Here is a 144,179-nt window from a genome sequence, read left to right as displayed (position 1 = left end):
CTGATATGAAACTTCCTGGCAGATTAAAACTGTGTGCCTGACCGAGACTTGAACTCGGGACCTTTGCCCTTCGTGGGCAAGTGCTCTACCAACTCTCAGTTGGTAGAGCACTTGCCCGTGAAAGGCAAAGGTCTCGAGTTCGAGTCTCGGTCCAGCACACAGTCTTAATCTGCCAGGAAGTTTCAGTGCATTACAAATTTGGAATACTTCTCCCCATAAGATGAACATTATTTCATCATTCCCCCATTTTAGTAAAAACGTTAGGGGAAGAAAATTGGAAGTGTGAAGACGCGAACCACTGCCCCAATAAATAACTCTTCATAGAACAGTGACGCTACTCATTACGCTACACAGACATCAGACCCAGTTGAAACTTCCCCTTTGAACAATTTATACAAGACTGTGCTTAAACTGACACACAATATTTTGTTAGCGCAACGCAATCTGACTTTCAAAATTCCCTACAAAAGAATGGCCCTGACTAACATTAAACTATACCTTTCACAAATCACTTACCTCACAAAAATCTTCGCTGCTCAAGCTACTGCAATACAGCGAGCGCCACTACTGCCAGCTAAATAAAAGATTCAAACTATGGAAGGCACTAACTACTGATAGGGATAGTTAGCAAATGAAAGATATTAATAGAGAACAAACAATGTATTTACCTTAATATCATCACAAGTCATAATATATATATATATCAGTTCATGACAAATTACAAACCTCCGCCATCTCTCTCCCCACATCCACCACTGCTGGCGGCTCACCTCCAACTGCGCAACGCTACGCGCTGTTCACATCCAGCTGCCGCTGCCCAACACTACAATGGCAGACAACAATGCAAACTAGCCACAGACTGCACACAGCACAGCCAGTGATTTTCATATTGAGCGCTACGTAACGTTGCCAATAAGAAAACATAAACAGCCTACTTACATAGAGAAAACATAAACAGCCTACTTACATAGCCCCCATGCTCCCCACAAAAAATTTTACAAAATATTTTTTGGGCAGTGGTCAATAATGATTTGATAAAATTTTTCATAATTACAATAACAAACATGTCAAATGCACACACTTATTGATACAATGTTGGTCAAAAGCTAAAATTTTCTCACAGTCCATAAAGACAGTCCTAATCGTACATAACAGTAGAATAGCAGTGTTTTTTCTCAAAGTCTGAGCAGTAAAAGAAAATGCACACGGAAGTAGTGGATTTCCATGCAGTCTTGAAGAAGTAGTGTTGTCCTTCCAATGGAAAGACAGTGCTGACTCTTGATATGCATACAGGTAATGGGCCACAACAGAGCAAACCCACAGCAGAGTCAGTCGAAATTTTGAAGAGTATTGGTAGGTAGGTCGTCACAGAGCAGACCCACTGTAGTCCTGGTAGAGATTACGGTATTGGTGGGCCACCAGAGGTGCAGACCCACTGCAGTCCTTGTAGAAATAATGGTATTGGTGGGTCATCAAAGATGCAGACCCACTGTAGTCCTTGTAGAAATTACGGGTTTGGTGAGCCATCAGAGGTGCAGACCCACTGCAGTCCTTGTAGAGATAACCAACAGCCATCTGTTGTGACTGTGCAGGTGCACAATCACCATTGAAGAGTCTTGCGGATAATATAGCAAGTCCATAACCACCACTTGTGCACTCACAAAGTTTTTGGAATTGTCTTTAGAACCAGCAATGCTGTTATCCAGTCCCTTGCTGAATTATTAACACACGTGCAAACACTAACAGTCCCAACTTCTCACATATTGTCCATATACTATGACCAACAGAAACGTGTGCAGTGAAATGTAACTAACAAGTTAATAATATCATGAACTGGTGACAATTACAATTTTATAACATAAGAATATAATAAAGGTACAAAATACATCATTAAAAACATAACAATATAGATAACATTTGTAGTACAGGCTTTACAAAAGAAAAGAAATAGACATATACGTCAGTGTCACAGGAATTATGACATGAGTACATACATAGAAGATCAGAATAACTTGCGAAACATCAACTTCACACATGAGCATTTAAACAGAATGAATAATGTCTAACATCTTTACAAAGTAAATAACATATTATTAATGCCAATTATATTTGAGGATAACAGTATTCCTCATCATAGTGAATGTAGCTTAATATTAAAAGAAGAAAAAATTCTATGAAACTACACAGAGACAGGAAGAAAACAAATACACAAGGGGACACAAACACATAGTGGGATAACACCAATAGGAAAGGACAGGGTTCGTTTTCAGTGTAACATTTGGTACTGCATTCCAACCCAAAACTTCATATATCTTTCCTCTTATTTCATCCTTGGTTTCCACCAAAAAAATTCTATCTAAGCATGCTTTCTGTATTTATATGTTCACACATTTCTTACCTCAACATTTATTTCCAAGAAAATCCTACCTAAACCTGTTTTCTCAATGCATTTCTTCCAATTCATCGCAACTCATTCTCTTAGAGCTAACTTAAATCTACTGAGCTCAGATGCTAAACTAAGGGACGAGGCAATGCAGCATCACATAACAAATCAACACAAACAGCAATGCAAAAAATGCAAATTGGCAAAGCTAGCAGCATAAATGAGCAAAAGTCAAATTCAATAACACTATGCCTGGCAAACAGCAGCAACTTATACCTAAACATGACATAGCGCAAGCAGAAAAAATATTACACTAAAATGGCCATGTCTAATACCTATGTCACATCTTAACATTAGAGTGATGCATCACAAAAACTTACGCTAGTAGATAAGTTACCAAATCGTAAAAAAATTATTAATGCAATTCCTGTGAAGGGAAATTTCTTTTTTGTGCTTCCTCATTTGTTTTGGATAGATCATAAAATTATTTACTGGATCTGTAGGCATAAAATATTTATATTAGTACATATATAAAATTTTATTTTAACCAATGCTGCAGTGCAGCTAGAAACTTGATATTAAACAAAATGTGTAAATAAATACATAAAGCAAGCCATATGGCAATTTTTCTTAACTAGCAAGACAATAGCCGTGAAATGTTTCTCATCGTTTCATTAGGCATTTCAGTAAATATCATAAATTACGAGCTCCACAGTATGCTTTCAACAAGGAGATGTCAGTAGCGCGGACAATGACCTTCCCTTTCTTTTTTTTTTCTACCTGTGCCGCTGAAAAGGGCTCGCAATAATGGCTTTTTCTCCAAGCGTCTGACACAGCTGGGTGCCCGCGACGCATTACGTGCAGGTGGTCACTTAACTTTTGTACGGAAATATTTACGACAGCAGTTTCCGCTACAGTGACAGTCTCACATAAAAATTTTTCACAGGTCAAGAATTTGCGTTACAAATCTGTAGAAACAAAATGCTATTGATATAACAGTGTCCAAAAAATTTTCGTCTGCATTGTAATACATTCACGCATATACACACACATTTCATAACTCTTAAGGTACGTTTCTTGGTTTCCAACATCCTTTTCATAAATCAGAGTCCCTAACCACTATTCATTATTCCTTACCTTATTATACATATACATATTCGTCGACACTTCTTCAATATTTCATCCTGAGAAACATGTAGCATAATCAAATTCCTCATATACGGTATCATCATCTTATTGATCATAAACATACCTCAACAGCATAATACACATCGTCGTCGTAAAAATAACATCATAACACCTCAGTCAAATCTCAAAATCGTCGTAGCTTCCTCCAGTAATTTCAAAACCTAAAAAGAATTCTCTGCTCATTTAAATAGTGTCACCTACCTCAAACGTACTTTAAAAATCATGATCTCATACCAAATACATCATTCAAAGCTCTCATAGTATCACAATGGGTCCGAAAAAATATGAACAGTTCACACAGTACAGACAAAATACAATTTCATAAGTGTGAAGTTATCCAACTGTGTAACTATGTAAACATCTGTCACTGATATAGTAAAATAAATGTTTGTCTCTCTCAGTTACATGATCAGATAGCTGTGTAATTTGTGTGTTAGAGAAATATGGTACCGATGTGTAAAGTTGTATAAGGAAATACCATATTAGCTAGGGTTCCTTGTGGTTGCCACACACATGGTACACAAAGTAAGCGTATACCCCCCTGAGGATTAATGTAATTATACCCTCAGGTGTTACAGATTACAGCAATGAAATGAAATGTATCACTGAAAACCTTTGTATCATTGTACTTCAAATATCTTTAAAAATAAATGTTTTAAGTACAAAATTAATCACTCAAATGCGTGTCCTGTAGCGCTAAATGTGCGTCTTGCTGTAAGATAATTCTGTGGAACTGTCGTAGTTATCGTCCTCTGTAAGCAAAGTTCTGCTAAAGTCAATGTACTTACCTCATGATACACAAAAGTGAAATGCTTTGCGTATAGATATCTTAGTTATTACGCTTATTGCCGTGATGAGGAAAGTACTGTACAGTAACGTATTGTTATGCCACGAAAAAGGCTGTCTCATTGTTGCTATACCACAAAAGTTACTACTAAAACATGTTTTAATTTCTTAAATAATGCCGAAAAACTGTGCAGATATAAAACAGATACACCGCAAAAGCAACATTGTAAATTGTCACTCATTAGTAGCGTCGTGATATAGTCGTGTAGCTGTCAAATAAACTAACCACTGTGTCACCTGGTATCTCTCAGAAAGCACCTTGAATCCATAATGTGTTTGCAAGTAAACAAAATGTTGCATTAAAATCTCATTAGCAGTACCAGTATGTGTCCTAAGTATGTAAGCCTGATAGTCGTTACGTAATCGTGCAACTAACAAGCAAGAATGTACAAATGCAACGCTGTGTAGTCTGTTCACTATAACAATGCATTCGTAATTTCTATTTAAATAAGTTCTCTTGGTTCTAGACTGGATATTTAACTTCAAACATTGTTGCATGTTAACAGTTTCTTAAGTCTTTCAAAGCATACTACTAATGTAAAGTGAAAAGTTTTATGGCAAAGACCAAGTTAAAAGCAGATTATCTTTCAATAAACGGTTTTAAATGTGAAATGTGGTGTAAATCTTTACTCTTCCTAGTACGCAGAGTTTCAACTTCAACGCAATTATCATGTGGTATACGTCGGATTCTGTAAGGTCCATTGTAAACTAGAAAGAATTTGTGACTCAAGTGTTTCTTCTTATGTGACAATGAATGAGCTTTAATGAGAACTTTCTGACCAATACATAATTTCTTTGCATTTGCTTTACCGTTTAGTTTTCTCCGTTTGTCTGCTGCAGATTTTATATTTTTAAGAGCCAAATCAATTATGTCTTTGATTTTGTTCCATTTGTTGCATTAATTGCAATAATAATGTATTAGTGTCTGGAATCTGTTTCTCTACGCTTTTCGGCAGTGCATTTGCACCGGCAACATTCACATTTTGACAAGCAGACTTATTTGAGAAAACGGTGATGACCCAAAACCTGAATCTACAGTATTTGCGATATTGTGTTCTGTCATTCGCGATTCCTGAGGCGAGCAGTTGCCGACCAATCGATCGATAACGCTTCCCTGTTCACTACCTGTTTCACTGTCTACACCATTGTTTGCCGCCCGCTCCATTTCCCTATGCGCAATTACCAAATTACTACTTTGAACATTAGTTAATTCATTACTCTGCGGCGCTAACACACTGCCTTCGTCTTCACTGTCATTTCTCAGTTTACTTTGGAGCCTAGTATTACGTTTTTCACACGCCATAATTGTCACAATATTTCACACGATAACACAGAAAAGCACAATTTGAAGAGCAAAATAAAATAACATAGCAATGGAAATAATGTCTACTTAATTGCCAGCGCAGCTGCGAAATACTTGGTGCAAATCTACATGCATGCCACAACTGTTTTACTGTACAACAATGAAAGGCTACAACTACAAAGGAGATTCTCTCTACAATTACGCGCTAGCAATAAACAAAATCTACACTAATTACACAAACTACAAGAAAAATCAGAAGATTCCAGTGAGGTATCCTAGGCTAAGGGTCGACATATGAAACTTCCCCTTTGAACAATTTATACAAGACTGTGCTTAAACTGACACACAATATTTTGTTAGCGCAACGCAATCTGACTTTCAAAATTCCCTACAAAAGAATGGCCCTGACTAACATTAAACTATACCTTTCACAAATCACTTACCTCACAAAAATCTTCGCTGCTCAAGCTACTGCAATACAGCGAGCGCCACTACTGCCAGCTAAATAAAAGATTCAAACTATGGAAGGCACTAACTACTGATAGGGATAGTTAGCAAATGAAAGATATTAATAGAGAACAAACAATGTATTTACCTTAATATCATCACAAGTCATAATATATATATATATCAGTTCATGACAAATTACAAACCTCCGCCATCTCTCTCCCCACATCCACCACTGCTGGCGGCTCACCTCCAACTGCGCAACGCTATGCGCTGTTCACATCCAGCTGCAGCTGCCCAACAGTACAATGGCAGACAACAATGCAAACTAGCCACAGACTGCACACAGCACAGCCAGTGATTTTCATATTGAGCGCTACGTAACGTTGCCAATAAGAAAACATAAACAGCCTACTTACATAGAGAAAACATAAACAGCCTACTTACATAGAGAAAACATAAACAGCCTACTTACACAGTATCTCTAATCATATTATGTTACACCTTGCTGGAAATCTTAATCGTAGATAAATTACTAATTGAACTTTAACTTTTACAAATTGTACCAAGAACAATACGTTCTGGGTGGATCTTCAGCGTGTCGCTGCCTTCAAAATAGCCTACTCTCATAATAAACAAGTTTCAATAACTCTTTGGCCACGAATATGATGTTTCTCATTATTTTATTGGAATGAATCACACAGTTAACACCGGGTTTTCCAGAAATTCTCAGTTTTCTGGTGCTCAGAAATGGCATATATACACTCCTGGAAATGGAAAAAAGAACACATTGACACCGGTGTGTCAGACCCACCATACTTGCTCCGGACACTGCGAGAGGGCTGTACAAGCAATGATCACACGCACGGCACAGCGGACACACCAGGAACCGCGGTGTTGGCCATCGAATGGCGCTAGCTGCGCAGCATTTGTGCACCGCCGCCGTCAGTGTCAGCCAGTTTGCAGTGGCATACGGACTCCATCGCAGTCTTTAACACTGGTAGCATGCCGCGACAGCGTGGACGTGAACCGTATGTGCAGTTGACGGACTTTGAGCGAGGGCGTATAGTGGGCATGCGGGAGGCCGGGTGGACGTACCGCTGAATTGCTCAACACGTGGGGCGTGAGGTCTCCACAGTACATCGATGTTGACGCCAGTGGTCGGCGGAAGGCGCACGTGCCCGTCGACCTGGGACCGGACCGCAGCGACGCACGGATGCACGCCAAGACCGTAGGATCCTACGCAGTGCCGTAGGGGACCGCACCGCCACTTCCCAGCAAATTAGGGACACTGTTGCTCCTGGGGTATCGGCGAGGACCATTCGCAACCGTCCCCATGAAGCTGGGCTACGGTCCCGCACACCGTTAGGCCGTCTTCCGCTCACGCCCCAACATCGTGCAGCCCGCCTCCAGTGGTGTCGCGACAGGCGTGAATGGAGGGACGAATGGAGACGTGTCGTCTTCAGCGATGAGAGTCGCTTCTGCCTTGGTGCCAATGATGGTCGTATGCGTGTTTGGCGCCGTGCAGGTGAGCGCCACAATCAGGACTGCATACGACCGAGGCACACAGGGCCAACACCCGGCATCATGGTGTGGGGAGCGATCTCCTACACTGGCCGTACACCACTGGTGATCGTCGAGGGGACACTGAATAGTGCACGGTACATCCAAACCGTCATCGAACCCATCGTTCTACCATTCCTAGACCGGCAAGGGAACTTGCTGTTCCAACAGGACAATGCACGTCCGCATGTATCCCGTGCCACCCAACGTGCTCTAGAAAGTGTAAGTCAACTACCCTGGCCAGCAAGATCTCCGGATCTGTCCCCCATTGAGCATGTTTGGGACTGGATGAAGCGTCGTCTCACGCGGTCTGCACGTCCAGCACGAACGCTGGTCCAACTGAGGCGCCAGGTGGAAATGGCATGGCAAGCCGTTCCACAGGACTACATCCAGCATCTCTACGATCGTCTCCATGGGAGAATAGCAGCCTGCATTGCTGCGAAAAGTGGATATACACTGTACTAGTGCCGACATTGTGCATGCTCTGTTGCCTGTGTCTATGTGCCTGTGGTTCAGTCAGTGTGATCATGTGATGTATCTGACCCCAGGAATGTGTCAATAAAGTTTCCCCTTCCTGGGATAATGAATTCACGGTGTTCTTATTTCAATTTCCAGGAGTGTACATATAGGCTTGAAACGAATGCCAATATGGCGCCTCACAACTCTGTACTGAAGGGAGATGGCGTGCTTGTGACGTAGGTGGTGTTGTGCCATCTCATTAGTCAACGCTCAGACCCACGCTCAGAATATCTGACATGTCAGAAGACTCCCGAGCGTGCTACTCCACGCTATGACGTCAGAAACTCGGCACGCTCAACGGTCAACGCTCGGATGCACAGTCCGTGTGCCGACGGCTTTACTTTAGCAACGTTTAAGTGTGGATTTCTGCTCAGCTCTGAGAGCTGATACTGCTGCTTCTTCTCTGTCAGGTGTTGAATGGCGCAACAATCTCCTCGGACTTCCGTCTCTTCCCAATGCAGATCCGCAAAACCCCATACGCCACCTGCCACAATCCGAGCAAGGGGCCGCAGCTCAAGAGGAGTGCACAGCCAGTTTGCCTTCTGTTGGTTCCATCGTAACGGTGGACACAGGGCCTGAGTTGCATCTCTTTTCCAGAATGTTAATTGCTTCTTACTGTGGCACATATATCTATAACAATGTGACTTACCTATGGAATTAAAAACTTAAATTTGTGTGGGAGATTTGTTACCACCAGAGCGGTTACTCTTTTGGAAAACTGAGACATGAAATACGAAAGCAAATGCTTTTCGTATTTTTCCTACTTCCGCCAAACTCTCTACTGGACTCTGTTGTCAACCGCTGTTGTCGCATCTGTTCGTCAGCCTCATATCTCTAAATATCAAACTTGGTGTGAAGTATTTGTTATTTGTTTATTATGTACTAGGAACTAAAGTGTCCAAAAGTTTCAATAAAGAACGGACAACAGAAAACATGTAGAAAAAGACGGAAGGAAAGAGAAAATGGAGAGATGTGGAAAATGCATAAGGCAAAAACAGTTACAACAAACTGAATAATACATTAGGTAGTGAGACTAAAGTATAACTGAGATGGCTGAACAGAAGGCTACGTGGCAAGTTGGATTGATGGATTGAGGAGAAACACTTCGGCTTTAGGAGAGGAACAGGAACAAGAGATGCCATCAGACCGCAGGAATCGTAGGATAAAGTTACATTGAGAAAGATAGAGAAATTTATGCTGTTTATATTGATTTGGAGAAACCTTTCGACAGAGTACAACGGAACGAGCTGATGGGTATTTTTATGAGAAAGTGAGTAGACTGGAAGCAGAGACGATTGCTACAGACTCTATATTTACTACGAAAAGTAAGAAGAAGGTTTGGAAATGAAATTTGTGAAGAAAACAGCATTGGAAGTAACGTTAGAGCAGGCTGTTTCCCCTCCCTTTTGTTATTCAACTTATACGTGGAAGAGAGTATTGCGAAAATCTTATATTGGAAAAAGAGGAGCGTGTATTGGCAGAAAGACAATAGAATGCTTGCGATTTGCTGATGATATTGGATTAATGGCAGAAAGTGAACGAACTGTAAATAAAATGCTAATAGATGTGAATGATGCATGTGTGGAATACAGGGTGACAATCAGTACAGTGAAAACAAAGAGTATAGAGACCGGCAAAGGAATCAGACTGGCACGCATTAAGATAGAACAAGTTATTATTAGCCATCAAGAGGTGAAAACTCGCAATGGTATAGCCAAACAGGCGTTCAATAGAAAGAGGAGATTTTTATTTGTCAAACTAGGTAAAGGTCTGAGGAAAGGGCTTGGTAAGTGTTTTGTCTGGAGTGTGCAGTGTATGGGACAGAAAGATGGATGCTGAGATGAGAGGATGAGAAAAGGCTAGAAGCGTCTGAGGTGTGATGTGGAGGACGGAGAAGATACGCTCGATGCAAAGACTGAGTAACGAAAGAGTGTGGGAAAGGGTTGGTGGGAGGAGAAGAATGCTGCAATTTATGAGGAACGTAGGAGAACTGTATGGATCATTCGATGAGACGGCAGTACAACAGGCGCTTTCGCAGGTCTGATTCGTGGGAGGAGATAGGAAGGCAAAGGTACAAAATGATAAAGGAAATAAAGGGATGCGGAAATTGCGTGGACCAGACGAGGATGGCAGAAGATAGGATAACATGGAGAGTAATCTCTTGAAAAGTACCTTTCTGCAGAACACTGATGATGGAGGTGATGTTTATTGTATTTATAATCTTTGTTTCAGCTGTATCTTTCTTTAAACTGTATGTGGCGTGTGATAATATACCCATATATAACTTGTGGAAAGTTTTAAAAGCGTTTAATATTAGTTACATCATAATTAAAGCAATCTAAAACCTTCACGAAAACTCTATAGCGAGAATAAAACAGCAAAATTATCTTCATTTAAACTGCATCTTTATTGAAGTTGTATGTAGCGTACGATAATATACTCATATGAGACTTGCGGAAACTTTTAACAGTATTTTATATTAGTTCCATCATACTTAAGCAATTCAGAACATTTACCAAAACTGTACAGCAAGAGTAAACGACAAAATTATCTCTCACCTGGATCTAAACTTACAAAAGAATTACGTCAGGGATGCATTCTGTCACCAGCACTTTACAAAATATATACAGAAAAAGCATTAGAAAACTGGAAAAGAAAATGTAAAAACATGGGGATCCCAGTAAATGATATTACGATATATTCATTACAATTTGCTGATTACCAGTTAATTTTGGCAAAAGATAAGAAGACATAGAGTATATTACAAGAGAATTAAAAAAGGAGTATAAAAATGGGGACTTCATGTCAACAGGAATAAAAAATATATAAGGTAATAGGAGACATTAATCAAGATTTGACACTGGAAGATGGGACGGAAGCTATTAAGCACACTGAAGAGTACATATATCTAGCAGTCAAAATCACACAAGATGGAAAACAAGAGAAGGAAATTAATTAAAAAATAACTGCTGCGGAGTTCACAATTAGAAGAGTAAAAGGTATTTAATGGGACCAACAGCTGAGAAAGGAAACAAACACAATTATCAGAAGCATTATGACATATGGATCAGAAGTGAGGACAGTTCAATCGCAAATAGTATAAAGGTTGATGGCAACGGAGACGGACTTTTGGAGGCGGTCCGCAGGGATTTATAGGCGAGGAAGCATCAGAAATGAAGTCACCAGGAAGGAAATTGACGTTAAGAATGAGATTGAGATTTTATAGAAGAATTACAACTGTTATGGTATGGACGTAGAAAAATTATGTCAAAGGAGAGATTACCCAAGATAATTATACAATGGAGCAACCAGGAAGAAAGAGAACAGGGAGACCGCCGACCAAATGCATTCAAAAAATTAAGACCTCTATCAGAAGAAGAAATATTGAAGAAAATTAATGGACAGATAGACAAAAATGAAAGATGAAAATCAAACTTGATGTGTAGTATTGGGATACCGGAAAATGTAAAATGCTACATTGGGAAATTGGATAATAAAATAATATTTAAAGATGCGAGAAAAAAGTAATGCGGTCAGTGAAATTCTCTTGCACAACGAATAGCAAGAATGAAATTGTGTTGTCGGAATGTAACTGATTTTGTGTAACCAGCCCAATGACTACTTTCGTACAGAGTCATCACTGAACATATTCTGCAAAAACGTGTTATTAGTCATCAGTGGCTCCAACAGCGCTAGGAAAAGCTGCATAATTGCTTGACATACATTCACAGTAACGTAATGTTAGTAGGGCGGATTGCACAAGGGTAATTTCCCTCCGGCGGCGCACGGTTCCTCATGACCGCACCCATCCTCAGAAGTCCCTCTGCAGAGACGCAGGAATGCTAACACTGCGGCCGCAGAGAGATTCCCGGAATGTGTTTGTGATTGTCAGACACAGAGCCGCCGGCACAGTTGTACAGTCGCATTCGATGCGCGAGCCCCACGCCGCTTGCAAGACAGAGACTTCAGTATGCAGTTGTTCAAACCCCTCTATAAGAAAGGCGATAGTGGTGATATCAATATTTACCGACCAGATTACAGAGAAATCATAGATGAAGCTGCACAAGGTTCAGTACTGAGTCCTATGTTGTTTCTCACATATGTTAACGGACATTTTTCGGGCGACACAACAAATATAAATAATTCTTGCGGACCTGCAGAAATTGACGAATTTGTAAATAACCACTTTATTTATCAAGGTTTGTTGACTGGTTTTCTACAAATATTTTCTCTGTGAAAAATAATCATACAAAACATTTTCATTTCTGAACGCTTGAGAGAAATTTGAAGCATATGCAGAAGATATTGAGAAAGATAGTTTCCTCCAAGTTTGTGGGTTAATATAACGATGGGCATTTAATTAAAAGTTAAAAAATTACACCCCATACAGCTTCCTAATCGCTGCCATTTCAGACACTTTTGCTGTTTGCGTTGTTGCAAGCCTCATAAACAGACAAGTAATTAGATTAACACACTTTACTTATTTTGATTGAGTAGTAGCATAAGGAATTTTATTCTGGAATTACTCATCTTACAGAAAGAAAGTCTTGAGTGCACAAAATAATGACATAAGAATAGTATGTGGTATTTGCCCTCGATGTCTTGTAGACGGCTGCTCAAGCAGTTGGGTATTTCAATTACAGCACTATAGCCCATATTTTCTCTCGTAAAGCTTACTATAAACATTCCACTATCGTTTGGATGCAATATTAACCTTCATATTACTAACAACGTAAGGAAATATGACCTTCATTACTTTTCATTAAAACTGACCTTGTCTCTGGAAGGGGTAAGTAGTGCCGCGATAAAAATATTTCATCAGTTACCCAATATTATTAAATGCCTGACCTGTTTCGAAGCTAATTCGGATAGTAAACTATAAAATTTCTTGGCGATGTGGTTCGTCTAAGGGAAGCAAATGAAAGGCCTTTTTTGTGCTATACGCTTATCGCATTTTTTGTGAAGCGTCTTCAGTGGCCTGAATATAATAATTGACTTGTATAATAGTTACAGATATGATACTACGTTACGGTTTTCTGCTACTCTTTTGTTGTTAAGCGAGAAACAACTTTTTGTAGCACAAGTTCTGCGAGGCTAAATAACTATTTTTTTCTCCTTATGGTACGTGACCTTATTAGTGCAAATATGCCGCTCTTGAGCTGTAATTAGTTCGTCTGTGTAACAATAATGTCCAATTTCAGCTGTTGTGCGAAAACGTTTCCATTTAACACCGCACATCCACTGTTGCCATTTATCGCTCTAAGTTTTTTTTTTGTCTTTTGCTTGTCTTTTGATGTCTGTATGTAGTATAATATCCTTATGGTTTTGTTCATGTTATTGCTTTGTGTGGGTATGTGGCGGGGGGCAGGAAATTCCCTTTGATTTTTTTTTTTTAGTGTGGTCATGTTCTACATTTACATTTGTTATTTTTTTGGTGACTAACAACTTCAGTGAGTTGCTACTTAAATTATCTCGATTGTTTATTTCTTACTTGTTCATTATAAGAGATATTTATACGCGAAAGTTCCCTGTAATGTCAGGAGTTACCTGTTGTGGTTGTTCCTCCTAGCAACTTCCATATCTTGAGCCAGGTTAGATGGTTCATGGCAGGACTTCTTAAGGTGTTCAGAGACGGTATAATGGCTATATTTATATTTTCACCTCCTTCTGTGTTCTTTACATCAAGTTTCGAAATTTCTTCTTGTAATAGTCAGACACACTGGTTCGCTGTCTTGACATTCGAACAGGTGTATATTAGCCGTTTGCTGTTTTTCTGGTTTGGTTATTGGTGTTGGAAATGTGACTTGAGCGTATTTCGCGCTCTGTATGTGCCGGCCGGAGTGGCCGAGCGGTTCTAGGCGCTACAGTCTGGAACCGCGCGACCGCTGCGGTGGCAGGTTCGAATCCTGCTTCTGGCATGGATGTGTCTGATGTCCTTAGGTTAGTTCGGTTTAAGTAGTTCTAACTTCAAATCGGACTGATGACCTCAGCAGTTACGTCCCATAGTGCTCGGAGCCATTTTTTTGCTCTGTATGCTATGTATAGTCATTATTTCCTCAGTATATTTGCTACCTTTGGTAATGATTTGTGTATCTGTGTTAACGTGTACCATTACTATCTGTTAGTCGTGTGATACGTGTTCTTATTCTGTCTGCTTGTGAGATCAGTAGTGTCTGTTTTGTTTGTGGAATTTTGGGTGTTTGCGTTGCCTGTTTACTTTCATTTTCCTTTATTTGTGATCTGATTTTGTAGTTGATGTTTTGTATTATGTGTGTTTTGTACCCATTGCTTTTAGCTATGAGTTGTACTGCTTCTAATCCTTTTTTAAGTTACATACCGTTGATGTTTCTTCAGCAATAAAAAGGAGCGAAATGCATATGGAACAGAACAAACAGCGTTTCATTTAGTTGCATTAGGCGAACCACACTTCCGGGAATGTAGAAGCAACTAAGAAACGAGAAAAAATATTTTAAAAAATCATAACAAAAATTTTTCCGTTTGAGTAACTACCTCTGACTTGTAGAAATGGTTTATTTTTGGAAAATGTTTGATATTCAGAGCACATACATTACGAGGGCTATTCAGAAAGTAAGGAACGATCTGCGGCAAAATGGAGACCACAGTGAAAATCCGATGAAGCTTTGCATATACATGTTAGGGAGTGGCTCTAGTATGCCCGTAGATAGCGCCATGTCACTCTTCCCAGTTTTGAGTGCATAGCGAGCACCTAAAGATGCCTGGAAAATAGCGTCTCCCACCAAGTATGGGAGCCTGCCGAGAAGTTGGCCTGATTTCATGCAATACCACGTAAAGTAACTGTTATGCAGTTCCTTCCTCTCGACATTTCCCGATCGCACAAAACTCGGGCAAAGAAGACGCTCCTGCAGGGTTTCCTATGGCAAGTGTTTGCACACCCACCATACATCCCAGACTTGGATCCATCTGATTTTGATCTCTGTTCAAATTAACCGCTGGCTATGAAGACAATATTTTGATACATACAACGAGCAGCGTAGAAAATTGTTGGAATGCACAGGTGGCTGCCTTCTATGACGAAGGTATTGGGAAGTTAGTACAGTGCCACGACGGGGCAGCGATTACTTAGAGAAGTAGCTGGAAGGTGCAGCTTACTGTTGAAAAAAAAAGTTTCGATTTTCATTGTGTTCTCCCTTTCGCGACCTGTCGTCCTGAAAAGCCATCGTAGACACGTATTGTTTGATAGTGTGTGAAGTCACCTGTCAGCATGCAACCACATTTGAATACTAGTCACGTTAATAATCTGTAAACTGTATCGTTCCAACGTCGTTATCATATATTATCCAAAGTGACCCATGGAGTATATAATTAATTAACTAGCTTTGAAACATTGTGGTACGATAATCATGCCACCTTTTCTACGCTTTCACAGGAAAAATCGTGGTGCTGTCCCGTGCTGAACACCTGTTTACGGCGTAGTTTGACTGTCTCCTTCTGTGGTCAGCCAGAACACTATGTTATCAGCGCCAAAGGCAGAGGAGGAATGTTCTGCAACAGCCGTGAGGTACGCCCTGTCTGGCAAGTAGTGAATTCAGTTCTGTCGCATTACACATGGTATTTCCTCAGTGCAGTGCCATGTGCTGAGGTCTAGGGCAATTATCCTGTATTTCCCGCTGATATTCAATATTTTGACTTACGTGCTACATTCTCCTTGCCTCAGTGCATGGAGAAAAGTTTTCCGTAGACATTCTTCATAACTTAAAAATTGATGAAGTGTTATTAAAATTTGGTACTAGGTTTAGCATTACTGCTTGTAGGTTGCATCTTAGAAGTATGTCGAGGTGAAAAGCTATGAATACGAAAGATGACAGTTGAACATACCATTCATCTCTTACCTATAAATCATACGAACTCTTGTCCATAGATAACACAATCAGCGACGCTCATTACGAAGTTGCAACTTATCAAGTACGATGGGTGGGTATATAAGAATGATGCCGTCGACAGTGCGGAAGATCTGCGTTTACATCTACATCTACGTAGAAAATTCGTAAGCCACAATATGGTGCTTGGCGGAGGGTACCCAGTACCACTACTAGTGAATTCCTTTCCTTTTCCACCCGCCAATAGAGCGGAGGAAAAACGACTATCTGTATCCCTCCCTATGAGCCTTAATTTCTCGTGTCTTATTCTTGTGGTCCTTACGTGCAAAGTATGTTGGCGGCAGTAGCTTCGTACGGCAGTCAGCTTCAAAATTATCTCCGTAGTGTTTCTTGAAAAGAACGCCGCCTTCTCTCCAGGGATTCCCTTTTGAGTTCCCAAAGCATCTCCGTAAAACTTGCGTGTTCTTCGAACGTACCGGTTACAGATCTAGCAGCCCGCCTCTGAATTGCTTCCATGCCTTCCTTAAGTCCGACCTGGTACGGATCCCAAACACTCAAGCAGTACTGAAGAATAGGTCACCCCAACATCCTACATGCGGTCTATTTCGCATATGAACCACACTTTTCTAAATTTCTCCCAATAAACCGAAGTTGACCATTCGCCTTCCCTACCACAGTTCTCATACGCTGTTTCCTTCTCATGGCTTAGGAACACTCTTCTGAAAACTCGTGGAGTTACAACCACGTGACGGAGCTGGAAGCCCGAAAAGATTTTATTAATTCATATCGCAGCGAGATCGCAGCGAGAGCATACATTCTGGAACGCTATAAAGAGTTTTTTAATATATTTTTTAAAATACGACTGTGGTTTCTGCCAAACGAAATCCGACTCCCTGTCCCTAACTGACTGAGTGGTACCACTTCGTATATGGAATCGTGTAAAGTTAAAAATTCCGAATCTGGACTTAATTGCCTTTTTCCCATTCTCTCGTGTCACATAATGTACTCTTTTCAAGAAGTACAGCAAACATTAAATCTGTGTTTCATACATTTTATAGAATAATCAGAACACTCGTTGCAATGAATTATCTGCTTTCACAAGAAGAATATTGGTATCTCCAATAAAGAGAGAAGGGGAACCTTATTTTAATAACATATTGGGGCACATATATTGGGCCATTCAGAGAAAAAAATGCTAGCAAAGTTCAGGAATCAGTATTTTATTGCAGTAGTCCAGTCAGTGCAGACCGCAACGTTATTCATATTTCTTACTTACATGACATGTAGACGTGGAGAGAAAAATCAGAAAAAATTCATTACTATATTACTTGTATTCTCTTTATTTTTGTAAAGTTACTTTTACATACGACATTCAAACAGAAATAAATCGACAGCCGTGTAAAACGGGTCATTTGGTCATTTCTTTCAATCACTAAGTTGTCCATTTTAAGTACTTGCCATTTCTCCTGTATAGTGTACCACATACATAATATTCAACAATACAACAGCCATTATCAATTCATTCCAGTAATTAATGAGACTGCTGTGGTCTTTTCTTGACAAACTGCATGAAGGATTCTTTTTCAGGTATGATGATGATGTCTGGTTTGTGGGGGGCTCAACTGCGCGGTCATCAGTGCCCGCACGAAGTCCCAATTTTTTCATAGTCTATTTTCTTTTAACAGTCCATTCTATTCACTCTCACAAACGATGATGATGATGATGATGATGAAATACTGAGGACAACACAAGCACCCAGTCCCCGGGCAGAGAAAATTCTCAACCCGGCCGGGAATCGAACCCGGGACCCTGTAATCCACAGGCAGCAGCGTTAGCCCCTAGACCACGTGCTGCGGACTATTTCAGGTATATCGGTCGCCATCTGACCCTTTGATAAAATGACATTTTGCAAGCACAAGTGTCTTGCATTCTCGAACAACTATCCTCCGTTTCCCATGCTGATGATATGCTCTTTTATCAACAAGTCGTCGTTCGAATAAGCTGGAACGGATGCCTCGAGACATATGTCAATAAATGTCAGACACGTGAAAGCACAGTAAAATGCCACAGATCGCTTGTAGAACAATATACGTGTGACGACCTGTATCTAATTGGATGTTTGAAGTTGTTAAAAGTGGTTGTATCGAGATAAATCCAGTACGGGAAATAGCAAGTCAAAATGTAATAGATCTCTGAGGTGAAGATGAGACGGAATGACTAGGACATCACAAACACCCACTCCTCGAGTAAAGAAAACCTCCAGTCTTGCTGCAAATCCAATCTGCGTCCAGGAACCTACAGGCAGCAGCGCTGGCCACTAGACCAGTGTTTCTCAAACTTTCTTTCTTTAAAGCACACCGAAGTACATACCACTTTCCAGACAGCCCTACATTTCATTCTTTTCCCAGATGCAAAAGAAAAAAAAGTATGTTAAGTACATAGAATACGTTGTTATAATTATTGTAAGTATAATCAACTATAATGATCGGGAAATTGTATCGAACTGGATTTCTTTAGAAGTTTTTGGGCGATAAATATTTATTTTATGTTTAGCTGTCCTATCGGAAGGTCAGAAGACATTAGAAATCTCGCCACACACTTGACATACAATAACGAGACAACAAAGTGTCATGACATGGCAGTTGAGAAAAGACCACAAGAAACGGACATGTTCTTGTAGTGTAAAGGGGGGGGGGGGGGGGTAGCGCTGAAGCTTAGAATGTTTCCAGTGGGAGCCAGCATTGGCATACTACTGCAGTGGACACCATTCTGTCCCCCTGTCACCTAAAAAGTGGCCGCACTTCTTGTCTCAGGAGCACGTGTGGCACAACAGAAAGAGCTACGTTACGTTTACTTTAAGAATAGTATTTTAAGCGACCTCCGATGCAGAAAACCACTACAGGTGCCAAAAAGTTTCTGCTCACCAGATGAAAAGAAAGTCATGCCAAGCATTTTCTTTTTTTTTTTTTTTGTTTTTTAAGAAGGTATCTGCTGATAGTTATCAATATACAGACGATTTGGTTGTGGAGGGAAATGTAGAGGGTAACAATCACAGACGAAGACAAAGGCCTGGCTTCAGCAACACGTTCAAGTGCATGATAAGTTTCAGTAGTTATTAATTAATGGAAAGGCTTGCACATGACAGATTAGCAATGGAGCGTTTAACACTGCTGCTCCCTATATCCATTCAAAAGTCATTGTTATGTAGTTTGATGACAATGAATTGTATGTCTTCAGCTAGTTATGCAGCTGTGGAAATGCGAAGTTGTGTAACCCGGGAAACAGCAATGTTGAGAAACAGTTCTGAAATGGTTGCTGCATTGAGCAAAATATTTCAATACTAATTTTATTTGTTGAGGTATTTGTGGCTCCAAACGTTGTCTTCAGTAGGAGATGACGTAAAGGTTCAGGTCTATCGAACATAAGTGAAGATACTTATTCACATTTTCGTCACATTTTGGTTTATTTCCCTTCTAGGCAGGAAATTTATGCATCAACGTTCTGCACATCTCTAAGGAAAGTCTTGTTGTGAGCATAAACAGATTTCGTGTTAATTACTGTCCACAGTCAACAAATTCTAAACATTTCCAATGCATTTTCAATGCAACTCATAGTTTCCAACATAAAAATCGTACGTGGCTAATATTCTGTCCTCAGCACAACGACTGACTTAAAACTCTGTATCTAGATAAAGACCGTGCCATCCGAGTTCGAAACAAAGAGAAACTTTTGAAGTGCATGGCAAACGTTGTATTAGAGCATGTTATTCTAGATTGTTCCAGAACGGGTAATTAGTCAGATTAACGTCCGCACAAATGAGTGACATTTACAAGTAACACATCCGCCTTGAAGATAACAAAATTTATATAGGTAAAAACATTTATATATTATGCTACATGATTTTGACATAGAATTTTTGTAAAAATCATGATGTATGGAATATTAACAAAGCAATAAACATTTTATATTTTCATTCATATGACTGATTTTTGTAAAAAACTGAGTTTAGTTTCGAATAATTTTCATAGTTATTGACAAAATGGGTAAGAAATGTTATGAGAAATTTCGTAACCAAGATACTGTAACGTATGAAATATATCTCACTTGTGGACGAACCGAACAAGTGAAATTTGTAGGGTACCTGACTTCTTCTAAAATAAAAAATAAAAGTAATGTTCCGAAGTATTACGGAAGAATTTGGAAAAGTGTGGAATTTAAATAACTACTCCTATAAAGTACACCGATCCCACAGGCTTTTCTTTCGTACTACAGACTTGTAGTTTTAGGCAAAGCACAGTTGAAAACAGAATGGAATCACAAATTTCGCCAAACAGGCTTAATATCGTAATCTATTGCTCATCCATATTTCTGGTTAATTATAAGAACACCATGAAATCAACTTTCGTACTGATGATCAGAACAGCAATAACTCTAACAGGGCGTCCATCTGACCTGTTAACTACGGGTTATGATGAGTCTTCGGTATATTGTAGAGGAACTTGTCCTGAGTACCTGGCTAGCTGCTTTTCATGCTACGACCCCAGGTTTACCAGAGAATCTATGTTGAAGTTTTATGCTTACCACCTATGATTGTAACGTTAGGTATCTTACAAGCAAGCGAAAATAGTGCGCCAGCTAAGGTTCAGTCCATCACGCTGATAGTACAAGTTCAAATACAGACCATGTAATTTAGTTTTTTATTTCTTCGTATACAGTATCATTAAACAGTAAATGTGACGCAAAGTTATTTAAAAAAGTCATTTTCGGCGCAGTAATTTCATTAACAAATCAACCATTACAGTAAACTTCCTTCAAATGTGAATCCCGTGTGTTACCGAATACATTACAGGATCGTCTTATTCGTAATTGTTTGCTGTGCTAGAACAGAACTGTGGATAGCATTTGCCGTCGTTAGAAGTGAAACACAAATTCGTGGAGAGCCATGCACATTTAATGAGAGCTATTGCCTTGCTAGTGCACGGCTTTTTAAGAAGCGATACCGGAATACACATCAGTTCGTTTGAATTCAAAAAGATGGTTCTGTCTTCGATCAAATTCGATGCGGACCGCGCCTATTTGATCATTCTTTTGACGACAAGTGCACTAAACCGATGCAGAACTTAAAATATTGTATTTTTATGGTACCTTGCTCGGGGCAATTATTTTATTAGTGCTTAGTGAGATGGGAGCATTATGAACGTTTTTCGTGAAAATTTCAACCCGCCCGTAAAAATAAACAACACAGGATTGTGGAAAAGTGTAGTACATTTAGGTGAAATATTTTTTTACAGTGCAGGTGTTTGGTTTTCTTTCTCCTTCAAAGATTTTACCATAAATTGTCTGATAAGTCTGCTGCACCCTCTTTTATTTTTTTTATTTTTGCTCCAATTTATTGGTCATAACATTCTACAGTAGTATATAATTTTCCGCTGACATTTAAAAGTAATAAACCAAACTAAAATTAATTACAGGTTCCTTGACATTTTAGAAGAAATCCAAGTCTAGACCAGAGAGTGATGTTCGTCATTTGATCGTATGTGTTTCTCAAAGATCAAATTGTCTCTCGTTTCTCCGTTTTCTGAATCGCATCATCGAAAATTCGAGTTCACTTAACGCTTCTTGTGTGGAAGTTGGCGTATGTATCGTAGTAATTATTGATGCGTAGTTGCTTGTGATGCTGGTCTGTTGACTACATTTTTCTTCGAGGCGGGGTATAGTTGTCTTGTGACAGCCAGAGCGACAGCACCAGCAGCAGCGAGTACTGTTTGTATAAAGCGTTTATTTTGCATTTTGTTTACGACCTTCCACTAATGAAGGGGTTCTATTTGTGTTTATCTGCTCTGCATAGTAACTAACAGTTCTTGATAAAACTTTACGTAGTTTTCGTGTTAGATTTCTTAGTGTTTTCTTGATCGTTTAGAACAGAAAGCGCCCTAAAACCGTCTTTTGTTTGTTTCGCGGCCGTTAGCCACTAGTCACCTGAATCAGCAGTTGTCTTGTGACAGCCAGAGCGAGAGCACCAGCAGCAGCGAGTACTGTTTGTATAAAGCGTTTATTTTGCATTTTGTTTACGACCTTCCACTAAGGAAGGGGTTCTATTTGTGTTTATCTGCTCTGCATAGTAACTAACAGTTCTTGATAAAACTTTACGTAGTTTTCGTGTTAGATTTCTTAGTGTTTTCTTGATCGTTTAGAACAGAAAGCGCCCTAAAACCGTCTTTTGTTTGTTCTCGGCCGTTAGCCACTAGTCACTTGACTCAGCAGTTGTCTTGTGACAGCCAGAGCGACAGCACCAGCAGCAACGAGTACTGTTTGTATAAAGCGTTTTTGTACTTATTTGCTGCGCTTAGCTTTTAAATAGTTTTTCTGGGAAACCCTAGCGTAGTTTTCGCGTCTCGTATTTCAGTGAGTGTTTCTTGATTATCAGAGTAGCTCATCAGAAGATTATCTTGGGAATTCGTCACCGTATAGAGTAGGGTAAACATAGTCATGTGTAGGGACTGTGGTTGTTGTGAGCGGACGCAAGGAGAATTGGCCACTCTTCGGGGGCAGGTGGAGGCTTTGTCTGTTAGGCTCATCGAGCTCGAGGCGCAGGCGTCGGCTCGTAGTGGCGTTGGGGCTACTGTGGTGAGACCTATGCCTACTTCGGTGGCCTTGGAATCACATGGAACCCCTGATGTCGCTGCGTCTTCCGGCAGTGAGCATCTTACCGGTCAGCCATCACTCCAGGGTGAATGGCGGACAGTGGTGGGCTCGCGCGTGCCTGGCCGAAAGGCGAAGGTGGGATCTGGCCGCGTGGCAGCTGCCTTACCCCTTTCCAACAGGTACGGGGTGCTTCCTAGTGGTGATGACATCGTTTCCGAGCCACCACAGGATGCCTCGCCTGTTGGGCTTGTGGCCGATTCTCCGGCAAGGTCCCGACAGTCACAGAGGGCGGGCCTATTAGTTATAGGGAGCTCCAACGTTAGGCGGGTTATGGAGCCCCTCAGGAAAATAGCGGGTAGGTCGGGGAAGAATGCCAGTGTGCACTCGGTGTGCTTGCCGGGGGGTCTCGTCCGTAATGTGGAGGAGGCCCTTCCGGCAGCTATTGAACGCACTGGGTGTGACCGGCTGCAGATAGTAGCACATGTCGGAACGAATGACGCCTGCCGCTTGGGTTCTGAGGCCATCCTTGGTTCCTTCCGGCGGCTGGCTGATTTGGTGAAGACAACCAGCATCGCACGCGGAGTGCAAGCTGAGCTTAATATCTGCAGCATAGTGCCCAGAGTCGATCGCGGTCCTCTGGTTTGGAGCCGTGTGGAGGGTCTAAACCAGAGGCTCAGACGACTCTGCGACTATAATGGTTGCAAATTCATCGACCTCCGTTATTGGGTGGAGAACTGTAGGGCCCCCCTAGACAGGTCAGGCGTGCACTACACACCGGAAGCAGCTACTAGGGTAGCAGAGTACGTGTGGCGTGCACACGGGGGTTTTTTAGGTTAGAGGGACCCCCCCTTGGGCGAAACGATAAAATACCTGACGGCTTACCAGAGAGGACATTATCATCGTTGATAAAGAATGTCCGTCCTCAGAGACCAAAAACAGGAAAAGTTAACGTAATATTGGTAAACTGCAGGAGTATCCAGGGCAAGGTTCCTGGATTAGTATCTCTTATTGAAGGAAATAGTGCGCATATAGTATTAGGAACGGAAAGTTGGTTAAAACCGGAAGTGAACAGTAACGAAATCCTAGACACAGAATGGAATATATACCGCAAGGATAGGATAAACGCCAATGGTGGAGGAGTATTTATAGCAGTAAAGAATTCAATAATATCCAGTGAAGTTATTAGCGAATGCGAATGTGAAATAATCTGGGTTAAGTTAAGTATCAAAGGTGGGTCAGATATGATAGTCGGATGCTTCTATAGACCACCTGCATCAGCAACCGTAGTAGTTGAGCGCCCCAGAGAGAACCTGCAGAACGTCGTGAAGAAGTTTCGTGATCATACTATTGTAATAGGGGGAGACTTCAATCTACCAGGTATAGAATGGGATAGTCACACAATCAGAACTGGAGCCAGGGACAGAGACTCTTGTGACATTATCCTGACTGCCTTGTCCGAGAATTACTTCGAGCAGATAGTTAGAGAACCAACTCGTGAAGCTAACGTTTTAGACCTCATAGCAACAAATAGACCGGAACTTTTCGACTCCGTGAATGTAGAAGAGGGTATCAGTGATCATAAGTCAGTGGTTGCATCAATGACTACAAGTGTAATAAGAAATGCCAAGAAAGGAAGGAAAATATATTTGCTTAACAAGAGTGATAGGGCACAAATCGCAGAATATCTGAGTGACCACCATCAAACGTTCATTTCTGAGGAAGAGGATGTGGAACAAAAATGGAAAAAATTCAGAAACATCGTCCAGTACGCCTTAGATAAGTTCGTACCGACTAAGGTCCAAAGCGAGGGGAAAGATCCACCGTGGTATAACAATCATGTACGAAAGGTACTACGGAAACAAAGAAAGCTTCATCATAGGTTTAAGAGTAGTCGAATCATAGCTGATAAGGAAAAGCTGAACGAAGCGAAAAAGAGCGTAAAGAGAGCAATGAGAGAAGCATTCAACGAATTCGAACATAAAACATTGGCAAACAATCTAAACAAGAACCCTAAAAAGTTTTGGTCATATGTAAAATCGGTAAGCGGATCTAAATCCCCTATTCAGTCACTCGTTGACCACGATGGAACCGAAACAGAGGACGACCGAAGAAAGGCAGAAATACTGAATTCAGTGTTCCGAAACTGTTTCACTGCGGAAAATCGTAACACGGTCCCTGACTTCAGCCGTCGCACGGACGCCAAAATGGAAAATATTGAAATAAACGATATCGGAATTGAAAAACAACTGCTATCACTTAGTAGCGGAAAAGCATCCGGACCAGACGAGATACCCTTAAGATTCTACAGTGATTATGCTAAAGAACTTGCCCCCTTTCTATCAGCAATTTATCGTAGATCGCTGGAAGAACGTAAAGTACCTAGCGACTGGAAGAAAGCGCAGGTCGTTCCCATTTTCAAGAAGGGTCATAAATCAGATACGAATAATTATAGGCCTATTTCGCTTACGTCAATCTGTTGTAGAATAATGGAACATGTTTTGTGTTCTCGTATTATGACGTTCTTAGATAATACAAATCTCCTTCATCATAACCAACATGGATTCCGCAAACAGAGATCATGTGAAACTCAGCTCGCCCTATTTGTCCAAAAAATTCACAGTGCCGTAGACACTGGCGAGCAGATTGATGCCGTATTCCTGGACTTCAGGAAGGCATTTGATACGGTTCCGCACTTACGTTTAGTGAAAAAAATACGAGCTTACGGAATATCGGACCAGGTTTGTGATTGGATTCAGGATTTCCTAGCAGAAAGAACACAACATGTCATTCTTAACGGTTCAAAATCTTCAGATGTAGAGGTAATTTCGGGAGTACCGCAGGGAAGCGTGATAGGACCTTTATTGTTTACAATATACATAAATGACTTAGTTGACAACATCGGTAGCTCCGTGAGGCTATTTGCAGATGACACGGTTGTCTACAAGAAAGTAGCAACATCAGAAGACTCGTACGTACTCCAGGAGGACCTGCAGAGGATTAATGCATGGTGCGACAGCTGGCAGCTTTCCCTAAACGTAGATAAATGTAATATAATGCGCATACATAGGGGCAGAAATCCATTCCAGTACGATTATGCCATAGGTGGTAAATCATTGGAAGCGGTAACGACCGTAAAATACTTAGGAGTTACTATCCGGAGCGATCTGAAGTGGAATGATCACATAAAACAAATAGTGGGAAAAGCAGGCGCCAGGTTGAGATTCATAGGAAGAATTCTAAGAAAATGTGACTCATCGACGAAAGAAGTAGCTTACAAAACGCTTGTTCGTCCGATTCTTGAGTATTGCTCATCAGTATGGGACCCTTACCAGGTTGGATTAATAGAAGAGATAGACATGATCCAGCGAAAAGCAGCGCGATTCGTCATGGGGACATTTAGTCAGCGCGAGAGCGTTACGGAGATGCTGAACAAGCTCCAGTGGCGGACACTTCAAGAAAGGCGTTACGCAATACGGAGAGGTTTATTATCGAAATTACGAGAGAGCACATTCCGGGAAGAGATGGGCAACATATTACTACCGCCCACATATATCTCGCGTAATGATCACAACGAAAAGATCCGAGAAATTAGAGCAAATACGGAGACTTACAAGGAGTCGTTCTTTCCACGCACAATTCGTGAATGGAACAGGGAAGGGGGGATCAGATAGTGGTACAATAAGTACCCTCCGCCACACACCGTAAGGTGGCTCGCGGAGTATAGATGTAGATGTAGATGTAGATGTAGTTCTTCAAGCGAACGCCATCCAAATATTTGCCATTTACGCTACGAACCATAAACAGAATACACGTTTAAGGAAGGTTTGCTTCAATGGCTGATATGTTAACGAAATTACTACAGTGTAAATGCCGCGGAGGGTAGCCGCGTGGTCTCAGGTGCCTTGCCCTGGTTTGCGCGGCTCCCTGGCGTCGGAGGTTCGTGTCCTCCCTAGGGCATGGGTGCGTGTGTTGTTCTTAGCTTAAGTTGGTTTAATTTAAAATAAGTAGTGCATACGTCTAGGGACCGATGACGCCAGCAGTTTGGTCACATAGAAGCTTACCCCAAATATCAAAAGAAAGAAACCAATGTAAATTAATATTTCTGGATAATTTTGCAACTATATCTACTGTTTAATGATATTCTGTACGACGAAACTGAAAAAGATTAGGACACCGGTACGACTCAAATCTGTAACATTAGTTTGATAACCCAGAATCTTTTCGGGTGTGCAACTTTTCGTTGGTCGAAATGTGAACAGCGTTCTGGTATATTTGTTACACATAAGACTTCAGCATCTATTTTCTCGGAAACTTGGGGCTGTTCCAAGGAAACCCGCTACCCAGGCTCTCAGGACAGAATCGTCTACGACATACCTTAGATTCATCAAAATCTGAGATTAACAGGCCTGATGGACCACTTGTAAGACCTAATTTCTTTAGGTGTTGATTCGTACATAAGCTGCATATAATCGCTAAACAGTAAAAGTGATAATTTCCGTACGCAATGGTACCAGCCGCCGCACTGTTGTCGGTTTCTGCTTCTATTGTTGTCGGTTTCTGCTTCTATTCGTCGTTCGCCAGCTCTGCTCGTCCATGCTTCGCCGCGTTGCTCTTCCTCTGCGCCTACTGCTTCCCTCCTTTAGCTCTCTGCTTGCCTTTCCCTGGACAGACGTCAGGGCTGTCAGAGAAAGGCCCTGCTGTTACGGCTTAATTGGAGGGCTTGTCAGGGCAGGGCTAAGATTGCCATTTGGTTCTGGACGCGAGATGTATCGCACGCGCCTTTGCAGAGAGCGCTTCTGCTGAGGAGAGCTACGGGAATTTTTCACTGACACCAAGACGGATTCGCGTCTCTCCCTAAGGGAACCCTAGTCTCTGATGCTAGCTTTGTGCAGCAGTAGGGCGCAACTTTCAAGGCACCATGTAGTCAGCTTGTTCCAAAGATAATTTTACTATGCATCAGTAGAGTCATCATGGACACATGTACTTACTGGAGTTCCCCAGTGTTCCGTATTTGGTCCTTTACTTTTCTCCCCATACGTCAGTGATAATTTATCTTTGCTTCCCTCTTGTAACTATCGCTCATATGCAGACAATTCCCAGTGATATCTAAGTGCCAACTCTAGTAATACTGCTGCTGCCATATTAAGTACGAATAACGATCATTCCTCAACATCATCCCAGACACAAAACCTGGCTCTTAAACTAAATACTAAGAAGTCACAGGCAATCCCCATATCACACCGAAAGTTGCTAAGCAGACATTTTCGTACACAGACCCTCTAATGCTTGTTAATGGTGTGCAACTACCGTTTTAAAAACCGGATAAGACCGAGTAACATTCGCGCTGTGAGGGTTCTGTACGAAATTAATTACGTGCGTAGAGAGATATATACCATCTGAGAGATAAATGTGACATATAAATTAATAATAGATGGTACTGATCCCCCATGATACACAAAACAGGTCAGAACACTATTGCAGAAGTAACGAAAATGCATGCCAAATTTCAAAGCACGCAAACGCCACAAGATTGGCGAAGATTAGGAGTTCGAAATTTAGCTCGTACTTCAGTGCAGATAGTTCTAAAACTTTCCGCAAGAAACTCTGTCTCTAAATCTGGCAGAAAACCCAAAGAGATTCTGGTCGTATGTAAAGTACCCTAGACACAAGACGCAATCAGTACCACCATTGTGCGATAGCAATGGTGATGTCACAGATGACAGCCCCACTAAGGCAGAATTACTAAACCGCATTTTCTGAAATTCCTTCACCAAAGAAGACAAAGTAAATATTCCGTAATTCGAATGAAGAACAACTGCCAATTTGAGTAACTTAGAAGTAGATATCCTCCGTGTACTGGCCCAGCTTAAATCACATAACAAGGCCAAAGCCTGCGGTCCAGGTTGTATACCAATCAGCTTCCTTTCAGAGTATGCTGATACAATAGCCCCATACTTAGCAATCATATGTAACCACTAGCTCGACGAAGATTGGAAAGTTGCAGAGATCATAGCAGTACTTACTAAAAAAAATACGTGTAATCTCCTCAGTTGGAGAGTGTTAACACAATCCCGAGTAGCTGTAGGATTTTGGAACACACACTGCGTTAGAACATTATGTATTACCTCGACGAAAACGATTTATTGACAAACAGCCAGCACGGACTCTAAAAATATCGTTGTTATGAAACTCAACTAGTTGATTATTCTCACGAAGTAATGAGTACGCCATGGGATGTCAAGTTGATTCCTAATTCCAAGTTCTTAGATTTCCAGATGGCTTTTTGATACCGTTCCCCACAATCAAATTTTCCTACGGACCATCGCCTTAGTTGTGCGACTGAACTTCTGATATCCTGTGAGAACGGTCACAGTTTATAGTTTTGTAGGCCATCTGCTGTTGCTGATCTACGTAAATAATTTAGGAGACAATCTGAACAGACCTCTTAATTGTTTGCTGATTATGCTGTAATTTACCGTCATTTAAAGGCATCAGATGATCAAAACTATTTGCAAAATGATATAGACGAGGTATCTGTATGGCGCGAAAATTCGCAATGGTCTCTAAATAATTAAAAGTGTGAGGTCATCCCCATGATAACAAAAAGGAGTCCGTTAAATTTCGGTTACACGAAAAATCTCACAAATCTAAAGGCTGCAAAGTCAAGTAAATGCTTAACGATTACGGTTACGAATAACTTATATTGAAACGAACCCATAGGTAATGTTGTGGGGAGAGCAAACCAAAGACTGACATTTGATAGCAGAATTCTTAGAAAATGCAACAGTCCTACTGAAGAGACTGTTTTACAATACGCTTTTAAGCCCTCTTCTGGAATACAGTTGTGCGGTGTGGGATCCACATCAGATGGGTCTGGCGAAGTTCATCGAAAAAGTTCAAAGACAGACAACTCGTTTTTCGTTGCGACAGGATCTTCTCACGAAATTTAAAAGACCAAATTCCTCCTCAGTGTGTGAAATATTTTGTTGACGCCCACATACCTAGGGAGAAATGATCATCACAATAAAATAATGTAAATCACATCGCGCACGGAAAGATTTGAGTGCTCGTTTTTCCTGGGCGCTATTCGAGAGTGGAACGGTAGAGAAATACGGTAGCTTTAACGTGATTCAATGAATCTTCTGCCAGACGCTTAGTTGTGAATTGCAGAGCAATCATGTAGATGTAGGTGTAGATAGCTTATCTGTAGTTTCTGATGGGCAAGTTTGAGTATGTGACATAAGTGGACGTATCTATGGACAGCATTGCCTTAGAAGCTTAAACTTTTTACATTACTAGGGTGTGTAGACCTTACTATTTAACATAAGTGTCAACGTGATACGTCCACCCGTTCCTGAGAAAAGGGGTCTCAACAGTCAGACAGACAAACAGACGGACTGACACAACGATGGACAACAACGTAATTCTACAAGGGTCATGTTTTTCCTGCCGAGGTACGAACCCTAAAAACACTAAACAAATCTTAGCACAGTATTGGACGAGAATCTATACTGTGGAGAACAAATTTCTGCAATATGCAGTAAGTATGCCTGTTGCCTATCTGTATTTAAAAAGTCTTTCCACTTCAGACGTAAATTAGTGCAGTCTTTAAAATTGTGATGGGATAAAAAACTGAGACGGCATAAGAAGCCGCAGACGACTCTAGGTAACTGTGAAAGCTTCGTAAGATACGAGGTGTGTTCAAAAAATTCCGGAACATTTATATTTTTGTGTCAATGGTGAATTGGAGAGAAATGAGTTTGGCATCCCTGCACACGCCTGTGTTTAATGCGTAACTGCCTGAAGTTTTATTGTAATGTGACCATTAGTTATTGATCAGTGCTTCATGGAGTATAACGTTGTGTCACAGAGTTTGCCAGTTTCGAGATGACAGAGTTAGAGGAGCCAACCGTCTGGCTTAAATCTTTATTGAGTCACAGAAAATGAAGCAAGAAGCCTACGGTGACGAGTGCTTAAGTCGTTCTCGGTGTTATTAATAGCTCACACGGTTTAAAAATGGCCGGACGGAAGTTAAATGTCACCACCGTTCAACACGCCCTTCGGCGTTTACTGACGATGCCCATATAAGGAGCGTCAGCGAAATCGTGCGTGCCAATCGAAGATTGACTGTCCTATAGATTGCGAAAAGAGACCTTTGCCTCGCGACATGTGAAGAGCTTTTGAATGGCGAAGATGAGAACGAGAGGTTTCTTATGAGAATCACAACTTGTGATGGGACACAGTGGAGGATATATATGGGGGACACACGGGGCGTGAATCCGCCCGTCCCCTCCCCCCCCCCCTCCGTTGCGGGGCCACCCGTAATCCCATGCCACCCACGTCTCACTATTCGTTTGTTTCTTTCGTCAGTCGACTCGACTGAATCGAGTTATCTAGTATTTGTACTTTCCTGTGTAGCATTATAATTTCAAATTCAACATACCTTTGCCCTCACAACTACTGAAACATGACGGCAATGATGTGGCACATAAACTGAATCAGTGCTTAACTAAACTACCGTTTTTGAAGAAGAATGACTCTTGGGAGAGATTCTTCAATACAAGGAAACAAGCATAAACGCCCTTAATGATCATGAATCTGTTATGCAAGCGTTGTCTCTTTGACCTAGACCTGACTATCCTACTTTGCACACGCTGTACAAAATATTTGTGTATCTACCTACATCTGTAGCTGCAATAGAAAGAAGTTTTTATCATTACGGCGTACAAAGACTGAGGTCGACAATGAAGGAGGATCGACTTAATGGCTTAGCTCTGTTGAACACTCATCCTCACATTGATTGTCCTATTGACGATGTAATTGACCAATTTTCCAGGAAGGATAGTCGCATCATTTAAGGAAGAGAATCACAAGTGCAACTTTTCTATATCATAAGATGGCATTGTCTTGTATATGTGTATTACCGGTTTAAATAAAACTTTCATAAACTTTGCGTGTCACTTTATTCATCATTACGAAAAAGGTGAAGGTAGCTCGAGATATCTTTAGCACCCCCTCCTTGAGGTTTTCCTGTATCCGCCACTAATGGGACGTGGGTCTATGGTTATGATGTTGAGACCGAAGCTCAATCTCCACAATGGGTAGGGAAAGTTTCTTCAAAAAAGCTCGTCAGTTCAGGCTGAATTTCGAAGCGATGCCGATAGTTTTCCTTGACTTAGAAGGATTAGTTTACCATGAATTCGTAACACAGGAACAATCTGTTAATCGATGGTACTATCGGGACGTGTTGCAACGCCTGCGAGAAAATGTGAGAAGGAAACGGACTGAAACGTGGTGAGACAATTCATGGCTCTTAGATCACGATAACGCTCCCAAACGTTCATCCCTGCTAGTGCGTGAATATTGCACAAAAAACGAAATCATCTTTGCGCTGCCTCATCCTCAGTAATCTCCAGACCTGGACCCTACGGACATTATTTTTTTATTTCCAAAGCGGGAAGCGCTGTTGAAAGGACAAAGATTTGCAACGACACACGAGATAAAAGAAAATTCGCAGACGCGCTTCCCGCGATCCAGCAAGAGACTACCAAGATTACTTCAGGAAAAGGAAGCGGCGTTAGGAGCGGCGTTATCAGTTGTGAAGGAGAGTATTTCGAAGGCAACAATGCACAATAAGTAGAAGGTAAGTGCAGAAAAATTTTGTCAACAAAGTTCCGATATTTTTTGAACAGACCTCGCGTGTGCGCGCAACATTCTGCTTTTCATCATATTAGTCCCTCCAATACTCCGATTGGATGCGAACAGATAAAGTGACTTGACTTTCTCACTTCCTGTTTACTGCATCGCTTTCTTTGTCACGGGTGCCTCTGTTGAACCGTTGGACGAAATGATAATTAAGTACAAGCAGACAACAACAAAAAGGTAACAAATTTAGATGTTTAATCACGCTATGTACATATTGTAATTGAGTTACACACAATTGTGACTACTAAGGTTCTTCAGTGGAACAGAGTTATCTACAAATACTGGTACTGTAGAATCTGGACATGTCGCAACGCAGAACAGGTCAGATTATGGGAGAAACACTTTATTGACCCATAACATCACAATACAGTACAGTACAACTTTAATTTTCATCTCGAAATACTGTCTGAAATATTTTTCCTTGTTAAAACAGTAACAAAACGAAAAGAAATAGTCAAATATCTTAGAGTAAAGTGTAATGTACAGTAGTAGTGCCTGTAATGTAAAATACCTCTGTATCGTACGCTAAGGTATTGTTGCTGTGAGTGAAAGTTTAATGTCTTTACGTACCTTACTACAATACTACATTGAAACAGCCCGCATCTCGTGGTCGTGCGGTAGCGTTCTCGCTTCCTACGCCCGGGTTCCCGGGTTCGATTCCCGGCGGGGTAAGGGATTTTCTCTGCCTCGTGATGGCTGGGTGTTGTGTGATGTCCTTAGGTTAGTTAGGTTTAAGTAGTTCTAAGTTCTAGGGGACTGATGACCATAGATGTTAAGTCCCATAGTGCTCAGAGCCATACATTGAAACACTGATTTGTATTTAACCATTTAAAATAAAAGAAATATCACATTACAAAATGTTCTGTTCTCAAGCAGAGTAAAAAAAAAAAAACTGTAATGTTCTTCTGCTTAGCAGACGATAACCTTCATTTTGCCGCAGTATTCTGCCATTTCCTAATCCGCAAAATGTCTGTTGGGGTAGACGCAGAGCTTTGTTCGATGTATTGAAGTGCTATACCAAATGCATTTTCAGTATCTGTATGTGATATTCGAACACGTAAGCTATCTACACTTACATCTACATGACTGCTCTGCAATTCACAACTAAGCGCCTGGCACAGGATTCATCGATTCACCTTAAAGCTAGCGTATTTCTCCACCGTTCCACTCTCGAACAGCGCCCGGGAAAAACAAACACTTAAATCTTTCCGTGCGAGCTGTGATTTCCATTATTTTACTGTGATGATCATTTCTCCCCAGGTAGGTGTGCGTCGACAAAACATTTCACACTCGGAAGTTGGTCGTTTAAATTTCGTGAGCATATCCTGCCGCAACGAGATACGCCTTCGTTCCAATGATTGCCTCTCCAACCCGCGTATCACAACCGTGGAAACCAGTTTCGTGATAATAAGTTCTCCGAACTTTTTCGATTAACTTCGTCAGTCCCATCTGATATGGACCCCACACTGCACAACAGTACCCTAGAAGAGGGATTACAAGCGTAGTGTAAACAGTCTCATCAGTAAGACTGTTGCATTTTCTAAGCATTCTGCTATTAAATCTCAGTCTTTGGTTTGATTTCCCCACAACATTATTTATGTGATATAAGTTATTCGCAACTGTAATCACTAATCATTTAGTTGAATGTGCAGCCTTTAGATTTGTGTGATTTATCGTCTAACCGAAATTTAAAGAAATCCTTTTGATTGTCCTCATTCACGTCGTATCGTTTCTCGTGGCCCTCGAATATTCCAGTTACAGCGTCCCTGGTTTTGGTCATCAGTTAATTCTCCTTCCATCGTGCACTCCACGTCAGCGGTGCTGATCCACTCATGTCACCGAGCTCAATGTATTGTTGTTAAGGATAGCGTCACACGTCGGGCCATTTCTACCATTAAGCCAGACTAAGCGGCAGCCTAGAGAGGCAGAATTTTAGGGGCTGCAAAGGGCAGAAGAGATTAATTTCTAATCGAACAGTGAAAAAATTCAATGAATGAGAAAAGAAATGAAAAAAAAAAAATTAAAACACTGAACTGTTTCCAAAAGCAACCCGTAGAGTACTTCGACGAGAGTAAACACACTGCCTCTACCTACCTCAAAACTTAGGCAAACCCTACTGAGTACGAAACTGAATCAAACACGGCCTTGGACGAAACAGAAACAAACATATCCTGATTCATCTATGTCGAGTGTTTGAGAGGGTCACCTACGCTAGCTTCCGATAATATTGCGACTTGATAAACATACCTCCTTCAGTCCCTCTTTTTGATTTTGTGGCTGCAGCTCATTTGTCAAGCGTCACTTGTATTGGGTGCTTCTGCTGATGTTTTTAGTTCTGCTGTCATAACTGATGATGTATTCACAAGCTGGGTCTTATACTCCTGTTTCAACGTTTTTAAAAGGAGTAAAAGGTTAAGTGCAGTTCGTCTTGGCCACATATAAAAATGAGTTAGTGTCTGTGTAAGTCTGTCTCTCAGTGTCTGAAACTCGCAGCACAACAAGAGAACTACACTGTCCTTTCTCAAACAAATTAGCTGTGGTTTTCTTAAAATTGGGGACGTACACGCAAACGATAGTCAGGAAGAGTGTGTCATGGCTTGCTAATGGAGGGGGCATAATTGTAGAAATTTGTGTACCTGGTGCTTGCGAGATGTTGTCTCATTATAATTTACACATTAATGCATGGTGCAATCTCTATGTTGTACATTGCTCTTTGCTGACGGTTGCTTTTACACAAGTACCGTACGAAAAGGCATTTTCTGCTTTAAAGCGTATACAGACTAGGCTTCGTGTACTGTTAGGCGAAGAACTCTTAGAAGTATTCAAAATCTTGAACATTGAAACACATATTATTAATAACATTGATGTTGTGATTCATGATACAGTTACGAAATAAGTATAAAATAAAAATAAAGTGCTGTCATTCAGAGTATTACTTTTAATAAATTTTAAATGTTACTCATAGGGGGCAGCACATAGAAACAAAGCAACATTTTGATTCTGTACTGAAACTTAATTGTGATTCTGTACAATAAAAAAATCTATAGCCAAATTTTACTGTAGAGAGGAAGGAATATTCTAGTTCCAGTAATGTTGTTCTCAGAAGCATTTTAATGGAAAAACATGTACACATTTAACAAGGCTTTCTTATTTTTGTACTTAGGGTTTAACGACCACCGTGATCAACTCAATGGGCTTTAAACAGTAGCCTGCTTGTAATTTAGGGCCACTGACCCCAGAAAAGGAGAAGAATCTGAGCCTTCAATATCCATGCCTCAGCAGTTTCTAACGCGGAACCATCTCGGACGAACGATCAGAAGCCAATCACTTAGAGCACTGCACCACGGGGTCGACTAGTAAAAGTTATAGAAATCTCTGTAGAAAACACAAACAAAGCGTCATTTATTTATATAACCGCTAGAAAGTGGATTCTGAGACTTTTCTCTCATTCTAAAAGTATTTCAATTACAACAGAAAGAAAAAAATACCACAATTTCCAGCTGACATAATTTGATGCTTCGACATGTCCCCCATCAGTATAGCATAATTTCTAAACTCGAGGAGAAATTTAGTCGCACAAAAGAAAATAGTTCGCGACCTTTACTAGTCCATTGTCTTGCAATTATATGAAATAAGTAACTGATGCCAAATTTTGTTTCGCTGGTATATCTAGGCGAGTTCTAGTTTAAAATATCCTGCACACTCTTCCTATTTCTATTATTTGGGAAGTTTCAAAAGTAGAGGTCAAGAAATAACAAACTGAGTGCAGTTGATGAAAACTGCGCACTTTCACCAGAAAAAGAACACGTCCGTTTACCTTAGTTCAGGGATTAAACGTGTAACAGTAAATCTGTATTGTTGTGCCGTTGGATGTCGGAGGTGCGGGAGGGGGATGTCGGGGAAACCAACGGTAGTTCAGCATAAGGTCACTTTTCAGTTATCGCGAAGGGCAGCAAAACACCAAGAAACAACCCTGCTCACATATTTACCTTTAGTTGATAACATAATTTAGTTTTACACAATTTAATACTGAATTACAAAACAAAAGCTGGCACAATAACATTTATAAAATTTCGAGTTAGAAACCAATTATTTCATTCTAAAACTGATCGAGTTATCGCAGCTAGCAACGGCCAGCTGCCTACTGAGCCATGTCGCAGACGATGAGTCACTGACAATTTCCGACACAACTGTAGCAGGGACCCGTACACGTTAACTGACACCGGAAACGGGATAGTCGGACTATGCGGGCAGTCGGACTATTAGTTCTACTCTAATGTTATTCATTGTAACAGATATACTTTAAATTTTAGTCGGTTATGCACTGTTCGATCACATTAACGTGACCACAGCCTACATTCGATGTCAACATCCAATAACCACTGCGGCGCACTTACACTGAATGCTACCATTTCAAAGTGGGATTAGAAAATGTATTAAACTTTTATTTCAGGGCTAGCTGGAGACGTATGTCTGGAAAAAGTGTTCAAAGGTACAACACTTCTACCCTATTATTTTCAATGCATTCCTTTGCATCTTGCACCAAAGTGAGAAAGTCCGATCGCTGGTCAGTAGCCAAGATCATCTCCATGTACATCTACACTCCGGAAGCCTGGAAGTGAATGGCGTAAGGTACATCGTAACAAATTTATAGATTTTCTTTCCTATTCCATGCGTGTACTGAACGAGGAAGAAAATGACTATTTGTATCTCTCCTTATGTGTTCTAATCACACTTATCATAGTCTCATGACCACTAAGCGACGTACACGATGGCGGTGACATAGTACTCCCACAGTCTCCATCGAATACAGATTATGTAAATTTGCCCAAAATGTTTTCACGAGAACTGTGCCATGTGTCTCCGTAAGTTTCAATTTAAGTTCCCTAAGTTGAATGTTGCTTCACGTCCGTAGGTTTAACCTTAAAGTACCCTACACGTGACCCCGGGTGGTGCTATGTAAGCAACAATGACTAAGATACTACCGTACTGCCCCCCTGGGCCTCACGACAACGACGAGACGAAAACACTAAATAGTCCTAAGGACGTACAGTTCCAAACACGAACAATAGGCCCACAGCTAACTATATGCCAATAAAACTCCGAAGGCATCAGTAAAGACACGAGTGATTACCTCGGTAAGATCTTAGACGAACACAAAGAGGACGTTCTAGTACTGCAAGAAACACGCACTGAAAGCGACTAACAGCTGTTAACTCGAGGGAGAATTCCTGGGTATAAAATATTGGCAAAACACCACCATGCCCAGTACGGAATTGCCACATATATTAAAAACGCGCCAGCGGATGTGGCTGAGCGGTTCTAGGCGCTTCAGTCTGGAACCGCGCGACCACTACGGTCGCAGGTTCGAATCCCGCCTCGGGCATGGATGTGTGTGATGTCCCTAGGTTAGTCAGGCTTAAGTAGTTCTAAGTTCTAGGCTACTGATGACCTCAGACGTTAAGTCCCATAGTGCTCAGAGCCACTTGAACCATTTTTTTGAAAAGGTCATGATTATTGGCTTTCGAGCCAAGGGTCGAAGCATTTCTGAAGCGGCTAAGTATGAAAACTGTCAATGAGCCACCATGGTTAGCGAGCAGTCATGCGACTGTTGAACAACTGTCCGCCCAATAGCACCAAGCGGGTAAGAACGACTGTTCAGCGAATGTTGCTGTGTATGGGACTCCGCAGCAGGCGCCTGGCTCATAAACCGATGCTGACTGCTGTTCAGCGTATCGGAGGCTGGAATCTGCACCTAGTACCGCAAATGGACATCCAGTGAGTGACGACAGGCGACATTTTCAGACGAATCGCGTTTTATGCACCGTCGGGCAGATGTCAAACACCCTGCATCAGTCGTCAAAAAGATGGAGACCGGAAAAGGGAGCATTATGATCTGGGGGAGGTTTTCGTGGCATTCCCTGGGTGACCTCATCAAAGCAAGTATGTACCTATCTTTGGCGACCATACCCACTCCTACATGCAGTATTTTACTTCGGCATGCTGGCATCTACCAGCAGGACAACGCAACGTGTCATATAGCTCGCAGTGTTCATGTATGGTAGGAAAAGCACCAGCATAAGTTACTGTACTACCTGGCGTCGGAAATCACCGGATTTAAGCCCAATCGAGAATCTGTGAGACCATCATGATTGGGCTGTTCGCGCCGTGGATCCTCTACCGAGTAACCTAGCGCAGCTGGCCACGGAACTAGACATGGCGTGTCTCCACATCCTCATTGGTATCTTCCAGAAACTGATGGATTTTCTTCCTACACGTCTCGCAGAGGCCCGCACTGTGAAAGACAGTTACACAGGCTTCTGACAGGCGGTCCCGTTAACACGACTGGACATTGTATGAAGCACTGAATATTAATAACTCTTAGTAGTGTAGTGGTAAATGAACGTGTTGTTCTTCACTGCAGTTTTCCACACTATTTTTTGTACATCTATAGATGCAGTTTATCTTGGTCGAGCTACGAATTGTGGCTGCTTAAAAGAATGCTCCGGGCAGTCGGAGCTGGGTGCAATGAGTTGACGTCACTTCCGAGCCCTCTGGTGGCGTGTATGCGTGGAGCCGCCGACCGCACCCGGGGAGCCGTGCGCCTAAGACAGCACTCTCTAATATCCCGCCATCCAGACGCCAACCTCTCGCTGCCGCAACCTCGGCACATCTCCTCACAAGTTAATTACGTGTCATCATTCCGTAATTGCAATACCAGGGGAACAAGTGGAACATCTTAGACATAATTTTAATATCACTACTTCAGTGCAGTTTGCTTCTAAGTAAGTGGATCGATAGATAAGAATCGAATGTACTATGGCGTTGCATATACCTACAGTGCTCTTCCTCTTTTTGCTGTTGTTGTTGTTGTGGTCTTCAGTTCAAAGATGCAGCTGCTCTACCTGTACAAGCCTCTTCATCTCCAAGTAACTACCGCAACCTACGTCCTTCCCTGTTAAACGGTACACAAGAGACGGTGCCCTGGTAACTATGCCACTACGCTGTAGTCTTCCACTCTCTTCCAGGTGACGTATGCCGTCATCGGAGCGACATCGACATCGTCTTTGTAGGTGTACTAATTATTATTTTCGGCAGCATACAATAAAAAAGTAGGTCTAACAGTGATTCTTGTGGGTCTTCTGATGGTACCTACCTCTGCTGTGACCTCTCTGTTGGCGAGATGTACGCCATGAGTGGAATCATTGCGCAGAACTTGAGAAAAAGTATTGAGTTGTGAGTTTAGGTAGAAGAATATCAATGTCGACGGTGTCGAAAGCTTTTCCGACGTCCAAAAAAGCATATAAAAGCTTTACCGACATCCAAGAAAGCACAGAAAAGTCACCTCTTGTTTGTCCATAGCTTGTTTCATTTCATTAGTCAATTTAGACTTTTATAAGCGAAGTCATCTGAGAATTTTCCGAAAATTAGGCTCGTTGTTGTTGATGTGGTCTCCAGTCCAGAGACTTGCTTGATGCAGCTCTCCATGCCACTCTATCATGTGAAAGCCTCTTCCTCTTCGAGTAACTACTGCAACCTTCTGAATCTGCTTGGTCTCCAACTACCGTTTTTAACCCACACGCTTCCCTCCAATATTAAATTGCCGATCACTTCTTCCAGTCAAGTTGTGCCAGAGATTCGTTTCCTCCCCAATTCTATTCAGTACCTCCTCATTAGTTACGTGATCTACCCATCTAACCTTCAGCATTCTTCTGTAGCACCACATTTCAAAAGCTTCTATTCTCTTCTTGTCTACACTGTTTATCGTCCTTGTTTCCCTTCCATAGATGGATACGTTCCATACCAATACTTCCAGAACAGACTTTCTGGCACTTAAATCTATACTCAATGGTAACAAATTTCTCTTCTTCAGAAACGCTTTTCTTGCAATTTCCAGTCTACATTTTATGTCCTCTCTACTTCAACCATCATTAGATATTTTGCTGCCCAAATAGCAAATCTCATCTACTACTTTAAGTGTATCATTTGTTAATCTAATTCCCTCAGCATCACCTGATTTAATTCAACTACATCCCATTATCCTCGTTTTGTTTTTGTTCATCTTCATCTTATACCCTTCTTTCAAGATATTGTCCATTCCGTTCAACCATTCTATCACGTCCTTTGCTCTCTCTGATAGATTTACAACATCATCGGCAAACTTCAGGGTTTTCATTTCTTCTCCTTGGATTTTAATTCCTGTTCAAAATTTTTCTTTTGTTTCTCTTACTGCTTGCTCAGTATACAAATTGACTAGCATCGGGGATAGGCCTTAGCCTTTTATAATTGCCATCTGGTTTCTGTGCAAATTGTAAACTGCCTTTCGCTCCCTGTATTTTACCCTTTCCCCCTTCATAATTTGGAAAAGAGTGTTCCAGTCAACATTCTCCAAAACTTTGTGTCTATTTCTACAAATGCTAGAAACGTAGGTTTGTCTTTTCTTAACCTGTCTTCTAAGATTAGTCGTAGGGTCAGTATTGCCTCATGTGTCCCTGTATTTCTATGGAATCCAAACTGCCCGTACCCGAGGTCGCCTTCTACCGCTTTTCCCATTCGTATGTAAGGATTTTGTGTTAGTATTTTGAAACAGTGGCTAAAAAATAATATTTCAGTGATTTTCACACCTGTCAGCACGTGCTTATTTTTGGAATTGGAATTCCTGTATTCTTCTTGAAGTCTGAGGGGGTGTCGCCTGTCTCATACATCTTACTCACCAGATGGAAGAGTTTTGTCATGGCTGGCTTTCCCAAGGCTGTCAGCAGTTCTAACCGAATGTTGTCTACTCCTGTGGCCTTGTTTCGACTTAGGTCTTTCAGTGCTCTGTCAGTTTCTTCACACAGTATCATATCTCCCATTTTATATTCATTTACCTCCTCTTCTATTTTAATAATAATAACATCAAGTACACAGCCCTTGTATAGAGCCTCTACATACTCCTACCACCTTTGCTTGGGACTGCTTTGCCATGTGAGGTCTTGATATTCGGTGGCGCTTTTCTCCAAAGATCCCTTTAATTTTAATCTTACCCCTAGTCTTACATTTGTCCACTAGCCATTCCTGCTTAGCAATTCTGCACCTCCTCTCGATCTCATTTTTGAGATCTTTGTATTCGTCTTCGCCTGCTTAATTTACTGCTTCTTTATATTTATCCTTTCATCAACTGAATACAATAACTCTTCCGTCTTCATAAAGAAGGTTGGACACATGGAAGAATCCTGGAAATACTAGAAGGTATCAGATAGATTATATAATGGTAAGACAGAGATTTAGGAACCAGGTATAAAATTGTAAGACATTTCCAGGGGCAGATGTGGACTCTGACCACAATCTATTGGTTATGAGCTGTAGATTAAAACTGAAGAAACTGCAAAAAGGTGGGAATTTAAGGAGATGGGACCTGGATAAACTGACTGAACCAGAGGTTGTACAGAGTTTCAGGGAGAACATAACGGAACAATTGACAGGAATGGGGGAAAGAAATACTGTAGAAGAAGAATGGGTAGCTCTGAGGGATGAAGTAGTGAAGGCAGCAGAGGACCAATTAGGTAAAAAGACGAGGGCTAGTAGAAATCCTTGGGTAACAGAAGAAATATTGAATTTAATTGATGAAAGGAGAAAATGTACAAACGCAGTAAATGAAGCAGTCAAAAGGAAATACAAACTTCTCAAAAATGAGATCGACAGGAAGTGCAAAATGGCTAAGCAGAGATGGCTAGAGGACAAATGTAAGGATGTAGAGGCTTATCTCACTAAGGGTAAGATAGATGCTGCCTACAGGAAAATTAAAGAGACCTTTGGAGAAAAGAGAACCACTTGTATGAATATCAAGAGCTCAGATGGAAACCCAGTTCTAAGCAAAGAGGGGAAAGCAGAAAGGTGGAAGGAGTATATAGAGGGTCTATACAAGGGCGAAGTACTTGAGGACAATATTCTGGAAATGGAACAGAATGGGAGATACAATACTGCGTGAATAGTTTGACAGAGCACTGAAAGACCAAAGTCGAAACAAGGCCCGGGGAGTAGATAACATTCCATGTGAACTACTGACGACCTTGGGAGAGCCAGTCCTGACAAAACTCTACCATCTGCTGAGCAAGATGTATGAGACAGGCGAAATACCCTCAGACTTCAAGAAGAATATAATAATTCCAATCCCAAAGAAAGCAGGTGTTGACAGATGTGAAAATTACCGAACAATCATTTTAATAAGCCACAACTGCAACATACTAACGCGAATTCTTTACAGATGAATGGAAAAACTAGTAGAAGCCAACCTTGGGGAAGATCAGTTTGGATTCCTTAGAAATATTGGAACACGTGAGGCAATACTGCCCTTAGGACTTACCTTAGAAGAAAGATTAAGGAAAGGCAAACCTACGTTTCTAGCACTTGTAAGCTCAGAGAAATCTTTTGACAATGTTGACTGGAATACTCTCTTTCAAATTCTAAAGGTGTCAGGGGTAAAATACAGGGCGCGAAAGGCTATTTACAATTTGTACAGAAACCTGATGGAAGTTATAAGAGTCAAGGGACATGAAAGGGAAGCAACGGTTGGGAAGGGAGTGAGACAGGGTTGTAGCCTCTCCCCGATGTTATTCAATCTGTATATTGAGCAAGCAGCAAAGGAAACAAAAGAAAAATTCGGAGTAGGCATTAAAATCCATGGAGAAGAAATAAAAACGTTGAGGTTCGCCGATGACATTGTAATTCTGTCAGAGACAGCAAAGGACTTGGAAGAGCAGTTGAACGGAATGGACAGTGTCTTGAAAGGTGGATATAAGATGAACATCAACAAAAACAAAACGAGGATAATGGAATGTAGTCGAATTAAGTCTGGTGATGCTGAGGGAATTAGATTAGGAAATGAGACACTTAAAGTAGTACAGGAGTTTTGCTATTTGGGGAGCAAAATAACTGATGATGGTCGAAGTAGAGAGGATATAAAATGTAAACTGGCAATGGCAAGAAAAGCGTTTCTGAAGAAGAGAGATTTGTTAACATCGAGTATAGATTGAAGTGTCAGGAAGTCGTTTCTGAAAGTATTTGTATGGAGTGTAGCTATGTATGGAAGTAAATCATGGACGATAAATAGTTTAGACAAGAAGAGAATAGAAGCTTTCGAAATGTGGTGCTACAGAAGAATGCTGAAGATTAGATGGGTAGGTCACATAACTAATGAGGAGGTATTGAATAGAACTGGGGAGAAGAGGAGTTTGTGGCACAACTTGACAAGAAGGAGGGACCGGTTGGTAGGACATGTTCTGAGGCATCAAGGGATCACAAATTTAGCATTGGAGGGCAGTGTGGAGGGTAAAAATCATAGAGGGAGACGAAGAGATGAATACACTAAGCAGATTCAGAAATACGTATGTGGCAGTAAGTACTGGGAGATGAAGATGCTTGCACAGGATAGAGTAGCACGGAGAGCTGCATCAAATCAGTCTCAACAACAACAACTCTTCTGTTACCCAATGATTTCTACTAGCCCTCGTCTATTTATCTACTTGATGCTCTGCTGTTTTCACTATTTCATCTCTCAAAGGTACCCATTCTTCTTCTACTGTATTCCTTGCTCCTGTTCTTGCAGTCGTTCACTGATGCTCTATCTGAAACTCTCTACAACCTCTTGTTTTTTTCAGTTCACACAGATCCCATCACCTTAAATCTAACTTTATGCAGTTTCTTCAGCTTTCATCTACAGTTCACAACCAATTAATTGTGATCAGAGTATACATCTGCTCCTGAAAATGTCTTACAATTTAAAACCTGGTTCCTAAATCTCTGTCTTAACGTTATATAATCTACCTGATACCTTCCAGTGTCTCCAGCCCTCTTACATGTATACAACTTTCTTTCATGATTGTTAAACCAAGTATTAGCTATTATTAAGTTATCCTCTGTGCAAAATTCTACCAGGCTGCTTCCTCTTTCATTCCTTACCCCCAGACCAAATTCACCAACTACTTTTCCTTCTGTTCCTTTTCCTACTACCGAATTCCAGTCCCCCGCGGCTACTAAATTTTTGTTACGCTTAACTATCTGAATAATTTGTTTTATCATCATACATTTCTTCAATCCCTTCATCATCTGCGGAGATAGTTGGCATACAAACTTGTACTGTTGTGGTAGGCGTATGCTTCGTATCTATCTTGGCTACAGTAATACGTTCACTATGTGGTTCGTAGTAGCTTATCCGCGTTCCTATTTTGTATGTATTATTAAACTTTCTCCTGCATTATACCCACTTGATTTTATTTGCATTCACAAGACGAAGACACCTGTCGCTCCTCCCACCGAACTTCACTAATTCCCACTATATTTAACTTAAACCTATCCATTTCTCTTTTTAAATTTTCTAACCTACCTCCCTAATTAAGAGATCACACATTCTCCGCTAGTATGAGTAGGAAGCCAGATTTGTTTCTCCTGATAAAAACGTCCTCCTGAGTAGCACCCAACCGGAGATCCAAATGGAGGACTATTTCACCTCCAAATTTTTTACCCTAGGGGACGCCATCATCATTTAATCATACAGTAAAGCTGCATGTCCTCGGGAAAAATTACAGCTTTAGTTTCCCCTTGCTTTCAACCGTTCACAGCACAACCACAGCCATGCTCTTTTTATTCATGTTACAAGGCCACTCCAATCATGAAGATTGTTGCCTCTGCAGCTACTGAAAATGCTGCTGCCCCTCTTCAGGAACCACACTTTTGTCTGGACTCTCAAGAGATACCGCTCCATTGTGGATGCACCTACGGTACAGCTTTGTGTATCGCTGAGGCACTGAAGCCTCCCCTCCAACTGTAAGGTCCGTACGTCATGGGAGGGAGGGGGTGTCTCTTCCTGATACAGACTGATAACATAATGTTCCTGGTGTGGTGCAGATTTACTTTACACTCCAAGACAAAAAGAACGATGCCAAGCTGTAGATTTAATGTGCAGAGAAACAGGTGACTGCAATTTCAGAGATAATGGATGATTTATTAAAGAGAATGAGCTTCGCAAATTGAGCTAGCTCCGTAACGCATTGGCCCAACTCTGGCCTTTGTGAAAACAACTACTCGGCTTGGCGAAGATTGTCAGTTGATGCCGTTCTCATGAATATCGTGTCAAATTCTGTCCAATTGGCGCATTAGATCATCCAAATCCCCAAATGTTTGGATGGACCTGCCCATAACACGCCGAAAGTTGCCAGTAGAGAAGAGGTACACCGATCTTACTGGCCAGGGAAGCGTTCGCCAATCAGGAAGACGAGCGTTAGAAGCTCTCCCCGTGAGCAGAGAGGCGTTATCTTGCTGAAATGAAAGCTCAGGATGGCTAGCCATGAAGGGCAACAAAACGGGCCGTAAAAGTCGTCGATGTACCGCGGCGCTGTAAGGGTGTCGCGGATAACAACTGAACTGGCATCCCAGGCCAATAACTCCTGATCGTCAGGCAGTATGGCGGGTGAGTCAGTTGGGTATCCCACCAGCGCCAGGGCCGTCTCGTAATGTCCGCCTGCACACGGCCAGTGTTTCTACTGCTTGTCTTAGTGCTGCCCTGGCCAGAAAGGTCGCCGGATCTCTTCCCAATTGAGAAAGTCTCGAGCATTACGGGGAGGGACCTTCAACTATCTCGAGAGTATGACCATCTAAAGAGCCAATTGGACAGAATTTGAAACTGCATCCCTCAGGAAGAGATCCAAAAACTGTATCAATAAATGCCATGCCGAATACGTGCTTGCATCAACGCCAGAGATGGACCAACCCGTTGTTGACTTGATTATTTTGTGAAGCTCTCTGTCCGGAATAAATTATCCATTTTTTATGAAATTTTAATCATTTGCCTGCAGATGTACATCACACTACTAAAATCTGCCCCATTCGCATAATTCCTTCGTAGTGTGTCTTTTTTTATCTTAGTGTGCACACTGAAATGATACTTTATAAGATGAAATAAAGTGACTAGCAAAAGTAATGATCAATACTGACTACAACCAGGTAGTTACTTCAAGTGCTGCGTCAGCAAATTCTTTCCAGGTACCCATGAATTCTCTTTTCGGAGAATCTTGCAAAATGTGCTCTAGTGTGTGTTCCGATGTTCCAAAGTCACATTTCTCATCCTCGGTCATTCGTCGTTTATGTAATCTTGCTATGATCACGGAGTGCTCAGTACTGACACGGTTGAGGAAGCTCCATGGTTTTCTTGGTTGGTTCGCTCCCCCTGGTTGAACGGGCGGATCTACTTTATACACCGTTTCATGACCATAGACGGATTTCTTCATTCCTCTGTAAGTTCAAAGAACGGTAAAAGTTCCCAGCCATGAGTGAGGCCACTCTTCAGCGTTCTTTTGTCACTATCTTCATGTATTACCTGGTTTTTGATTCCCTCCGTTACCAAACAAGCTTTACGATAGCTATCAAATAAAGTGAAGTTTTAGAAAGAGTGCTTAATGAAAGTTTCATGAGTATAATAAATGGTTGTATAGCAAATTATGGTTACTATAGTGACACTGTCGGAAAAAAAACTACGTGCAGTTCAGAATTGGAAAGAGCTTTCCTCCCAGCAGACGTCCGAACTAAAAAACGTGGAGACAGAAATATGAGGTGTTAAACTATTTGAATTACAATTAAATCAATTCGGATCCGAGGAACATGTTCCAGAATTGCTGAAACACCTACTACGATGTGTCAGTGGGATACTGTCAGACAAAGGTGGTATAAAAACAAAAACTCTGGCCTACCTCGCGAACTTTTATTTCACGGTGTCAAATGAGACCACATATTGGGATAACTAATCTAGCAGAGCTAAAGATATTAGAATGCGACAGGGTGGAATAAGGAGTATTTGTGGTTCTTGAACGTCATCGAAAGATCTGTTCAAGGAACTAGGAGTACCAACAACAGCTCCCTTGTGCGTTTATTCCTCCAACTGCTCATGATAAGAGAGGCGTCTGTCGAGTAGAAATACTTTGTCTCTATTAGATTCGTTATGTTTCTCATAAATTGTACTTCATTAATGGTAAGCATTGTACAGCTACTGGCAAGATACTGGAAATGTTTCTTAAAGAATTACGAATACATTTCTAGATCACAGTGAATGAGTTTATGTGTTTGCGTTGATGATACCATGATCAAAATTATTGGTTTCAAAATGAGATGTGTTACATACGGTAAATATCATCAATAAATAGTGAAGCGAAAGTTGGTAAAGGTAAATCTTTTCACTCCAGTTTAAAATTGGTAAATGAAAAGATATGAGGTAACTTCTTCTAGACAGTAAAACTCATGAAAATAATGCTGTGTATTATCTATCCAGTCCTTACTTCTCCTAGAATGTGGAAGTCACGAAAGTAATGTAGTGTATTATTTATTTCGAACGAAATTCAACATTTAATCTTGCTTCTGCAGCTACGTACTCCATCTCTTTCTTCGTAAAATGCTTTTAAATTTTAAGCATTGGAGGCAATAATTCGATCAAAATACAATTTCAGGAATATTAGCTTTCATTCCTGAAATTACACCGTGTTTCCATGATGAACTCCCAGCAATTTATTCTCCTTCAGTGCCTCGTTGTTATGGAGTATCGTCTAGATATTGAAATTCCCTACATAGGTCAGATAGTCGAGGAATGATGAAGTATAGTTCCTTATTAAATACCTTTTGATATGACAAGGGGGTATCGAGAAGGAGTGGTTACTCAGCTGATACTTGTCGCCAATACACGCAGACCATCTCATGCAGAGCATTCATAGCAGTCTAGACTCAGCCTCCTGTTCCGGTGACGAGAACATGTAAACGGAGAAGACAGAGGGAGAAGAGACATATCTGGAGGGGAATTTGCTGGAGTTAATGAGCGACTTGTCAGAGTGCGAACGTCAACCTGGAGGGGCCACGTGATAAAAAAAGGGAAGAAAGTAAGGGAGCTTTAAAGTAGAGCTCCCTCTCGTGGTCCATACTGGGCATAAATTTCGTGCCCTTTCCGGCAGAAAAGGGAACTTCTGCGAAAGTAACAGCAGTATAAGAGAAAAAAGGAGGAGTACAGTCTTCATGGGAGACGACTGCATATGTACAGAGTGGCTAGTAATTTCCTGTCTTGAGTCATTCGTCACATAATCTTTTCCTGTATCGGTATTCATTTTATTTCCTTTATTGTACTTTCTTACTGATGTACTCGTGGTATTTACCTTTACGTTGGTAGCAAAATTACAGTCGCGACGCACGTATCATGCAAATACATAAAAACAACACTTTCAGAACTTTATTAATTCCTTAACCGTTATTAGTACGCGTTATTCGTTGTAAAGAAGTTTACTACAGACCAACGAATGTTTATCAATAACGTACAGACAGACAGGATAACAACAGCTTTTGTTAGATACAGATAATTTTTTTGTTCCTTATTAAGCCACTAAGTAAGGAAGTACACAAACTGTTCAAATAATTTTGCATATGATTGAGATTCTAAAATGGTTTTTTCACTAAAAGCGTCTTAATTTGTATCCTCGTTAATTTTTTAAATTCTTGTTACACTATGAATGCACATGAGAATAAATTTCTTTAATTGGTTACTTCAACTGTGGTCAAAGATGTATGCAAGTATGAAGACTGCGGGTGATGCTGTGATCAATGAACCTGTATTTAGTATGAAGAGTCTCATTTCTTCAATGTTACGTAATTAGTTGTTAAAGCTACTAATGAAGTTAAATGACTGCCAAATGGCTGTATGATTACAGGTTCCAGTACAGTTTGCAATGTACGCAGAACAATTTATGGTGGTATGTGATATGAATTGCTCACAGACATCAGTTTCATTAATATAGGATCGCTGACTCAGTTTATATGCAAGTAAATAGTCGATCATTCTTTCATTGATTATTAACTAGACTCCATCCCAGCTGTACCTGCGTTGTTTATGTAGATAGAGTATCTTCCTAATCCTAACAGTCGTCCCAGTGAACAAGTGCAGCACATCTTAAAACGCAGTCGTAGTAATTTTTACACATAACACATCAACTTACGATAGTCTGTTCTCAGTTTACATCAATTTCCACATGAGTAATTAATTCTTAGTGGAATGAAACATTTTGTATTTCTATCTTGTCGTACTGCCAACGAGCCAAACTTGTCTTTCTCCACTCAGCTGCTCTTCAGTTGTCTCGCTCTCTTTGTTCTCCTCAATTTATATTCATTTTAATTTATACTGGCATAGAATATTATACATACAGTACATTACATCTAAGTTTACGAGTGGAATATAACATAGGTAACATAAATAAAAGAAAGAGGAAACAATAAATAATCACCCAAAAAAATCTCGTCACAAGTGTTCCTACGACCACCAATGAAAGAATTGTTACTGTTACACGCTTCAATTGTTTTATTGTTAGAAGCACTGCTACTAACTAGCGTAATAGTACAGAGCACATGCCCGCGAAAGGCAAAGGTCCCGAATTCGAGTCTAGGTCCGGCACACAGTTTTAATCTGCTAGGAAGTAGCATAATAGTGTCTTACCATAAGTTCATTTAGGAAAATAAACGTTTTTTATTCAGCCTTCTGTAAGAAAGAATGTAATCTTTGCATTTTTTGCATTAAACGAGTTAATGGAGGATGCGCCTCAAATTCGTCGAAATATAGCCTGAAATATGTTTAACCTCACAATGTAAACCAAAAACCGTGCATTTCAGTCATTCACTCAGTTTCAGTCAAACAGACCCAGAATGTGGCGACAATTTGATGACAATTTTAAGCTTAATAAAATTGGTCTAAATTGGTAAATACGAGCGAATTTGAAGCATATAGCTATTTTAGTTGGGCTGCACAGAGGTTACACAAAGTACTGCGATTTCTTTATGCTTATGGCACAATATAGCTACAGAGCAACATTTTTTTAAGGAAGGCTTCCACAAAAGGATACCTTATGAGCCTGGCGAAAGCTATTTATCTTACACGCTCTTTGCTGATCCCAGGAATATGCTTACTTCCTCATCCCCTTCAGATAAACTATGTTGTTGTTGTGGTCTTCAGTCCTGAGACTGGTTTGATGCAGCTCTCCACGCTACTCTATCCTCTGCAAGATTCTTCATCTCGCAGTACGTACTGCTGCTTACATCCCTTGGAATCTGCTTAGTGTATTCATCTCTTGGTCTCCCTCTACGATTTTTACCCTCCACGCTGCCTTCCAATACTAAATTGGTGATCCCTTGATGCCTCAGAACATGTCCTACCAACCGATCCCTTCTTCTAGTCAAGTTGTGCCACAAACTCCTCTTCTCCCCAATCCTATTCAGTACTTCCTTATTAGTTATGTGATCTACCCATCTAATCTTCAGCATTCTTCTATAGCACCACATTTCGAAAGCTTCTATTCTCTTCTTGTCCAAACTAGTTATCGTCCATGTTTCACTTCCATACATGGCTGAACTCCATACATATACTTTCAGAAACGACTTCCTGACCCTCAAATCTACACTCGATGTTAACAAATTTCTCTTCTTCAGAAACGCATTCCTTGCCATTGCCAGTCTACATTTTATATCCTCTCTACTTCGACCATCATCAGTTATTTTTCTCCCCAAATAGCAAAACACCTTTACTACTTTAAGTGTCTCATTTCCTTATCTAATTCCCTCAGGATCTTCCGACTTAATTCGACTACATTCCATTATCCTCGTTTTGTTTTTGTTGATGTTCATCTTATATCCTCCTTTCAAGACACTGTCCATTCCATTCAACTGCTCTTCCAAGTCTTTTGCTGTCTCTGGCAGAATTACAATGTCATCGGGGAACCTCAAAGTTTCTGTTTCTTCTCCATGGATTTTAATACCTACTCCGAATTTTTCATTTGATTCCTTTACTGCTTGCTCAATATACAGATTGAACAACATCGGGGAGAGGCTACAACCCTCTCTCACTCCCCTCCCAACCACTGCTTCCCCTTCATGTCCCTTGACTCTTGTAACTGCCATTTGGTTGCTGTACAAATTGTAAATAGCCTTTCGCTCCCTGCATTTTACCCCTGCCACCTCCAGAACATTGTCAAAAGATTTCTCTAAGTCTACAAATGCTAGAAACGTAAGTTTGCCTTTTCTCAATCTAGCTTTTAAGATAACTCATAAGGTCAGAACTGCCTCACGTGTTCCCCTATTTCTACGGAATCCAAACTGATCTTCCCCAAGGTCGGCTTCTACTAGTTTTTCCATTCGTCTGTAAAGAATTCGCGTTAGTAATTTGCAGTCGTGACTTATTAAACTGATAGTTCGGTAATTTTCACATCTGTCAACACCTGCTTTCTTTGGGATTGGAATTATTATATTCTTGAAGTCTGAGGGTATTTCGCCTGTCTCATACATTTTGCTCACGAGATGGTAGAGTTTTGTCAGGACTGGCTCTCCCGAGGCTGTCAGTTCTGATGGAATATTGTCTATTCCCGGGGCCTTGTTTCGACTTAGGTCTTTCAGTGCTCTATCAAACTCTTCACGCAGTATCATATCTCTCATTTCATCTTCATGTACATCCTCTTCCATTTCTATAACATTTCCCTCAAGTACATCGCCCTTGTATAGACCCTCTATATACTCCTTCCACCTTTCTGCTTTCCCTTCTTTGCTTAGAACTGAGTTCCCATCTGAGCTCTTGATATTCGTACAAGTCGTTCTCTTTTCTCCAAAGGTCTCTTTAATATTCCTGTAGGCAGTGTCTATCTTACCCGTAGTGAGATAAGCCTCTACATCCTTACATTTGTCCTCTAGCCATCTCTGCTTAGCCATTTTGCACTTCCTGTGGATCTCATTTTTGAGACGTTTGTATTTCTTTTTGCCTGCTTCATTTACTGCATTTTTATATTTTCTGCTTTCATCAATTAAATTCAATATTTCTTCTGTTACCCAAAGATTTCTACTAGCCCTCGTCTTTTTACCTACTTGATCCTCTGCTGCCTTCACTACTTCATCCCTCAAAGCTACCCATTCTTCTTCTACTGTCTTTCTTTCCCCCATTCCTGTCAATTGTTCCCTTATGCTCTTCCTGAAACTCTGTACAACCTCTGGTTTAGTCAGTTTATCCAGGTCCCATCTCCTTAATTTTCCAGCATTTTGCAGTTTCTTCAATTTTAATCTGCAGTTCATAACCAATAGATTGTGGTCAGAGTCCACATCTCCCCCGGAAATGTCTTACAATTTAAAACCTGGTTCCTAAATCTCTGCCTTACCATTATATAATCTATCTGATACCTTTTAGTATCTCCGGGATTCTTCCATGTATACAACCTTCTTTTACGATTCTTGAACCAAGTGTTAGCTATGATTAAGTTATGCTCTGCGCAAAATTCTAAGAGATGGCTTCCTCTTTCATTTCTTACCCCCAATCCATATTCACGTATTATGTTTCCTTCTCTCTCTTCTCCTACACGCGAATTCCAGTCACCCATTACTATTAAATTTTCGTCTCCCTTCACTCTCTGAATAATTACTTTTATCTCATCATACATTTCATCAATTTCTTCATCATTTGCAGAGCTAGTTGGCATATAAACTTGTACTACTGTAGTAGGCGTGGGCTTCGTGTCTATCTTGGCCACAACAATGCGTTCGCTGGCTGTTTGTAGTAGCTTACCTGCATTCCTATTGTTTTATTTATTATTAAACCTACTCCTGCGTTACCCCTATTTGATTTTGTATTTATAACTCTGTATTCACCTGACCAGAAGTTTTGTTCCTCCTGCCACCGAACTTCACTAATTCCTACTATATCCCACTTTAACCTATCCATTTCCCTTTTTAAATTTTCGAACTTAGCTGCCCGATTAAGGGATTTGACATTCCACGCTCCGATCCGTAGAACACCAGTTTCTTTCTCCTGATAACGACGTCCTCCTGAATAGTCCCCGCCCGGAGATCCGAATGGGGACTATTTTACCTCTGGAATATTTTACCCAAGAGGACGCCATCATCATTTATCCATACTGTAAAGCTGCATGCCCTCGGGAAAAATTACGGCCGTAGTTTCCCCTTGCTTTCAGCCGTTCGCAGTATCAGCACAGCAAGGCCGTTTTGGTTAGCGTTACAAGGCCAGATCAGTCAATCATCCAGACTGTTGCCCCTGCAGCTACTGAAAAGGCTGCTGCCCCTCTTCAGGAACCACACGTTTGTCTGGCCTCTCAACAGGTACCCCTCTGTTGTGGTTGCACCTACGGTACGGCTGTCTGTATCGCTGAGGCACGCAAGCCTCCCCACCAACGGCAAGGTCTATGGTTCATGGGTGGGAGATAAACTATGACTGATTAAAAACTTTCTGAGTTGCGGATGGTGTATATGCGATACATAAAATATGTGTCTGAACATTTTCCTACACTCAGTGAAGCTAAATTGAAGAAAGAAGTTCCCACGGGGCCAGAAAAGTGTTAAGTTACTCGGAATTAAATGAGAGTGAGCCACATGAAAAGAGCATGTTGAATGTAAGCCATCTGTGAAGGTAGTTAAAGACTTTCTTAACCAACATACGGGTAAAAATTACAAATGTCTCAATGAAACCCACACAGTATCGAATGTCTCTAAAACTACAATCCTTCCATACGTAACAGGACTATTATTTTTCTGAAGCCGTAGGACATGTTACTGACGAGCAAGATGAAATGTTTTACCAAGACAGTAGAACAACTGAAACCAGATACCAGCACCAGTAAGACTGAGCTACGAAACGGAATTACTGCTGCTTTTAGGAAGAAGAACTTTAGCATCATATAAGAGAAAGAAATGAAAAAATGCTTTGGAACATAAAGGTATTTATAATTTTGTATTTGCTTTTTTTAATGCTTTGGGTTAGTTAAGAATATTTACTACTTAGTGCTTCCTAAAAATGTTGTTTGCTGAGAATGTTGTCAGCAGTTGTCAAAACACTCAAACTTACTTGAAGCTGAGATGTGTACGTATGGAGGAAGTTTATGGCTCATATTTATATTTAAGAAAGCAAAAACGTAGGAAATAATTAGGTGTAGGTGTCAGAAAAATATTTCTTTAGTAGACTAGTGTTACTATTATCATTATGATTATATCATGGTTGGTAAAATGTACAAATTGTAATACTGACTCAGTAATGTCTGGTCAGATGTGGAAGAGGACCTGAAGGCTATAGTCTTGTCAGGTGAAAGAAATGCATAAACATATGAATATACACTGAGTCATGTAAGGACTAGAATTTTGTCATTTTGAGAGAGCTGAAGGGCGATCTGTTTAATTGTTAAAAACCATTCAACAGCTAAGATCGCATAAAACATTTTTTTATGGAAGACAACCTGTTTCAATAGACTCGGATATTATCTTCAGGTCGTAGATTTTTTTTTATTGTAAAACATGTTCATTTTCCGCTGACCTCACACACAAGAAGTCAAGTTGATAGAAAACAGCACATTATGAAAGGTTTGCATTCGCTAAAATATTAAAAAAAACATAAATCACCTTGTGCAATAAGCTGTGTTAATATACATATTGCTCACAGTTGCTTGTTGCATCATACAAACGCTATATATAAAAGCACAATTGTTTGTAGCAATGACAAACCTTTCATAATGTGCTATTTTTAAGCACTTCACATCTTGTGCGTGAGTTCACCGTAAAATGAACAAGCCTTACAAGAAAAAAGATTTTAAGACCTGTCGATGACAGCATAGTCTGTTAACACCGGTTGTCTTAAATAAAAAAAAGATGCTATCTCGGCTGTTGAACGGTTTTTAACAGCTAAAGAAGTACAGGAAATACTCGACCGATTATTTTACAAATGTGTCACCAAATTACTGCAAGTGAAAATGGAGAGATTACCGACATATGGTATAGTAGGAGAGGAAACGTCGGGCAGGAGGACTGTATAATTACCTAAATCTTACTATGATAATCACTGTGTATACATACGGCATTGCTAGAACTATAGGACCACCCCCAGGCCATTACCAGTATCTAACATGCTTTTAGATGTAGAGATATTGACGTTGATATTAATAACTGAATATGTCTGGTTGGTATGCGTGGCTGTTACGTTGTTATTTTTTGTGATTTACTATGTATTCATAGGTCTTTTATAGATTTAGCCTCAGATAACTTTACTTGGTCACCCCATTGTAAATATCTGAAGATGGAGATAGTGTAGCGGCAGCTGCCGCGCAAAGAGGACGCGGAGCGGAGCAGCAGCAGCACTTGTGTATGGACTGCAAGTTAATTTAGTCTTTGTTTTTTCTCACGTTCTTCTGCAGATAAGTACGTACGTTATTGTCGCGTAAGTCTTGTGATTATCCTTGTGTAGGGCGCCTTCCTAGTGTAAATTTTCCCGTTGCCAGAAACTGCGTCACGTTGCATAGTTTTAATTTTTTGCTAGCAGAGAGCGCACAGTTTAGATCAGTGCATTCTAGTTTGAATATTTGTCTCGATTTGTCTCGTGCAGTAATTGTTCGACCGTGGGGGGGGGGGGGGGGGGGGGGGGTTAGCTTCTAATAACAGGTATCGGTAAATACATCAATTTCAGTAGAGAAATTTATTTCTGTTTAATAGGTAACGGTCTCAGAGTACCGTGAGAAATCTGTTACTTTATTATCCTTCGTTATATTTTCAAACTCTGTAGCGCCATTTGAGACCTTATGTCTATTTTATGCACAGTACGATATGGCTAGGGAATGTGCTTGTAAGCGGACACAAAGAGCGTTGGCTGCTGTCCGTAAATAGCAGGACGTTGCTTTGGCTTCCGTCGACAATCTGCTAGCTAATGCTCAATGTTGCCGTGACGTCGGGGCGCCAGACCTGCGACACATTCGGTGCCACTGGAATCCCCTGGTGACTCGGACGTCGCTGCGGCTTCTAATAAGCAACATTTGACCGGTCCGTCCTCCTTCCAGAGTCGGTGGCCGACAGTGGTGGGTTCGCGTGTCACTGGGCGGAAGGCGAAAGAGGGAGCAGGCCGTGCGTGCGGCTCCCTACGTCTTACTAACAGGTACGAGGTGCTAACCAGTGCTGATGATTGAGCCAGCACTGGATGCCTCTCCTTTGGGACAGCGGTCAGATCCCCTCAGGCAGATAGCAGACAAGGTGGAAAAGAATTCCAGTGTGCATGCGGTATGTTTGGAAGGAGGTCTCATCCGTGATGTGGAGGACCCTCCCGGCGGCTGTCGAGCGCACTGGGTGCAACGGGCTGCACGTAGTGGCACGTGTCAGCACGAATGACGCTTGCCGCTTGGGTTCTCAGGCCATCCTCGGCTCCTTTCGGCGGCACGTACACGAGAATCACCATAACTTTCCCCATACTGAGGCTCTGACGCACTTTCGACTTTCGCGGCGACCCATAATGACGCCATTCGTTGGATTGGCGTTTCAGTTTTTGCTCATAAGATGTGGCCCATGTCGCATCCAGTATTACGATACGGCGTAAGAAAGCCTCTCCTTCGCGCTCATAGCGCTCCAAGTGCGTCTGATCAGCGTCGTAACGCATCCATTTCTGCATTTCTGTCAAGTCATGCGGAACCCTTCGTAACGCAATTTTTCGAATGCTCAGGCGTTCCTTCAGGATGCGTAGCACAGTCGTATGCGCTAATCCGGTTTCGTGGGAGAGCTCACGAATCGTATGGAGTCGATCACTGTCCAATAACGCGGCAACAGCATGCACGTTTTCTTCAGAAGGTCGATCTGCCAGATGCATGTCTGCCACAGTTTGCCGACCTTAGTTGAAGGCTTTTACCCGACGTGCCACTGTTCTGTACGGCAATGCCGAGTCCCCGCACACCTCTTGAAGACCTTAATGAAAAAAATGGTTCAAATGGTTCTGAGCACTATGCGACTTAACTTCTGAGATCATCAGTCACCTAGAACTTAGAACTAATTAAACCTAAGGACATCACACACATCCAAGCCCGAGGCAGAATTCGAACCTGCGACCGTAGCGGTCACGCGGATCCAGACTGAAGCGTCTAAACCGCACGGCAACACCGGCCGGCTAGGCCTTAATGACACTGCCGTGCTGAACGACCTATGGCACATTCAGTCTGGATCCAACTCCCCTGTTCCTGTTTCGGAAACATAGTGACAGCGTTACGTTAGACCGCTCGCTCACAAGTGACTGTGTTTCCCTCGATTGTGCGCACGCCGGTGACGTGGGACGGGCGAGTCCATTTGCTACGAGGTGAGGTAGGCATGTCAACAACGTGTGCTATCAGCGGCAATAGTAGATTCCATTGCATAGTGTCTCCTCAGCTGTGTTGCCACTATTTAAATTCCAACCTACGTATTTAGAGACTGGCCCTTCTAAATGAACACCACTGTAGGTGCTGGAAGTGACACCCGGTGGCGTTGACGCAGCGCTGTGCTGGATCTATGAAGCAAATGGGTCGCACGTAGCAGCTCTGTCTGAGGAATAGCAGCAGCAGCGTTTACCATGTCCTGCAGTAGCTCTTCCAGTGTGTGATATTTATTTGAGTACACTGACTCTTCTATTTGCCCCACAGTTAAAAATTACAGGGGGAGAGATCAGGAGATCGAGGTGGCCGGGAGACTGCACTGCCCCTCCTCATTGTCCCTCACTGACCTTTCCTTGCAGAACACCTTAGCGTTCACTCGTGACGAGGTTGTCAAGTCGGTGATTGCTCTTGCTCCATCTTACTGAAAATATCCGTACAGCCGCTCAACTTCCATGAATTGATTCATCTATGGTTTAAACAGTTTCTGTATGTTCATCTTTCCACAGATGATTGCAGGGCATCGGCTGTTCTTCACAGAAGTCACGTCAGACAGCCTTCACCAGTCTAAGTTTCTAAATCGTTATTTTATTGGGATACCAATTACGGCGATATATTACACTAACTTCAGGCACCCTGGACGTATAAGAAGATTCCCACCTCGGTCTAGTCAAAATAAGAGCCAGCAATCAATGACTGCTATCCATACATTTTTGGCACACCGATCATTTCTGTGGTCGCTGTCTAAAAAATGTACGGATAGCAGTCATCAATAGTAACGTCATATTTCCGAGTAAAGTTAAACATCGGGACATTATTTTTCTACTCGCGTATGAGACATATGAACAGAATCAATAACAGACGGTATTTTTAAACAATATTCACTCGAAATAAGAATTATGCCTAGCTTCATTGTTTCTGTGTTTGCAGTGCAAACGGCAGGCACGATCTGGAAAATAAATTCGGTAACTGCTTATGTTCCAAGATCACACACATACTCTCTTGCTTTCAAATCAAATGCAAAATGACTTCACGAAACATGGTGAATAAGAGTTCAGCTTGCTACTGCAGGGGCGCTAAATAACGTGCCATAGTCTCTTTATGTTTCTTCTGTCTCTTTCGTAGATAGGATATTTGAGCAGTCTGTTATACAGTAGACAAGGGTGTAGTGAAGATGGCAAGATGTCGCCACTTAAACGATTCTTAACGCATGATGAGAATCGCATGACCATGTCTAATGACCTCAATGTTGACAGGACGTTAGACCTTGATCTTCCCCTAATCACGCGAGTCCTAGGTTACATTAGAATTTCTCAATCTGAGGCCACAATTATCTAAGGTGGATCCTCAGTATCGCAGAGACTATGGTGGTTCGACAGGCACATCCCAATGAGCAGGACGATCACAGTGTTTGACATCACGCCGCCCCCGCAAAGACATACGGGACGATGGACCGTCTGCTGTGAGCTACACACCTCCAGTTTGAATGTGGGGCCGTAGTAAGCCTTTCCTAACGGGACCTTATTGACAGAAACATAGCGCATAGGCTTCAGCAACGGAAGAGACGCCCGCCACTGATTTCAGATCCAGTGCCTTCCCGTGTCTTTTGGCTATATGTGTACAACGGAAACCCGCAGACAGAATTACTTCTCTAACAACCACAGTAGACAAAAAGTTAGTCACCCATAGACAGGGGATATCGTTGTAATATCTCTAATATCGCCTCTACTCTTGATAACCGTTTCATTTCGGAGGAAGATTGTCTACGAAGACTATGCATATGTAGAAAAGGTACGGGGAAATAAAAAACAGTAAACAGATATTTTGGTACTGATTTTATTACCCATCTTCAGTACAAAGGTACGTCGAACCATTGATACTTTGGCATCGCAGACTCATCCAGCTGATATTCCAGACACCTGGAGCGGATTATTCTAGAAACACAAAAACAGGTGTGTTAGATAAAATTAAGATAATATCAGATTACAAGAAGAAAGATCATTCCTAAAAATTATTTCACACATTTACCATAAAATATTACAGTTTTGTCTTATATTACATTAAAAGGTATACAGAGGAATATCAAAGTACGTTTTTCAGAGTCCATTCTGTCACATTCTCAATAAAAAATTCAGTGGTAAGATTTATTTCTCGAATCGGATACCTATCTTTATATGGATACTTCTTTAAAATTTATAGGGAATATGAGCTATAATCGAGTAGCTGAGAAAAAGTCTAGAAACAATGACAAATTTCTCTGTTGGGACTTCAAATTTATTTCGGTGAAAGATAACCAAGGCATGAACAACATATATATGAAATACGAGATCATATTTTTTGTGGTTTAAATTATATTTAATATAACTCAGCACTGTGTAGTGTGCGGTTATTACCCAACCTTGGGGCAAAAGCAGGTATTCTGCTGCCACAAACGGGCAATGCTACATCTCCCATCTGGTGAATGCGACACACCGACACTCACGTAAGTCATCGTAAATCCTCCCTGTTCAGTCCTCATGGTCCTACTTCTCACACTTTCTGTACTTTAGCCAGTCATTCGATTTTCTTGTGAATCAGCAGCTCTTTACAAAGAAGATCAGTTTGCCTGACACGACTTCAGATTCTTCTGGCTCTTTTCTGTTGTCTAGAAACGGAGTCCTTCAACAACTTTTTAACCTGCTGGGCAGATGCTTTTGTTGCACTTAGTTCATTTTATTGGGGGGGGACTCGGTGACCACAGCAAATTTTCCTCTCCACTTGGATGATGATGGCCTCTCGTAATGAGAAACTGGCGTCACACTCTGCGGTGATACAGTGAATGAAGTCTGTGTCAGCATACCAGTCAACGGACCAGGATGTGGAGAGGAAGCAGTAACTGACTCTGTTGTGTTCTGGGAATTTGGCATTATTCTTTCTGTTATAACTGACGATGCAAATTTCTCTCTTTTGCATTAAGAGGGAAGACACCAGTCTTTTTAAAACCAGATTGGTAATTTTGCATTGTTGCTGTTCTAGTATATGCAAGTCAGAACAATTGAGCTATTTGGAGGCGCTCGGGGTATCCGCGCGGTGTAAGGCGTCTTGTCACTGTCCGCGCGGCTCCCCCCGTCGGATGGTCAAGTCCACCCTCGGGCATTGGTGTGTGTGTCGTCCTTAGCGTAAGTTAGTTTAACTTAGATTTAGTAGTGTGTAGCGCTTAGGGACCGATGACCTAAGCAGTTTGGTCGCGTAAGACCTTACCACAAATTTCAATTTTTTTGAGCTATTTGGTTCTGGGTTGCCACTCTTCCCGGATGGCTGTTAAGCCACGTCTTAATTTCCTGGCCATATCTATATCTACATCTACGTGATAACTCTGCTATTCACAATCAAGTGCCTGGCAGAGGGTTCAACGAACCACCTTCAAGCTGTCTCTCTACCGTTCCACTCTCGAACGGCCCGCTGGAAAAGCGAACACCTAAATTTTTCTGTGCCAACGCTGATTTCTCTTATTTCATCGTGATGATCATTTCTTCCTATGTAGGTGGGTGCCAACAGAATATTTTCCCCGGAGGAGAAAACTGGTAACTGAAATTTCATGACAAGATTCCGTCACAACGAAAGCGCCTTTGTTTTTATGATTGCCACTCCAATTCACGTATCATGTCTGTCACACTATCTCCCCTATTTCGCCATAATATAGAACGAGCTGCCCTTCTTTATACTTTTTCGATGTCATCCGTCAGTCCCACCTGATGCGGACTCTACATCGCACAGCAATACTCCATAACAGGGCGGACAAGCGTGGTGTATGTAGTCTCTTTAGTAGACCTACTACACTTTCTAAGTGTTCTGCCAGTGGATTGCAGTCTTTGGTTTGCTCTACCCACAACATTGTCTATGTGAACGTTCCAATTTAGGTTATTTGTAATTGTAATCACTGAGTATTTAGTTGAATTTACAGCCTTCAGATTTGTGTCAAATTTAGTCGATTTCTTTTAGTATTCACATAACTTCACACTTTTCTTTATTCAGGATCAATTGCCACTTTTCGCATCACACAGATATCTTTTCTAAATCATTTTGCAATTCATTTTGGTCATCTGATGACTTTACAAGACGGTAAATGACAGCATCATCGGCAAAATATCTAAGACGGTTACTCAGATTGTCTCCTATGTCGTTATTATAGATCAGGAACAACAGATGGCCTATAACACTTCCTTGGGGAACACCGGATATTAATTCTGATTTACTCATTGACTTTCCGTCTATTACTGCGAACTCTGATCTTTGTGATAGGAAACCACGCATCCAGTCGCACGACTGCGGCGAAATTCCATAGGCATGCAGTTTGGTTACAAGACGCATGTCAGGAACGGTGTCGAAATACTGGAAATCTAAAAATATGGAATCAATTTGATATCCCCTGTCGACAGCACTCATTACTTCACGAGTATAAAGAACTAGTTGTGTTTCACAAGAACGATATTCTCTGAATCCGTGCTATGTGTCAATAAATCGTTTTCTTCGAGGTAATTTATGTTCGAACACAGAATATGTTCCAAAACCCTACTGCAAATCGACGTTAGTGATATGGGCCTGTAATTCAGCGGATTACTCCTATTTGCCTTTTTGGGTATTGGTGTGACTTGAGCTAGTTTCCCGTCTTTAGGGACGGAACTTTCTGTGTGCGAGCGGTTGTACATAACTGCTAAATATGGAGCCATTGCATCTGCATACTCTAAAAGGAACCTGATTGGTATACCATCAGGACCGGAAGCCTTGCCCTTATTAACTGACTTAATCTGCTTTGCTACACCGAGGATATCTACTTCTATATTTCTCATCTTGCAGTTGTTCTTGATTGAAATTCAGGTATATTTACCTCGTCTTCTTTGGTGACGGAGCTTCGGAAAACCGTGTTTAATAACTTTGCTCTAGTGGCACTATCATCAGTGACTTCACCGTTGTTATCGCGCAGTGAAGGTATTGATTGTGTCTTGCGACTGATGTGCTTTGTGTATGACCAGAACCTCTTTGGCTTTTCTGCCACGTTCCGAGACAGTGTTTCGTTGCGGAAATTATTAACAGCGTCTAGCATTGAAGCACGCGCTATATTTCGAACTTCTGCAAAACTTCGTAAATCTTGGATATTTTGTGTTCTTTTAAATTTGGCGTGCTTTTTTCGTTGCTTGTGTAACAGCCATCTGACCCGTTTTGTGTACCATGGGGGAGCAGTACCATCACTTATTAATTTATGTGATGTACATCTCTCAACTGCCGTCGATGCTATCCATTTTGAAATCACTCCATACCTTTTCTACGCTTATATGATCAGATCGGAAGGAGTGAAGACTGTCTCTTAAAAAGGCGTTAAGAGCATTTTTATCAGTTTTTTAATATGTATGCTTTTCTTTTCTTTTTGATGGTTGCAGGTGTTACGGCATTCAGCGTAGCAGCAACTGCCTTGTGGTCGCTAATCCCTGTATTCGTCATGATACTCCCTATTCGTCCAGGATTATTTGTTGCTAATACGTCAAGTATGCTTTCTCAACCCTTTACGCTTCGAGTGGGCTCGTGAAGTAATTGTTCAAAATAATTTTCTGAGAAAGCATTCTGTACAATTTCGAATGATGTTTTATGCCTGCCACCGATTTTAAACGTATAATTTTTGCAGCAAATCGAGGGTAGACTGAAGTCACCACCGACTATAACTGTATGATTGGGGTACCTATTAGAAATCAGACTCAAGTTTTCTTTGAACCGCTCAGCAACTATATCTTCTGAGTCGGGGAGTCGTTAAAAAGATCCACTTAATAGCTTAGTCCGATTGTCAACTATAACCTCTACCCATACTGTTTCGCAGGAACTATCTACTTCAATTTCACTACATCGTAAACTACTTCTGACAGCAACAAATACTCCACCAACAACTGTACTTAATCTATCCATTCTGAACACTGTTAGTTCGTTAGAAAAAAATTCTGCTGAGTTTATTTACGGCTTTTACCAGCTTTCTGTATCTATAATAATCTGAGATTCAGTGTTTTCTATTAGGGCTTGTACCTCTGGTTCTTTCCCAACACAGCTACGAGAATTTACAACTACAATACCGATAGTTTCTACAACTACCTTACTGTGTTTTACCTGCCCTCTTTTAGACGGACGCCCTTTCTGTGGTTTTATGAGACCCTATAACCTAAAACACCGCCCAGTCCCTTCCACACAGCCCCCAGTACCCGTGTAGCAGCTTCCTGAGTGTGGTGGACTCCTGACCTATTAAGCGGAACCGGGAAACCCACCAAACGATGGCGCCAGAGTCTCTGATTCAGACCTACTTGGCTCTGCACCAAAAAACCACAGTCAGTTCTGTCGACTGTGCTGCAGATGATGAGCTCCGCCTCAATCTCGCTAGCAAGACTGGCATCGTTTACCATTTCCGCTATCCGCCCGAAACCAGAGAGAATCCCCTCCGATCCAAAGCGACACACGTCATTGGTGCCGACTTGAGCCACCACCTGCAGCTGGCTGCACGCTGTAGTCTTCATGGCATCCGGAAGCATCCTTTCCAAATCTGGAATGGCACCCCCCGGTATGCACAAGGAGTGCACACAGGCTTCCTTCCCCTTCCTTGGCAGCCATGTTCCTAAGAGGTCCCATTGCCCGCCTAACGTTGGAGCTCCCAGCAAACCTACCCTCTATGATTGTCCAGACCTTGCGGGCCGAGAAGCTTCCTCTGGAACAGAGTGGACGACTGCATCCGGCTCAGAGACTTCGTGAGCCACAGATAACGCCCGAAACCTGTTCGTCAAACGAACCGTGGAGGCCCTACGTTCGGCCCCTCGGCAACTCTTTCGCAGCCTGACAAGCTTTGGAATGACCTCCCATTCGATAAAGCGCTTACGGCTCCATTTCAAATGTAAATATACCTCTTCAATAAGAGATACTTAATCAAACTGTTGGTGACAATAATAACATGAAAATTGGCGCAAAATAACTGTAAATTCTGTACGTAATTATTAAATAGTAGTTATTAAAACGTAAGTAGCGTACAGTTAAAAGCTTATATTTCACACATGTAAGTTAACTTTAACGAAACCATGGAGTAATATCAGGTAGTATCCCACAACTGCACCTTATCTGTAAAATTCCTTGTGTGTAAGACAATAACGAAGAATCGTTCAACACGACATATGTTCCCAAAAATTCTTAAAAGTATTGTACATTGAGCTCCTAGTTTCATGTTGTAATATGATGGTATAAGTTCCTTACTGAACACAAAATATCACAAAGTACACAAACTGATTTGCTCAACAACAACCATTTGACACTATCAAGCCTCATGGTCGTACTGAAGTTGCCGGCTGTCTTTATGGTCTAACGGCCAAAAGGCAATGTTGCCAACTCGTAAAGAGAGATATGAGGGTTCCCTGTTCTACAACATTACCCGATTCCACCTTAGCTTCCACTATGAGAAATATTTGCTACAAGTAGCGACTACTGAACGTGTAACTACCCAGCCAGTCGCAATAGTTTCGTGACAGGATGAATAAAATTATAGGGAAAAGTTAAAATGGTGGTTTCAATGCTTCAGGTTTTCCATCTAGTCTCCCCACACTTGAATACAAAGAGATGAACGTTCATAAATTGTTCAAATGGCTCTGAGCACGATGGGACTTAACTTCTGACGTCTTCAGTCCCCTAGAACTTAGAACTACTGAAACCTAAGTAACCTAAGGACATCACACACATCCATCTCCGAGGCAGGATTCGAACCTGCGACCGTAGCGGTCACGCGGTTCCAGACTGAACCACCTAGAACCGCTCTGCCACACAGGCCGGCAGTTCATACAACCCAACAAAACTGTCATGTCGGTTGTTCTTCAACTGCTCCGCTAAATTGGTTAGAATATCCGTTATGTTGTCAAAGCGTTGACCTTGCACGGGAAATTTCTGCACTCCGTCGCTTTGTGTTAGGTTCATATTTATAACACCAAGTCTCACACGTCCAGTACTTAGTATTGCCTAAAAAGTGGTTCAAATGGCTCTGAGCACGATTTGACTTAACTTCTGACGTCTTCAGTCCCCTAGAACTTAGAACTACTTAAACCTAACTAACCTAAGGACATCACACACATCCATGCCCGAGGCAGGATTCGAACCTGCGACCGTAGCGGTCGCGCGGTTCCAGACTGACGCGCCTAGAACCTCTCGGCCATTCCGGCCGACCTTTAGTATTGCCTGCTCAAAACTGATTGATCCAGTTCCCGTCTCTTTTTCACAGTATTGTTCGTTCAGGCTGCCACCGTAGTGATAGCGCTGACGTGTCATATACCCCATTAATAACACCAGTCTCTGAACTTTTTGGCTGGACGGTGCAATGCTACTAACGTTTCGATCGGAGCTCTACAAGTGCAGTTTATGCACATAAGTTTCTTTCCTGCTACCATTTCACTGAAAGCAAGGGGCTGGTATTTAAGCTCATACGAAATTTCAGGCCTTTAAGAAGGTTCTGTGGTTTCTGTTATTTGTTGTGCGGTGCCACAATTTCTACAGAATGGCGCTGCTGAAAAGTGCCAATCCTCTTTAAATTTTTTCAGTGCAAGGATAATGAAGATCATAATGATCGAGGACTTAATCGTAAACAAAACCAATCCGTGTTTTAACTATGTGGTGCTGAATAACACTGTGGTATTATTCGTATATTCATGATGCTCTTCGTTCGTGTCGGGCCTACATTAGCGTTCCACTGCTGCTTGGTATTTTTGGTATCTACTGGAAGAGTCTGCAGTGGTGAAACGTCTCACTGTGTTACATATACAAAAAACACACTTTTTGTCACGATTAAATGGATATTTACAAACAGTGTGTGGATCATAGTGAAATAAACCATCATAAAAACACATGCTCTGTTACAGGTAAAAGTTGGTATGTTTAATTGTTGTTCCATCTCTAAAAAGTATTTGAGATGAATCTAGGTTATATTGCACTACTGCTACAAAGAAAATTAGGATGCCTGAGTGAGTTCATGTCGCAAAAGATCACTATTTCTCGACTGACACATGCTTCCACGGAGATGACAAGCGATTACACTGGAAAGGGAAGCTGTAGACGGTACCCAGTATTTCGGTGGGAAATAGCGCAATCCATACCGTTTCTGCCGTGAATGTCCTGAGTACATCAGTGTAAAAATTATATACCTCAGACTATTCTTCTTGAATGACGTTTTACTTCTACACATTTTGTTTGGGACACTGACAAACTGAAATCTCGAGGTCTGTCGTCTAGGATGTTTCTTAGGTACCTTGTATGACAGCAGTACATAATATGAGTTTATAGTTGTTCTTTGGCGGTGAAGGAAATTTTACCGAATACCTGTGTCCCTGTCCAGATTTTCGTCTCTTTGGATAAGTTGCTGTGTTTTGTTCAGCTCCTGAAGAGATGAGTAATTTGTCTACCAATAGTAATCAATATTCATGTTTCTTCCAACAGCAAGTTACTGGACAATGTTGATGTCATTGTACCGAGGAAAAATACGAACAGACATCATCTAGGCTCTGTCCATTTTCTCTGAGACGTATTTCTTTCCTAATTCATACAGCATATACATAATCCATTATAGGATATAGCAACACAATATAAATATGTAAAAGGATTTGGGATTATGCTCTCCGTGATGTCCGCGAGACAGAAAGCAAACTTTTTACTGAGAAATGAGAAACGTCATCTTTTATGTCTTCATCTAGTAATACTCCCATCTTCTCTTTTAAGTTCTACACATTTTCCTATCCTCACCAATTCTGTGGATTCTGGTACACATTTGTAATACTTTCAGAATAGGACACCTCAATAACTCCTTTCGCATAGAGGAAAGTCTACCATAATTGATACACATATGACTTGCTTCGTAGAAAAATAGTCCAAGCTTGCTTTCATATTACAGAGAGACTTTCAGTCGTTTTGCTATCAAACAGAAGATTAGTCAAACAAGGTAAGGGTTTGTTCTGGTCTCGGAGCCTTATTTTATCCTCATTTTCACCATTTTTTCCTGCCAGGAATTATTATTCCATACAAATATTTATCAACAAACAAAAGTACATATGCTAAACACGATTTAAATAATTTTTGATCTATAAATTGATGAGCGTATACAGCACAAAATGGTAGCCAAAATGCCTCTGCGCAGATTGCGCAACTAAATGGTTCGCAGGATTGAGGATGAAGTATAGGTCTGCAACCGTAATTCAACATATATACAAAATCAAAATTAAATGCTCCATGGCGTGAACCAAGAATATTAAATTCACTGATGTGCGTTTCAAAACGGTGGCCATTTCAAAACGTAGGTACTGAAAATCGACCAATTTTATTGGCTTTAAACGTAAATAAATAGCGAACAATATGAAAAACGTACTGTTTATTGTGGTCGGTCTTATTAAATCCAAAACGGAATACAATTTTACAGGGTACTTTCTTTTCTTTTTAAGAAAATTATTCTAAGCAGTTTAACAAACTTTGTCACGAGAAATACACCTTTAAAATTGTAAGTGGCCTGTTCGTACGTTGACCGCACTATAGACTGTATTAATATCACTGACAGCGCCCCGCGACCTCAGTAAAAGGCTCTGTGGTTCGGCGGACTTGCATTTAGCAGTTAGCGGTTAGCAGTTAGCGATCGCGGTTCGGACGTGTGTCCTTCATGGAGATTTAGTGCTGGTAGCACATGCATTGTAAAATGATGATTGATGTATTTGCTAATATTTGGGTAGTGGAATTATTGACGATTATATAATTTTGGGAACAGGATGTCACATGATTAAGATAAAATCTGCTAAATACATCGCAGGATCTTCAACAAAATCATTCTTTTGCTAACCATACGCCTACTAGTAGTTAGAGCCTATAGTAGTTAGCATCTTTTCATTGAGTCGGCTGTAGTTTTTCTTGCTGTAGTTGCTGTAGTTCGTTTAATGAAGATTTTCTGTGTAGTTAGTGCCTTATGAAAATAGCATTGGTTATTGTTAGGATTTCTTCCAATTTTGGGGCCATTCTTTTGTGTTAATTATCTGGAGTCATGTTGTCATTTTAGAGCAGTCAGAATGTGTTGCGCTTGTATATTGTGGGTAGTAAATGAATAAGTTAGGTTTGAGTCATCGTTGTCAGGGAAAATTCTGTAGGGCAGTTTTGTAATGATAAAAATAAGTAACTAGACAGTAGGTTCAGTTGCATTCAGCAGTTTCAGTACAAACAAACTAGTTTCAAAGTTTCGAATTCAGTTTTACTCTTACCATTAATCTGCTGTTCCTGGCCAGCAGAGTAAATGATCATCTTCTTCGAAGACCTCATTTTCTAGACAGCGAGTTTCTCTAGCGTCAATTATAGGCTCAGGGCTTGTCTGGAACGAGTGGCAGTACGAACCTTTGAGGCATTTCCCGTCCCTTTTCGTGGCGAATAAGGAAACCGTGGTGCCGATAACGACTCCCATGACTTTCATGTCAACCAGGATATCCTTAAATCCGTCATTAAAATTACGCACGCCTGATTGGTAGCAACTATGACAACTTCTACACTCGAAGGCATGTGTTTCGGATCGTAAGTCCAAGATGAATTCATTGTCGTTCTGGGCATCGGCCTAAGGCATCTCTCCATCACACTGTCGTCAGTCATATGTTTGTACACGTCAGCAATAGCTTTAGTAACTTCCCTCCTCAGAAATGGCTTATAATCAAACGTATCCTGTGTCATGTTCATATCAGCTTGCTTCCATTTACACCAACTTTTAGAACAGGAACAGTGCTGCCGATTGTCATAACTGCTTTTTTAGTCTCACATTCGTCGCAAGCATATACTTGAGACCTCTGGTGGGCAAGTACATCGAATATATCGATATTTTATTCGACCCAGAATGTTACGGAGGAAGAGATGTCGATCGGAGTCGCGATGCACCAAACGCCAAGAGCGGCTAGGGTGGGCCTATGCGCGCTCCCATTCAAACATGATTTTCAGGCACAAAGAATTATTTACCGACAAAATTCTTTTGATGTTCTTAAGACAATAAAGAGTCAAAATACGCAAAAAAACCACTTTTTGAAAACTTCACACCGAGGTTCAAATGGTTCAAATGGCTCTGAGCACTATGGGACTTAACATCTGTGGTCATCAGTCCCCTAGAACTTAGAACTACTTAAACCTAACTAACCTAAGGACATCACACACATCCATGCCCGAGGCAGGATTCGAACCTGCGACCGTAGCAGTCCCGCGGTTCCGGACTGCGCGCCTAGAACCACTAGACCACCGCGGCCGGCTCACACCGAGGAAACCCCCTAACAAGGGAAAGCCAAGTAAACGTGTACGTATACAATCCACTGATGACTGCATTTGTTTCTGAAGTTAACAAGGAATGCAGTAAGAAATGCTGTCTCGAATTTCCCTGTGACTGTCCGTGACGCTGAAAGAACCAGCCTAACGTCTTAAGACAATATTGCTTGTAGAAGAGCCAATGTGAACAGTGTGACGGCGATACTCACGTGGAGTAGCGCCTGCACTCGACGATGGGGTAATCCTTGCGGTAGCACTGCGTGTTGAGCAGGTTGAAGTAGGCCACGCCCACCTGGAAGCTGACGGGGGAGTCCACCGCCTTCAGGCAGTCGTAAAATTTCTCGTCGCAAGTGCACTCCAGCCTGCAAGAGAGCGCAACTACTCGACACTCTGGTCTACGAGAGGCTAGCGGGAGACTTGTCTAGGGGAATTCCGTCCGAGGACACTCGTCTCCTTGACGTTAAAACGAACGGTGGGCCTAAGACTCTCGATCGCTAAAGGCCTTTAGAACCAGAAAACTGACAATCGCAGTCTGATTCGGATCGCTTGTGGTGATCTGCAAAGTGGTAGACAGTAAGATTAGTGAATGTCCTAAGGACACTGCGTCACACAGCCCATGGTGAGACGCCAGTTTAAAGTGTGTTTTATGGTGTGTCTTATGTTTTTAAGTACACTAACACATGCGGAATTTCTCGGTATTATTATTAAACGTAAAGCAAGATTTCGATGCTACGGAGGAAAATTAGCAATATTTAACGTAACTTCAGACTGATTGAATAAATAATTGTGAATAGGAACGTAGTATGACAGCTGAAAATCTAAGTAACTGTAAACGGTATTATCAAAACTGTAACTATTTCTAAGCGGTGGAATGAGTGAACGAAGAATTGGGTTGAAAATCCCATCGCGGACGACGGGGTGGTGAGATGTACTGGGACGTTTTACAAGTTCTCCGCACCTGTTCATAGTAACTTCTGTTCGTTTGGTACATCTTGATGGAAAAGAATTTTTGAAAGGAGGTGATTTTTCGGTCGTTAGTTCCACAGATTATTTATTTTTATGCAATTATTTCACCTGACAACATTAAAGTCTTCAAGATCTCTCTTACCTCCAACCAAACATCATTAGTCAGTTAACACTGAAATACATCCACTCAGTTTCAGCATGCTGTTCGGCAGTAGGCAGCAAATTACTACGATTCAATGAAATTACAAAACCTTTAAAGGTGCACAGAAGTTTGTTTCATTGACATGGTGACCGGTTTCGGAATTAAGTATATTATGAAGCTACCCACATTATTCTGTTGTGATAGGACAATTGTGAACGGATTTATACTAGACTAAATTCCAAAACCGGTAGCCATTTAAATAAAAGAAACGTCTGTGCAACTTTGACTGGTTTGTAATTTCGTTGGAATATAAGTAGTATGTGACAGTAAGTAATGATAATAATAGTAATATTAACAATATCTTTCAAAATAATAATTATAATTACGATAACTGCAATATAATAATAAATATAGTGATGGATATATGTAAACTTTTTTGACGTTCATCTTATAACCTCTTTTAAAGACACAACCCATTCCGTTCAGTTGCTCTTCCAAGTCCAATGCCGTCTGTGACCAAATTAATATGTCATCAGAAAGCGCAGAGTTATCATATCTTCTCCCAAAAATTTTATTTGCTTCCCACATTTCGCCTTCCCACATTTCCTTAACACAGCTTTAAAGTACAGAATGAATAATAGACTCGAACCCTGCCTCAGTCCCTTCTCAACTACTTCTTCCCTTTCATTACCTTCGACTTACGTAACTAAATTATACACCAAAGCGCCAAACAAACTGGTACGGGCATGGGTATTCAAATACAGAGATATGTAAACAGGCAGAATATGACGCTGCGGTCGGCAAGTGTCTGGCGCAGTTGTTAGATGGCTTACTGCTGCTACAACGCAGGTTATCAAGTATTGAGTGAGTTTAAACGTGATGTTGTAGTCGGCGCACGAGCGATGGGACACAGGATCTCCGGGGTAGAGATGATGTGGTGATTTTTCCGTACAACCACTTTACGAGAGTACGGTGAATATCCGAAATACGGTGAAACATCAAATCACCGGCATCGCTGCGACTGGCGAGGGATCCTGCAAAAACAGGACCAACGACGACTGAAGAGAATCGTTCAAAGTGACAGAGGTGAAACCCTTCCACAAATTGCTACAGATTTCAATGCTGGGCCGTCAACAAGTGTCAGCGTGGAACCATTCAACAGAATATCATCGACATGGGCTTTCGGAGCCGAAAGCCCACTCTTGTACCCTTGATGACTGCACGACACAAAGCTTTACGCCTCATCTGCGCCCAACTACACCAAGACTGGACTATTGATGACTGGAAACATGTTGCCTGGTCGGACGAGTCTCGTTTCAAATTGTATCGAGTGGATGGACGTATACGGGCATGGAGACAATTTCAAGAATCCATGGACCCAGCATGTCAGCGGGGGATTAGTCAAGCTGGTGGAGGCTCTGTAATGGTGTGGAGCGTGTGCAGTTGAGTGATAGAGGAACTCTGATACGTCTAGGTACGACTCTGAGAGGTGACACGTACGCAAGCATCGTGTGTGAACATCTGCATCCAGTCATGTCCACTGTGCGTTCCGACGCACTTGGGAAATTTCAATGCGACCCCCCTCATGCCAAGGATTGCTACACAAGGTCTCCAGAAACACTCTTCGGAGTTTAAACAGTTCTGCTGACCACCAAACTCCCAAGAAATGAACATTATTGAGCATATCTGGGATGCCTCGTAACGTGCTTTCAGAAGAGCTCTCCACACCCCTCGTACTCTTACGAATTTATGGACAGTCCTGCAGGATTCATGGTGTCAGTTTCCTCCACCACTACTTCAGACATTAGTCGAGTCCATGCGACATCGCACTTCTGCGTGTTCGCTTGGGCCCTACACGATTTTAGACAGGTGTACCAGTTTCTTTGGCTCTTCAGTGGATAACTTGCGTATAAATTTCTGCACAAGATGTTGGTATTTTCCCTGCAGTCTTGAGAATTTTAATAAGTATGGTCCAGTGACACTTTAAAAATCATTCTCTAAATCTACGAAAGTCATGAACGTAGATTTACCCTTCGTTAAACTCTCCTCTAATAGTACCGTCTCGTGTTTTTCTACATCGAACTGATCTCCCCGAAGCGTTGCCTCTACCAGATGTTCCATTCTTTCGTGAACAAGTCATGTCTGAGACTATAATATTCTTCTCACATATTTTGCAAGCCAGGTGGAACATTAGTGATATAATTAGCTTTCTCAAGAATCTCAGTTATTCTGAGGGAATGTCGTACAGTCCATGGCCTTTTATTCGATTTACCTCCTTTAGTTCTTCGTCAGATTATTGTTGCAGTATCTTCTTCCTATCTGATTTTCGTTTACCTACTCTTCCGCGTCTGTAATACTGCCTTTGAGTTAATCTCCCTTTTATAGCCCTTCTGTATATTCCTTACACCTTTCAGCTTTCCTTGGTTCTTGCTTGTCATCTTAGGTCTTGATATTCATTCAGCTGCTTCTGTTTTCTCGGAAGGCGTCGTCAAGTTACCAGTAAGTGGCATATATTCTTGCCTCCAGTCATGCGTGCTTCCATAGCCCTGCGTTTGTTCTTTAGCCATATTGGCTGCGCCATTTTACTCTTTCTGTCAATATCATTTCTTAGAGTTCTGTATACTCTTTCCTTGCATCGTATGCTGCAGTTTTACATGTTCTCCTTTCGTCTATTAAAGTGAATATATCGTCTTTTCCCCAAGGAAACCTACTGGGTCTTCTCCTTTGGGCTGCAAAACTCAGTGTCCCGTAGACACTTAACTAATGTCAGGTCCCTATCTTGACCTAGAGATGAATGAACGGGCTGCGTATCCGTGCGCCGATTGATGCTAGTGTGTGGAGCGGTACGTTTTGTTGGGTATATCTACTGGCACTGTTGATATTTTTAAAAACATCGGGAATCTTATAAATAAATTTAAAAAAAAGACATTGTCGGCTTTCGATATAACGGAGAAAATTATCGATACGTGGATATATCGGAGGAAAAAATGTCGACGTACCGGCCTATAAAAGTATAGGCTGCACATTGTAAGTACACTTCCGGTTTTAGCAGCCCGCCTAGCCCCCTTAGAGCAAGAATTGAATGAAAAACGATGCTCGTTCACGCTTGGCGATAAGCACTTTGGTAGCCATGGTGACTGCATGTAAGTGGCAGAATACAAGGTGTCCGTTGGGACAGTCATTCGGTTTCGTCACGTAGCGGATTTGTCCGAAACATTTCATGTCGACTTCCCTGTTTTTTTTTTTTTTTTTTTTCATTTATGCCCACGCCAGTGAAGTAGCACATGTATTGTCAAAATTGAGTGGCGAAGCTAAACGTTGCTGTTTCTGTTCGTAGCTCCAAGCGCCGACTCGTCTGCATATCCCCCCATATGCCTCCGCTCGTCGCAATGACCAATCTTGTCATATAGATTTTTGTTCATTATTTTCAGAAGCTGTTTTTGATGAATGTCGATATGAGAAAGCAGCAAACCAGATGCGATAAAGATTGCTTTTTAACGCTACTGGTGCGTTATTTCTTCATATCGGGGGTCGTTATTCCATCTATACCACAATCCCCCTGTGCAATCTGACTTTTTCTTTTGTGCCATCCATACTTGCTTCAGAAAGTCAAAGAGAAAGACTCGACATGATTACAGCTCAAAAAGTAGTATGACTTCTTCGCACAGTGAAAGTAAAATTATGTTCTACTACAATTTAAAAAAAAAAAACTTCAATTATTTACCTAAAATTGTGAAAAAAATATAAAAAAGAAATATAATATAAAGTAATAATAAGGCACTCAGGATTGCCATTTTGATATCGATATATCGGGGCAAGAACATCGCCGACGCATACCGATATCTTCTGTGAAAAACATCGATGTATCGGTATTTTATGAACAGCGCAACACCCACCTCGTGTAGAAGGCCTTGTTGGTGAGCCCGTGCGCCATCTGGCCCGCCTCGATGACGTCTGGGCAGGAGTCGTGAGCGCGGCAGCAGGCGTCCGTGTCGGCGAACTGGCCCAGGTCGTCGTAGTCGGACGCCACGTTGCCAGACCCACACCACTTGGTGCCTGCGGACACACGCGGGGCGCACACCATCAGCAGAGAGAGAAGACAGATCACGGAAAATGTAGGGGGTGGCCAAAAATTTGACAACACTGCGAGAAATACACGGTTGAACATAAATGCAGATGCCAGCCGAGTCTGCAGGTTGCGCTGTTGTATGTGACCATGGCCCCTTGGCTGGAAGGCACTAGTTCAGCACCCAGCAGCATCTAGACTGTGCAATGTCCTCAGTACGTCGTAAGCGTCAGTCGGGCCCAAAACATTGTGTTGTGTTGATGTGAATGCAAACTGAGAGAGAAAACTGGATTCGAACGAGGGCAAAATCTTGGTGTTCATACCGTTGGTGCTCATGTAACCAAGGAGATCCAAGTGTTTGGTGTTTCAAGAGGCACCACGTCAGAGAGTTATACCGCATACGGGGAAAATGGAGAAACATCACCCAGCGAGTCACAACGCGGACCAAAGTGTGTCTTCAGTGATAGCGACAGGCGATCACTGAAGAAGATTGTAATTTTTTAGAACATTTCTCCTGGAGAAAACAGCGGCTAGCAAGGATACTTTAAAAGTTGATTAAAAACAGTGTTGACCGCAACAAAATATTTATTTGTGATTGCTACAGGTTTCGGTCTGAATCTCACCACCTTCAGATCAGTTATATAATGAAGCTAAGTTGTTGTGGTGAACGGAGAACCACCACCGTCTACCAGCATTATATAAATGAAATGAAGAAGTCACCTTCTCACCGAAACCGTTAACCATCGAAAATAAATATTCTATTGCGCTCACAACTGTTTCTAACCGATCTCTGAAGAGGATTACTTGAAAAATAAGAGGACAAGAGTTGCCAAAGCCACTGCAGAACTGAATGTCGCACTGGCAAACCCAGTCAGCACCAAAACAACAAGAACAGAGATCCATAGGCAGGAAAACGTGGTGCTGAAGGTATCAAACATGCCCTGTGTAGCAACGGAAGGAAGTCGTCTGTCTTGTTTCACACGGTTTCCAATTTCTTGCCGAGTCTGCGCATGAAGAGTGAAACATGGGGGGGTGGGGGGTTCGGTTATGATTTGGGCAGACATGTTGTTGTATTCCTTGGGACCCATGGGTACTCGCCAATCTTCTATTAATGCCAACGATGATGTGAGCATTTTGGCTCATCAGGTCCATCCAATGATACAATATTTCTTACTCCAATGGTGATGCTATGTTCCAAGACTACAGGGACCATGTGGAAACTGGTCGCATTGCACAGGGATGAATTGCCGCATCTACCCTGGCCACCACTGTCACCAAATCTCAGAGTTATTGAGCCTCTGTCGTCTACTTTGGAGACAATGGTCCGTGATCGCTATCCACCACCATCATCGGTACCTGAACTTGCCACTGTTTTGCAGAAACAATGGTATACGATTCCCTTGGGAAACATACATGATCAGTATTTATCCATTCCGAGACAAATGGAAGCTGTTTAGAATGCCAAAGGTCCTCCTGAACCATATTAAGTATGGTAATGAGTTATGTTTGGTGTTTCCGTATTTTTTTCCACCCCCTGTACATGCATCACGGCAACTACCACGCCTCAGTGACTGAAAATGGGCCGCGCGGGCTTAGCCAAGCGGTCTAGGGCGCTGCAGTTGTGGACTGTACGGCTAGTCCCGGCGGAGGTTCCAGTCTTCCCTCGGGCATGGGTGTGTGTGTTTGTCCTTAGGACAATTTTGGTTAAGTAGTGTGTAAGCTTAGGGACTGATGACCTTAGCAGTTAAGTCCCATACGATTTCACACACATTTGAACATTTTGAACTTCTGCCACAATTAGCCGCCTGTCCTGTTGTACGAGTCTGCCCAGCCTACGGCGTCCGACATCTGTAATGAGGGTTCGCCGCCCAACCTCACGACGTCTGGACGTGATTACACTAAGGTTTGCCACTTGTGAAAGACACTCTCCACAGCTCTCCTCGAACACTCGAAAAGTCGAGCAGTTTCCGAAATGCTCGTGCCGAGCCTCCGGGCTCTTCTTCAAACTCGGATAAATCGCACGCCTTCCCCATTCTAGATACGGACAGCTCGCTCACTGATATTATTAGCACCGAGGTGTGTCTGACTGGCACTCATTCCTCGCCTTGTGACGCTTCTATCTCCCGGACTAGTTTGTATCGACAGTTGGTCGATGTCGTGTCTGCCTCATCACTGTGCTGTCTCATCATTTTTCTGAAAACAGGGTGATTTTATTCAGGATTCCAAAATACCACATTATTCCCCACTTCTTTGGCTACAAAAGCTCAAATTTTCAACATAATATCCGTCACCAATACCAACAGAGACGTCCAGTTGAGCAGCGAGGTGTCTGTACGTTCCAACACTGCTGTGTGTGGCCACTCGGCACTCCAGGCAGGTAGCAGCAATGACCGAGTTACGTTGTTAGCACGCTGGTGAGTGTATTGCCGAATCAGGCACAGGCAGGAAGACAGCACACAACAATGACATCCAGTAAGTCGCTCACACTATATGTTGCATATGTGCGTCTCAGTGCAAGACACACCCGAGTTCACAGATACGAGCCGTGGACGTCAGCGTAGGATGCAGCGACAGTGGCCCACACACGCAAACATGCACCAGCACAGGGTGCGTGCACAAGGCAGGTGGTGGCTCAGCAGTGAACCATAGTAGCCTGGGTAGGCGCTCAGAAGTTCTTAGACATCAGGTAACATATGGCCCCGTGGCTGGAAGGCACCAGTTCAGCACCCAGCAGCATCAAGAGTAGGCATAGCCCATAGTCTGCAGCTGGTAGATGTGGCGTCCAGTAGCAGTAAATAGGGTCGCCCACATCAGGACGATGATTGGCATAGAGTACCCCTCTGAGCTGGCTGCAGATGGTACGAGACAATGCCTGATGACAGCACATGTTTCTTCCCCTCCTGCATTTTTATGTGTGGACTATATTCCAGTCCTGGCAGCCATATCTAGTCTGGCATATGCTAACCAGCCTTGCTGTAGTGCCAGGATGCAGCATTCAGTAACATTAACTTGGATTCTCTATAGTTCCTTGCATCAGACAGCAGTGACCGTTCTATCATGCACTCATACCACCTCACATACATTCCACAGTCGGTAACGGAATGGCAATGCCGATAGTGGTCATACAGAATCTGTCAGACCCAATGGAGCACGCTCACTGAGCCACATCTCCAGTATCTCTGTACTTCAAACACCGCTGCTGACGCTGTATAGGATGGCCGGAGACAGCCACTCATCGCACTCATGTTTTGAGCCTCATCTCACCGACACCACAGTCAGTGCCTGTCACAGCGAGCTTCATTCTTGTTGACACTCTGATAGCTGCACTCTGTTTTCTTGCTACGTTATTTGTAATGAGTCTACATAAGATGGGTGAAACACAAGTAAATCTTTAGCTCACTGTGTTAACTTGTGCACTGATCTTTCCTGCTCCTGTACAGCTTTCCGATGATGACAGTTGCTGTACCAATCTGTAGCCCACCTCTCCTTACCGCCGGGTACAAAGTGCATGACAGCTGTCATATTTTCAGATTCAGACGAGTGCAATTCACACGCATTAATACGCCGATCAAACAAAAACCTACATCCCATTGCATTTGAAATATACCTTCTTGAAGCACCAGAAACATGCACGGCAGTCATGGAATTATGTGCATTTCTTAATTTCGTCTACATCGACAATTTTCCGTTGTAGATGTTTCTCTATAGACACGACACATTCGAACTAGTGACGGTTTCCCAGGACCGTGTTGTACCATACTTATTTCATGTCACTACAATTGAACTTTTTTTTCCATGTACATCAATAAATATCCGAGTAAAATACAAGCCTAAAATTGAAGAAGACTAACAAACAACAGAAATAATTGACACTGTTACCAAGGATTATTTGAAAGAATAAAAAATATCGAATCATAAAAGATTAAATATTGCATTGCTTGAATTATAGCTAAGGGCATTATTGTTGAACCGCTTGTATTTTGATGTCGTGAACCATAAAGCATACACAAGAGTGTTTATTGCCCACGTCAAGAGCTTTTCAGTTATTTATAAATTTCCAAATTTTTCAGCTTGAAAACTGCATCGTATTTGAGATGTGCAAACGTTGGCCACTTTCATTACCCGAAGGTAATATGGAGAGTTGATTCGAGATTGTTTTTTATAAGTTCTAGCAGTCGATCTTGTAGAGTCAGTTCCTTCAAACTTGCATACTAGTTCATGTTCTTGGTAAATAAATACAAGGTGTGCATAAATCTGTTAAAGTAAGTGTCTATATTTTTGTGTTTTCTGGTTCTGTTGGTTAAACTACAAAAATGGCATCAGTGAGTTGTAGTGAGCATGGATTTCATGTTGATGGTAGCAACATGACAAATACGATAATGGGAGAAGCAGGTACCGATTCTGTAGGATCCGAATCTGAGCCCCAGTCCTAGCATTCCCCAAACGATAGAAGGCTTAAATCCACTATTTGAAAAACTTGTGACTATAGTGGATACGAATTTCAAATAATTAGTGCAAGAGCAATCTGCACAAGCCGAGGCAAAACTTGAGGGATGGGACGCGCTCATGGATGTCTGCGATAACGGGTTAGCCACACAAATAAACAGCAGTCTTGCAAGTATTTCCACCGAAATTTCAGGATTAACAGAAGCTTACAAAAAGATACTGGAAGCAAATAAGAAGTTATCGTCTGATGTCCAGTACCTTAAGATGGCTCACACTTAAATCGAACATACCGTTCAGCAATTTGCTACAAATAACAAGTCTCACTGTTGACCAAGACAAAAATTTGCTGGAACGATTTAATGTTCGAGAGAAAACATTTACGACAGCTTTTCAAAGTGGACTGATAATCAAGACACAGCAATTATTGAAAAATTTGATTTTGAACTAAAAGTCATGGTACAAAAGTGGTATCTGAACAGGGCACTACGAGAAATGAATTTAATCATGACATCATAAATGAGAGTTCTCCTAACAAAAGACCTGTCTGAGTGGTGTGCTGATGTAACCGCACAAATGAGTGATATTCGTAGGGAGTTGTCGAGAGTCAAGAGTAGTTTACATTCCACAACACCGTTAATTCCAAGAACAGGTGAGAAGTATATAGCCACAAGACTATATGTCAGGGCACGCAGCCACAATGTAGAACAACTTAGTCCGACTCCCAAACATTTAGCATGCAGTATGGGGCAGTGCCTAGATTGTCATCAATATTAATGGAGGAAACCTTAAGAATATACAATATCAGGTTTTCTCTCCAGACACGAAAACCACACATGAAGGCTTTTAAAAGCGCTCTGTGACATATATATGTCACAGAGCGCTTTTATATATATATATATATATATATATATATATATATATATATATATATATATATATATATATATATATATATATATCACAGAGCGCTTTTATATATACGAGGGCAGTTCAATAAGTAATGCAACACATTTTTTTTCTGAAACAGGGGTTGTTTTATTCAGCATTGAAATACACCAGGTTATTCCCCAATCTTTTAGCTACACAACACTATTTTTCAACGTAATCTCCATTCAATGCTACGGCCTTACGCCACCTTGAAATGAGGGCCTGTATGCCTGCACGGTACCATTCCACTGGTCGATGTCGGAGCCAACGTCGTACTGCATCAATAACTTCTTCACCATCCGCGTAGTGCCTCCCACGGATTGCGTCCTTCATTGAGCCAAACATATGGAAATCCGACGGTGCGAGATCGGGGCTGTAGGGTGCATGAGGAAGAACAGTCCACTGAAGTTTTGTGACCTCCTCTCGGGTGCGAAGACTTGTGTGAGGTCTTGCGTTGTCATGAAGAAGGAGAAGTCTGTTCAGATTTTTGTGCCTACGAACACGCTGAAGTCGTTTCTTCAATTTCTGAAGAGTAGCACAATACACTTCAGAGTTGATCGTTTGACCATGGGGAAGGACATCGAACAGAATAACCCCTTTAGCGTCCCAGAAGACTGTAACCATGACTTTACCGGCTGAGGGTATGGCTTTAAACTTTTTCTTGGTAGGGGAGTGGGTGTGGCGCTACTCCATTGATTACCGTTTTGTTTCAGGTTCGAAGTGATGAATCCATGTTTCATCGCCTGTAACAATCTTTGACAAGAAATTGTCACCCTCAGCCACATGACGAGCAAGCAATTCCGCACAGATGGTTCTCCTTTGCTCTTTATGGTGTTCGGTTAGACAACGAGGGACCCAGCGGGAACAAACCTTTGAATATCCCAACTGGTGAACAATTGTGACAGCACTACCAACAGAGATGTCAAGTTGAGCACTGAGTTGTTTGATGGTGATCCGTTGATCATCTCGAACGAGTGTGTTCGCACGCTCCGCCATTGCAGGAGTCACAGCTGTGCACACGCGGGAGATCAGACAGTCTTGCTTGACCTTGCGGCGATGATGACACACGCTTTGCCCAACGACTCACCGTGCTTTTGTCCACTGCCAGATCACCGTAGACATTCTGCAAGCGCCTATGAATATCCGAGATTCCCTGGTTTTCCGCCAAAAGAAACTCGATCACTGCCCGTTGTTTGCAACGCACGTCCGTTACAGACGCCATTTTAACAGCTCCGTACAGCGCTGCTACCTGTCGGAAGTCAATGAAACTATACGAGACGAAGCGGGAATGTTTGAAAATATTCCACAAGAAATTTCCGGTTTTTTCAACCAAAATTGGCCGAGAAAAAAAATGTGTTGCATTACTTATTGAACTGCCCTCGTATATATACACTCCTGGAAATTGAAATAAGAACACCGTGAATTCATTGTCCCAGGAAGGGGAAACTTTATTGACACATTCCTGGGGTCAGATACGTCACATGATCACACTGACAGAACCACAGCCACATAGACACAGGCAACAGAGCATGCACAATGTCGGCACTAGTACAGTGTATATCCACCTTTCGCAGCAATGCAGGCTGCTATTCTCCCATGGAGACGATCGTAGAGATGCTGGATGTAGTCCTGTGGAACGGCTTGCCATGCCATTTCCTCCTGGCGCCTCAGTTGGACCAGCGTTCGTGCTGGACGTGCAGACCGCGTGAGACGACGCTTCATCCAGTCCCAAACATGCTCAATGGGGGACAGATCCGGAGATCTTGCTGGCCAGGGTAGTTGACTTACACCTTCTAGAGCACGTTGGGTGGCACAGGATACATGCGGACGTGCATTGTCCTGTTGGAACAGCAAGTTCCCTTGCCGGTCTAGGAATGGTAGAACGATGGGTTCGATGACGGTTTGGATGTACCGTGCACTACTCAGTGTCCCCTCGACGATCACCAGTGGTGTATGGCCAGTGTAGGAGATCGCTTCCCACACCATGATGCCGGGTGTTGGCCCTGTGTGCCTCGGTCGTATGCAGTCCTGATTGTGGCGCTTACCTGCACGGCGCCAAACACGCATACGACCATCATTGGCACCAAGGCAGAAGCGACTCTCATCGCTGAAGACGACACGTCTCCATTCGTCCCTCCATTCACGCCTGTCGCGACACCACTGGAGGCGGGCTGCACGATGTTGGGGCGTGAGCGGAAGACGGCCTAACGGTGTGCGGGACCGTAGCCCAGCTTCATGGAGACGGTTGCGAATGGTCCTCGCCGATACCCCAGGAGCAACAGTGTCCCTACTTTGCTGGGAAGTGGCGGTGCGGTCCCCTACGGCACTGCGTAGGATCCTACAGTCTTGGCGTGCATCCGTGCGTCGCTGCGGTCCGGTCCCAGGTCGACGGGCACGTGCACCTTCCGCCGACCACTGGCGACAACATCGATGTACTGTGGAGACCTCACGCCCCACGTGTTGAGCAATTCGGCGGTACGTCCACCCGGCCTCCCGCATGCCCACTATACGCCCTCGCTCAAAGTCCGTCAACTGCACATACGGTTCACGTCCACGCTGTCGCGGCATGCTACCAGTGTTAAAGACTGCGATGGAGCTCCGTATGCCACGGCAAACTGGCTGACACTGACGGCGGCGGTGCACAAATGCTGCGCAGCTAGCGCCATTCGACGGCCAACACCGCGGTTCCTGGTGTGTCCGCTGTGCCGTGCGTGTGATCATTGCTTGTACAGCCCTCTCGCAGTGTCCGGAGCAAGTATGGTGGGTCTGACACACCGGTGTCAATGTGTTCTTTTTTCCATTTCCAGGAGTGTATATATATATATATATATATATATATATATATATATATATATATATATACTTTTTTTTCCAAAAGACTACATTTAGGATGTCACCTTCTGTTAGATGGAAACAGTCAAAAATGTGCTACGTACAGCCCATTTGGTCAGGTGTTCTTAGCTAAATACTGGTCACATTGTATCCAGCAACGACTCCAAAAGTAAGTCCTTAAACACGAACAACAAGCAAGGTTGCTTCTGGAAATATTTTGAACGGCACACAAACAAAACGCGATGTTGCGACTAACCCATTTCTCACAGGGACATCTTGAGAATTCTGAAAACAAAAATAACCACCCGTAAAACGTCAGTTTATGTCCCAGAAAGCAACTCAGAAAACTTATAGTCAATATTAGATTCCACCGGCCTAATACAGGACGATTCGAAATGTAATGGTGGCAACGGCGGCCTGTAGTGTGCGCATTCCAGTGGATATGGCAACAATCGCCGCTGAAACGATGACCGACGTGGCAAAGTTACAGCGCTACAGAATCGATCTACGAATCAAAATAGACAAGAAAATACACAGAAGCTTCCACCTTGCCGTAAGCTTCAAAGAAATAATAGTTTTTGTACTGGGTACAAAACGGACCAAAATGGTCGACAATCAGATCAATGGCAAAATGAAATCGGAAATCAGTGGAACCTGCACTTCATAAACCATCTGCTACCTAACACAAATACTTCAAACCCACGCCATTCACGACACTCGAACCATGCACCATCGTCGAACTGGCAGCAGCAACTACAGGATCGTGCAGTAAGTATTGCGGTGGTTACACAGGAACTCCTTGCCACTTCAAGCTGCCTGACAAACTGTTTGCAACCATATCACGCTCCACAGTGCCTGTTGCGGAATGAGATAGGGGCACTATCTCAAACCAAAGAATTCCAATGATGGCACTGACATCAGAAATGGCCTCTGCTCTCTCTTTCCAAGCATTTATCCCGACTTGCGGGGTCTGCTGTTATGGTTAACCAGATTTGGCATATTAATTTGTAAGGGGTGGCCGAAAGCCCTTCCTGTCGCTACCCCGTACCCCCTGTGACGGAATGTGTGTAACCCAAATGTCTGCGTCCAGTGTAATCCATGGAAAAGTGCAAACGTGTTACAAATGTCTGCGAGTCGTGGAACTGAGGCGGAACATGGGGGCCAACCCGGTATTAACCTAGCGGTATGTGAAAAACTGCCTAAAAACTACATCCACGCTGGCTGGCACACCAGCCCTCGTCGTTAGTCCGCCGGGCGCCTACCCGAGTTCAGAAAGCAGCGCGTTCGCACTCTCGGCTACCCTGGCGGATCAGAAATGAGCTCTACTGTGACTCTGAATTATGTAAAGAACAGGCTGAAAAGATTGTTCAAGCAACTGTTAGTACTCTGTAGCTGGAACTTTTACTACTGTGGAAAACGAGACTTATGTGATGGCTAGTGTAACAACGAGTAATACTTTAAAGAGGATACTACAGGCAACTAAAATACCCACGCTCCTGATACAGCATTGTGTGATTGGTGTCGCAATTTGTGTTGGATCTCTAGATACAAGTGTGCAGGCGCAGGTTGAGGTAGATTCTGAAAGTGGAAATGTAAGTTGCTCGTTTAATATTGTAAAAGGCTTATCTGTCCACTGTATTTTGAGGATGGATTCATTGTGAGGGGGCAAGCAAAAACAGACCTTCTTAACGGAAAGTGCTATCTTATAGTTGACACTGAAAATATTGTCTGGGACTATTAAAATCTAAGACCCGACAAGGCAGATTTTTCCAAATGGTGAAAACCAAAGTAATGAAACCATAAAATCCAGCACATTGCACGCCTACAGTCACCAGTCTCGTTCCTCCCACATTCCTAAGCCATACAATTCTTCCATTGTGAATAATAACTTGGCCACTATTTCTAGAAAAAACCTGGAATCTGAGTGGCTCCACAAAGAACAGCATATTGAACTAAACAAATTACTGTTAAAGTATATACCAGTTCTCTCTGAGCTACCACAAATAATAAAAGATTATCAGCATTGTGTGGAATTAGTGTCCCAAAAGAGATACTGCCATGTGTATACTCCAAGCTGTGGGCAAAGAAGGAAGCAATTAAATCAGAAATTCATAAAATGTTGCAATGGGTAATTGTCGAGCCACAGCAGCCCACCCTTAGTGCTACCAAAGTATGGAGAATAGTTCAATTTAGTTATAGATGCTGAAATCATAAACAATAAGACACCTGAAGAAAAGTTGCAGAAGTTTCATGAGGCAGTATGTAACCAGTATCGATCTCTGATTTCTTATTGGTAGGTGACTCCTACAGAAAAGTTCACGAAAGTATATAGCCATTATCTTTTCAGGCAGAAGTTATCAGTTCAAAGTGTTACGTTTTGGGTTGAATGTGAGTTGAGGAGTCATCATAAATAGGTCTCGATACCATGTTTGGTCCTGAGCTGTTGAACCAGGTCACATTGTATGTGGGTGGTGGGAAGAACATTCAGGTTGGGAGTGGTACCGTAACCGAGGACTGCTCTACATTCTTTCTCTATCTGTTGGTCAATGTAATGAACACAGCATATGAATCAAAAGCGTCTAAAGGCAGTTTGTAATAAACAGTAATACACGTTGTAAAACTTTTGCAGTGAGTAAAGAATGGGGTATGAAGGCCTCGATACGACTTTTAAGCAAGATTTTCCGTCATCCATTGCCAGAATAGGGAGGGAAAACTAAAAAAATTAGTCTATGTGCGGTCAGTACACTCAAAATCCCTTTATGTTCCAAAATGCTTAAGTGTGTTCCCAGAATAAGATGTAAATGAATGCTCGAAGTGAGTACTGTTGATGCTACTAACTTCTAGCATTCAAGGGTTAGTTAGGCACGGAATTTTTTTCATATGCGATGCAAAAATGAAAAAATTTTTCAATCACAACGCATATTTTTAAACTTAGAAGACTGAGAGGCTAGATATACGCATGTTATTTTGTTTTTTGAAAACTGACTTCTTTGTCAGTTCCTTATGGGTTCATCTGTCACTGTCAGATAGTCGCAGAAGCAACATGTAAGTTCTTTGTATTTTCTGCTTACGGATTACAGTATAACATTAGTCGCTTCACTATGTTCATTTCTTAAGATCAGATCAGATATCTGATTTGAAATAATAATTTCAGGGTTAAATGTATTCTTATGAGTTACATAGGTCACTACGTAGAAAAAGACAGGCCGTTTTCAAAGGATTGGTGCCGGATTGTTCAATCGAGTTTTGTTTGTGCTCTTTTTTTTAATCATTTTCATATGAGAGAAATAACCTATCTTCGCCAACACCGAAGAGAGATCATTCCTACATTTATTCCGTGTGTTGAAATTCCTCGGTTAAACGGCACTGAACAATGAGGACAGACAACCAAAACATGTTAGCCTGAAACGCAGAACATTTTTTTTTATTTATGGCGACTGGAATTATTTATGATATGTCTCATTTTTTCAGATTCAGACAAATTCATATTACAGGCACTGATGTCGTGTTCCAACTGCTACTTAAATCCCGTCGCTGCTGGAATGTTCCCTCTTGAGGCAACAAAAGAACGCAAGTGAATCTTTTAACTATGCGCTTTTCGTAATGTCGTATCACTAGAGAATATTCCTTTGGGGTACTTCCCCTATCGAGAGGGTACACTTCGTGCCCTGTATCATGATCTCAGCTACATCTATAGAGCTTTCTTATGAAAGACGATAGGTTCTCTTTCGCTTTAAATTTTTCCAGACGTTTGCTAAAGTTTTACCCAAATTTGCGGAAAGGAAAACGTAACCGTGACATATTCTGAAAGCAGCGTGAAACGTATGGGGGTAATGAGCATTGTAAAAGACATTGCTGCTCTTTTCATTCGCAGCTATTTCAGCTTTGCTCTTAGGCTCCATCCTAACCGTCATTGCTACTTTTTTGGAAGGAACAGTACGCCACACACCACTCTAAGAAGTCTCACTGAAAATCAGTTGCATCGCCCTGAAAGATTTGATCATAACCCTCTGAACGTCGGATAAATCGCCCCGTTTCCGCGTTATGGCAACGATTTCCGATTTCACTGTTTTACACAGTCCCCGCCCCCCCCCCCCCCCCTTCCTCCTGGCACTGTCTGTGTTTCTAAAGAAATAATACCCGAATATTCCGGAGTTATTGGAAGAAAGAAATGTAAACTACAGAAATGACTGGAGACAGCATGTTATAGATTGCCGAGGGAATGTATCCCAAGAAGAGTGTTCCACTCGTACTATAGACCAAAGGGAAGTAGATATCCGGGAAGAGCAACGAAACGATAGTGAGATGCTTTCTTGGACCGGAACCGACAACACTGCCTAATCCATGGAGTACAGAAAAAGAAGAAGAAGAAGAAGAAGAACACCTCGTTTAGTCCATAGAGTTCCCGGAAGAGACACTACGAATCTAAACTATATCGGTTCACATAAAGAGCGAAGCACTCAAACGTTATGGCCGGATGTCAATGTATCTTCGTACACTTACACGTCGTCGGTGGTTAGGTAAATAATTAGAGTTATTAGAGTTGCAATTCTTTGTGGAAGGTAGAACGGCCACTAGGATGCTTTATTGTTGCTCATGTTTACTGTTGTTACCAGGCCTAGTAGGGTATATAAGCGGGAGTACAGCGTCAGATGTTTATCCGTGAGAAGCCGCCCACTCATGTGAGACAGTGATACCGTCACCTGGCAGAGTTTGTAAAGAGCCTCATTGTGGGTCTTCATCTGGCCGCCTGGTCGAATCATGCGGTATCCAGATTTGTGGGGCGCTGAGATGTAACAGTAGCCCGATACTGGAGTATGAGGTTCGTGAGGCCACGCATACCCATCGTGAAGGATCAGGTCTTCCGTATCCTACCACCAGACAGCGAAATCGCCGTATTGCGCACCGAGCACATCGTAACCACTTCACACCTTGCGCCTGCCATCCGAGAACAAGTGATGGACTCCCAGCAACATTCCGTGTCATTGCTCACCATCGGCGGGACGTAAGCTAGAGCCGGAATGAGGAATTACCATCCCACGCGTAGGCAGCCGTTACCATTACAAATGTGCAAACGGCTGCATTGGGAGTGGTACCGTAACCGAGGAGCATGGACTGCAATAAATGGCGTCACGTTATATTCGTTAATGAATATCATTTGTGCATTATCCTGGATTTTCACGTCGTCGCGTATGATGGTGACTGGCGTGAGTTCCCATCTTTCATTGGCAGGCAGAGGCGCAGCGGTGCTACTGTTGGCGTCGTGGTGTGGGAAACCGTCGGATATGACTTCGGCTTTCAGTGATTCAGGGAGCTTTGGCAGCGAAACGGTACGTAACGTACATCCTACGCCACGTGTGTTACCTGTAATGTGACAGTGGTACCATTTATCAACAGAACAAAGCACATCCATACATCGCACGAATCTCTAAAAGATGTCTGCGTGATGTTCAGCTACTCTCTTGCCAGACCTGGCCTCAATACAGCTCTGTGTGGGCCAGCTAGGATGTAAATTCTGTCCTAGAGACAATATCAAGGATATCACGGACACGTCACAGCACCTGTGAGCCAGCATACCTCAGGAGAAGACATAACGGCTCTCTGAGACAGGGGTAATGTCAGGGGTGCCCCTGGAAAGTGTGATAGTAACGCTTTTATTCTCTGTATACATAAATAACCTAACGGACAGGGTGAGCAGCAATTTACGGTTATTTTCTGCTGACGCTGTGGCGTATAGTAGGATTATACAAGATAATCAGAAAAAATTTCTCGTTGGTGTTGTGAGTTGCAGCTTGCTCTAAACGTATAAAACTGTAAGTTAATGCAGACGAGGAGGAAAAAACAGCCCTCTAACGCTCGAATACAGCATTAGTAGGGTGCAGCTTTACAGTCATCTCAGTTAAATACCTTGTCTTCCGTTTATTGGGAGAAAGTCAGAAAAATTCACGTGGACGAGAGACTGCATATAGAACGCTGGTGTGACCCATTCAGGAGTACTGTTGGAATACCTGGAATCCCCACCAGGTCGGATGACACGTAGACATCAATGCATTTCAGAGGCGGGCTGCTAGACTTGTTACACGTAGGTTAGATCAGCACGCAAGTGTTACGTAGATGCTTCATTAAATTAAATGGGAATCCCTGGAGGGAAGCCGATGCTCTTTCCGCAAGACACTATTGCGCAAATTTAGAGGACCGGCATTTGAGGCCGATTCTACTGCCCCCAACGTACATCTCGCGTAAGGCCCAATGATAAGATAGGTTAGACAATCGTTTCTTCCTTACTCTATTTGCGAGTGCAACAGGAGTGAAAATGACTAGTAATGATGCAAACTACCCTCCGCCTTGTACCGTACGGTGGATGGTGAATATGTATGTAGATGCAGATATGAGACCCTTCCCAACTGAATCAGCGCGTCATATTGATACCTGTGTTTATAGCGCCACTTTCATTGTAAATTTGAGTCGACTTTGTGGTAAGGGAAACAACGTTATATACCCTTCCTGCACGATAAATTTCATTTCGTTTACTTTTCGCCTTCTGGATGCTTTACTCCCTTTGTTAGGCAGGGTAGCTCAAAGAATATCCGTAAGAGATGCTACCGCAACAGTTGCTTTCTTCCACCCAGTCCAATATTGGGTTGGTTCATAAGTTAGTGGTGTTTTTTTATAAGTTTAATAAAAATATCAAATACACAAACGGAGATGATAGTCTTCAATATATTCTCCTTCACTGTTTACATCAGTCTGCCAACGTTTGGGTAACTTGTGGACTCCGTGAATGCAGAAAACACGTGGTTTTGAGGCGAAGAACTCGTCGAATCATGTTCGAAGTATATTTTCATCTGGAAAGAAAGTTCCTTGAAGGTTGTTCTACAGAAATCGAAAAGGCGGAAGTCTCAGGGAACAGTATCAGGTGAGTAAGATGAGTGCGGAAAGGTTAGCCGGAATGCGGGCGGCCGTTATCGTGGAGAAGCAACCTTTCTGGCCGTTGTTCTTGGACTGCGTCTGAAAGACGTGTCGGTTGTAGACAATAAATGTCATCAGCGACGGTTACACCTCTGGGAAGCATTCGTAGTACAGCACACCGTTACTGTTCCACCAGATGCATAACGTTATCTTTTGTGGATGCGCTCAGGTCTCGCTACGCGGAGTTGCTGCTTCTTTTTGGGTCCAACCGTTCCCTTGCTTCCTTATGTTAGCATAAAGACACCATTTCTCGTCACCAGTAACGATTCAGGATAGGAATGGTCGGTGTCGTTCAAAAGTGAATTGACAACGAGCAAGAAGGGATGCAGATATGGCCACCTATTAATTCTGGTGATTTTGACAGAGCATGTGGTACCCACACACCCGATTTTTCAACCTACCCCGTCTCATGCAAATGTTGCACGACGATGGAATGATTACAGTTCGTCACATTTGCCACTTCTGGAGTACACTGGCGTGGATGATCGTGGATTAATGCATTTAAAAGATCTTCATCAAACCCGAAAGGTTCTCATCGTGGACAGTCACTACCGTCAACACGATCATCCTTAAAGCAAGAAAACCATTTCTGCCGTGCTCTATCCAGCGGCATTGTCCCCACAGACGCCGAAAATGTTTATGGCTACCTCTGCTGGTGTCACCCGTAAACTGAACACCAACAGAAGAGTATGTCCGAAATGTTCCGATTTCTCCACTTGGCACTCCATTTGTGAAGCGCCCATAGCTCCATTGGCTCTCTCCAAATGACATAATTACAGTATGTAAGACCAAATAGCAGTAGTGAACTATAAATATAAAAAGACATAGCAACTGGAATACCAACATGCTGAACAACAGTGCCAAAGACATATGCATAGATCTATTGTGAAAGTGTAGGGAAAACGGTAGGACTCTAATTAAATGATTGGAATGTGCATGAAACTTGCAGAGGCTGAGGAGGGTTACACTACCAGAGTCCAGGTAGTGGTAGCAAGGAGAGTCACAGCTGGAGCAGCACTCACTCACCGGGGAAGATGATGCCGAGGCGGCCGTGCGCGTCGCCCTCCTCGACGCTGGCGTCGGTCACGTTGTACAGGTGGACGCTCCAGGCGTCGCAGCCCGCCGCCAGCGCTGCCAGCGCCGCCAGCCACCGCCACCCGGCGCCGCCCATGTCTCACCGTGCCGCCGCCGCCCACGGAGCTGCCCCTTATACCGGAGGGCGGCAGATAGCTGCGGTATCGCCGTGTCGCGTCTCTTCACGTGCCGTACGTGAGCCCGGGAATCGGTGTCGCAGAAGGGCGCGCCCCGCAACAGAATGAGGCGCGCCTCTGCTGCCTGCCTGCCTACCTGCCAGCTGTAGCTCGGCTGCCGCCCGTGTCTTGTCAGCCGCACTCTGGACGCATAGTAATATCGCCAAACCGGGACAGCTGGCCAGACAGTTCCTTAACGCTGCTTGTCGGTGGCACTGACTTGGCGACAGCCGTTTTCATTACTTTACTTGTACGAGCAACATTCAGAGACATTTCTTCGTTACATGTAATTAAAAAAAAAAGTAAATGTTCGTTCGATCAAAACCGTGTATGTCCGAAAGCGAAAGTTCTTGACCCATTGCTTTCTAATACAGGACTGTTCTTATGTTCCTATATCTTTTGAGACTTTCTGCAACAACGTTTCTCTACTGCTAAATTTATAAAAAACTGTATATCACATATATTTAAATAATGAAGTATATGAAATGATACAAGTATTTCAATGTAATGTTGTGTCAAACATTCAAAGCATTGTGTCAAAAACTTTCGGAGAATTTTGTAACTTCTGTGGTATAGCTACAATGAGACAGCCTTTTCCGTAGTACAACAATACGTTACAGTACAGTACTTTCTTCATCACGGCAATAAGCGTAATAACTACGATATCTATCCGCAAAGCATTTCACTTTTGTTTATGATGAGGTGAGTACATTGACTTCAGCAGAACTTTCCATACAGAGGACGGTAACTACGACACTTCCACAGAATTATCCTACAGTAAGACGCACATTTAGTGCTACTGGACACGCATTTGAGTGATTAATTTTGTACTTAAAACATTTATTTTTAAAGGTTTTTGAATTACAAAGATACAAAGGTTTTCCGCGATACATTTCATTCCATTGCTGTAATCTGTAACACCTGACGGTATAATGGCATTAACTTCGGGGGGTACACGCTTACTTTGTGTACCATGTGTTCGGCAACCACAAGGAGCCCTAGCTAATATGGTATTTGCTTATACAACTTTACACATCGGTACCATATTTCTCTAACATAGAATTACACAGCTATCTGACCATTTAACTGAGAGAGACAAAATTTTTTTTTTTTTACTACGTCAGTGACAGATGTTTACGCAAATACACAGTTGGATAACTACACACTTATGAAATTGTATTTTGTCTGTACTTCGTGAACTGTTCATATTTTTGCGGAACCATTGTGATACTATGAGAGCTCTGAATAATGTATTTGGTATGGGATCATGATTTTTAAAGTGCGTTTGAGGTGGATGACACTACTGAAATGATCAGAGAATTTTTCTTAGGTTTTGAAATTATTGGAGGAAGGTACGACGATTTTGAGATTTGACTGAGGTGTTATGATGTTATTATTACGACGATGATGTGTATTATGCTGTTGAGGTATGTTTATGATCAATAAGCTGATGCTATATGAGGAATTTGATTATGATATGTATTTATTATGATGAAATATTGAAGAAGTGTCGACAAATATGTGTATGTGTAACGAGGTAAGGAATAATGAGTAGTGGTTAGGGACTCTAATTTGTGAAAATGGATGTTGGAAACCAAGAATCCTACTTTAAGAGTTATGAAATGTTTGTAAATGCATAAATGTATCACAATACCAGCGAAAATTTTTTGGACACTGTTATAATTATAGGATTTTGTTTCTAGACATTTCTACTGTAATTTCTCGACTTGTGAAATTTTATTTGTATCAAACTGTCACTGTAGCAGAAACTTCTGTTGTAAATTACGGTAAGAAAGGTAAGTTACCTTGACGTAATGCATTGTGGTTGCCAAGCTGAGCGATAGTCGCCTGAAAAAAGAAAGCCATTAGGTGAAGAAAAAAAGAGGCCATTATTCTCGCTATTTGACATTTCTTTGTAGAAAGCATTGCAAATACAACACGCTCAAACTTGAAAACATATGATTACACTGTGAGTTCTTAATTTATGATATTTACTAAAATGCATAATGAAATGATGAGAAACATTTTACATCTATTGTCTTTCTAGCTGGCCGGGGTGGCCGAGCGGTTCTAGGCGCTACAGTCTGCAACCGCGCGACCGCTACGGCCGCAGGTTCGAATCCTGCCTCAGGCATGGATGTGTGTGAAGTCGTTAGGTTAGTTAGGTTTAAGTAGTTCTAAGTTCTACGGGACTGATGGCCTCAGAAGTTAAGTCCCATAGTGCTCAGAGCCATTTGAAACATTTGTCTTTCTAATTGAGAGATTTTTTTACTGCCTTTGGAGACGCCATTTGCCTAGTGAATGACGTTTCATGCCTAGCTTCGTATACATATTTGCCTATTTTGTTTAATATCTAGTTTCTTGCTGCATGGCAGCATTGGTTAATATAAAATTTAATAGATGTACTAATGTAAATATTTTCTGTCTACAGATACATTAAACAATAATTTTATGATCTACTTTCTAAAAAAAAAAAAGGGAACACAAATAGCCATTTCCCTTCACAGGAATTGCATAAATAATTTTTTGAACGATTAGGTAACTTGTGTGCTAGAGTAAGTTATCGTGATGCATCACTCTCGTGTTAAGATGTGACATAGGTATTAGACATGGCCATCTTTACTGTAATATTTTTTCTGCTTGAGCTTTGTCATGTTTAGGTATAAGTTATAGCATTTGCTGCTGCTGTTTGGCAGGCATAGTGCTACTAAATTTCAATTTGTATTACTCTGTCATGCCAGTTTTACTACTGATTGATTTTTCTTGTTTGCTGCACATCTACATCTACATCTACATCTATACTCCGCGAGCCACCTTACGGTGTGTGGCGGAGGGTACTTATTGTACCACTATCTGATCCCCCCTTCCCTGTTCCATTCACGAATTGTGCGTGGGAAGAACGACTGCTTGTATGTCTCCGTATTTGCTCTAATTTCTCGGATCTTTTCGTTGTGATCATTACGCGAGATATATGTGGGCGGTAGTAATATGTTGCCCATCTCTTCCCGGAATGTGCTCTCTCGTAATTTCGATAATAAACCTCTCCGTATTGCGTAACGCCTTTCTTGAAGTGTCCGCCACTGGAGCTTGTTCAGCATCTCCGTAACGCTCTCGCGCTGACTAAATGTCCCCATGACGAATCGCGCTGCTTTTCGCTGGATCATGTCTATCTCTTCTATTAATCCAACCTGGTAAGGGTCCCATACTGATGAGCAATACTCAAGAATCGGACGAACACGCGTTTTGTAAGCTACTTCTTTCGTCGATGAGTCACATTTTCTTAGAATTCTTCCTATGAATCTCAACCTGGCGCCTGCTTTTCCCACTATTTGTTTTATGTGATCATTCCACTTCAGATCGCTCCGGATAGTAACTCCTAAGTATTTTACGGTCGTTACCGCTTCCAATGATTTACCACCTATGGCATAATCGTACTGGAATGGATTTCTGCCCCTATGTATGCGCATTATATTACATTTATCTACGTTTAGGGAAAGCTGCCAGCTGTCGCACCATGCATTAATCCTCTGCAGGTCCTCCTGGAGTACGTACGAGTCTTCTGATGTTGCTACGCGGAATCCATGTTGGTTATGATGAAGGAGATTTGTATTATCTAAGAACGTCATAATACGAGAACCCAAAACATATTCCATTATTCTACAACAGATTGACGTAAGCGAAATAGGCCTATAATTATTCGCATCTGATTTATGACCCTTCTTGAAAATGGGAACGACCTGCGCTTTCTTCCAGTCGCTAGGTACTTTACGTTCTTCCAGCGATCTACGATAAATTGCTGATAGAAAGGGGGCAAGTTCTTTAGCATAATCACTGTAGAATCTTAAGGGTATCTCGTCTGGTCCGGATGCTTTTCCGCTACTAAGTGATAGCAGTTGTTTCTCAATTCCGATATCGTTTATTTCAATATTTTCCATTTTGGCGTCCGTGCGACGGCTGAAGTCAGGGACCGTGTTACGATTTTCCGCAGTGAAACAGTTTCGGAACACTGAATTCAGTATTTCTGCCTTTCTTCGGTCGTCCTCTGTTTCGGTGCCATCGTGGTCAACGAGTGACTGAATAGGGGATTTAGATCCGCTTGCCGATTTTACATATGACCAAAACTTTTTAGGGTTCTTGTTTAGATTGTTTGCCAATGTTTTATGTTCGAATTCGTTGAATGCTTCTCTCATTGCTCTCTTTACGCTCTTTTTCGCTTCGTTCAGCTTTTCCTTATCAGCTATGATTCGACTACTCTTAAACCTATGATGAAGCTTTCTTTGTTTCCGTAGTACCTTTCGTACATGATTGTTATACCACGGTGGATCTTTCCCCTCGCTTTGGACCTTAGTCGGTACGAACTTATCTAAGGCGTACTGGACGATGTTTCTGAATTTTTTCCATTTTTGTTCCACATCCTCTTCCTCAGAAATGAACGTTTGATAGTGGTCACTCAGATATTCTGCGATTTGTGCCCTATCACTCTTGTTAAGCAAATATATTTTCCTTCCTCTCTTGGCATTTCTTATTACACTTGTAGTCATTGATGCAACCACTGACTTATGATCACTGATACCCTCTTCTACATTCACGGAGTCGAAAAGTTCCGGTCTATTTGTTGCTATGAGGTCTAAAACGTTAGCTTCACGAGTCGGTTCTCTAACTATCTGCTCGAAGTAATTCTCGGACAAGGCAGTCAGGATAATGTCACAAGAGTCTCTGTCCCTGGCTCCAGTTCTGATTGTGTGACTATCCCATTCTATACCTGGTAGATTGAAGTCTCCCCCTATTACAATAGTATGATCACGAAAATTCTTCACGACGTTCTGCAGGTTCTCTCTGAGGCGCTCAACTACTACGGTTGCTGATGCAGGTGGTCTATAGAAGCATCCGACTATCATATCTGACCCACCTTCGATACTTAACTTAACCCAGATTATTTCACATTCGCATTCGCTAATAACTTCACTGGATATTATTGAATTCTTTACTGCTATAAATACTCCTCCACCATTGGCGTTTATCCTATCCTTGCGGTATATATTCCATTCTGTGTCTAGGATTTCGTTACTGTTCACTTCCGGTTTTAACCAACTTTCCGTTCCTAATACTATATGCGCACTATTTCCTTCAATAAGAGATACTAATTCAGGAACCTTGCCCTGGATACTCCTGCAGTTGTATTAGTTGTAATATTGCAATTGCTTTGCTAATTTAGATATACTGCTGCTTGCTTTGCCGATTTCCAATTTTTTGTCATTGCTGCTTCTGTTAATTGTTTTGTGCTGCTGCATTGCATCGTCCCTTGGTTTAGCATCTGAGCTCAGTAGTTTTAAGTTAGCTTAAGAGGGGGTAGGCTATATAAGAGAATGAGTTGTGATGAACTGGAAGAAATGCATTGACAAGGTATAAAAAAAAGTTAAATAAGAGGAAACATCTATGAGATGAAGTTTTGGGTTGGACTGCAGTACCAAATGTTACACTGAAAACAAACACTGTCCTTTCCTATTGTGTTATTCCGCTATCTGTTCGTGTACCCTTGTGTATTTATGTTTTTCCTGTCTTTATGTGTTTAGCTGATAAGAGTTATGTTGTAGAATTTTTCTAATAATATGTTATTTACTTTGTAAAGATGTTTAGACATTATTTATTCTGTTTTGTTGCTCATGTGTGAAGTTGATGTTTCAAAAGTTATTCTGATCTTTAATGTATGTACTTATGTCATAATTCCTGTAACACTGATGTATATGTTATTTCGATTCTTTTGTAAAGCACCCATTTACTGCAAATGTTATCTGTATTGTTATGTTATTTAATGATGTATTTTGTACCTTTGTTGTTGTATTCTCATGTAATAAAATTGTAATTGACACCAGCTCTTCAAATTAAGTAACTTGTAAGCATCCATTTCACTGCACACATTTCAGTTGCTCATAGTATATGCACAATATGTGAAAAAAGAGGACTGTTAGCATTCGAACGTGTGTTGATAATTCACCAATGGACTGGTTAACAGCGTTGCTGGTTCTAAGGACAATTCCAAAAACTTTGTAAGTGCACAAGTGGTGGTTTATGGACTTGCGATATTGTCTGCAAGACTCTTCGATGGTGATTGTGAACCTGCACAGTAACAACAGATGGCTGCTGGCTGTCTCTACAAGGACTGCAGTGGGTCTGCACCTTTGATGACCCACCAATGCCATTAATTCTACAAGGACTGCAGTGGGTCTGCACCTCTGGTGGCCCACCAATACCATACTCTCTACCCAGATTACAGTGGATCTGCTCTGTGATGACATACCTACCAATATTCCTCGAAACTTCGACTGACTCGGCAGTGGATTTGCTCTATTGTGGCCCATTACCTGTCTGCATATCAAAAGTCAGCACTGTCTCTGCGTTGGAAGGACAACACTACTTCTTCAAGACTGCATGGAAATACACTACTTCTGTGTGCATTTTCTTTTACTGCTCAGACTTTGTGCATAAAATTGTAATTAATACTGTGATGAATGATCAGGACTGTCTTTATGGACTGTGAGAAAATCTTTGCTTTTGACCAACAGTGTATCGATAAGTGTGCGCGTTTGATATATTTGTTAGTGGTAATATAAATTTTTTTAAACAAGTATGTATTGGCCAGTGCCCAAAACTATTTGTAAAAATTTTTGTGGGGAGCATGGGGGCTATGTAAGTAGGCTGTTTAGGTTTTTTTATTGGTAACGCCACGTAGCACTCTGTATGAAAATCACTGGCTGTGCTGTGTGCAGTCTGTGGCTGGGTGGCATTGTTGGAACAGTCGCAAGTGTAGAGTTGCACAGTTGGATGTGAGCCGCCAGTAGTGGTGGATGTGGGGAAAGAAATGGCGGAGTTTTGGGAGGGGATGATCTGGACGTGTGTCCATGAGAGAGAGAAAATTTGTAAGACTGGATGTCATGAACTTATATATATATATATATATATATATATATATATATATATATATATATATATATATAAAGACTTTTAAACACTATTAAGGTAAATACATTGTTTGTTCTTTATCAAAATCTTTCATTTGCTAACCATGCCTATCAGTAGTTAGTGACTTCAGTAGTTAGAATCTTTTATTTAGCTGGCTGTATTGGCGATCGCTGTATTGCAGTAGTTTGAGTAATTAAGATTTTGTAAGTGATTCATGAAGGGTATAGGTTATTATTAGTTAGGGTCATTCTTTTGTAGGGATTATTGAACGTCAGATTGCGTTGCGCTAAAAAATATTGTGTGTCAGTTTAGTGTTGATCAGAATAGGTAAAGAGCGAAATGTCTGAGTACGTGCAGTTCTGCTCAGCTGTTTGAAAATCGAATAATGTAAGGGGTTTATCAGCACAGTCATTCATAATATTTTCTAAGGGGACATTGCAGTTGTTTTGAAATTATGATACACCACTGCATTCGAATACGAGCCTGTTCTCCTATAGGTACTGGAACGCCATCTGGTGCATATGTAACAAAAGGGAAGCGGCTGTAAAAGTGTAAATGTTGGTTTGTTCCAAATCGTTAATCTCTTAATATTCTTAACCAATTGCTTTGAACTTTTGGGGCACCGTTGAATTCTAATATGGGCGTCTCTTTACGTGTCTAATTCTCTAACATGTGATATATAGCACATGTATATATAACTTTTTGAGATTTTTTTGTGATAAAGATCCCATATCATTAAATATATAAATTTCGGTATTACACATATTTAAAAAATGGCTCAAATGGCTCTGAGCACTATTGGACTTAACATCTGAGGTCAGCAGTCCCCTAAAACTTAGAACTACTTAAACCTAACTAACCTAAGGACATCACACACATCCATGCCCGAGGCAGGATTTGAACCTGTGACCGTAGCAGTCGCGCGGTTCCGGACTGAAGCACCTAGAACGGCTCGGCCACGGCGGCCGGCTTTAATAAATAGATAAACAAAAGCCGACCGTTCTGTCAAAATTTCAAAGCAATCGGTCAAAAAATTTCGGAGATTTTCTATTAGGAACAACATTTTCTATATAAGCACAAACTTAGATGTTGATTTCTTCAGAATCTCAAATACCTGAAAGTTCCACAGGAATTGCTTGGAATTTTGGCACAACATTGCATTCGAATACTCACGAGTTTTTGTGTACCTGCTGCAATGCCATCTGGTATATATGTAAACGTGTATGTAACAAAAGGCATAAAGTTATAAAAACATAAATTTTTGTTGATTGAGAATCATTAATCTCAGAAAGTGTTTGCCCAAATGCTTTAAAATTTTGACGCAACGTTCCATTGGCGTATGCACTTGTTTTTATTTACCTATTTTTAAATACACATAATACATAAATTTAATAGTAGAGAAACGTTACAAAATCATAATAATAAATGTTTTTAGCAGAAAGGAAAGTTGTCCTGATGGCTTATTGCTTTATGGTTAGAAAATTACTACAGAATCTGAATTTGTGATAGCAAGAGTCTCAAGATCAGAGAGATATGGCAAGAGCAGATGGTGAGACGGTTGGGAGGAAATGCACATAAGAAATCGGATGGAAGATATGGACAGAGAGAGGGAGCAGGAGGAGATGGAGACAGAGGAGTAAGAAGAAGACGGACAGAGAAAGGAGGGAGGGGGTGATGGGTTCACAAAAGTGTCTCTACAACCAGCACAATAAGCAGGAATTCTAATGCCAGCCATTCACAAGACGATGAGTCAGCGGATGGCCCCTACTGATTGTGTAGCTGATCCGTCTGGCTGTGAGTGGGCATTACATGGTAGACCCAACTGCGTCCATTCACATGGCCAAAACGGGAAAAGAACGTATTATTGGATGGCAGGTGGTGATCGTGTAGTAGTGCACCAGATGGGCTGACACACCACGACCACAGAACCGACCACCATAAACCACCCACAGAAAGGCAAATGTGCTGGGGCAAACCAACACCATCTAACTCACAAGGCTTTTCAACTCTCTGTCAATAGGTGAGTGACAACATCAACTTCAGGTATACAGCCAGTGCCATCTACCGGTAGCTGCGCGACCTAGATGCATGTTAGGAGCTGTAGACTTAGTGAGTTGAATTCCCTTGTGAAATCGTTTTCTTTTCTGCTCTTTCAAGTGTATACTGGCTGTAGCAGTTCAGAAGTGATCATCACCATTGTGAGTAAGTGTTGTGTTCCTGATTGTGACGGTAATTCAGACGAGAAGAAGAAGGTTCACATTTTTACATTTCCGGCCGATGAGAATACGCGAAGGAAATGGTTATCTGCGATCTAGAGCGAAAACTTTGTTTCTAGAAATAATTATGTGGTAATTACCTTTTATTTTAAGTCGTACTTATCGACGGAAGTATATGGCAGTTGAAGTTTGAGTTTCAGTACAAGTTTCAGCGACATGCATGCAGTATATTATTTCTCACTTCCTAGGTCTCCCATTCGCACTTCTGCGAAGATGCTATATTGAGGAAAACACAAGCAGTAGACTGGAAAACAGGGGCTACGTTAACCGCAGCACTAAACAAGCCACAACTCCGACAACACGCAGTCCCAAGCAAATTTCCTAACCGCCCTTCGTATATTTCCAAAGTGATGTCAAAAACCAGATAATCTTCTTCTGAGAAACAGGGGAAAACAGAAGCTGCAGCACTGAGAGCATGCATTGAGGGCAGTGTGAAATCTCAAGAAGAATATGATAAGAAATTTTCCTTCAATTAATTTCCAGGAATGATAAAGAAGACTGACTCTTAATTGTGGTGAAAAGTGCTCAAAAGCAGTGAAAGATTCATATATACTGTTTTTCACGTAGACACTGACGGAGCACCACATCATATTTTGTACATAATTATTAATCAGGAACTCTGTGTAAGCATTTACGTTAAGGGCTCTGAAATCACTTCCAAGCAAGTTCCAAAAACTGTAAGTATTATCCATGATCTGGACAATATTATATGTTGAAAGTTTAGTGAATGAAGATAAACGAAGATAAACATCAAGACATCATTGTTGAATTATTGGATAAGCTGCTGTTGAATTCATAAGAAGTCAGTTTCAGTTAAGCTTTTCGCCTCCTGAGAGACATAAGTTTTCTTCCCATGTTTTAATATTTACTTCTTTGTTGTTGTTTTCTTCACACCATGCTCACAGATACACATGCAGCATTAGAAATATTATTCTGCCTTACCCTAATACTATTAGAATCATTTGTGCAAATATTGATGTTTTTCCTAACAGTCCAAACTTTCTAATTTACCTTAGGGACAAAGTTTCAAACCTAAATCATCATGATTGTTTTGTGACACTCATGTTAGATGAAATACACATTAAGCCAGCCATGGACAACAAAGGAGGAAATTTAGTTGGTATGGTACATGATATCACTACTCTTGCAACAACTGCTCGAGTGTTTATGGTGCATGTTGTAATTTCATCATTTACAGATGTTGTCCACATCTCGCCTGTAAACAAAATGGCTGCTGTCCTGTTCTTCAATGTAACAAAAAAAGGATTGATAGGGTTGGAAGGCTTAGGTTGAAAGGTGATTTGTGTTTGTTCTGGCAATAATTCAATTAATAGAAAAGCTGTCAGTAATTTAGCAAACCCACCACAATTTAATATTGCTTACCCACACCCTTCAGACCATTCCAGACCCTTGTTTTATGTTATAGACCCAGTACACTTTTATAAATGCGTGAGAAATAACTGGGTGAATTTGAAAGATGAACTTCTGGCATTTCGCTTTCCCAGCTTTGAAAACGCATCTGTGAGAATGCAAGCTTCATTTTCTGCAGTTAGGTCCATATTTGACATTGAAACGAACAACTTATTGAAATTTCGGTATGGTTTATGTATGTAAGCTCTGTGGCCCTCTTCATTAGAAAGACAAAATGTGTAGCTTGTTTGCCAAATCTTCCATGATAATATCAAGTGCAGTTTACTGGAGTTGGGGCCTACAAATAACTCTAAAAATTATGAAAGAACTGCTGAATTTATGAAAATATCAAGAACATGAGGAATACTGTGAATGTTAAGTCCACTTTGAAAGGTCTTAGACTTAGAGACGAAATGCAAAAGCCTCTAATAAGCCACAAGAATGATTAGGGGTGTAAATTTCTAGAAATATTTCTAAATTGGCTCAACAACTGGAGATCCATGACTTTGTCAAGTGGTAAGCTCAGTAGAGAAACACACTCTGCACTCAAGCATACAACATGCATTATTATAACTGAGAATGTATTGTCTGTCAGAACTTAAAATGTCATATGTGCTGCCTGGAAAATTTCAGAGTGATGCACTGGAAGCCAGGTTTGTGTTGTATTGATGGCTATCTGGATCCCGGTACCATGTGTCAATGAGGCAGATATTTGAGGCAGAGAAAAAGGTGAGATTATCAACTTTTTTCGAGCTTTCTTTACAACGTGACTCATCTAAATAAATTGTAATTAGATCTCTACAAAACTGTGATCAGTCTGAATGTCTTGATGTCTCCTGTGACATCTCAGCATTGGATATTTGTAAATTAAGTGTTAGTCAGTGTGATTTGGAACTTATTGGTTCAGAATTACCAGTGCTTACATACTATGCTGGATGCTGTTGCTACAGCACAATAAAGAAGTTGAAGTGTGATATCTCTGCCTAGTTTTTAACAATAGATAAGGGCCTAGCATGTGATCCTGAGCACAAACTAATTAACGACCTTGATAGAGGTGGCATGCAGTATCCACAGAAAATGCCATTTCTTATAGTAATGTATTCTTTTTGCTTAATGCAAAAACTATTATCAGATGAACACTGTGATTCCTTTCTCAGGCTTCAAAACTGACAACAAACAGCATGTGAATTAATTCTTCATTGTGTCATGACCAAAGATAATTTTGCAATAGATGTCTGCGACGAACACTCAGCACAGGAATTGTGTAGATCTGTTGTTTGGCCACGTGTTAATATTTTGCTTGAATAACATCGGGGATAGGCTACAACCCTGTATCACTCCCTTCCCAACCACTGCTTCACTCTCATGCCTCTCAATTCTTATTACTGCAATCTGCTTTATGTACAAATTGTAAATAGCCTTCACTCCCTGTATTTTACCGTTGCCACCTTCAGAATTTGAAAGAGAGTATTCCAGCCAACATTGTCAAAAGCTTTCTCTAAGTCTACACATGCTAGAAACGTAGGTTTGCCCTTTTTTAATATAGCTTCTAAGATGAGTCGTAGGGTCAGTATTGCCTCATGTGTTCCAACATTTCTACGGAATCCAAACTGATCTTCCCCGAGGTCGGCTTCTACTAGCTTTTCCATTCTTCTGTAAAGAATTTGCGTTAGTATTTTGCAGCTGTGACTTATTAAACTGATAGTTCGGTAATTTTCACATCTGTCAACGCCTGCTTTCTTTGGCATTGGAATTATTATATTCTTCTTGAAGTCTGAGGGTATTTCGCCTGTCTCATACATCTTGGTCACCAGATTGTTTTTCAGGACTGGCTCTCCCAAGGCCGTCAGTAGTTCCAATGGAATGTTGTCTACTCCGGAGGCCTTGTTTCGACTCTGGTCTTTCAGTGCTCCGTCGAACTCTTTATGCAGTATCGTATCCCCCATTTCATATTCATCTACATCCTCTTCCATTTCCATAATATTGTCCTGAAGTATATCACCCTTGTATAGACCTTCTATATACTCCTTCCACGTTTCTGCTTTCCCTTCTTTGCTTAGAACTGGGTTTGCATCTGAGCTCTTTATGTTCATGCAAGTGGTTCTCTTATCTCCAAAGTTCTCTTTAATTTTCCTGTAGGCAGTATCTATCTTACCCCTAGTGAGATAACCCTCTACATCCTTACATTTGGCCTCTAGCCGTCTCTGCTTAGCCATTTTGCCTTTCCTGTCGATCTCATTTTTGAGACGTTTATATTCCTTTTTTGCCTGCTTCATTTACTGCGTTTGTATATTTTCTCCTTTCATATATATCTTCTGTTACCCAAGGATTTCTACTAGCCCTCGTCTTTTTACCTACTTGATCACCTGCTGCCTTCACTACTTCATCCCTCAGAGCTACCAATTCTTCTTCTACTGTATTTCTTTCCCCCATTCCTGTCAATTGTTCCCTCATGCTCTCTCTGAAACTCTGTACAACCTCTGGTTGTTTCAGTTTATCCATGTCCCATCTCCTTAAATTCCCACCTTTTTGCAGTTTCTACAGGTCATAACCAATAGATTGTGGTCAGAGTCCACATCTGCCCCTGGACATGTCTTACAATTTAAAACCTGGTTCCTAAATCCCTGTCTTACCATTAGATAATCTATCTGAAACCTGTCAGTATTTCCAGGCTTCTTCCACATATACAGCCTTGGACATATTTTAAACAAAGAAATTAAATAGAAATGTTCATAATTTTCATTAGTAGTTATCCACTTTTGTTAACATCACTAAGCAAGTTTTTGGTACTAACTACAGTACATGTAAGCTCTATCTATACATATTTATTTCTTCATCTTTGATGTTACAAAACTTTCACCGTTTTCAATATTGAGACAATATACTTTGTGTCTACTACGTTAGTGTAATGAGTATTACTTAATGGAGTGTAGGATGGTGAGTGAGCTGTTAGATTCTAAGAGGAAGGACTGGTAAGTGCATCTAGTCACAACTGTTTGTCATGTTCCTCCTATTATATACTCTCAATGTGTTTTAAAAATATTTATGGGACTTGTTATTCCCATACCTGTGACTCATGTCTCTGAAGCAAGATATTATCATTTTAGATAACATGCAAATGTCAGGTACTTAGTGTGGGTGCAGGATGCTGTGAGTGTGCAATTAGGTGGTAATAGGAGGAGGAGATAAGTGTCGTTAGTCATAGTTGCTTCCCTTTTTCCTTCTATCATTTTAATGTGTTTTGAAAATATTTTGTTTCTTATATCGAACGGGTCGTTTGAGAGTTTTTAAATTTATATTGTTCTGTGAGTGCTGCTTTCCTTAAGAATGAGGTGTGTGCTATTGCTGACACTTTTATCCAATTCCTTTGACTCTTATTGTTGATGTGAGGTGATGTGGTTTCAGATATTATGCAAATTTCCAATAGTGTGGATGTGGGATGGTGTGAAGAGTTATTAGGTAGTAAGAGGAAGAGCAGATAAGTGCATCTAGTTATAATTGCTTGTCTTGCTCCCCTTATTGTTTTCAGTGAGGAATATTTGGTTTCTGATATCCACCAAATTATTTACAGGATGTCTATTTTCTATTATTTTTATTTGAGTTTTGCTTTCTGGATGGATCAGGTGTGTGTGCATTTGTTGACACTTGTTATTGACATACCTTTGACTCTTGTTCTTGATGTGAAGTGTTAGAGTTTTAGTTACTTAGTTTCAAGTTCCATGGATGATTTTGCATGATAAACCGTAATGATTTGGAATGAGGCATTCTATATTCATATTGCAAATTAATTTGTACATATGGCTACATGCTGAAGATTTTTAAGTGTATTTTACCATGCAAATGTGAAATGAGCTCTTCCACACTTGTGACCTGAGATGTTGTCTGTGAAATATTGTGCTGGTCATATGCACTGCTTTTCATTTTGACATTTGAACTAGTAAATTCCTGGATTCCAAATGTTTTAATATGTACTTTTTTCTTTGTTCTGGTGCCTTTTTTGTGCTGCATTGTGTGTTTTCCGAATATGTTGCTTATTGTGTGTACTCATCCTAATATTTCGATAGGTCTTTTTATGCATTATAGGACACCTTATTAATTAAAAATAAAGCTGTTTCATCTCTCCAACAATCTTCTTGTAGATTTCCTCAGAAAACAGCAAACTCTTGTTTCACATTCAAGATGCAATGATAGCTATTTTACTGTCTCTAAGATGGCTCTCATTCTGGTTGCTTATTAATACACAGAACTCTTTGCCACACTGCCATTTTGTAGAGATGGGTGAGAAGTATTTGCATGTTTTTAACCATGTGCTATGATGATCCTGCTTTGAAATTTAATTGTGGTTGGACACATGTGTCATGTTTGTATTTCCTTTACACGTCATGAATTTGGTTTGTCTTGTTTCTCTTCCTCTGTTTGTGTGAAAGTTATTTTTGTGTAGAAATCTGTCAGTGGGATGTGATCACCCATTTGAAAACTTAAATGTATTACATTTCCTACATATTGTGATATGCCTATTAGCACAATAATTGTGAACCGCACTGTTAATATTTAAGAAGTTTTGTAGAAGAAACTTTGCTGTTTAGAAATGCAAATGTGCTCTAGTTTGAGTAATTATTACCATCTGTGCTGACATTAGCTATTGAGAGGCTATGGTATCAGTCATTATGTCTGTGAAACGAACAAAGCAAATGAAAACAAGGTTACATTCATGAGAACTGTTACTTTGTAACTGTGCATTGTTTCCATAAGTATAATGTACAATGAATGTTTTCATTGTTAGAATAATGCTGGGCTGTTTCACGCAATTCATAGGTACTTCTGTATGTTTTGGTTTGGCTCATAGGTTTAACGAGAGTTCAGTAATCTTTTTTCCACTTTTACTGTTTACAATTTACTTCAAACTCTATATTTTATGATAGGAGGAAGGCAATGGCAAACCACCTCCACTAGAACCTTGCGTAGTAAGGCGGCGCGGGCCTCCTGCGTCGCTCCCCTACACTCTGTAAAGCATGGGACTCATCATCATCATATATTTGGAATATGTTACGGACGTATATTAATATTTGTTGAATATCGTTTAGATGTGTAAGCTGTATATTCTACAATTTTCTTTGTGTCAATGTTATAAGAATAAAACTATGACAACGTAAATAAAGACTTTGGTACAATTGAAGGGGTCGCTGGAAGAACATGCTAGCCATCAATTAAGGATTAATCTGATAACTTTATCTGTTGTTTCCCAATTCACAACCTTCTGGGAGAGAGTAGTTTCGTATCTACCACCTGAATGCACTGCCTACTCTGTTTATGTCCTTGTCGTTAAAATTAACTAAATATACACTACTGGCCATTAAAATTGCTACACCACGAAGATGACGTGATACAGACGTGAAATTTAAGCGACAGGAAGGAGATGCTGTGATATGCAGATAATTAGCTTTTCAGAGGATTCACACAAGGTTGGTGCCGGTGGTGACACCTACAACGTGCTGACATGAGGAAAGTTTCCAACCGATTTCTCATACACAGACAAAAGTCAACCAGCGTTGTCTGGTGAAACGTTGTTTTGATGCCTCGTGTAACGAGGAGAAATGGGTACCATCACGTTTGCGACATTGATAAAGGTCGTATTGTAGCCTATCACGATTGCGGTTTATCGCATCGCGACATTGCTGCTCGCGTTGGTCGAGATGCAATGTCTGTTAGCAGAATATGGAATCGGTGGGTTCAGTAGGGTAATACGGAACGCTGTGCTGGATCCCAACGGCCTCGTATCACTAGCAGTCGAGATTACAGACAACTTATCCGCATCGTAACGGATCGTGCAGCCACGTCTCGATCCCTGAGTCAACAGATGGGGACGTTTGTAAGACAACAACCATCTGCACGAGTAGTTCGACGACGTTTGCAGCAGCATGGACTAAAAGATCGGAGACCATGGCTGCGGTTACCCTTGTCGCTGCATCAAGAACAGGAGCGCCTGCGATGGTGTACTCAACGACGAACCTGGGTGCACGAATGACAAAATGTCATTTTTTCGGATGAAACCAGGTTCTGTTTACAGCAACAGGATGGTCGCATCCGTGTTTAGCGACATCGCGGTGAACGCACATTGGAAGCGTGTATTCGTCAGCGCCATACTGGCGTATCATCTGGCGTGATGGTATGGGGTGCCATTGGTTACCCCTTGTTCACCTTTTCTTCGCACTGACGACACTTTAAATAGTGGACGTTACATTTCAGGTGTGTTACGACCCGTGGCTCTACCCTTCATTCTATCCCTGCGAAACCCTACATTTCAGCAGGATAATGTATGACCGCTTGTTGCAGGTCCTGTACGGGCCTTTCGGGATACAGAAAATGTTCGACTGCTGCCCTGGCCAGCACATTCTCCAGATCTCTCACCAACTGGAAACGTCTGGTCAATGGTGGTCGAGCAACTGGATAGTCACAATACGCCAGTCACTACTCTTGATGAACTGTGGTATCGGGTTGAAGCTGCGTAGACAGCTGTACCTGTACACGCCATCCAAGCTCTGTCTGACTCAATGCCCAGGCGTATCAAGGCCGTTATTACGGACAGAGGTGGTTGTTCTGGGCACTGATTTCTCACGATCTATGCACCCAAACTGCGTGAAAATGTAATGTCATTTCTACTATAATATATTTGTCCAATGAATACTCGTTTATCATCCGCATTTCTTCTTGGTGTAGCAAGTTTAATGGCCAGTAATGTATAATATACAATAACCCAGAATATGCTGTTGTTAATTAGCAGTTTCTTCCACCATCTGCTTCAGTGTCGTATGTTATTTTACACCTGACATACCTTAGAAAAACAAAAAAATTACTCTAAGTGTCAGCAATGTCATTTCTTACAACTCGACAACTTTTAGTGCCTTGTATTTTTCAGCATCCAAAGTTGCGTTAAGCGCAAAACAAATTCATGATTCTATGTCTGACACAGCTAAAAACAGTAAATACTTCCGCTTTTTTCTCCGATATAACAAATAAACTCACAGTAATTTCATTTATAGTAAAGCTCGATCGTCTTAACATCTTTTACTGTCTTATATTTACCTGTTTCTAAACCGGTGTTAGCGCAGTGCTTTGGCGAATGGCAGGGTTGACGCTAAGTGCCTCACCTGGATTGCGTGACGTCATAGTTGTGTAGTGAGGCCGTGTCGTTTAGGTGGCGTTGGACAAAACCACGTGGCAAAGGGTTGGTTGTGGGAGGAGGGGGGGGGGGGGTGTTGACGGACTGGTCAGCCTGTCAGTGTCCAGTTTTAGACATAATCAAAACTCGCTGAGGCCCCCAGTAACAAAGCCACCAACACACTGCACATCGAGGGCGACTGACTCAGTGGGTAGACTGCCAGCTCACCCACTGTACTGTTAGCACATTTACAAGAAGAGGCAAGTATGCTTCGGACAGCGGACATCAAACACCCAGTCCCAAGGCACTCTTTGCCGCCTGCGACCAGCACCATAACACAAGGAGCGAGGGGGGGGGGGGGGGGGGAAGTGGCAACCTGAGGTGCAAACCAACTTGCAGTTAACGGAAAAATATTTTGTTAGAGGGAAATATTAACTAATCATGATGCTAGATTTATTTGTGTGTGAGCAGACTACTGTACTAACACGAATACTAACAGGAGTTCTTAATCTCTGGATCAAACCTGTAATGTTCGGATACAGTTTTACTAGTGTCCTGTTTGACACAGTCAAGTCGTTTCAATATATGGGCGTAACGTTGCGAAGTGATATGAGGCGGAACGAGCATGTGCGAACTGTGGTGGGGATGGTGAATGGTCGACTTCGCTTTAATGGGAGAATTTTAGGAGAGAGTGGTTCACCTGTAAAGGAGACCGCATGTAGGACGCTGGTGCGACCTATTCTTGAGTACTGCTCGAGTACTTGGGGTCCGTATCAGGTCGGTTTGAAGGAAGACATCGAAGCAATTTAGATCCGGGCTGCTAGAATTGTTACTGGTAGGTTCAGACAACACATAAGCGTTACTGAGTTGATTTGGGAACTCAAGTGGGAATCCCTGGTGAGATGGCGACGTTCTTTTCGAGAAACAGTATTGCGAGAATTTAGAGAAACGACATTAGGAGCTGACTGTTGAATGATTCTACTGCCGCCAACATACATTGTGCTTAAGGACCATGAAGATAAGATACGAGACATTGGACTTCATATGTGAGCCTTGGTAAAAATTGCTGTTTCGAAGAGCGCGCCGCAGCGCGTAGAGTGAAGTAATCGCCCTCCGTTTCTGGCGGTGGCGCCGCTGTGGCAATCGCAGCTTTGGTGTCTCTCTCTGGTGGGAAGGCGGAAAGGTTGCCTGTTCACGTGCATTTAAGATGCGCTACGAGCTCGCTAGGGACCGTCAGTCTGGGGGCCGACTGGAATGCCTACCGGGATACCCTTTCCACCCAGGTCGATAGCCACCCTCTCACCTACCACCACCCAGATGATGTCACCCAAGCCGCCTCCTTTCTCTAGCAGACCTTGTCTGAGGCCGTGGAGGCCCACGTCCCTACTGTCGCCATCCACCCCCACCGTCCTACCTTACCCCCACAGGCCGTTCTCCGTGAATCCCGTCGTCTCTACCGTGCCTTCCTCCGCACGCGTGACCCGGACACACTACGACGCCACCGGCAACTCCAGCGACACATTCGTAATTTGCTCGCGGCTAAGAAACGCCGGGACTGGCGGCAGACATGCACCCGTTTAAATGCTACCCTACCAATCAACTCGTCCAAGTTCTGGTCGGCCTTCCGTCGCCTCACCGGAACCAAACCCTCCCCCTATTATCCTCTTCTCCATGATGATCACCCTTTCCCTGACTCCCTTAGTAAGGCCAATCACTTTGCCTCCTACCTCTCCGATGTATTTTCCATACCCGATGATCCCCAGTTCGATTACTCCCTCTTCCCGGATATCCGCGATTGCACTGACACCTCTTCCCCTCCACTCGCTCCTGGTTTCCAGTACTTGGACAACATTGCACACACGGAACTCACTGCCCCTATCACTACACAGGATCTCATTGCTACACTCCGCACAAAACGCAACACTGCTCCTGGTCACGATCGTGTCACCTACCGTCATCTTCGTGAAGCTCCTGTCTCTTTCCTCTCCACCCTGGCCAGGCTCTACGATGTAGTCCTGTCCACCGGTTACTAACCCGACCTGTGGAAAACCTCCCGTATCCTCATGTTCCTTAAACCCGGCCAACCACCGCCCGCCGTCTCCTCCTACCACCCCATCAGCCTTACCTCAGTCTTCAGCAAGGTCCTGGAATCTATCCTCACCCGCCGCATCCACCAGCATCTCCGCCAGCACCGCCTCCTTCCCGTTACCCAGTGTGGCTTTCGGCCGTCCTTCTCTTCCGACGACCTTCTCCTTCACCTCACTCATCTCCTTTCCGAACAGCTAAATTCCCGTCACTCTGCAATCTTCCTCTCCCTGGACCTCGAACGTGCCTATGATCGCGTATGGCATTCCGGTCTCCTCTTGAAGCTCCAAACCTTTGCCCTTCCCATTAACTACGTCCATCTGATCGGCTCCTTTCTCTCCCGCCGTCCTTCCTATGTCACCATCCATAACGCAGATTCCTACACCTTTTTCCCCTCTGCCGGTGTGCCCCAAGGCTCCGTCCTCTGCCCCCTTCTGTACCTTTTGTATACGGCGGACATGCCGCCGCCGCCAGCCCCCGTCCACCTTCTCCAGTTAGCCAATGATACCGCCTTCCTCGCCCTTGCCCCCACCCTGCAGCGCTCCCAACACCTTCTCCAATCCCATCTTGACCGGTTCACTGCTTGGTGCAACCAGTGGTTGCTCAAGGTCAATCCCTCCAAAACCCAGGCGATCATTGTAGGCAAAACCACCCCTTCCTTCCGCCTCCTTGATTTCTACATCACCATCTATGGCCGTCCTATCGCCCTCACTCCCACCCTTAAGTACCTTGGCGTCACCCTCGACCGTCACCTCTCCTGGACTCCCCATCTCCAGACAATCCAAGCCAAGGCACGTTCCCGCCTCCGTCTCCTCAAGTTCCTTTCTGGCCGTATGTGGGGTCTGGACCCCTCCACCATCCTCCACACCTATAAATCCCTCATCCGCCCTATCCTTTGTTATGCCCATCCGGCTTGGATCTCTGCCCCCCCTCCCTTTTATAAATCCCTCCAAATCCTGGAATGCCATGCTCTCCGCCTCGCCTACCGCATCCGTCTCCCCTCCCCCACGCGGATCCTGTACGATCTCATCCCCTTCCCCCACCTCCTCCTTTTCCTTGAAAGGATACGGATCCTGTACACCTCCCGTAAACTTGATCCTCCTCACCCGCTCGTCTCCCCGATCCTCTCCCACCCCCGCCCGCTGCCGCACCTGTATTCCCACGTCCCGCCCGGTCTCCATCTGTCCACCCTCCTTACCCTCATCCAAGGTGGCTTCCGCCAGCTCCCTCTCCCTGATGATGTCCTCGTCCATCTACCCCTCCTATCAACTTTGACCCTGCCCCACCCCCCACTTCCTGTGTCCTTTCCTTTCGGCACCCTCCCTCCCTTCTCTTCTCTTCCCTTCTTTTTCCATCTCCCCGTCCCCTCCCTTCCCCCTCTTCCGCCAGGCTTCCTCTCCCCCTTCCTCCCTCCCCCCTATCTCCCCTGCCCGTGGCATCTCTGCTCTCCCCTCTCGATCTCCCACTCCCCTTCTTCCTCCTCCTCTCTTGGCAGGTCCCCGGACTCGCACACGCATAGTGAACATTTGCACGCCAGAGATCGTCGCCTTCGGTGTCTCGTGTGTGTGACATCATATAGTGTTTTTGGTGTCCGCCGTCCCACTCCTAAGTTCACTTGTGCCGTCGGACTCATCAGTGTTTTGTGCGCCGTGCCAACGTGTTTTCAGTGTTGTTATCGTCACATGTGAACGACTCCGTGTTTTTTGTGTCTCTGTGACCTCTCTCTTTTGCCCGTCACTTTGTTCATTGTCATTCACATTTTTTTATACTCTTGTAAAACGCTATGGCTGAAGAGCGGCGTAGTGTGCCGCTGCCAGCCTACCTGAGTTGTACAGGTTTTAAAATAACAATAAAGTAAAAAAAAAATCAGTCTGGGGTCAGTCTAGGGTTAGTCTCTCGTCCCCAGCTTGCTAGTTTGTCTCTCGTCCGCATTTGTGAGGCAGTTAGTGTCTGTCTGTCGTTCGGAGTGCTAGTATGTTTGTCGTTCGGATCAACCTTTAAGGCCGGCAAATTGAGTCCTTCCACTCCGCCAGTAAGAGAACGCAGCGAGTGGTCGCCCGGTCGGGGCTTAATTTCTGCATCTGAGTCTGCGCGTTAGGCTGCCAGTCTGCTCGAGTTTGGTCAGGCAATGGTTATTGGCGGTTGGATCAATCGGTTGGTCGGTCGCGCACTGAGACACGAAATGACTCGTCCGCCTTGAGCGTCGGCCCATGTAAGGTCGCCACGTGAGTCCAGTGGGCCGCGCCGTATAGCGAGGGGTAGTGGCTTCGCGGTCGACACGAGAGCAACAGGAGTCAACCCATGACATCGGTCTGGCCGGTGCGATCTGCGACACCGTGAGACGGGAGATCGGCGTGCCTTCTTGCGTCCGTTGAAGCGGCTGGCAGCGGACGGTTCAGGAGAACGATTGAGGGGTGCTGCGCCAGGTCTTCTCGAGAATTCGCAGTTTATTAGAAGTGATTGGTGATATGTTGTGCGATTTACCATTGTTAAATTTTACTTGTTTTCTTTGTCAGTCACTCGTCCCCAGCTTGCTCGTCTGTCTCTCGAGCGCATTTGTTAGGTAGTTAGGGTCTGTCTGTCGTTCGGAGCTGCCTCGGTCATGTTTGTCGGATTCGGCGTGTTAACGAATGTAATGCTTGGAGTATAACGGCCTAATTCCTGAAATAGAGTTTGATCATGCCTATCATCTTGAGAGGCGGTATATATGTACTGTAGAGCATGTTAACTCGTTTGGCCAACCTTGCGTAATTTTATATAAGATTGCATTTCATGGACTCTTATTTACGTGGTCACTTTAGTATATAAAGTTGCCACCCTTACACCACAAGACTTTTCTTAGAAGTTAAAATCAAGTTGCACCTTCGGTGCCACTTCCATCCCTCCTACGGGGTGCATAGTTTATGTGCTTGTGTGAATTGTTAAAACTTTTAGTTTAAAGTAATGTGGTGTGTTGCAGATTTGCACCAGTCTAGTCTTTCAGAGGTTTTTGTAGCGGTCGTGACAAGGCCGTGTCAAATGGGAGCGGCAAGGTTCTCAGCCCGAAAGCTCATACAGTCAAAAATTTGTTCTTCTGACTCTGAATAAATTGTAACTTGATATTTAATGGGTGCTTTCTGATTATAATTTTAAATCTGTTTCTTTTAAAAAAATTCTTCAGTCACTATTAAAGTGAATAAATTATAATTTGGTTATGATTTCATCAGTTACTCCCTGGCAACTGCTTCCATGCTCACATAGTGTGATTAAATGTGTTAATGTTGTTGATGAATCGCTAGCAAATAAAATAAATTATTAAGAATATTCTTTGGAAATAAAATCCATGGCTCAATATGGAGGCATACAGTCTTTTCTACACTACTGGCCATTAAAATTGCTACACCAAGAAGAAATGCAGATGATAAACGGGTATTCACTGAACAAATATATTATACTAGAACTTATATATGATTATATCTTCACGCAATTTGGGTGCATATATCCTGAGCAATCAGTACTCAGAACAACCACCTCTGGCCGTAATAATGGCCTTGATACGCCTGGGCATTGTGTCAAACAGAGCTTGGATGGCGTGTACAGGTACAGCTGCCTATGCAGCTTCAACATGATACCACAGTTCATCAAGAGTAGTGACTGGCGTTTTGTGACGAGCCAGTTGCTCGGCCACCGTTCACAAGACGTTTTCAGTTGGCGAGAGATCTGGAGAATGCGCTGGCTAGGGCAGAAGTCGAACATTTTCTGTATGCAGAAAGGCCCGTACAGGACCTGCAACATGCTGTCGTGCATTATCCTGCAGAAATGTAGAGTTTCGCAGGGATGGAATGAAGGGTAGAGCCTTGGGTCGCAACAAATCTGAAATGTAACGTCCACTGTTCAAAGTGCAGTCAGTGCGAACAAGAGGTGACCGAGACGTGTAACCAATGGCACCCCAAACCACCACGCCGGTTGATACGCCAGTATGGCGATGACGAATACACGCTTCCAATGTGCGTTCAGCACGATGTCGCCAAACACGAATACGACGATCATGATGCTGTAAACAGAACCTGGATACATCCGGAAAAATGACGTTTTGTCATTCGTGCACCCAGGTCCGTCGTTGAGTACACCATCGCAGGCGCTCCTGTCCTTGATGCAGCGACAAGGTAACCGCAGCCATGGTCTCCGAGCTGATAGTCCATGCTGCTGCAAACGTCGTCGAACTGTTCGTGCAAATGGTTGTTGTCTTGCAAACGTCCCCATCTGTTGACTCAGGGATCGAGACGTGGCTGCAGGATCCGTTACAGCCATGCGGATAAAACGCCTGTCATCTCGACTGCTAGTGATACGAGGCCGTTGGGATCCAGCACGGCATTCCGTATTACCCTCCTGAACCCACCGATTCCATATTCTGCTAACAGTCATTGCATCTCGACCAATGCGAGCAGCAATTTCGCGATACGATAAACCGCAATCGTGATAGGCTACAATACGACCTTTATCAATGTCGCAAACGTGATGGCACCCATTTCTCCTCCTCACACGAGGCATCACAACAACGTTTCACCAGACAACGCTGGTAAACTTTTGTCCGTGTATGAGAAATCGGTTTGAAACTTTCCTCATGTCAGCACGTTGTAGGTGTCGCCACCGGCGCCAACCTTGTGTGAATGCTCTGAAAAGCTAATCATTTGCATATCACAGCATCATCTTCCTGTCGCTTAAATTTCGCATCTGTAGCACGTCATCTTCGTGGTGTAGCAATTTTAATGGCCAGTAGTGTACTTTGCTGTATTTGCGAATGGAACAGGAAGGTGGTGCACAGTGTCCTCTGATGCGCACCGTACGGTGGCTTGCGGAGTATATATGTAGATGTGTACTGAGTAATTAGCACTGTTAATAAGAATGAAGCGGCAGGCTAGCTCTAGCCTTGGTGTTACAAGGCAACTGGCAGGTACTGCTACTGAGCTACGGAGTAGGCGGACGATGAACTGGGCGCCACCCTAACTGGATCCCCAGGTCCGCAGGCCACGTCGGGCAGGGCCTCGGTGCAGCGGCGATCATTAGTGCGGGCGTGGCCTACACCTGCTCCAACAGGTGTCAGCTAAACACAGCCTCTCCAGCGCCGGGGCCCTTTAGCTCACCCTGCCGGCCGCGCCGGCCGCCCAAGTCCTATGGAAAGTGAGAGGGTCAGGGGCATGGCTTGGGGGAGGGTTCTGGCGAGCGGGGCAGCGCTGCGACCCAGGCGCGCTGTTAGCCAGATTAACGCCGTATAAAGCGGCCCCACTTCGGTATGGAATACCACTCTGAGGATCGAGTCGTGCTAGAAGAACACTTGCGGGGTGTTGAGATAGGCAAAGTGTCTGCACGGAGTCGAACACCTCTGCCCCCGAACGTATGCGTACACTTCTACACTTCGTAAACCGTCTTATGGTGTGTGGTGGAGGGCATTTCTGGAATCAGTATCAGTTCCCTACTTTCTGGTTTCATTCGCACTAGGTCTTCTGACTCTTTTCATGGAATCACCCATAACCACCTCTTCTGCACCAAGCCCTTCATCTCGCAGCAGAGCTTACAACGAACATCTTCAATGTTTCTACATCAACCTCTTACCGACGAAGCCACTTTGCGGTATGTGGTGGAGGGTGCTATACCTTCCACTGTCACTTCTCCCTCTTCCCTGTTCCAGTGGTGAGTAATTCGTGGGCAGTACGATTGCCTGTAAGCCTCCATGTGTGCTCGAGCGTCAGTAATTTTATCTTCACAGCCTTTTCGCGAGATATAAGTGGAGGGAAGCAATATATTTGTTGACACTCCTAGGGATGTACGCTCACGGAACATTAACCACATATCACACCGTGATGCAGAACGTCTCTGTTGCAGCATCCATCACTAAATGAGCTCCTATCAAACCTGTCTGGCATAAACCCACGCTGACGAGCAATATTCAGCTACTGTCCGTATGTGTGTTTCGTAAGCTACTTTCTTCCAATGGATCGCTTTCTAGCATCTGCCTTACCCGCCATTAATTTTGTGTGATCATTCTACTTCAAATGGCTCCATATCAATGCTCCTAGATATTTTCGGGAAGTTACTGCTTTTGATGACTGTTTTGCAACCATTTAATATTATTCAGCATATCTGGGACACCTTGCAACGTGCTGTTCTGAAGAGATCCCCACCCTCTCGCACTCTTACAGGTTTATGGACAGCCCTGCAGGATTCACGGTGTCAATTCTATCCAGAGATACCTCAGACGTTAGTCAAGTCCGAGGCCTGGTCTTGTTGCGGCACTTCTCCGTGCTCGCGTGGGTACTACACGATATTAGGCAGGTTGTAAGTAGGCTGTTTAGGTTTTTATTTTGGTAACGCCACGTAGCGCTCTGTATGAAAATCACTGGCTGTGCTGTGTGCAGTCTGTGGCTGGTTTGCATTGTTGGAATATTTGCTATTGTAGTGTTGGGCAGTTGGATGTGAACAGCGCGTAGCGTTGCGCAGTTGGGGGTAAGCCGCCAGCAGTGGTGGATGTGGGGAGAGAGATGGCAGAATTTTGAGAGCGGACGATCTGGACGTGTGTCCGTCAGAAGAAAGGAATTTGTAAGACCGGATGTCATAATGACTTTTGAACACTATTAAGATAAATACATTGTTTTTTCTCTACCAAAATCTTTCATTTGCTAACTATGCCTATCAGTAGTTAGTGCCTTCAGTAGGTAGAATCTTTTATTTAGTTGGCAGTATTGGCGCTCGCTTATTGCAGTAGTTCGAGTAACGAAGATTTTTGTGAGGTAAGTGATTCATGAAAGGTATAGGCTATTGTTAGTCAGGGCCATTCTTTTGTGGGGATTATTGAAAGTCAGATTGCGTTGCGCTAAAAATATTGTGTCAGTTTAGTGTTGATGAGAATAAGTAAAGAGAGAAATGTCTGAGAACATTCAGTTTTGCTTACCTGTTTGAAAATCAAATAACGTAAGAGGTTTACCAGCACTATCATTTACAAATCATTCTTAGGGGATGTTTTAAGGTGTACTAGTTTCTTTGGCTCTTCAGTGTATATATATATTGTAAAAAGTTATGCTCCTATGACACTCCACTGGGACACGCCGGAAGTTGCTTTTGTATCTGAAGACTTCTCTCCTTTCATATTGTCGTGCTGTGCTGTTCTTGCTACAAACCATTCAGTTCATTCACATAGTTGGTCTGATATTCCGTACTCTCGTACTTTGTTTATTAGGTGGCAGTCGGGAAGTGTAGCTCATAACTTCCAAAATCAAGCACCACGGCATCTACATGGGCTACCTTCTGCGCCTGTGGACGAACAGAGTGAGCTGGGTTTCAGAACATCGTTGTTGTCAGAACCCATGTTGGTTCCTACTGAGACGATTTTCGGGCTCCAGATATGTCATAATAGGTGAGCATAAAACTTGTTCAAAAATTCTACGATTTGTAACACCATTGTCGATTGTAAGTAGTTTATACAGTGTTATTATGTGTATGTGACTATGGAGTGATTGCTCTGTACTAGTTAAGGTCTTTGATTTGTCAGAGGGAAAGTGGAAGTGTATGATGTATATATTATAAAGATTTAATAATGTTTAAAAATAATGAAACTTTATAAAATATGTATGCTTGTAAAAGAGAATACTGGTTCATACTTAGGGCAGTTGTATTATATAAAGGAAAAGGTGTAGTGAACCCCCTCCGCTGCGGAAGGGGCTTGACGCGAGGGTAAAAGGTGGATTTGGCGGTCGATCTGGGCAGCAAGGGAGAGAGCACATTACGCAGTCAGTGGCCAACAGTTGTATAGTCAACACGGTAGGTTCCAAGTGAGGCATTCGGAAGCCGATTTATGTTGAAATTGCGTCGGATGTGGTTTCGGCTGTAATATGGTTCTCTTATATTATGGAATGGCTCTGAAATGATTAATACACCGCCAAGAAGAAATATGAAAAGTGCCTTAAACTGCAAGAGGTGAGACCAGATAGCCGCCACGTGCTTGCCACCACTATTGCGCCACAGCTCCGCCAACTTCAGGAAATCAGATATGTATCTTAATACGGGCCAGTATGTTTGTGTGTGTACTTTTTCAATAATAATTCAAGTGATAAAAACATGTGTCTGAACTTTGAAATTGTCCTGATCTTAAAACCGTTTTTGTGTCCTATTCTAAACGTGCTAAGGAACAAGTATCCTGTTTATGAATAATCAGTAATTTGTGCCAAAGTTTCAGGGCTAAAGTGTATTAATAATGCTAGTTAAACCATCTGCTTCACAGGTAATGAATGAGGCACATAATTTGAACTTTCATGAAACTTAACTTTGTTGTGACTATTACTAGGAACTAATTTCTGAAGCTTTATTTGAGAATATTAATTGAGTAAATTCAAGTGGGCTTAGAAATCCTCATTAGTGGAATGCAATTGTCTCTGAAACAGTTACAAAATTTACCTATAGAGTAAATGACAGTTTATGGGCTCCCACTATATTCTTTTCCACCATGATGAACTCAGACTAAAGATTTTTTTTTTGCCATTAAAAGAAATCTGTGACATTACTAATAATGAAGGCATAATAAGTATAGGTGTAGGATTATTTTCTCACGTGGAGTATGTATGTGTTAGTTGAAATCAGAACTCTGTCCATGCCCAATTTCAGTCCAGTGTGTTTTTAGTAACATCTTAATGTTGTATTAGTACTGAATTAATTAATGATTGCAATAGTAACTTTTATTAACGTAAGTGAAGTCTTATTTAGTTCTCTATGTTTACTGGTTTATGTAAAAAGCTATCTACTCCTAACCACCATATAGTTCGTTCGTCAGTTGTGTGTATCCATTGCACTGTTTAAAAGGAGCGTTAATGGAAGTCTCTTCAGCAATCCATGTTCATTTTTCTTTAGACTTAATGTTTCAAAGTATTATGCTTGACTAAGCTGTTGACCGTTTATTATTTCATTCACGAAAACTTTCACTACTTTCATTATTTCCTAGATTAAAGTCTTCCAGCTTTATATATTATTTGCCATAGTCACGAAATTTATGTTCGATACCCTTTATCCACTACGTAAAAACACGGTCAAATAGAAAAATCCTCCCAGAGGGTAACGCCAATTGTATGTTAAACTCATATTTGGCACAACGTACGTATAGGTGTTATAAACTGACCGACGTTAGAGATATAGGCTTATAGTTTTGTGCGTCTGCTCACCGACCCATCTTGAAAACGTGCATGACCTGTGCTTTCTTTTCCAATCGTCGGGAACATTTAGCTGCTGCAAAGACCACTGCACTACCGTGTACTGTTGACATGATGTCCCTTACACTTGGAGTGTCCATGGCGAAAAAGCGTTTGGCCAGTCCTATGCCTGACACTATAATTAGTCGTCGAATTGAAGATTTAGCAGATCCTCTTCAAGAACAAATGATAGAGAGAATTAAAGGGTGGGGTTCAGGACTGCATTGTGATGAGGCCATTGTTAACAATAGAGGTGCCCACGTAATTAGCTATGTGAGACATGTTTATTAAGAAAGTTACGAAATTATGGAAGATTTTCTTTTTTGCAAGGAAATAAAAGCAGGTACAAGTGGCAAGGATTTGTTCGGAATAGTGGACAAATTCATGACAGAAAATCAAATTATCTGGGCTCCGTGTGTTTGTACGTGTACTAAAGGTACGCAATCCATGCCGGGGCGTTATGGGGATCTACAAGCCCTCATCCGTGACAAAGCTCCTCATATTATGTGTATTCACTGCACTATCCATCAAGAAGCAGTTGCTTCGTAATATTTCAGTGCTGATCTGGAACTAGTATCGCAAACTGTCATAAATGGGGTGAACTTTACAAAGACTAGAAAAACGAATCACAATGTGGGGACGGAATATAAATCTCTCTGATTTTATAGCATCACTTGCTGGCTTTCAAGGGGAATCGTATTACCACACAAATTTGATCTTTGACGAGAATTCCTTACTTGGAACAAGAAAATCATATTAGGGAGCGAAGTGCTTTGTACACTCTGACTTTCTATTAAAGGCGGCATACTTGTGTGATATATCTGAGAAGAAGAACTCAGTGAATAAGTCTCTGAAAGGGTGAAACTCATTTCATTCGGCTTATTGACAAAGCCTCTGCCCTCAAAGTCAATGTCATTCTTTTGAAGAGAAGAATGAACGACGGAGGATAAATGGAGTACTTTTCATGTTTGCAGCATTTTATCAACGACAATGAGATAGGCCGCATTGCAGCTATATTTTCTATAGTTGAAGGACTTTTATCTGAATTTCATCTTCATTTCCAAAAGTACTTCCCTGAAAACTGTTATAGATTTCGATGGATTCAAAATATCTTGGGTAATGATCCTCCATGTGAATTCAGTGCTGGAGTATAGGAAGAGCTGAGAGATCTTTCATGAGATAGTTCATTTTTTGTTCAGTAAAGAAAGAGTTTCCAAGCAAGAGCAAGAAATCACTGAAAGTATTAGTTCCTTTTGCAAGCTGAAGGATTTTATTAATGATTGCTCATTAAAATCAAGTACAGATGAAGACTTTGTGCGGAGAATAATATGAGGGAAGCTCATTTGGTGCCAAGACTTGACATGTTGTGTAACACGAAGCAAGCTCAAGTGTTGCAGTGAGGTGTGTATTATTTTATCGGTAACTTTTCTTTAGGATTTTTTGAAAAGTTTTTGAAGGTTCTGAAACACAAACATACAGTACCTTTTAAAAGAATACACCGTCGTTTTACTGTTTACACCAGTATATTTCCTGTGTGCAACCTAGATTTTGGCTTTCACGCCACTGTCGAGTACAATGATGTTACACGATTAACGTATTTTGCTGTGTAGTATGCAGGATGAGATTATTTCACATCATTATTGAGTACAACGCTCTTAGAACAGTAACAGCACTTTACTATGTACTATGCAGGATGACAGATACACAGTTCAACACATTTTTATGAAGTATTTCAGTTTTTACAGCTTTTACAAAATACTCTTCAGAGGAGCCATAGAAAGAACATAGTTGGCTCAAATGGCTCTGAGCACTATGGGACTTAACATTTGAGGTCATCAGTCCCCTAGACTTAGAACTACTTAAACCTAACTAACCTAAGGACAGCACACACATCGATGACCGAGGCAGGATTCGAACCTGCGACTGTAGCAGCAGAGCGGTTCCGGACTGAACCGCCTAGAACCGCACGGTCACAGAACATAGTTGGTTGAGAAGAGAGGGGGTGGGGGGGCATCATGAACACTAAAAGGGTGAAAACCATGGTATTAGCCAATCGGGAGACGGCACATTCTCCATTCTCCACCTATCTCAACTCGTTAATTTTTATACCAACTGGCGGTTGCAAGGAAAAAAAATCCTCAGATGACATACTGGTACGAAATCTCTCGTTGCTTGTTTCAAATGAAGTTAACTGCTCCTTTCATAGTACAGAGCGCATCCAGAATTCATTTGCCGTTCTGTGGTTTGTCCTTCTGTATATAGGCGGTTGCCACTTAACCTTCGGTGGGGCGAGGATGAGCAGGTTCCGCCCCAGTAGGGTGATTTCGGTACCTCGCCTGCACGCCCCCCCCCCCCCCCCATTTGCCCCTTTGAGGCCGGTCTTGACATGGCTACACAAGCGGCAGTGGCGTGTTTTTCCTCCCGCGCAATGAACTGCAGTAGTTTTCGTCTAGTATTAAAATGATGCATCTCCGTATTCCATCCGCCAGTAACCTCCACCTTCCCTCGCTGCCAAAAAGCAAGCCATACAGTTCCACGCCTCTTGATTTTCCCCCTCAGACACGTATCGTACGATCCGAAACAGCTCGGCGCGTTGCTTTAACGACGGCCGCGAATTGGCGAGTGAAAATACTCAGCGCTACCAAGACACTACTTGCGAGCCAGCTGCCCGCACTGTTAGAAGCATCAGTGCACTGAGAGCCGACAAATACCAACAGAGCTGCCATTTTTAGTGTAGATGACAGAATCAGTGCAGCTCACTGTCAAATATCAAGTAATTTAAATCTGGCAGTAATCTCTCCTATTTCCTGTGCTTATACTTTTCCTGGTTTCATTTTGTGTTTATACACAGCTCTCTGGGCAAATGCTACTCGCACTCCAGACTAAAACGGCGCATCGCTTTTCTCCGACTTCTGTCCAAGGCACTGCCAGCTTCTCTAGTTTTGCTGAGGCTGGTACTTCACTCGCCAAAGTTCGACGAGCCAGGTGCAGCATTTGCAGTGTCTACCTCTAGATGTACATCCACATAAATGCTCCGCAAGCCACTTTATGGTGCCTGGTGGAGGGTATCTTCTACCACTACTAGTCATTATCGTTCGTCTTCCCCTCGTAAATGGAGCGTGGGAATATCTACTATCTATACACATCCTTACGAGCCCTAATTTCTCTTACCTCACCTTCACAGCCCTTACGTACGCGGCAAGCAAGAGAATCGCATTGCAGTCAGCTTCAGATGCCAGTTCCCAGAAATCTGTCAGTAACGTTTTCCGAACGCTGTCTTCCCTCCAGGGATTGTTCACGACGCATCTCAATAATACTCGTATGTTTGACAGAACCTAGCAGTAATAGTTCTAACTGCCCACCACTGAGTTGCTTCAGTGTCTTTCCTTAAAGTGACCAGGTGGATATCCCAAACACTCGAGCAGTACTCAAGAATGGGTCGCACTTGTGTTCTATACGCACCCTCTTCTCTTTTATGCATGAGCTTTCCTAGACTTCTCCACATGAAGTGACGTTGATTGTTCGACTTCCCTACAGCAGTTTTTACATGCTTGTTACATCTCATATCGCTTTGCAACGTTAAGCCTAGATATTTTATCAACATGATTGTGCCAAGCACCACACTACTAATGTTGTATGCAAACATCACAGAATTGCTTTCCTTACTCACCTGCATAAACGTATATTTTTCTACAGGTAGAGCAAGCTGCCATTCATAACACCAAATGACAATTCTGTCAAAGTCATGTTGCATATCCATCCAGTCACTCGACGATGTCACTTTTCCATAATAGCATCATCAGTAAATAGTCGGAGATGGCTTTACACCCTAGCTGTCAAATCATGTCTGTATATAGAGAAGAACAATGGTTGTGACACTTCCCTCGGCTTTTCAGGTAGCACACAGAACAACCATGCTACACAAAGGTCGGCAAAACTTAGACTGCCAAAGAGGTTGGCACAGAAGTCTTACATCATCAATCTCCTTAGTGGTGCTCTGTAGTGTGAGCCTTACTGTAAGTTTATCTCTGCGGCCCCCGCCATTTGGAAATGTCTTTCACCATTTTCTGGATACTACACGATTACAATGTGAAGTGCTAGCCCGAATTTAAGTGGAGTGCATGAGCTTTTAACCCCTGGCGGGATCCTTCCAAAGTCCACTGTGATTGTCTAACTAGAATCCGGTGCTGGCAGTACCAGCAAACTTTTTGGGTGAGGACACGAACACAGCGGTTTAGAGCCCGAAAGAATGAAGACTTTGGCTTAGAGATTCAGAGACAGAGAACTGGGTCCGAGTCTGTACTTCCAGCAGACACCATTAGGTTCTAATGGTTCTAATGGCTCAGAGCACTATGGGACTTAACATCTGAGGTCATCAGACCCCTAGAACTTTTAAATACTTAAACATAACTAACCTAAGGACATCACACACATCCATACCCGAGGCATGATTCGAACCTGCGACCGTAGCGGTCGTGTGGTTCCAGACTGAAGCGCCTAGAACCGCTCGGCCACAACGGCCACACCATTAGGCTGACGATCGTTTTGAGCCTCTGTCTCGCGGACTATTGCAGATGCTAGCGCCGAACTTGTAACTTTCAGGTACCAATGCAGCACTTCCCTGCAACTGAGTTTTATTTTGATGGTGAGCACGAGCAGCATTTGCGCACCCTGTGAGGAGGTGGATGCGTAGTAATTTTTTTTTTCCGAGTTATACTGTCACTTTTCTGAATTAATTCACATCGTCAGCCGGTTGAATTCAACATACACTTATGCAAGGGTATCGGAGTCTTTGGCACCAAATTTCTTTGTGACAGATGGTGACAGTTCACGCTGTGGAGATAACCATTCTGTCTAAGTTTTCAAAGTACACTGTGCTCCAGGAAACCATACATTTTTCTGTTAACTAATATGTCAAGGAAATGGCGCTGGCCCTCTTTTTCAAGTTCCATCACGACTTTTATATTATGACAGAGAGACTTTAAGTTAGGGGGGGGGGGGGGGTGGGAGCCAAGAATTCGGGTCACGAGCCACGTTCTCAGCGCTCTGCCTCGCTGCACGTTTCCCCCACCACCACAGCATGCAGTCTGAGCCGGAGGAGGGGGAAGATGGGGAAACCTCGATTGCGCCGCGTGTAAAAGCAATGCCGTCGCACTGCATACAACTTCGTTTTATATCTCACATTTCGTAACATCATGGATCACCAAATAAATTTTAGGTATTCTGTAATTATTCCTGGTGCACTGAAGGCACAATATAATTCTTATCTGGTACAAACTGTTGGCATACGGACATATGAAGACACTTTCAGTCTTTCCCATTCAGGTTGCCACATAATCGTGATTTATTTAGTTTAATAATGAAAAAAAGGTCTTCAACAGAAATATGTCGATAGAGATATTGAAGCTCTTTTGCAAGATCGTTATGGAGACGTGGAACACACTACTTGAGGAAAGCAACGTATATGTCTCGGACAGTTTCATCGTAAAAAATTTAATTTCGTTCATCATCTTAGATTTTCCGGGAAAGCCTGTAACTGTGTCATTCATGATTTAAATAATGACAATTGCGCCAGTTAATATTTTTTGCTGCTTAGCACAAAGCTTTTCGAGAATTTATTCCCATTTTCAAATGAATTTGTACGTTTGTTTACATGAATATCTTCGGTTATGTTTCCAGGTTTGATTTTTGCCTGTCGTGTGTCTTTTCAAAGCTATACTGAAATCGGACAAAATGAATTTTTGAAGGATTTTAAATGTTAATATTAGAATTGGTATTTTCCTGATAGCATTTAAAAAGCCTCAAAAATTCATTTTGCCCCATTTTTCAATTGTTGTCTAACTTCGAAAAGATGAAAGAGAGGCAGAAAATAACACACGCAACCATTTCCAAATGTATTCATATAAAATCAAATGCTTCGCAAGTGCGCTTGAAACTGAGAATAAATTGCCGAAACGCGTTGTGCTAAGCAACAAAACATGAGAATTGGCGCGGTTTTCATTATTTAAATCGTGAAAAAACTTTGCCTTTAAAACAGGAAATACCTAGCAGCGCAAACGGTTACAGCTGCACATGCACAGAATAGCTTTCAACTGAAACGACAGGCGGCGTTGGAAACAGCTAGAAACAGGGTGTGGAACTGGCAGTGTCCTCAGAACGTTTAGGTATCTACCAGATGCAGAAGTATGAAACTGGAATTTCGTTGCAATAATTATACGTCTGAAAAATGTTTTATTCAAAATGATCTTGTTTGCTATTTATATACCGGCTCTCCGGCATGCTATGAATGCCACGCCCAAAAAAAAAAAAAAAAAAAAAAAAAAGTTCTTGTTTTGAAGCGAACCAGTCAGCGAGCCATTTTCGTAATTTTCATACGAACTGAAGCGTTGTTCAGCGAGAGCGTGTCCCAGTGATGCAAGTAGATGATATTTGGACGGAGCCAAGTCAGGAGAATAAGCCGCATACTCTAGTATTCCCCAACAGAACGCGCCTATCGTGTCCCTGACCCGTTTTGCTTTTTCCTTCTTCCGGTCGATTTTCAAGGAATAGTCGATTTACATCGATCATTTGCTGTTGGTAGCGATCAGTGTTAATGGTTTCACCAGGTTTTAACAGTTCGTAATAGACGACACCCTTCTGATCCCATCAAACACAGAGCATTGTCTTCTTTCCAAAGCGATTTGGTCTTGCAGTGGATGTCGATTGTTTGCCTCGATTCACCCACGATTTACGACGCTTGGGATCCGTTTCCCATAATGTGTCACTATTCGATGGAGAAACGACTTTCTTTTGTATCTGGTGAGCAGCATTTCACAAGCGGTCTTTTGATTTGCTTACTACCTTTCATTCAGATCGCGCGGAACACATTTTCCCACTTTCTACACCTTTCCCATAGCGTTCAATCAAAGAGGAACGGCTTCCTGCCTCACATTCAATTGTTGCGTCAGTTTCTGTTCAGTTTGATTATCATCTTCATCTAATAAGGCCTACAATTCGTTGTCTTCGAGGTTCTTCGGTAGCTACCCGTGGTCGTCGTTTCTCAAATGAAAATCACCACTGTTGATTTATTGAACCACTCGAAACACTGTTTTCCCAAGAGCATGTTTGAACCACTCGCAACACTGTTTTCCCTAGAGCTTGCTCTCCGACAAGCATTCGCTGCGCTTCAGCAGCAGTTTTATTCAAGTGATAACAGAAAACAAACGCTGTTCTGAAATCGTAGTTCGTAGGCACAAAAATCGACACATTTACGGGCTTGAAACAGAACTGACAACTAGCACCATCTATAGGGAAACTCCGGTTTCATACTTCTACACCTAGTATTCTTGTAATTCTTTCAAACGCACAACGAATTCTTCAAAACCTCGCGTTTTCTTTAACGGCAGTGAGCTTAGGGAATTGGACTGTGCTTTTCAGAAACTGCCCCATACGTAACAAAGTATTGTTTTTCAAAGCAGCCCCCCCCCTCCCCAAAAAAATCTGAAACAAAATGTTTCCCAACTTGCAATGTCTTACTGTGGACAGTGTGCAGTCAGGTCCACATAAAATGCGGGTCTGCAATCCGTTCCGGATGTTTTAATTTTCATTCCTGCATTCCTTTTTTTTTCATAAATTCCACGATAGCGGATTTTAAATCGAAAAGTCGTTACAGGCGCGCTCTTTGACTTAACCATCGCACTTTGCAGTAATACGTATAGTCTCAGTACTCTACAGTTCGATCGAAAACTATTGCAACTGACAGTGGAGTAGAGCGAGCAGCTGGAGATATTTTACTACTTATGCCACCAGTTTCTTGACGTGCTGCATGCTAGCAAATTTAGCACGAGGTGCTCCTTCATGTACAGAACAATGAATCCCGTCTGTCGATAGTTGTAATGTAGGACTCTTTCACTGTCGACGAAATCGTTAAACTGTTGCTGCATGACACTGTAATATTGTATCATAGCAAACTTGGAGTACTTGCTGCTTTTTGGACTGTATGTTATATATTGAAAATTTTCATCCGTCTCTTCTGTCATTCCCATCCATATTAAAGGACTTTGGCGATCGATGGCTAGATGGCCTATTTTTGTACGAACCACCAGTGGACCCGTGAACGTCATTCATACCACGAACAAACAGTGCACTGACACCACGAATCTTGTGGAATGAAGAGAGTTGCCCCTACCGAAAATTCCACAACCCAGTATCAGCGAAACATCGTGCTGTATTACCGCGTTCTTCCGGGAATGGGAAGGGCCGAACAAAGCCGATGTAGGCGAAACATTGGCCAGTATGTTATCCGCACATCCTGTTCTTGTGCGGTTCGGCACACTGTAGCAGACCCTCCACTAAGGCCAGTTTCTCGTTCAAAAATGGCCGGAAATTCGATTTTTATTGAGTTTTTTGAAAGATATGTGTGTCTAGGGTGGTGGGTCCGAAAGGTTTTTTAATCCGTGAGTTACAAAAGTTTCTACAGCCCATTCTCTGAAGCAGTGTCACGGCCGCCGTGGACGCACTCAGACTGGGACTCCCGGCTCACGTAGATAACGTGTCGTTCAGGTGACACACGTTCACGAAATGATTTATACTGCAGTACGCATGCAGGCATAACCGCCGTAAAAGCTGAAGAACAGCGCGTGCAGGCTGCCGAATGCAGCATATCCAGGCCAGCCACATCGGGTTTTCGCGCTTAAAAGAAAGAAAGAACTGCTCTCCTAGAACAATTCGAGCAAGAGGAAAGATCGATATACGGTCCTGGAATTGCTGACTAAACATAACTAACAAAAACACTTTTGGCCAAATTTTAGCCAAAATGGGTCAAAGCATAATTTTTGGTCCGCCATATTGGGTAAACTTTTTTGAATTTAGAAAGTATAACTTCAGACCTGTGTTCAGTGACATCAAGAATATAAAAGAAATTACAAAAATACACTTATTTAAAAAGGCAGCTACAAAGTACCTGTTATGCAATACATTTTATACATTGAAGGATTACTTTGATAAAACAAAGTAGGTGTTTGGTAAAAATAATGTTATACAAATAAATAATAATAATGATTATAAAACATCTAACATTCCGCATAACACTTTCATACTATGTCTTTTTCCTTCTTTTTTTCCTTTTCTATAAAATCTTACCCCCAAGCTATGCATTGCATGATACTAACACCTCTTCCTCCTTCTGAGCTCACATCTCACTCATTTCTAGAGGGATGCTGACTCAGTTTTTCAGGCTAGCAAATGGGAAGTTGTGGTACAGAAAATGGCCCAGAAATCACCATTGTTTGTGTGTTTGTGCGTGTAGTGAGTGAACTGTTACGAAACAATGTGTGTATAGTGCGTACAGTGACTGATAGTGAGATATAAGTGAACAGTGTGGCATTATATTATTTAATAAGTTATTTGAAAAATTGAATAGAAATGGGGAGAAGAGGAGTTTGTGGCACAACTAACTAGAAGAAGGATCGATTGGTAGGATATGTTCTGAGGCATCAAGGGATCACCAATTTAGTACTGGAGGGCAGCGTGGAGGGTAAAAATCGTAGAGGGAGACAAAGAGATGAATACACTAAGCAGATTCAAAAGGATGTAGGCTGCAGTAGGTACTGGGAGATAAAGAAGCTTGCACAGGATAGAGTAGCAAGGAGAGCTGCATCAAACCAGTCTCAGGACTGAAGACCACAACAAAAACAATTGTATAAAAAGTATTGTATACCAGGAGTAAATCTAATGATTGCCTCTACCTAGAAGTCTATAAATGTAGGTGTAAACGAATTAGCTTATTTTAAAATGGTCTAAACTTGTAAATACTTTGACAAATCCTACATCCTTGTAAAAAGAGATCTACAGATGAATAAAGCTAATGTTACTACTACAGCTATAAATAATAACAGGTAGTTTTTGTGCTAATTGAACTGACAACACGTATAAAAGTTTTCTCTAAGCTTTCAACAGCTTTTTCTCGATGAGCGATTTGTCAAAACTGCGTGCAGCATAAAATAAAAACAGTTCAACCAATTAATATCTACTTTGACCCATGGAAAATGAACTCTTTCTTGGGAGCTAATACATATAACGTATGAAATTTGATAACATTAACTGTTTTTTGTAAAATCATATAGAGTGAACACAACCGCCAAAAATCGATCACAAAATTCGAGTTGGCACCATGTCGTTAAACTCAAGATTGTTTCATTGTGATTAAGTATAAGCTCCCATTAATTTAGTGCAGTATCGACTGATGCCTTCCATTTTTTATTTCAGATAACCTTTGAGGTGCTACTCTGCACGCAGTCTTCGTACTTCAAACTCGCAAGCCCGTGATCAAACCATAACTACCGGCACCTTTTTTTTTGTATTGAAAATACTAAATCAAGTTCAAAGTTAAATCAGTCATAATCCCTGAATAGGTCCTTTTCGTGCCTTTTTTTGGCTAAAAAAGTTCCAAACGTTGCCTGTTTTTGAATGAGAATGAGAACCAGGCTCTGAGGCACTTTTGACTGTGGCATATTCCTAACAATAAAAAAGTAGGTTCGCTACAACGGCCGGTAACTACTACCCATCGCCACGCCTTTGGTGTGTTCATAATAATTCCTGAGAAACTGGGAAAACGTTGACGTCAGAATGTGGTCAGAAAGTTCTGTAGAAACGTCCCTTAGAAAAATTATATACGTGACTGGGCTTAAACTGATACACAATGTTTTTAGCGCAATGCAATCTTACTTTCAAAAATCTCTACAAAAGAATGGCCCTGACTAACATTAACCTATACCTTTCACAAATCACTTACCTCACCAAAAATCTTCGTTACTCGAACTACTGCAATACAGCGAGCGCCACTACTGCCAGCTAAATAAAAGATTCAAACTACTGAAGGCACTAACTACTAATAGGCATAGTTAGCAAATGAAAGATTTTGATAGAGAACAAACAATGTATTTACTTCAATAGTGTTCAAAAGTCATAATGTATATAGCAGTTCATGACATCCAGTCTTACAAATTTCAAAACTCCGCCATCTCTCTCCCCATATCCACCACTGCTGGCGGCTCACCTCCAACTGTGCAACGCTATGCACTGTTAACATCCAGCTGCCCAACACTACAATGGCAGACAACAATGCAAACTATCCACAGACTGCACAAAGCACTGCCAGTGATTTTAATACAGAGCGCTACGTGGCGTTACCAATATAAGAACCTAAACAGCCTACTTACATAGCCCCCATGTTCCTCACAAAAAATTTTACAAATTGTTTTGGGCAGTGGCCAATACACATTTGAAGAAATTTTTCATAATTACAATAACGAAGATGTCAAATGCCCACACTTATTGATACAATGTCGGTCAAAAGCTAAAATTTTCTCACAGTCCATAAAGACAGTCCTGATCGTTCATCACAGTAAAATAGCAGTGTTTTTCTCAATGTCTGAGCAGTAAAAGAAAATGCACACGTAAGTAGTGGACTTCCATGCAGTCTCGAAGAAGAAATGTTGTCCTTCCAACGGAAAGACAGTGCTGACTCTCGTCATGCAGACAGGTAATGGGCCACAACAGAGCAAACTCACAGCAGAGTCATTCAAAGTTTTGAAGAGTATTGGTAGGTAGGTCATCACAGAGTAGACCCACTGTAGTCCTGGTAGAGATTACGGTATTGGTGGGCTACCAGAGGTGCAGACCCACTGCAGTCCTTGTACAAATAATGGTATTGGTGGATCATCAAAGATGCAGACCCACTGCAGTCCTTGTAGAGACAGCCAGCAACCATCTGTTGCGACTGTGCAGGTGCACAATCACCATCGAAGAGTCTTGCAGACAATATAGCAAGTCCATAAACCACCACTTGCTCACTCACAATCCTTTTTTTAATTGTCCTTAGAACCAGCAATGCTGTTATCCAGTCCCTTGCTGAATTATTAACACATGTGCAAACACTATGAGACCCTACTTCTCACATATTGTCCATATACTATGACCAACAGAAATGTGTGCAGTGAAATGTAACTTACAAGTTACTTAATTTGATGAACTGGTATCAATTACAATTTTATGACATAAGAATACAATAACAAAGGTACAAAATACATCATTAAAAACATAATAATACACATAACATTTGTAGCAATAGGGGCTTTACAAAAGAATAGAAATAAACATATACATCAGTGTTACAGGAATTATGACATAAGTAAATACATACAAGATCAGAATAATTATTGAAACATCAACTTCACACATGAGCATTAAAACAGCACAGAATTAATAATGTCTAACATCTTTACAAAGTAAATAACATATTATTAATGCAAATTATATTTGAGGATAACAGTATTCCTCGTTGTAGTTCATGTAGCTGAGTATTAGAAAAATTCTACAACATAAGTATTATGTTGCAAACAATGGGCAGTGATCGAGTTTCTTTTGGCGGAAAACCAGGGCATCTCAGATATTCATAGGCGCTTGCAGAATGTCTACGGTGATCTGGCAGTGGACAAAAGCACGGTGAGTCGTTGGGCAAAGCGTGTGTCATCATCGCCGCAAGGTCAAGCAAGACGCCATTTTAACAGCTCTGTACAGCGCTGCCACCTGTCGGAAGTCAATGAAACTATACGAGACGAAGCGGGAATGTTTGAAAATATTCCACAAGAAATTTCCAGTTTTTTCAACCAAAATTGGCCGAGAAAAAAAATGTGTTGCATTACTTATTGAACTTCCCTCGTAGCTTAACAGAGTAATACAAAGTGAAATTTAGTAGCACTATGCCTGGCAAACAGCCGCAGCAAGTGCAATAACTTATATCTAAATATGAGAAAGCTCAAGTAGAAAAAATATTACAGTAAAAATGGCCATGTTGAATACCTATGTCACATCTTGACACTAGAGTGATGCACCACCGTAACTTGCTCTAGCAGACAAGTTACCAAGTCACTGACAAAAATTATGTATGCAATTTGTGTGAGGTGGAAATGTCTTTTTGTGCTCCCTCATTTTTTTGGAGTACATCCATCACAAACTTATTACTTACTGGTTCTGTAGGCATAAAATATCTATATTAGTACATCTATAAAATTTGATTGTAACCAATGCTGTAGTGCAGCTAGGAACTAGATATTAAACAAAATAGGCAAAGCAATGTGTGAAACGTCATTCACTAGCCATATGGCATTTCATAATGCAGTAAACAATCTTTCAACTAGCAAGACAATAGACATGAAATGTTTCTCATCATTTCATTTCAGTAAATATCATAAATTAAGAACTCTACAGTGTAATCAGGTTTTCAAGTTTGAGGGTGTTGTATTTATGATGCTTTCTACAAAGGAATGTCAATAGCGAGGATAATGGCCTTTTTTTTCTTCTCCACCTGTGCCTCTGAAAGGCACACACTAATGGCTTTTTCCAGGCATCTGTCACGCAGCTGGGTGCCCACGACGCATTACGGGAAGGTGGTCACTTAAATATCTTACCGAAATATTTACGACAGCAGTTTCCGCTACAGTGACAGTCTCATATAAAAATATTTCACAGGTCAAGAATTTGTGTTACAAATCTGTAGAAACAAAATCCTATTGATATAACGGTGTCCAAAAAATTTTCGTCGACATTGTAATACATTCACGCATTTACATACATTTCATAACTCTTAAAGTACGATTCTTGGTTTCCAACAACCTTTTTCACAAACCAGAGTCCCTAACCACTACTCATTATCCCTTACCTTATTCGTCGACATTTCTTCAATATTTCATCATAACAGATACGTAGCATAATTAAATAACTCATACAGCATCAGATTATTGATCATAAACATACCACAACAGCATAATACACATAGTCATCGTAATAATAACATCATAACACCTCAGTCAACTCTCAAAATCGTTTTAGCTTCCTCCAATAACTTCAAAACATAAAAAAAATTCTCTGCTCATGTCAAATGTGTCATCGGCCTCAAACATACTTTAAATATCGTGATCCCATACCAAATATACCATTCAAAGCTCTAATAATATCACAATGGGTCCAAAAAATATGAACAGTTCACAAAGTACAGACAAAATACAATTTCGTAAGTGTGAAGTTACCCAACTGTGTAATTGCGTAAACATGTGTCACTGATGTAGTAAAAAAATGTTTATCTCTCAGTTAAATGATCAGATAGCTGTGTAATTTGTGTGTTAGAGAAATATGGCACCGATGTGTAAAGTTGTATAAGCAAATACCATATTAGCTAGGGCTCCTTGTGCTTGCCAAACACATGGTACACAAAGTAGGCGTGTACCCCCAGAGGATAAATGTAATTATACCCTCAGGTGCTACAGATTACAGCAATGGAATGAAATGTATCACAGAAAACCTTTGTATCATTGTACTTCAAATATCTTTAAAAATAAATATTTTAAGTACAAAATTAATCACTCAAATACGTGTACTGTAGCGCTAAACTGTGCATCTTGTTAGAAGATAATCTCTGTGGAAGTGTTGTAGTTATCGTCCTCCGAAAGCTAAGTTCTGCCGAAGTCAATGTACTTACCTCATGATAAACAAAAGTGAAATGCTTTGCATACAGATATCTTAGTTATTACGCTTATTGTTGTGATGAAGAAAGTACTGTGCTGTAACGTATTGTTGTGCTACGGAAAAGGCAGTCTCGTTGTAGCTATACACAAAAGTTACTACTAAAACATGTTTTACTTTCCAGAATAATTTAGAAAAACTGTGCAGATATAAAACAGATACACTGCAAAAGCAACATTGTAAATTGTCTCTCACTAGTAACGTCGTGATATAATCGTGTAGCTGTCACATAAACTAACCACTCTGTCATCAGGTATCTCACAGAGAGTACTTTAAATCCAGAATGTATCTTCAAGTAAACCAAAATTTTGCATTAAAATCTCATTAGCAGTACCAGTATATGTCCTAAGTATGTAAGCCTGATAGTCGTTACGTAATTGTGCAACTAACAAGCAAGAATGTACAAATACAACACTGTGTTGTCTGTTCACTATAACAATGCATTCGTAATTTCTGTTTAAAAGTGTTCCCTAGATTCTAGACTGGATATTTAACTTTAAACATTGTTGCATGTTAACAGTTTCTTAAGTCTGACAAAGCATACTAGAAATGTGAATTGAAAAGTTTTATGCCAAAGACAAAGTTAAGAAGCAGATTATCTTTCAATAAACGGTTTTACATGTGAAATGTGGTGTAAACCTTTACTCTTCCTAGTACGCAGAGTTTCTACTTCAACGCAATTGTCATGTGGTATACATCGGATTCTGTAAGGTCCATTGTAAACTAGAAAGAATTTGTGACTCAAGTGTTTCTTCTTATGTGACAATGAATAAGTTTTAATGAGAACTTTCTGACCAATATACAATTTCTTTGCATTTGGTTTACCGTGTAGTTTTCTCCTTTTGTCTGCTGCAGATTTTATATTTTTAAGAGCCAAATCAATTATGTCTTTGTGTCGAAGTTTACGTGTATTCGGGAAAGGTACAAGCTCTCTGATTCTGTTCGGCGGTTCTTCATTCTTCAGTACAAGAGAAAGTGATAAAGCAGTGGAGTCATGAGGCATTTCATTCAGCACATTTTGAAATAAGTGTAAATATCTGTCCCAATGCTGATGCGTTCTGTGACAATAAAGTCTGCAAAGCTTATTGATTTCTTTCATAATCCGTTTGGAGGGGTTACAATGTGATGAGTACAATGAAATAAAAACAGGTTTGATTTTATGATTCCGAAGCATGCGTGACCAAACAGCAGATTTGAATTGCGGTCCGTTATCTGAAATGACTTTAGCAACGTGGCCAACTTCACGTAAGAAATTTTTAACAAAGGCATTGGATACAGACCGTCCAGTGGCTTTACATAACGGAGTGAAAGAAATAAATTTTGAAGTAAGTTCAACAGCGACTAGAACGTACGAAAATCCATTCGATGTTCTGACAAGGGGTCCCAAGAGATCAACAGCAGCAAATTCTTTTAATTTAGAAGGAATAATAGGAAACACGGAGCACGATGTGAGATAGCAGACGGTTTCGCCTTTTGACAAAGTTTACAAATAGACAAGACTTTTCGAATTCTCTTTTCCATATTGTTAAAATAACAAGTCGTTCGAAGAATATGATAACATTTTCGTGGACCAAAATGTGCGTAGCTGAAATGAATGTACCAAATGAGCTTATTAACAAAATCGTCTGGAATGCAAAGTACCCATAGCTTGTCATCAACAGTGCAGCGTTTGAAGAGTATGTTGTTTCTAACCAGATAATAATGCCAAATCTGAGTGTGCGGCTTTTCATGCCATTTACTTTTGATGTCTTTCCAAATCAAATCTTTATCTTGTTCATGAGCAATGTCCTTTAAAGATATGGTGATGAAGTTTTCAATGGCGACTTTCTGAATGTAAAGAATACTGAAATTTATCTCGAGGTTGTCTTGTGTGTTACTTTTCTCAAGCCCAGCCGGTACGCGTGACAGTGCGTCCGGAACAATGTTCTCCTTGCCGGGAATGTAGACTATTGTGAAGCGGAATTCTTGCAGAAACAATGCCCAACGTTTTAACCAGTCATGATTTAATTTTGAAGACATAAGAAATTGTAATGCACGATGATCGTTGTATACTTTTACGTGCTTACCAGAAAGAAATAAACAGAATTTGTTACATGCCGAAACGATAGCTAAAGCTTCTAGTTCAGTAACGGAATAATATTTTTCAGATTTTGCTAGCACTCAGCGAGCAAAAGCAATGGTTTTCTGAACAGTAGTGTTATTTTCTATGGCTTCTTGAAATAAGTGGGCACCAAGACCAACTTTAGAAGAATCCGTACTAAGGCAGAAATCTTGTGAGAGATCTGGATGAGCTAGTATTGGTGCGTTAAGTAGCGATTCTTTCGAAGAATTGAATTCCAACTGTGCTTGTTCGTCCCAGTTCCAAATAGTACTTTTTCCAGTGAGAGAACAAAGTTTTTGTGTAACTAGAATTTGCATATTCAGAAAACGACGGTAAAAATTTACGAGACCTAGGAAACTGCGGACTTGTCTTTTTGTGGATGGAACTGGAATGGCTCTGATTGCTTCTAACTTTTCAGGATCCGGCTGAATGCCTTCAGAAGAAATAATATATTCCAAAAACCTCACCTTTGACCTACCGAATTCAGACTTTTCCAAGTTAACTGTAATTCCAGATTCTGCAAAAATACGTAACAAACCGAGCGAGGTGGCGCAGTGGTTAGACACTGGACTCGCATTCGGGAGGAGGACGGTTCAATCCCGCGTCAGGCCATCCTGATTTAGGTTTTCCGTGATTTCCCTAAATCACTCCAGGCAAATGCCGGGATGGTTCCTCTGAAAGGGCACGGCCGACTTCCTTCCACATCCTTCCCTAAACCGATGAGACCGATGACCACGCAGTCTGGTCTCCTTGCCCAAACAACCAACCAACCAACCAACAAAGTACAAAGTACGTAACAAACTGTTGAGGATGCGATTATGTTGTTCCAATGAGGCTTCTGCTATTAGAATATCATCCACATATAAGGTGATGTGACGTTTTAAGAACTCTGGTAATTTGGAATTTATTCCGCGATTGAATGCTGCCGAAGAAATGTTCAAACCAAAAGGAAGTTTCCGAAACTGATAACAAACGCTGAAACAAAGGAAAGCTGTGTATTTTCTACATTCTGGATGAAGTTAGATCTGATAAAAGCTGGATCTGAGATCAATAGAAGACAACACATTTACATCATTAAAATTTTGAAGAAGTTCTTCTAACGTTTGCGGCCTGTCCGTTTCAGGAATGATGATAGCATTGATTTGTCTCGAATCTAAGACAAGCCTGATCGATCCATTTTTCTCCTCAACAACGTATAATGGATTGTTGTATGAGCTTACTGCAGGCTCAATAATGCCCTCATTAAGCATTGATTGTATTTCTGTTCTAACACGGTCCCTATAATGCGCCGGCATTACGTATGGTCTAACACAAAAGTTAGTATGCTCACGAACACGAAACTGGTATTGAAATCCCTTGATTGTTCCTGTTTTGTGAGTAAAAACTGTGGAATGTGCTTGTAAAACCTCAGAAAGGTCTTGCCTATCAGTGTCATTATAATTCTCAATAGTTTCAATTTTATTCTGAATTAACTCATTAGTATGAAATATGTCATCGATATCATCCCTGTCAGTACTTGCAGAGTGATTGTTAGTGTCTAGTTCCGTAGAAAATTCCGAACTGTTGTCTAACAGAAGGTAAAGCCGATTAATTTTCTCGTCATGGTTTGAGAGACAATCTTCAAATTTCAAAGCTATTGACTTACCTTCTTTCTCTAAACTTATTTCAGCAACGTGAAAGTTTAAGATTGCTTTGTATTCATTCAAAGAATCTACTCCCAATATAATTTCCGTCGACAATAATAGAACAATAAGAAAGTTCATAGAGAAGCTGTGGCTTTGACAAAAGAATTTTAAGTTGGTTTGTTGGCGTACATCTACACTTTTTCCAACGATTGAACCTTGTAATTTAATCTTACGTAACGGAAGTGTGGGGAAATCGATTTGTTGCATTTGCTAAAGGCTGTTTCACTAATTACTGAAATGGGACTGCCAGAGTCAAGTATTGCAGTAAATTTTACGTCATTTACTGTAATGTGAATCACAGGATATGCAATGTTGTTATGTTTTACGTCGTGTTCCTGGAGTAAGATGTCCCTAATGTCTTCTATTTTTACGTATTTACTAGCTACGGCAGCTGCGTCGTCAGTTTCATACGTACGTTTTGTGGCTGCCAGCGGTATGAGTCATTGCCTTTTGTCTCTTTGTTGGCGCGCGTCGTTATTGGGATTTGGAGACCTAACTTCTACAAATTCACCTTGTCGAGAGGGCCCTGCTCTGTTTGAATCCCGCCAGTTCTGATGCAATTCAGGTCTGTCGTTACGATCATATCGTCTGTCGTCATGTCGGTAGATTCCATAGTTTCTTTCTTGTCGGTCACGTGGTGGAGAATTTCTCCCTGAATCGTAACTGCGCGCTGGACCATTGCGTCTAAAGTTATTATGTCTCCCCTGATAATATTTATTTTGGTTCCCATATTGTCTGTTTCTCTGATTGTCTCTGTGAGAGTCGTTCCCGCGGAGAGGTGCCCTTTCCCTGTAATTATTACTACTCTGCCAACGGTTGTCATATGGGTGGTGTCTGTTTTGGTCACGATTTGTGTTGTGAGAATAGCCTTGTCGTGTCCAGTTATTATTTCTTTCATCGCGGAATTGCAACGGATGTGACCTGTTATTGTTGTGTTCCTGTTTTCGCCTTCCGCGATTGTCAGTGTCAATTTCTAATTCTTGTAAGAGTCCCTGAAAAGCTTCAATGTCGTCTTTGCAACGTCCTGCCAAAATAATATGTCGTAAATGTTCAGGTAATTTGATTAAGCAAATGCGGATGAGTTCTGAGGAGCTGTATGGGTTTGACAGGTACTGATTCTTGTGCAACATGTCTTCAAAATATTTCACAAGACTGGAAAATTCAGTTTGTTCGAAATGTTTCATCATTATAATGCCATGTTTTACTCGGTCTTGTGTGGCTTGACACCAATATGCTGAGAGGAAGGCATGGTAAAACTCTCCTTTACTGTGGCAATCGTGAATGACCGATCGCATTCTTTCAGCTGGTTCATTCTCTAAGTAGCCACACATAAATTCTAATCTGTGTTCTAATGACCAGTTGGGCGGAAAACAATGAGAGAATTGATGAAGTCACGCCTGTGGATGAATGTCGTTGCCAGAATTCTTAAATGTTTTGAATTTATGTGTAGTAATAAACAGCTTATAGTCAAAATCATCATGTCGGCGAGTCGCATGTCGGTCATTGTTACGCCGTTTCGGTGGTTCCGTCTCAAAATTCGGTGTACCTTGCCAATTTCTTTCATAATTTCCGAAGTGCCCTGTGTTATTATTTTGTGGCTGTTCCATATTTCTATGTCCCTCTTCCCATATTGGAGCGCGAATGTCCTCTGAATTCTTGTATTACCTGTATCAGCTGATCTTGTACTTCCCGGATTTCTCTTTGGTGTTGCGTATTAATTTGATTCTGATTTTGTTTGAATTTCCTAATTTGTTCGCACTCTTCTGTGTCATTAAAGACTACTGGTTTTGTGTCATTCAGATTCTCATCTACCTTCGTAGATAAATTATTTAGCTGATCCGAAAGTTCACCTACTTTCTCTGATAATGAACTAATTTCCTCCACGTGTCTTTCTGAACCAATTTTCAGAGTATCAACTGTGTCCTTTAAGTTTGCTTGAGTTTTTGCAAGTTGCGTAACTGAATCGGTAGATGCAACTGAGTCAATTTTAGCTTGCAAGGTCTCATGATTTTCATGAACAATAGTTTGCAGTTCTTTTATGGCTGCTTCGTGATTCTGTAATGCATTTTCATGCCGCGAAAAAATAGGTTAAAAATGCTCACAAATCTGTGTTTTTACGTCATTACAAACTTTTGGAAATTTCGATTCAATGTTATGAACTCAGTAGTTAAATCTTCACGTGTTTGTTCAAGTGTGGTGTCTAACTTTTGAAGCTTTTGCTGTGTTTGTCTCTGATTTTGTTCCATTGTGTCTAACTGTTGCTGTGTTTGCTCTGATTTTGTTCCATTCTGTCTAACTTTTGAAGATTTTGTTCCATTATGTCTAACTTTTGAAGCTTTTGTCCCACTTGTTGCATTAGTTGTAATAACAATGCACTGGTGTCTGAAACATGTTCCTCAGTGCTATTCGGCAATTCATTGGGACCGGCAATATACGCAGTTTGAAAAGCAGAAAATGTGTCTTGACTTATTTGAGAAAACGGTTAGGATGCAAAACTTGAATCTACAGTATTTGCAAGATTGTGTCCTGTCATTTCGGATTCCTGAGGCAAGCTGTTGCCGACCGATCGATCGATAATGCTTCCCTGTTGACTAATTGTTTCACTGTCTACACCATTGTTTGCAGCCCGCTCCATTTCCCTACGCACAGTTACCAAATTACTACTTTGAACATTAGTTAATTCATTACTCGGTGGCGCTAACACACTGCTTTCGTCTTCACTATCATTTCTCAGTTTACTTTGGAGCCTAGTATTACGTTTTTCACACGCCATTATTGTCACAATATTTCACACTATAACACAGAAAAGCGCAATTTGAAGAGCAAAAATAAGAGAACACATTAACGTAGCACTGAAAATAATATCTCGTTAATTGCAAGCGCAGCTGCGAAATACTTGCTGCAAATCTACATGCATGCCACAACTGTTTTACTGTACAACAATGAAAAACTACAACTAAAAAGGAAATTCTCTCTATAATTTCGCGCTAGCAATAAACAAATGCTACACTAATTACACAAACTACAAAAAAAAATCAGAAGATTCCAGTGAGGTATCCTCGGCTTAGGGTCGACATATGAAACGTCCCCTTAGAACAATTTATACATGACTGTGCTTAAACTGACACACAATGCTTTTAGCGCAACGCAATCTGACTTTCAAAATTCCCTACAAAAGAATGGCCCTGACTAACATTAACCTATACCTTTCACAAATCACTTACCTCACCAAAAATCTTCGTTACTCGAACTACTGCAATACAGCGAGCGCCACTACTGCCAGCTAAATAAAAGATTCAAACTACTGAAGGCACTAACTACTAATAGGCATAGTTAGCAAATGAAAGATTTTGATAGAGAACAAACAATGTATTTACCTCAATGGTGTTCAAAAATCATAGTGTATATAGCAGTTCATGACATCCAGTCTTACAAATTTCAAAACTCCGCCATCTCTCTCCCCACATCCACCACTGCTGGCGGCTCACCTCCAACTGCGCAACGCTAGGCGCTGTTAACATCCAGCTGCCCAACACTACAATGGCAGACAACAATGCAAACTATCCACAGACTGCACAAAGCACAGCCGGTGATTTTCATACAGAGCGCTATGTGACGTTACCAATATAAGAACCTAAACAGCCTACTTACACTGTAAAGCAATCTTCGAACTTTTTCTTGATTATTTCCCACGAAATCAGAAAGCAGGACTCTAGTAAAGAGGGGAGCTACATCAGAAATAAACATAATACCCTTATCGCGATGTGGCAGTTGACTGAAGCTCTGTGTAAAGGCAGCGGGGTTGCAAAAGTGACGTTGCTACATCCACTCATGTTTGCTGAGAATGCGTTTCAGGTATTTTATCAACTGGTATGCAGGTGTGCCAGTATTACTAACTGTGGCTCTCACAGGAATCCTTCCTTACCCACCTCTGGTGAGCCATCTAGACGTGGTGGCAAACGTGGCTCGTGTTTTGAGACTCGGTGGCGGGTCGTCGGTGAAGTAGTGGGTTTTCTGCTCCTGAAAATGTATGGACTTTGCATTAAAACTGTCTAGAAGGAAACAAAGATGTATAAACAGAAAAGTTATAAGAAACATGAGAAAATCTATAAGAATCAAAACTAACTGTTTGTAGCAGGCCGCAGTGGCCGTGCGGCTCTAGGCGCTTCAGTCTGGAGCCGCGCGACCGCTACGATCGCAGGTTCGAATCCTTCCTCGATCATGGATGTGTGTGATGTCCTTAGGTTAGTTAGGGTTAAATAGTTCTAAGTTCTATGGGACTGATGGCCTCAGATGTTAAGTCCCATAGTTCTCACAGCCATTTTGAACGAACTGTTTCTATCCACTTTAATCATTGTTTAATCATGATCAAATGGTTCAAATGGCTCTGAGCAGTATGGGACTTAACATCTGATGTTATCAGTCCCCTATAACTTAGAACAACTTAAATCTAACTAACCTAAGGACATCACACACACCCATGCCCGAGGCACGATTCGAACCTGCGACTGTAGCGGTCGCGCGATTCCAGACTGAGGCGCCTAGAACCGCTCGGCCTTAACCATGATCTGTTCACTTAAAAATGAAAACAATTCTTATTTTAACTTGCGAGAAAAGGTCATAATTTCCTTCTTGATCTCTGGATGACAGCCGAGGAAATTTTTCTGCGTGACAACGCTGCAACCGCATTCAGTCTTTGCGAATTCATAGTATAGTATTTCACCCATAATCAGCACCTGTATTTCTATTAATTTAAATTGCCAGCAGCCAGTAGCACACCTTCCCCAGCTTATCAAGAGTGTTGATCTGACATCACTCTCTCTGACAAACAGTAAAGCTGTGAGAGGAAAAGCCCAACCCAATCTCTTTTCTCGTCCCTGCGTTTTTGTTTCTTGTAGGATGTCTTTCTCAGTATTGACAGTACTGGAACAGTTTGTCATGGTAAAGGGTAGATTTCTGTGGCTGTTATCAGATGTATTTCTGCTGTCTTGGATAGAATTAAGAGTTTTATCTGGTTTCTTTATGCCATTTTTGTACGGGCGCTATAATCCACGTGACTAAAGCAATATGCTGAATGTAACCTATTTCTGACACTCGCAAGTAATGCAATGATTATAGGTGTCTGAAACCGGTAGGGTGTTTCAACAAACTGATTAATTCACATTTTGAATATCAGTGTTCTGCCT

At 41.8% G+C, this 144,179-nt stretch overlaps 1 protein-coding gene across 1 annotated transcript; it reads right to left on the bottom strand.

The window, feature by feature from the left end:
* Positions 1 to 59,476: 59,476 nt before the first annotated feature.
* On the bottom strand, positions 59,477 to 116,615 carry LOC126419402 (phospholipase A2-like). Its single transcript, XM_050086591.1, has 6 exons — positions 116,560 to 116,615; positions 91,475 to 91,689; positions 91,323 to 91,427; positions 74,953 to 75,112; positions 70,158 to 70,310; positions 59,477 to 59,579 (listed from the first exon to the last, which is right to left on the bottom strand). The coding sequence occupies exons 1-6, from the start codon at positions 116,613 to 116,615 to the stop codon at positions 59,495 to 59,497; spliced, it is 774 nt and encodes a 257-aa protein (XP_049942548.1). The 3' UTR covers positions 59,477 to 59,494.
* Between the last annotated feature and the right edge of the window lie 27,564 nt (positions 116,616 to 144,179).

Source organism: Schistocerca serialis, chromosome 9 (assembly GCF_023864345.2).
Source record: "Schistocerca serialis cubense isolate TAMUIC-IGC-003099 chromosome 9, iqSchSeri2.2, whole genome shotgun sequence".
NCBI classification, from domain to species: Eukaryota; Metazoa; Arthropoda; class Insecta; order Orthoptera; family Acrididae; genus Schistocerca; species Schistocerca serialis.
Note: the sequence above shows the minus strand (reverse complement) of the source record. Positions and strands in the feature narration are given on the sequence as shown.

Excerpts from the sequence above, each read along its gene's own strand:
- LOC126419402 (XM_050086591.1), bottom strand. The coding sequence starts at position 116,615 with ATGCCCCTGACCCTCTCACTTTCCATAGGACTTGGGCGGCCGGCGCGG. Across the intron at positions 91,690-116,559 it reads CGGCCGGCGCGGCCGGCAGG|AGTGCGGCTGACAAGACACG; the intron begins GTGAGCTAAAGG and ends CTATGCGTCCAG. Across the intron at positions 59,580-70,157 it reads GAGTGCAGGCGCTACTCCAC|AATAATCCGCTCCAGGTGTC; the intron begins GTGAGTATCGCC and ends TTGTGTTTCTAG.